This window comes from Halichoerus grypus, chromosome 6 (genome assembly GCF_964656455.1).
Source record: "Halichoerus grypus chromosome 6, mHalGry1.hap1.1, whole genome shotgun sequence".
In the NCBI taxonomy this organism is placed as follows: Eukaryota; Metazoa; Chordata; class Mammalia; order Carnivora; family Phocidae; genus Halichoerus; species Halichoerus grypus.
Window position 1 is genome coordinate 38252506 of NC_135717.1, and position 132587 is coordinate 38385092.

Here is a 132587-nt window from a genome sequence, read left to right on the forward strand (position 1 = left end):
GTAAGATTTCCCAAACTGCCCTTTGGCTTTGCAGCAGATTATATGGGGTTCCCATGCAAAAGGGCATCCCTTAACCACAGCCTTTACCATGACCTGAGAAACAAGCATATTCAGAGGGTGAATGTCCATCATGAAACTTACATACAGCTTACATACATGGCTTACATACAGAGCACATATGCTGCTTCATCTGGGGTGATCCACTTGGCATTTATAAGGGGGAAACAGACGGCCCACCTTCTTGGGGGAAATGGTCCTTACAGTGGCTTTTATCCCATCTGCCAGGCTGGCTGTTCCCTCCCGTGTGTCTGGATCATGTGCAGCCATCTGTGATAGTTTAATAGGGAGCCGTGGGTCCTGACTCACCCAAACATGTTCTTCCACTCTGCAGCATTCACAACCAAAGACAGGCCCCACGTGAGTCACTCTCACAATCCTGTCAGTAAGGGCTCCTCAGGAAGCTGATGATAGCAATCTACGAAATGAAACAACTCCTTCACCCTGGCCCCTGGTTTCAGTGGCTTCTTAGTTTTGCCCTTCCCCTACATTGACTACCTCCTTGGTGAGCAGAGGTCTTAGAGGTACTTTTTGTTGTCACTGGATAACTTTTCCCTTGGGGAGTGGCTTTTAGGCAAGTGGCTGAAGCTTAGATGCACCCAAACCGAGCTTGGTCCAGCAACAAGGTCAGACCCAGCATTCTCTTTTAATTGCATTTTAACTATTACAGATAACCAAGGGATTGAATATTTTGCCTTTTCCTTACTAGTTTGCATTTCCGTATGCCTCCAGTGAACCAGCTCTCAGGGAGTTGGTAACTCTTACCTGGAGTGACTGAGTGCAGGACAGGTGCTGCTCCCTACCATGGGTGTAGGAATCAGAGGCTCCTTGCTTGTCACCCACCTTTTTGCCTTTCTTTTCCCAAACCATGTTTCTGTGAGTCAGGGCCATTCTAGCAAATCCCAGTTCCCCGACACCAACTGTAATGAAAACCTTGTGTCCCTGGCACCCTGATTTATAAGGGTTTTAGGAACTTTGTGCCAGCAACTGGCGGCATATATAGATATATAGATATACAGATATAGACACACATTTTTTTCCCTATTATTTCACACCATGTTTACCATCAGATTGGCAGAAATCTGAAAGTCTGATGATGCCAAGTTGTATCCAGGTGTGAGCCAGGTGAAACTCATGTGCTGTTGTCAGGAGTGTATTTTGTGGTTGCCCCACTATGGGATCAAATCTTCACACAAAATTTGGTTCAAATGTGAAGACTGATGAGGCCACTCACACCAAGAGACTATGACAAGATTGATTACTGAGATAATGAGGCTTTCTATGGGGAGCATGGCCAGCCCCCAAGCAGATCTGAAATGGCTTGAGAGAGCAAGGAGGTGCTCTCATTATGGCTGGGGGGGGGGCCTGGGCTGAGGGCCCCTCCACACTGGCCAGGGGTTCCCTGATTTAAATTTCCAATCCAGTGCCAGAGAGAGAGCACCAGGGCCTTCTTATTGGCTTGCCCAGATGTGGAGCACAAGGGGAAGAGGGAAGCATGTGGCTTTAAGGCTGTCAACTATCAAACATCAAAAATGGAGTCAGACTCTTTATTACAGAGTGTAAATTAATACCTACACTTTGCAAACCAGTTTGGCCATATTTAATAAAGCTAAAGAGCATAATCTCCGTGGTGGATAAAAGATGGCTGCAAATTCTTTGTTACTCCTCCCATTGAAAGGTGGAATCAAATCCTCTCCCCTGGAGCCTGGGCTGGCCCCAGTGGCTTGATCAGTAGAATGCCATAGAAGTGATGGTCCTCGGGGTTGAGGTTCTCAACCTCCAAGGCTGAGTCTTGAGAAGCCTTGCAGCTTCTATCCAGGCCCCTTGAACCCTTGTGCTGGGGCAAGCAGCTGCCATGTCTGGGATAGCCATACCATGAGGACATCCACGCAGGCCACAGGCAAGGGCCATGTGGGGAGGGAAATGCCGACTGGCCCCAGTTGATCCAGTGACCCAGCCATCCAGCCTGGGCCTCAGATGTGGGAACCAAGAAGACTTTTGATGACCCCAGCCCCAGCCACTATTTACGTGCAATTGCACGAGAGCCCAGCAGCAAGAATCTGCAGCAGAACCCAGCTCACCCTCAAAACTGTGAAATAGAAAACCAAATTGCTTGAAGCCTTCTAAGTTGTGGAATGGTCATTATGCAGCAGCAGGAGAACAACGGAACACCTCCCCCCACTGATTCACTCTTCTAGATGGATAACAGCATTAGGCTCCCACCCACGTGTCCATGGAGGTCTGTGTACAACGATGTGCATTAGAATGTTGTTTATAACACTGAAAAAGTGCCAAAAGACGAAGTCCTTCACTGATAGAAGAGTTGAGAAATAAATCGGGGCATAAACATTGGATGAAAAACCATACAGCTATTAACAAACTACATCCAAATGCATTTTTAGGGATAAATCTCAGAAACATTCTGGAAAACAGCTGCCTGGAGTCCTTTTTTTAAAAGATGTTTTCATTTTTAAGTAATCTCTATATTCAACATGGGGCTCAAACTCACAACCCCAAGATCAAGAGTCATACGCTCCACTGACTGAGCCAGCTAGGCGCCCCACAGAGTCCTTAAAAAAGAAAAACCAATGTCCTGAAAGACACATAAAAAGACAAGCAGACTATTTTTACTATTTTTTGTAAGTAGGCTCTACACCCAACATAGGCTTGAACCCATGACTATAAGATCAAGAGTTGCATACTCTATAAACTGAGTTAGCCAGGTGCCCCAACAAGCGGACTATCTTATTTTATTTTTTAAAAGGTTTATTTATTTATTTAAGAGAGAGAGCAAGAACGCGAGCAGGGGAAGGGGCAGAGGGAGAGGGAGAGAAGCAGACTCCCCCTGAGTGCAGAGCCCACAACGGGGGGGGGGGGGGGGCTCTATCTCATGATCCTGAGCTCGCGACCTGAGCCAAAATCAAGAGTCGGGTGCTTAACCAACTGAGCCACCCAGGAGCCCCAATGGACTATTTTAGATTAAAGGAGACTTGAGAGAAATGACAGCTAAATGTGGTCCTTGATTTCATCCTGGATCAAAGAAAACATCATCTAAAAAGGGCATTACCGGGAACATTAGAACATGGGCTGTATACTAGGTAAGGTTATTGTATCTTTTTTATCACTGTTCAGTTTGTCACATGTGATAATGGTACATGATTACATAGAATATCTGTGCCCTCAGGAGATGCCAGCTGAGGTAGTCAATGGTTTAGCAAAATGTGTGCGGATATGTGCTGTGTAAGAGAGAGATAAAGCATATGTGGCAAAATGTTCACAATTGTGAGCCTACATGGAGGGTATTCATTATATTATTCCTGCAACTTTTCTTGAGGTTTGAAATTTTTCAAAATGATTGATTCCACTGATACATACAACATGGATGGATCTCAGAAGCATTATGCTAAGTCAAAGAAGCCAGGTGCAAAAGACCATATACCATACATTATTCCATTTAGAGAGCATTCTGGAAAAGACTAAATGACAGTGACAGAAAGCGGATCAGTGGTCGCTGGGGACGAGGTACGGGAGAGAGCCTGAGAGAGCAAAGGGGCTTGGGGCACTCTGGGGATGAAGAAAGTGCTCTCTACCATGATTGTGGGAGGAGTTACACCACCACATATATTTGTTAAAAACTCATCAAATGAAACACTAAACTTGGTGAGTTTTATTATATAAAAATTATTCCTGGGGCACCTGGGTGGCTCAGTTGAGTGTCCCACTCTTCTTTTTTTTTTTTTTAAGATTTTATTTATTTATTTGTCAGAGACAGAGATAGCGAAAACAGGAACACAAGCAGGGGGAGTGGGAGAGGGAGAGGCAGGCTTCCCGCCGAGCAGGGAGACCGATGTGGGACTCAATCCCAGGACCCTGGGATCATGACCTGAGCTGAAGGCAGATGCTTAACAACTAAGCCACCCAGGCGCCCGAGTGTCCCACTCTTGATTTCGGCCCAGGTCATGATCTCAGGATCGTGAGACTGAGCCCGGTGTCGGGCTCCGTGCTCAGTGCTCAGGGGGGAATCTGCTTGGGATTCTCTCTCTCCTTATCCTGCTGCCCCTCCCTCCCCTGCTCGCACGCTCTCTCTCTCCCCCCAAAATATATAAATAAATAATTATTCCTTGTAGTGGGTTGAATTGTGACTCCAAAAAACAGATGTCCGAGTCCCAATTTCCAGTCCCTGAGAATGTGCTGTTATTTGGAAATAGAATTTTTGCAGTTGTAAGTTAAAGATCTCACAATGAGACCATCCTGGACTTAGGATGGGCTCTACATCAATGAATAGTGTCCTTATAAGAGAAAGTAGAGAGAGATCTGAGACCCAGGGTCACAGAGAAGGCCCAGAGGGGGAGGCCATGTGAAGAGGCAGGCAGAGGTTGGAGAGGTACTCTTCCTAGCCAAGGAACATCCAGGGTCTCTGGCAGCCACCGGATGCTAGGAGAGAGGCACGGAATAGAATTCATCCTCGGAGCCTCTAAAAGGAACCAACCCTGCCCCCACTTTGATTTTGGACTTTTGGCCTCTGGAACTATGAGACAATAAATCGTTGTTGCTTAAACCACCCAGTTTGTAGTAATTGATTACAGCAGACTTAAGAAACAAATACCTACTTCCATAAAGCTGAGTTTTTTACTTTGTGTGGGTTTTTTTAGATGGGAAGAAACTTGGAAACATCAGGTTAAAAGGAAAAAGCGAGCTGCAGAACAACGCATTCAGTGTGAACTATTTTATATAGAGGTTTAAAGCACTCCCAACAATACTACTTATTGTTCATAGACTTTGTCTATGTCGTAAAAGCCTGCAGGCCCCTTGGTCTGGACCTGCGCCATTCCCACGGGGTTGCCTCTATGGCAGGGGGCATCTGCTGGCCTCTGGACGCCAGCATCGACTGCCCACGGCTCTGTGAGGTCTGTGGAGTCTTCCCCAGGGAGCAGACCTTGGAGCCAAGACTTGGCATAGCAGGGGCCCAACAGGCTTTGGGGAAGGTGGGGGAGAGCGTTCTAGGGTGAGCATGTGCCTGGAGGCTCCAGACAGCGGGCTTGTCGGAGGGCTGGCTGGAGAACCTGTAAGGGCTGGCTGATCTTCCCCTCCCTTCGCTGGCTATGTCCCAGCCTCCCTGGGGCCTCCCTGGGGCCACTCTGCCCCTCTGATCCATTTTCCTCCTGGAATCAGTGAGGAGGCTGGGGGAGGGGAGCCGAGGGGCAGGGAAGGGGCTGGGCAGCTGGAGGCCAGAATTCCTGGGTCCAGATGAGGCAGGGCGCTGATTCAAACATCCAAAGAGTGACTGGGGCTGGGTGCCAGGCAAACTGGGCTGAGGGGCCTCCCATTGCAGGCACAGGCGGATCACTGGGCGTCCCTGAGCTGGTTTCGGGTCCGAGAATGGCATGACCTCACAGGGTGGCGGTGAGGAGGAGATACACTGGAACGTGGGTGGTGAGTCACCTCTGCGGCCTTGCTATGGCCCTGCTGAGGGCCACCAGCAGGACTTGACCCTTCCTTAAGCCCCACAACCCTCTAAGCTAGCAACTGACAGGGAAAGTGAGGGTTGCAGAGGTTAATCAGCTAAATGACCCAGGCGCGCCCAGCTAACGTATGGCCAAACTGGGATTTGGCCTGAAGCCATTGATGCCAGTGTCCATGAGCCAAGCTCCTGTGCTGTATTGCTTTATGGGTTCGTTTCTGGTTTGTAGGTCTATGCCCCCTCCCAGCTGCTGGGTGGAGCTTCGAACGTCCTGGGAGGAAGGCCTTGACCACTTCATCCCCAGGTGAGTCCAGCCCCCTGCCTGGCAGAAGGGGGGCTCAGGGAATGTGTGCTAAGTATGGGTGTGGGTGGGGCTCAGGGTGACCCTGGCATTTGGAGGGGTCAGGTGGTGGCACCAAGGGGAGACTGAGGCATCTCCAAAGTCCACCAGGCTGTCGTCACAGTGCTGTGGCAAAACAATGGTGGCCTCACTAGGCCTCACATGCAGCCCTCAGACCTGTTTGCAAAGGAATTGGGCACCCCTCCTTTGCGTTGGCAGGAAACCTTCTCCCAGCCCTCCTGGGACCCAGCAGTCCCAGCCCCTAAACCACCCCTCCAACGAGTCCTTGCACCCGTTTTCCCACAAGTCAGGAGGTCCAGCTCCCATCTTCCTTATTTCTCTAGAACCCAGGCAGCTAGGCCCCAGTCCCCCAAGACTCAGGAGTCCCGACAGCCAGCCAGAGGCCTGGGAGCCAGGTGCCCCCAGCTGACAAAAGCCAATAGCGCACATCTCTGCCCAACTTCACATTCAGTAATGTCCTCGGTAGCTTGAAATCAGCCGGGCAGGGAGCACAGTACCTCAGAAACTGCCAAGTCAACAAACTGGGGCTTTCTTTTTCCCCAGAAAGCCTGTTGTGGAAGAGCTACCAGCACACCAAGTGTTCCAGCTCTCCCTTTGTCCCTGCCCCCCAGGCCAGGAGGCCCCGGACCGCGGGCCAGGGAGCCCTGGGAGTCTGGAGGGACTCATCCCCCGCATGCCCAGGCTGCCTTGGGCTGGACCCGGCCCTGAATCCTCCTGGTCTCCACACCGAGTCCTCTGTCCTCGGACTGGAGCATGGGGTCCAGCCTCGTGCCACCTCGAAACTGAGAGCCCCGAGTTCAGAGGCACACACGCTGAGGTCTCAGCACGGGAATTAGCACACACCCTCAAGTCACACTTCTGAGGTTCACATTCAAGTTCTGTCGGTGTAGCCCCAGCAAGTTAGGGGTCCCCCCTCAGCCTCAGCTTCCTCATCTGTAAAATAGGATGATAGCAGTTCCTGCTTCCTTAGGATGTCATAAAAGTAAACTAGTTGTGCCCATAAAAGAACTTACTTAGCAGAGTGCTTAATATGTTATATTTGTCCTTGTTGTCATTCTCAGTAATGTCCTATCCCACAGGGCAGTTGTGAGGGGAAAGGAGCTGACGTCTGTGCTCAGCGTCACCTGCACCCCACAGGTGCTCAATTAATGGGGCCCATGGTTTCTGACGGCAGCAAGATGGGTCGGTGCCGCAGAGCTGGGTGGACGCGACTTTTCTTCAGCCCCGCCGGGCCATTCCGGCCGCCAGGGGGCGCCCCAGTCCCGCCCGCGGCACCGCCCCCTCACCTGCGCCGGCCGGGCACCTGGCGCCGCCTCCGGAAGAGGGGATCGGGGACCGCGGGGACCTTGGAGGGAGCCCGGCCGGCGTCGGTGGGTGAGAACCTGGGGGGCGCCCGAGGACAGGGGCCGTTGGAACTTCGGGCAGGACAGAGTCGGGGCGAGCGGGCGCCGGGGGTAGTGTGGTCGGGCCTGACTCCTGGGGCCGGCAAGCGGGGGGCACGGGCAGGAAAGTAGGTGGTCGGTGAGCTTCGGACGCCTGGGGCCGGGGGGTCGAGGGGCTGGGGACCCAGACGCCTGGGTCGAGGTCCTAAACAGCAGCTCGGTGCGAGGAGGTGCGAGGAAGCGGGAGGAGGAGGAGGAGGGGCGCCCCCGGGTCTCCAGAGCGGGGTCGCGCCCACAGGGGCCACCTCAGGAAGACTCTGGGTCCCCGCTGTGCTGGGACAACCGCGACAACTGGGTCCTGCGGCTAGGGCTGGGCTTGGACACCTCGGGAGGAAGGGACAGGTGTGTGTGTGCATGTGTGTGTAAGGGGTGGGGGGACCTCCAGAGCGCTGGAGGTGGGGAGGGTGCCAGCGAAGTCTGGTGTGTCTCCTCCTTCTGAGCCCCTGAATGGCTGGGTCCTAAGCAGCCCTAGGAGAGCGCCACCGGGCTCCCGTCCCCAGGGGCGAGCAGGGAAGTAAACAGAAACCTGGAGTGGTGGGGCGCAGTCTGCTGGCACAACCTGTTACCTGGCCCTGCCCTGGGCCTGACCTGGGGCCCCTGGGAAAGTGGGGCCAACACTCCAGAATGGGAGGACTGGATCTGGGCACCTGAGTTCCAAGGGGACCAAAACACTTGGATCTTGAGAAAAGAGGAAAACGGACCAGGATACCTGGGAGGGCAGGGGGCCAGGGACCTGGACTTCTCAAAGAGGAGGGGTCCGCACACCTAAATTCCCAAGGCCTGTATTCTTGGGAGGGGAAGGGACTGAGCTCATCTTGAGTCCTGAGTCTCTTAGAACTTGTGTTCTAGGAAGAGTTTCCCAGCTGGTGAGGGACTGGGAGCCAGAACAGCTAAGGTGTGGGCCGTGGGGGGCACTGTCAGTAGTGGGGGGCACCTGCGGTCCTGGGGCACTGGGGCAACGGCAGCTCATTTCCTTGTGCTCCCTGCCTCAGTTTACCCTGGGGACATTAACGGAGCTGGGTGGCCAAGACACAGATCATTAACCCTGCATGGCCCAGGGAGGCTTTGGCTGCAGGACTGAGAGGGCCAGATGTTGCCCAGCAGGGGGCAAGTCCCAATGGGCTGCAGAACAGAGTGTGCGGCAGCTGCCTCTCCCCACTGACGCACCTGTGCCCACAGATGCTGCAGGCGCCATGAGCTCCCCACAAGGACCAAGCTTCCTGTCGGGGCTGCTCTCTGGAGGTGCGTCCCCCAGTGGCAATGAGGGCTTCTTCCCCTTTGTGCTGGAAAGGCGGGACTCATTCCTGGGAGGGGGCCCAGGGCCCGAGGAGCCCGAGGACCTGGCCCTACAGCTGCAGCAGAAGGAGAAGGACCTGCTGTTGGCCGCAGAGCTTGGCAAGATGCTTCTGGAGCGCAATGAGGAGCTACAGCGGCAGCTGGAGACACTGAGCGCCCAGCACTCTGAGCGTGAGGAAGTGAGCTGGTGGCACAGGGCAGGGGTGGGACAGGGGACAGGGTGAGCAGACAGAGGACAGGTAGGAGGGTCCAGGTGGGCGGGCAGGTGGGAGGCAGGTGGGCAGGGGGAGGAAAGCCAGGCAGGGGGATGGCCCAGTCTTGCTGGCAGTTAAGAACACGGGCTCTGTGGACAAGTCGAGATCTGGCTTTAGACCTCTGCCTGGCTGTGTGACCCTGGGCCAGCCACTGGCCTTCTCTGAATCTTGGGTCTGGCTCCTCTGCAGGATAGCGCAAGCCCAGCCAGGAGTTATCGGGTTTCTCCTCCCTGCCTTGCTCTGGGCTCAGCCCTTTCCGTGCATTATCTCCGTCAATTCTCGCCTAATCCTGGGAGGTAGAAGAATTCCTCCCTCTGCCCAGGCTGTCCTCAGCCACACAGTCATTCCAAGGGTCACATCTGGCCCCCTAGACACCCTGGACACCACTGACTCCAGCATCCGTATAGCCCCAACCACTGCCCCCGAGATGGGGAGTTTATGCCCCTCACTTCCTCCCCAGGCCACCTAATGGGCATCTCAACATAAGTGGCGCTCTTGACTCTGACCCCATCACTGGTGGTCCTCATCCCGGCTTCCCATCTTCTCAGGACCAGAGCCCGAGCATCTCATGACCTCTCTTCTCCCACGTATGCAAGCCCTGTGGATTTCACCTCTAAACTAGATCTCGAATCCACCCACTTCCCGTGGTCTCTGCAGCCTCCCAGCTGGCCGCAGCCAACAGCACCTCTGCCCCAGCCCCACAGCCGCCTCCTCACTCATCTGCAGCTTCCACTCCCGCCCCCGGCAGCCCATTCTCCATGCTCCATTCTAGGGCAGCCAGAGGGATCTTCAAGAATTGCAAATCGGATCATTTCAGTCCTTGCCTAAAATCCCCCAACGGCTCACCATCACACTTAAAATGACACTGAGACTCTTCACCAGGGCCCGAAAGTCCCCGCGCGAGGGCCTCGGCCGGCCACACAGCCATCCTCCCCTAGGACCTCTTTTCAGTTCCTTGAGTAACCCACATGTGTTCCCTTAGGACCTTTGCACCTGCAGATCCTTGGTGTAGCCCTCTTCCTTCCTCCGCTTTAGGTGTGAATTCAAACATCACTTTCTCTTTAAAGGACCCCCCAACGTACCCCACTCTTCTTCATCAGAGTTTCTTTACAGCCCTAACATTCCCTCTGAAATGACCAAGTTCGAGCATGTGTCCGTTTGCCTGTGACTCTCTGGAGTTTAAGCTGCTGGAGGCTGGGAACTTGGTGGTCTCGCGTACTGCACATAGCCAGACCCCACAACGGGAGGAGCTCAGAAAGTACTGGACGGATGGCTAGGTGGCTGGAACCCAGAGGTATTAAGGGACTTGTTCAATCACAAAGCAGCAGCAGAGCAGGGCGCCAGCCAGGACAATTGGACCCTGAACCTGGGGATTTAATCCGAGAGTTGTGTTGCCCCCACAATATTTGGTTAAGAGTTTGGCCACCTGGGTTGGAATCCCTGCCTCACTGATTTACTGTGTGTCCTTGGGCCAGGCATTTAACTTCTCTGAGCCCCAGATTACTCATATATAAAATAAGTACATTAACAATTCTAACTGTGGTTGATTAAATGAAATGGTACCAGGAAAGCGCTAGCACAGGGCCCGGCAGAAGTACCTGCTGGTATTTGGAGCAGCATACGGTTAGCGCCGCCTTCCTGCTTTGAGAGTTTATAGAGAGTGGGGGCGAGAAGCTGGCCCCCCGACTTGCCTGCCTCCCCAAGCTGGGCACCTGGGTGTGCCAAGAGCGTCCCCCTGCTGGTTGGACAGGTTTTGGGGAGGGCACGCAGAGGCGCGGGGCCCAGGCGGGGCTGGCCAGGGTTAATTAGAGGGAGCTGGCCGAGAGGAGCTGGGGGAGAGGGGCTGAGCGGAGGCTGAACCTCCAGAGCCCCTGGAACATCGGTTGGTGAGGCCATGGGCCGGGGCTTAAATTCTGCCAGACTCAGGCGCCAAAAACGGCGCCTGCGACTTCGGGTCCAGAAGCCCAGGCAGCACACAGAGGTGAGTGGCCATCAGGGAGCCCCACTCTCCTCCGGTCCCAGGTCAGCTCCTCCCGCCTGACCTGGAAACCTCTCCACTCCCCCTCGCCTCCAAGGCTCTGGTTTTCACTCTCTGCCTGCTTCTCCCTCTTGCTTCCACGCCTGTCTCAGACCCGCCCAGACCCCTTTTGCATCTGTTCACTCCAGCCTCACCCCCTCTGTCCTGGCCCCCACAGCGGCTGCAGCAGGAGAACCATGAGCTCCGCCGGGGCCTGGCAGCGCGGGGCGCAGAATGGGAGGCCAGAGCTGTGGAGCTGGAGGGGGACGTGGAGGCCCTGCGGGCCCAGCTGGGAGAGCAGCGCGCCGAGCAGCAGGGCAGTGGGCGTGAGCGGGCGCGGGCCCTCAGTGAGCTCAGCGAGCAGAACCTCCGGCTCAGCCAGCAGCTGGCCCAGGTGGGAGAACCGACCCTGTGTCCCCGGCAGAATGAGGGCAGATGCCTGGGTCCCAGTGTGGGGGTTGGTGCACTGGGCTTGGGGTCAAGGCTTAGGGCCAGCTGAGGACTCCACTGTCTTCCCCCCCCCCCCCAGGCCTCGCAGACCGAGCAGGAGCTTCAGAGAGAACTGGATGGCCTCCGGGGGCAGTGCCAGGCTCAGGTCCTGGCAGGAGCAGAGCTGAGGACGCGGCTGGAGAGTCTGCAGGGGGAGGTGAGAGCCAGCTGGGGCTGGGGGTGATCCAGGGCTGGCCCAGCACCTCCCCTCCAGCTCTGAGGTCTCTCCCCAGAACCAGATGCTGCAGAGCCGCCGGCAGGACCTGGAGGCCCAGATACGAGGCCTGCGTGAGGAGGTGGAGAAGGGCCAGGGCAGGCTACAGGCCACCCATGAGGAGCTGCTGCTACTGAGGCGGGAGAAGCGGGAGCATAGCCTGGAGGTGACCGGTGGGGTGAGGGCAGGGGGGTGCATCTGGCCAGGGCATGGGCCACTGTCTCGGGGCTTCCTGGGAAATGAGGCCAGAGAGGGATCCCAGGGAGCCCCAGAAGCTGGGCCAAGAGAGCACGGGCATTAGCCCAAGGGCAAGTGGGAGCCTAGGAAGGTGACTGAGCAGCGGTGGTCTGCCTTTAGAGTCTGGCAGTTAGGAGGCCAGGGGGTAGGCTGAAGCCAGAGATGACGGGGGCTTGGACCAGTCTGGGGCAGTGGAGATGGACAAAAGGAAATGACAAGAGGCAGCACGGCCTGATGTTTGAGATCTCAGAATCTTGCACTTTGTGGTGAAATAACGTGGGCCCTTATCCCAACACCCCTTCCTACTATTGTGGGACGCCCAGCCTCAATTTCCTTGTCTGTGAGAGGGGATCGGAATGGTAGAGAGCCGCAGTGAGGGTGAGGCACTCAGCACAGCGCGGGCTTAGAAGGAAGGATCAATAAACGCTGGATGACGGCATTAACGAGTAGCAGGCCGACCGGTCGGGGAAGGGGGCGGTGCTCCGCCAGGTGACCTGATGGGGTGGGGCTGGAGGGAGGGTGATGGGAAACTTTAAAGCCAGGGCACCTGTCTGCGCCCTGCTTTATAGACGAGGAAGTTGGTATCTGCCGAGGGGAACTGCGCGGCCCAAGGCCGCCCAGCGATCTGGGAGTGGGAGCAGGATCCCTGGGGTGCTCCGACAAGCAGGACTGCCTGGCTCTGGGTGGCGCGCCGGCGCCCCCTGTAGGCCGGCGGCGGGATGAAGGCGCCCGGCGCACTGGCTGACTGCCCACGCTTCTGTCCTTCTGTCTGTCCCTCCTGTCCCTCCGCAGCTGGAACGCGCGCGCTCCGAGTCCGGGGAGGCATTGAGCGCGCTGCGGAGGCTGCAGAGGCGCGTCTCGGAGCTGGAGGAGGAGTCGCGCCTTCAGGACGCCGACGTGTCGGTAGCCTCACTGCAGTCAGAGCTTGCTCATAGCTTCGACGGCGACCAGGACCAGAAAGTGGACGGACGCAGGGACGCCCCGGTGAGCTCGCGGCCCACTAGCCCCCACGTGCCATGCAGACTCCGCCCCTCTTCCTTTTCCCAGGAGGTCCGACACCTCACTGACTGATTCCTTTGGCGAACAGAACACTCGGTCCCCTGAGCTCCAAGAGGCGTTCAGCCACCAGCCTTCACCCCAAGAGGAGAGCCTGGAGCCTCCCAAGAAGCGAGCATCTCTAAGGCCAGGGGAGATACTAGAGGAGAAGGAGGCCGAAGTGGCCCGGCTGCAGGATGAGGTGTGGCAGTGGGAGCATAGCGCTGGATGTAGACCCCCTCCCAAGGCCAGTTTCTCTTGCCCATCTACACCTCTTGAGATTTTGCGCACTAATTCCCCCTCTACCTGGATCTATCTTCATCCCAACAAACTTGTAGTCATGCTTCAGAAACCAGCCTATACGCCACCTCTTCCAGGAAGTGGGCCGCATTCCCCCCCCTTTGTCCCACCTCCTAATGCTTCTCCCAGCATCCTTTCTGCAGGCTTATACCACCCATCCGGCCCTGCCCCCACCCCATCCTGCACCAGCCTGGGGGCTCAGAAGATTCATCTCCAGCACAGGCCGCGGCTGCCCCGAGTGTTTGTGGAGCAGGCAGGGGAGGGCCTAGAGACCCGAAGCCCTGGCTGCTGGGAGATCTAGAGGCCTACCTGCCTCTCTTCACCTTCCCCTGCCCACAGATCACGCTGCAGCGGGCAGAGTTACAGTCCCTGCGGGAGGAGCTGCAGAGGCAGAAGGAGCTGCGGACACAGGAGGACCCCGAGGAGGCCCTTAGCGGCGCCCTCTCGGATCGGGATGAAGCTGTGAACAAGTGAGCTTCTCCCACCATCCACCATAGCCCCAGTGGGACTACAGGGCACCCTAGGCCTTCGATTCCCCCACACGTGATATAATTATCCCCACCCACCAGGAGCCCTCCAACCTTGCTTCTGGTGTTAGCGGCACTACTCCCGTCCGGGTCCCCGCAGCGTCCGGCCACCCCCGCTCGCTGAGGCCCGAGCGCCCTAGGACCCACTCTCTGCCCCTCTTGCCTGCAGGGCGCTGGAACTGTCCCTGGAGCTCAGCCGCGTCTCTCTGGAGCGGGACTCGCTCTCCCGGGAGCTGCTTCGCACTATCCGCCAGAAGGTGGCGCTGACGCAAGAGCTGGAGGCCTGGCAGGTGAGGGGCGGGGGCCTGAGGCGGCGGGAGCCGGAAGGGGCGGGGCCAGTGCGCTGACCCCCCCGCCCCCCTCCCGCCGGCTGCTGGGCCCGCAGGACGACATGCAGGTGGTGATCGGCAAGCAGCTGCGCTCGCAGCGCCAGAAGGAGCTGAGTGCGGCCGGATCTGCCTCTCGTCGCGCCGCACCGCGCTTCTCGCTGCGCCTGGGCCCTGGGTCCGCCGGCGGCTTCCTGAGCAATCTCTTCCGAAGGACCTGAAGGCTGGGCGAAGGGGGCCGCCCATGCCCTCTGGTTCACTTTCCTCTTCTGGCCAGTGTAGCACCAGAGCCCTGATTGTCTTCCAGAGGGGGCTGGTGCCCTCCCCGCCCCGGGAAGCCGGGCAAAGGCTCAATGGGAGCAGGGGCCAGCTTTGGGGGCCAAGGGCCCCAGGTGGGTGGCGGGGCAGGTGAGGCAGAGCTGAGTTTTCAATCTATATAGACCTATATTTTCTAAGCACCCTGGGTCTGCCATGCTCCAGGGCAGAGATGGGGGTGGGTATTTATGTATCAAGATCAAACAGTAATATATAAAAATCATTACACCGACTTGGCCTCCATTCTTGGGAAGAACATGAATGGGAAAATAACCTGAAAATTTATTTATTAAAAAAAAGAAAGAAAAAAGCACTCCAAATCCCTGGGATGGAAGAGGTGTTGCCAGAGGTCAGAAGGACAAGGAGAAGGCGCGGTAGCCCAGATTGGTGAAGACATCCACCCGGCAGCTGTTACCTGCAGCTGTCAGGACCTGGAGGCAAGAGGGGGGTGACTGGCCTGTCCACATATGTGGCCCCCCGGACCCCCACAGCCCCTTGCAGAACCCACCTTGCACTCGGGTGCTGCTGGCTGCTGGTTGAGACTGAGGCTAAGCAGCCCTGGGGAGGAGCCAGGCACCTGGGCCTTGAGCTCCCCACTCAGCTGCCACTGGTTGACACAGCGGCCCTGGCCGGCAGACAGAATCTGTGGAGGGCAGGGAGGGGGGTCGGGGGTCAGGACTGGAGAGGGGAACTGGGCAAAGGTGGCAGAAGCAAGACAGAGGGCCTCACCAGGTCCTGGTAGAAGGTGACGTGTTTCTGTGGCGCCCGCATGGGGAAAATGGTGGTGGGTGTGGAGGATCGGAGGTGCCAGAGGGTAAGTGCTGGGCCGCCTCCACAGACCTGGGCAGAAAGGTGGGGATCCCCAGCCACTGTAAGCTCAGGCCCTCAGCTGGCAGGGCCCGGAGCGGTCACCCCATTCTACACCTCGCCCTGCTCACCATCCAGTCTGAGTCAGTTGCCAAACATCCGATCCAACGCCCATTGTGGGGTCTTGAGCACTCCTAGGGGGAAGGACGGGAAGAGAGAAGGAGATGAAGATACAGGGGATGCCTAGGAAGGTAGAAGGGAGGACAGGGCATGGGGTGTGCCCTCACCTCATGCTTATACACCTCGATGGTCTGGACTTCCTTGGCTGTGCGGAGGTCTGTGGGGAAAGAACCATGAGAAGAGCCCGGCTGGCCCCAATCTCCCTCGCCGCCATCTCATCTTTCCCTCCAACCGGACACTAACTTACCCCAAAGTCTCACGGCTCCATCCTCGCCACCCGACAGCACTTCAGGGCTCCGCTCCCGCAGTGCCAGGCAGTGGATATAGTCCGTGTGGCCCCGGAGGGCCCGCTGCAGGAGGAGGGCCGCTGTCAGGAGGAGATCCAGGAAGAATGCCCCTACTCCCATCCAGCCCTGACCACCCCAGCTCCATGGCTTGCTCACTGTGAAGGCCCCAGTCTCGAGGTCCATCGTATGCAACTGACAGTCTCCCCCTGCCAGGATGAGAGAATTCTCCTACAGAAGAAGGCAAGGTGGAATCACAAGTCAATGTCGAATCAGGACAGGAAGAGGGGAAAGGCTTTTAAGTTTGGACCAAGAACAGGGCAGAGTAGAGCCCCAGTCACAAAGGGATCAGACCTTGGGGACGAGAAGCAAAGCATTGATCTCAGGCACTTCTAGGCTGGTCCTGGGAGAGAGAAAGCGAGGTCAGCTCCGATGAGGCGCTACCTTCACCCCCAAGTACCTTCTGCCCACATGGCCCTAGCTCACCTGTATGGGGGCTGACGCCGCCACAGCTCCTTACAGCCCTTCATGGAGGAAAACACTGGATCATGTCAGAGGCTCGCTGGGACCAGGAACCCCAGCCGTCCCCCAGTTCCACACTCCTTACCTTCTTGAGGATCTCTGCCCAAAGCCAGGCCTTCACCTCCCCATCCCCAGCACTGAGCAGATGTCGATCAGTGGAGACCATGCTGTAGACTGGCCCATCATGGGCTAGATGGAAATGCAGGACCTGAGTGACCCTGTCCTGTTCCCCTCCCCTACCCGGGGGTTCTCTAAGCCAGACTCAATGGCTGCACCCACCTTGGAATGTGACCACAGGCTTCTTACTTTCTTCTTTGGCCTCAGAGCTCAAAGCAGCAGACAAGCTGAAGGGAGAGGGGAGGGCAGCCTGAGAGTCAGAAGCAGGGGGCATCAGTCCCAGGGGGTACAAGTGGTAGAGCTACCGGGTGGTGGGAGCAGGGCTGAGGGTACCTGAAGATGGCTATCTGCCCATAATTGTTGCCAGCTGCCAGGAACTTCCCGCAGGGTGAGACACTCTGGGAGAAAATGGTCATGTGGAGCCGCTGCAGGGCCTGAAACACTTCCATCTGTGGGGAGAGGCTGCATGGAGGCTACCTGGGACATCTAGGACCTGCGAGTCAGACTCCTTCCTGCTTCCCCTGCCGCCTGTCCGGCCTCTCACTGCCCAGATCGCTCAGCCATCCTTTGAGGCGGACCACCAAGTGGGTGCCTGCCCATTGAGTCCCAGGGCTTGCTCCAAGAACAGGGTGAGGAAGCGGGCACCTGAGGCATGACGTCTACCGGGACCTTGAGCAAGCACCCAGCCTGGCCTCCAAGGTTCCTCAAGTGTCAAATGGAGCTCACGGGAGACTGTCACAGGTGTCTGAGCTCCTGTATCGAGCTTCGCATACAGCTGCCTCATAATAAGCGCTTAAAAAGTGGCTCCATTACTCCAGTACAGAAAAACATACTGACTTCTAATCCCTACTCTCCTACTTTCACGTTAGGCCCCTAAGGTCTTGCTGCGTTACCCTCCCGTTCCCGGGTCACAGTCCGAGTCCCACGCAAAACAGAGCTCAGGGCACGACTCCTTGCCGCCCCTTCCGAACGGGTCATGGACTACAAACCCCAGAATGCACCGCGCACCACGCCCTCCTCACCTGACCCAGAGGTACAGCGTATGGCACAGCTCGCTCCATATGGAGAACTACAAATCCCAGAGTGCTCAGCGCGACGCAGCTTCACGCGTCTGGCCGTGCCCGCGAGCGGTTCCCCTTTGGGGCACCGCACAGCCCCAACACCGCCGGCCGTCCCGGCGCGAAGGCGGCCGCCGAGTATTACCCAGAGCCTCAGGATCCCAGGTGACCGCCGTGAAGATCGCCAACAAGAAGTAGCTCCCACCGCAGCCCCGCTACTCCAGATCCCCTCCCCCACCTCGCCGAGCCCACCGGCCTTCTAGCCCCGCGTCGCTCGCCTTCCGCGCCTGCGCAGAACCTCGCCGCCGCGCGCGCCTAAAACCACGCCCCTCGCGCTGGACCACGCCCTCTGAGGCTCCGCCCTGTCGGCCGGATCCCACCCTCTGCCTGCAGGACCCCGAACCCAAATGATCCTGCAGCAGCCCCTGGAACGAGGCCCCCCAGGTCGGGCCCAGCGGGACCCACGGGCCGCGTCGGGGACGCCCCGAGCCCAGGACGTGAGGTGTGTGTAAGGGCACTGGGTGGGCCTGGCCCAGGGGCCCAGGAGCTTTGGCTGTGGGCTCAGGGCTGGTCTGCAAGATGACACGCGGTGGGGCGAGTCGGCAGGGCTTGGGCATAAGCTGAGACTGGGCTGAGAGTTCTGAGGCAGGCTGCTGGCTAGGCTGGGAGATGGGGTGACTTAGGTGTCAGCTGAGACGGGTGGTCTGGGGACTTCCTGGCTTACACTGCAGGCACTGGAGAGCAGATCCTGGGGATGGGGCCAAGAGGGTGGGGTGCACCTGGCTTTCTTTTCTTCCCAGCTCCCCTCTCCGAGGAGCTGTGCCCATGAGCACCAAGCGGCGCCTGGAGGAGGAGCAGTGAGTTTGGGGGCAGGGAGGGACTCCCAAGACCTCTGTCACATTAGGTCCCCATCAGACTGCCACCAATGTGAATGTCCCAGCCTGCCTTTCTTCTGTCTCTCCCCAGGGAGCCCTTGCGAAAACAGTTCCTTTCTGAAGAGAACATGGCCACCCACTTCTCTCGACTCAGCCTGCACAATGACCACCCTTACTGCAGCCCCCCCATGGCTTTCCCCCCATCTCTGCCCCCACTCAGGTAGGCACCATCCACCATCCACCGTCTGGGCCTTCTGGAGGATCACATCCCATCTTGGAGCCAGTCTCTAGGCCCTGCCTCATCCTGCTATTTTTAGCTTCTAGCCAACCTCTGTTGTTTCCCATCTTGGCTCCTTGGAAGGTGCTGGCAGCCCAAGAGCTCTTGGTGACCTGGACCTGGTGGGAGGTGGCTCTTCCAGGCCAGCCTCAGCCCCATGCTGTTATTTCCTTTTCCAGGAGCCCTTGCTCTGAGCTGCTTCTCTGGCGCTACCCTGGGAACCTGATCCCTGAGGCCCTCCGGCTGCTGAGGCTAGGGGACACCCCCACCCCCCACTACCCTGCCACCCAAGCTGGAGAGATAATGGAGCTCTGAGTGCTGGTGGGCAGTATTTCTGCCCACCTTCCTTCTTCCCCACAACAGAGAAGACCAGCATCCCTACTGAGGGACCAGCTGTCCTAAATATTCTCCAGACTAGGCCTCTGGGCCCCAGGACCTACCCTCTACAGAGGACACTGAATCCCACAGAGCCCTGGGGAGGGAGGGGCAGGAGGGACAGGAGCATGGGAAGGGAGGCATTCCCCCCAGAACTGAATAAAGATTGCTGAGCAAATGAAGGCTTCAGTCTGGAACCCTGGGGCCTTTGGGAAGGAAGGTGGGAAGGCTGGGGCGCTGGATGCTTGGGGTTTCTCAGAATCTTCCCTGGAAAAAACGGTCAGGGGCCCGGCCAGGTCCTGGCAGGCTGGGCTCAGGCATTGAGAATGTGTGAGTCAGAGCCTCACCCCCACCCCCGCGGCTGACTCACTCCTCCCTCCAGCTCTGGGAAGTTGGGCTGGGGATCATGCCACTCTCCGAACCATTTAAAGTTAAAGATTCTTTTATTAATAAATTCTCCCGCCCTTCCAAACTCTCTCCCCAAAATAAATATTTCCCCCCCTTTGGGGGTTGGGGGGGACAGTGTTTTAGGGCCAGCCCCCCTAGAGGGCCAGCCCCCTAGTGTTAGCAACAGGTCCCTAACCCCCCAGACAGAGACCCCATGGTGGAATTTCAGTACATCTGAGTGGGTGGGGCCTGGTGTTGTCTGGCCCTCAGGTCAGCCTGGCCCTCAGGCCATGGGGGTGGAGGGAGGGACGCCTTGTGCAAATGCTGCGGTTCCTTAGTGTCAGCTGTCTGGTGTGAGCCCGCGTGGGTCTCCTTTCCTGTCCTGGAGCCAGAGACAGGGCAGTCAGACACCTTGGAAGGCTCCTCTGAAGCCTGGGCCCAGGCCTCGGAGAGCTGATTCACCAGTCCCCCATCCCTCCACACCCCTGTGGTTGGAAGAGTCTGGCTCTGGCTGTCTCGGGTGAGGGAGCGGGCTCCAGAATGAATGAATGAATGAATGAATGGTGAGTGGGTGGGGCCTCCTGCTGGCAAGGGCTCTCACTGTCACTGGATCAGTGCCACACCAGGACAGCCCTCCCCGCCGGTCTCCTCGATGGGGGCTGCAAAATAAGAAGAGGCGTGGTCAAGAGCAGGGGAGATGTTGAGGAATGATTGGGGGGAGGGCGGGCCTGGCTCACTTACTAGTAAACTTCTCTCTCCTGCGGCACCGTCTCCAGACCAAGAAGCCAGAAAGCAGTCCCAGCACGAGAGCTAGGCTCAGAGCACCCCCCAAGATGGGCCACAGCAGTGGGAAGGAGGCTGGAGGGGCCGCAGCGCCTGGGGGCAGGACTCCAAGTTAGACCTCGCCCCTTTCGGTACTAGCCCCGCCCCCTAGATCTGAGCCCCAAGCCTTTCCCCCACCTTGGCCCCTGCCCTGATCCGATCCCTTCCCCACCCCAACTCCCACCTCCCTTCCTGATTAATTCCCCAGATCTGAAGCCCACTGCTCCCCTCTCCACCCCCGCAAACTCTCTCCGACTCTGGGGTCCGCTCGCCCCCGGTCCCTCTCCCCCCCCCCCCGCTCCACTCACAGCCCAGGCAGAAGTCGCTGTGCGGTCGCGCCGGGCACGACGCGCAGTCCATGCACTTGTCGAGGTCCGCGCTCCAGGAGCTGCCGCGAGAGCAGGGGGTGGTGCCTGGGGAGGGGGCCGCGGGTCAGAGGCTGGGGCGGGGCACGGCTATTCTGGGGGCTGAGGTCAGGGTCGGCCGGCTCGAATAACGTGAGTCACCGGCGCCCTCCCCCCGCATTCCTCACAGGTGACCGCACGGCCCGACCGGGACTCAGCAGCGTGGGGGAAAGGGGGGCCTAGCGCGGGACGCTGTGGGGGGGGGTATCAGGTCCCCACACCACCACCCCCCGCAGCCGGCGGGTGACTCACTCCTGGGCACCGGGCCCGACCCCAGTCCCTCCCCCCGCATAGCTGGGCACTGAAGTCACCGGATGGAAGGGGGCACCCCACATGGCATAGAGGGTACAGACCCCCGTGCCCTCGATACCACCCCCCCCCCCGAGACTCTTCGGTCACTGGGGCCAGACAGACCAGGTACTGAACAGGATGGGGGCGTGCCTTCTCACCGAAGGAGACATCCCGCCCTCAAACTTTCTCCCTCTACTTCCGAGTCTGGACTTACTAGGACAGAAGCCACCCCTCCATTTGAACAGGGGGGAAACTGAGGCTGGGACTGCGGATGAAGTTCGGAGCGAGATGAACCTCTCCTGGCCAGGGAGGGCGGTGTCTGGAAACCACCTAACCCAGAATCCCCGTGTCCGCCTAGTTCCCCCCAGTTCGGCCCCGTTCTCTGGGTCCCCAATGCCGACTCCCCGATCCCCGGTGAGAGGCTCCCCGGGCCCCCGCGGCCTCCCGCCCAGCCCGGGCCCCGCCCCCGGCGTACCTGGCACTCGCTCCCCGACCGCCGCGCCCAGCAGCGCCAGCCCGAGCCCCAGCACGAGGAGCCGCGGCAGCGGACGCAACGGACCGGGAACCATTGTGCGCGTCCGGCGGCCGTGGCCGTCTGAGCCTGCCGCGCGCGGGCCGGGGCGGACAGCGGCGACCCCGCCTCCGCCCCCGCCTTCCGGGGCGGCTCCCTCGGCTCGGCCCGCCCCGCCACCGGCTCTTGGACGCCCCGCCCCGCCTGGCCCGCTAAGTTCAGTCATTCGCTCCACAAGCACCAACTCGGTGCGCCAGCGGCTGGGACCCCGCAGGGACGCAGACCTGGCCCTGTCCTGTGGATGCTGAAGTCCGGGAAGTTGGGGGTGGGAATCAGACACGAACAACCCATTTCAAAGATAACTGCAGCTTTCGGAAGGGAAAAAGAAGGGGGGGAAATCGGAGGGAGAGACGAACCATGAGAGACTATGGACTCTGAGAAACAAACTGAGGGTTCTAGAGGGGAGGGGGGTGGGGGGATGGGTTAGCCCGGTGATGGGTATTAAGGAGGGCACGTACTGCATGGAGCACTGGGTGTTATACGAAAACAACGAATCGTGGATCACTACATCAAAAAAACGAACGATGTATGGTGACCAACATAATAAAATAAAATGTAAAAAAAAAAATAACTGCAGCTTTCTTAAGGGCCCCGGGATATAATGATAACGACATAACAAATAATAATAATAAGTCTTTAATTTCTACCTTAGGACATAGCTACACAGTAAAATGTGGGCTTGTTGTCTCCGATTTTTCCGAGTATGAAACTGAAGCTTGGGAAGGTTAGGTGAGTTCCCAGGGTCACAGCACTAGTAAGTAGCGGAGTCAGGAGCCAAGCTCTGGCCCCATGCCCTGTGCCCTGACCCACTGCGGGCCGGCGTTAGCCAGCTGAGGTCCCAGCGCCCGGGCCACATGCGGGCGCAGCGGCCCCAGGCTCGAGCGACCCCAGCTGACGAGGTTGAGATTCGCGCGCCCGCGATCTGGAATGGGGTCTCTGCCCCTCCCCGGGGCGGTGGTCCAGTGACGTCACTGCCTCTTTAAGACCCCCCGCCTCCGCCCCCCGTCCGCACACTCTGCGGTTCCTACGAATCCCTGTAGACTTCTTCGCAGGTGAGCCGGGGGAAATGCCAGTGTTGGAGGGGAAGAGGCGGACTCCTCGAGGAGTGGGGTGCAGGGGGCGTGGCGGCGTGGGTGGGGGTGCATGTAGAGAACTTGGACTTACCTGGGTGGGGGGGCCACCGGGGCACAGCCCCTGGGCGGGGGTCTGCACCGAAGCCGCGGAGAGCTGATCAGGTCCTTCTGCAGCCACGGAAGGGTTAAACGCCCCTCCCCCTCCCCGGGACAAAGGCACCGAAACCCGGGCGCCCCTCCCCCACCTGCGCTGCTCTCTGGGGCGGGGCTCCCCTCCCCCTCACCTACCGGAGCGGACCCTGCTGATAACCGCCGCCATTAAGCCCTTCCCGCAGCGCGGCTCACAGGCCGGGGGTCTGCGGACCCTTCTTCGGACCGGACTCAGAAGGGAAATAGGGATCGAAAGCAGGAGGGGGCGCCCTCGGACCAAGGTGGCCCCGTAGTGTGCGGAAAGAGAAGTGGTCGAGGGCAGGGGTAGGGTCTTGGAGGGGAGAGGTGCCGGGTGCATAGGCCGGCGCTAACACCGCCAGAGGCGTGGAGGGCCGACACCCGGGTTGGGATGAGCGCGGTCTGGGCCGCCCCGTCCGATCTCCCCCGAGGTCTTTAGCCCCGCCAGGTATGGGCGGGATGCAAATGAGGAGTGCACGGTCTGTCCTCTGGCCACACTGCTGGGGCCGGTGCTAAATTCAGGTCCAGATCGTGTGCGGGAACTTTGGGTAATGGAGAGCCCCAACAGGACCCCGAACAGAACTGACCCCCGAATTGAGCCACAACACTAAGTGAGATGTGAAGGGAGACAAGTGAGGGGCCGGAGCTGCTGCCCAGGGGCCGGTTCACTGGACACACTCCAAGGGTTTAGGTCCTTTTAGGGGAATTGAGTCCTGAGAGGTTGGCGTTTTGAGCAAGAAGGCACAAGAAAATGTCCCCAACCTTGGAGGTATGTTCAGGTGACCCTAAGGGAGGGCAGAAGAGCAGGACCCAGTGGGGCAGCAGGTAGCCATGAGGAAGAAGTGCTTTTGGGTGAGAGGGTGGTATTTTTTTTTTCTTCTTCTTCTTAATTTCTCCTGCCCCTCTGGAGTTTGCTGCTGGGCTGGGCCAAGTAGGGCCAGGCAAGGCCAGAGATGAAGGATCACCTGAGACACAAATGTCATTACCCTCCTGGGGGTATGGAACCAGGTTGGGGTGAGGGGTTTGGACACAGCTATTGGGTGGTGGGAGGAAGCTGGGATCTCTAATCTTGATTTTGAAACTGACAGGTTTTGAGCTTGAAACTCATGGCTAGAGCCAACCCACCATCTGTGTGCCCCAAGGAGGCCATCTGGAAATTGCCCTCTCTTTTGTTTTGTTTTGTTTTGTTTTTGCTACTTTGCTGTCTGATAGAATATATGCAAAGTGGCTGGGGCGGTAGACTAGCATCAGTATAGGCTTCATGTCTCATTTGCACTCAAAGCAGCCAGGACTGGGTCACTTACTTACTTGCTCTTGTTAGTCAAGACAATCACATAACCAAGGAAAAAATTACATGCTCAAACATCAAGTGTTCGTTTTGCCCATGAGAAAATGAGGCTTGGGAAGAGTGCCCTGCCCATGGTGTACTGACTTCCTGGGTTCATACTCTCGCTGCCCTGTGTGGTGGCCACAGCTCATTGGGAACAAAGGGTCTGGACCAGCCTGTCTTCACGTTAGTCTGCTTCTGTCCCCCAGTGCAGCTCCTCTCAACCTCAACTTTGCCATGGCTTCCGCTGGTCTGCAAATCCTGGGGATCATCCTGACACTGCTTGGCTGGGTGAATGCTCTGGTGTCCTGTGCCCTGCCCCTGTGGAAGGTGACCGCCTTCATCGGCAACAGCATCGTGGTGGCCCAGGTGGTGTGGGAGGGGCTGTGGATGTCCTGCGTGGTGCAGAGCACAGGCCAGATGCAGTGCAAGGTGTACGACTCCCTGCTGGCACTGCCCCAGGACCTGCAGGCCGCCCGCGCCCTCTGCGTCGTCGCCCTCCTCTTGGCCCTGCTCGGGCTGCTGGTCTACCTCGCGGGAGCCAAGTGCACCACCTGCGTGGAGGACAAGGACTCCAAAGCCCGTCTGGTGCTAGTCTCTGGGATCATCTTTGTCATCTCTGGGGTCCTGATCCTCATCCCCGTCTGCTGGACGGCTCACGCCATCATCCGGGACTTCTACAACCCCCTGGTGTCGGACGCCCAAAAGCGGGAGCTGGGGGCCTCCCTCTACTTGGGCTGGGCGGCCTCTGGTCTTTTGTTGCTGGGGGGGGGGCTGCTGTGCTGTACCTGCCCCTCTGGGGGGTCCCGGGGCTCGAACCATTATATGGCCCGATACTCGGCATCAGCCGCACATGCCACCTCTCAGGGGGTCCCTGAGTACCCCACTAAGAATTATGTCTAAATCTGGTAGGGGAGTGGAGACTCCATCGACAGTGGAGCCTAACCCCCTGAGCTGGAGACATGGAGATGGTAATCCAGACAGCTTGGGGCTGTTTTTATCTTTTTCGCTTTTTGGGGGAGGGGAATTTTTAAAGTTCATTTGAAAACCTAACCAAGGAACCCAAGTCTCTCCTGGGCTCTGCTGTTGGTATTTCTCACCTCTGGATGATGGAGCCAAGGAGGTGATGCTTCACAGATTCTAGATCTTTCTCCACCCTGGACATCCCCATCTTGGAGGCCAACCTGGAGCTGTGGGCCAACATAAGGCTGCCTGCTGTTGAGGTGCTTTCAGCCTGTCCCCGAGTCCCTCCTTACTGGTCAGGCCTCTGGAACCGCTGGGGGCTCTTGAGCCTCACGGATAATAAATCACCAAAGAACTGCCCGCCTCCAAGTCTTCTGACCTCTGGCTCCTCTATCTTGAGTCCCGAGTCCTGTCCTGGATGTGCTGTAGACCCCCCTCCCCCACCCCGATCCTCTCACCTTCAACCCCTGCACACTTCTGCCACGCCTCCCCCCATACACACTCACCAGTTTTTGCTAAATAAAGCATGTCTTATGAAGAGCCAAGGTACAAATTCTCTGTTTATTCCCAACTAGTAGGTGGGCATAGAAGGTTGGGTGATAGACTGGGCCTCCTGGCCTGGACCTCTAGATGCAGGTGGTGGCCAGACTGGAGAGGACCCACCGCAGGCAGGCGTCCCCTCCTTATTTTGGAGCCAAGGACCTGCTGCCCTTTGGGTGAAGCCCCAGGCTCCTGGGACAGGGGTGGTCCCAGAGGAAGAGGACGGACAGCCTAAGTTGTGGACCACAGAAGGAAGCAGTTTGTCCGGGGGAGGTAGGGGCAGACCAGCACACCCATCAGCTCTGGCTCTGCCTGGGTGGAGGTAGGGGAAGGGCTCGTGGGGACCCCACTGAAGAGGTTCTGGACTCAGCTGGGGCAGCTGATACTAGGTCTAGCCAGGCCCGATTGGAGCGTCTGGAAAATGGGTTTTGCCCTGGGGGACGGGTTAGCAGTCGGGGGCAAGGGTCAGAGCAGGGCATCCTGCACAAGGTCAAGGCTCTGAGCCGCAGGCTTCCAGGGACACTTTCCACCTCATACGTAGTCCCTCTTGTCCAGCCCAGATGCACCTGAGCGGGAGGGGATGGAGTAACCCAGCCTCGGTCCTCGGGGCCGGTCGATCTGGGGTGGAGGGCACGTGCAGCAGAGGAGGCCCCCCCCCAGCATGAGCAGGGCAGCAGCGGCCCAGCCCAGGTAGAGGGAGGCCCCCAGCTCCCGCTTGAGGGCCTCGGCCACCAGGGGGTTGTAGAAGTCCTGGATGATCGCGTGCGCAGTCCAGCAGACGGGGATGAGCACCAGGATCCCCGAGAGGAGGAGGAGGACCCCCGCGGTGAGCATGATGCGGGCCTTGGCACCTTCGTCCTCCACGCAGGTGGTGCACTGGGCCCCAGTGATGGCCATCAGCAGCCCGAGCAGGGCCAAGAGGAGGGCGACGACGCAGAGGGCGCGGGCGGCCTGCAGGTCCTGGGGCAGCGCCAGCAGGGAGTCGTACACCTTGCACTGCATCTGGCCTGTGCTCTGCACCACGCAGGACATCCACAGCCCCTCCCACACCACCTGGGCCACCACGATGCTGTTGCCGATGAAGGCGGTCACCTTCCACAGGGGCAGGGCACAGGACACCAGGGTGCCCAGCCAGCCCAGCACAGCCAGGGTCATGCCCAGGAGTTCAAGGGCAGTTGAAGCCATCTGTCCCCTCAGGTCTTCTTAACCCTAGACGGCCTGGTTGACTCACAGGGGTGGGTCCGATGCTGCTGGGTGGGGGTCTCGGTGCCCAGCACGAGGGAAACACTGTGTCCTCGGCCAGGACTGTCCTCACATCTGTGGGCCTCTTGCAAAGCACCTCTCTTTGAGCCCCTCAAAGGCCTACCTCTGACCCCGACACGCACCAATCAATCTCACAGTCCTGCTCAGCGGAGTCGCGGTGTCCTCTCGAGGGCCCCGTTGGCTACCAGATGCCCAGTGGCTACCTCTCCTGCCACCCTGCAGTCACGTCCCGGCCGCCGCTCCTCCTGACCCACCTTGAGCTGAGAAGAGCCTTGTGCCGCCGGGGGCCCAGGCTCACACGGAGCAGCGCAGCCTCTGTGGGTGTCACCCGGGGACTCGGCCGGCTCCCAGATGCAGGCGGGGTTTTGAGGTGGAGGCAGGGGAGGGGCAGCAAAGCCAACTGGGAAAGCCGGAGCTACAGGGAGAAGGCGGGGCTAGGGGTGGGATGGGGAGCCTGGGAGGGGGTACCGTGACCGGATCGGGGAAGGAAAGAACCTCCGTGCCTGTGGGAATGCAGGGACAAAGGAAAGGGGAGACTGAGGACCAGCTGGGGAGCGGGGAATGGGGGCGTGATGGAGCTCTGGTAGGCTCAGCAAAGAGAAGCGGAGGTTAAGCTGCCTCCCTGAGCCGCCGCCTCCTCCCCCAGCAACTCCTCCCTGTAAGCTTTTCCTTTCCTGTTGCAAACACACCCAGATCCCCCAGTATCGCACACCCCAACCCCGCTCATGTCCCCCTGCCTGCCCCAGGAACCCGATCTGTCTCCAGTCTCAGCCCAGTGGCCCTGGCTGCTCTCAAGGGAGGGGCCCCGCCTGTACCGTTCCCCAGGCGACAGGTGCCTGGCGCCCAGCTCAGGTGGCATCACCCAGGCAACGGCCTAAAAAGTTCCCTCCACACACACTTCTTCCTCGGCTCAGGTGTGCCCTTCCCAGGCCCGATACTGAAACTGAGGGCCGAGCTGAGCTGCCGCAGGTCTCTAGGGCCCAAGGGGTAAAGAGTCTGTTGTGGAAGTAGGGGAGGGCACACAGGGGTCTGTGGGCGAAGGGGGAAGAGTAGCAGAGACAGAAGCCCTGGATGGGGGTGAAGCCTCAGGACCCAAGTCTTTTCCATGAGGAGTAAGTGATCACTCTGGAGGGGACCCCATGGAGGAGGGCAAGAGGATGAAGCCCAGGTGAACCCTTCCTCACAGTCCTCAGGAAAGACCCTCCCGCTCCTGAAGACCCCCTCGGAGCCTGTGATTCCCCTTGTGGGGGACAACCTGGGACTCACAGACTATAACCAAATCCTGCCATCAACTAGGGACAGATCATGGGAGGTCAAGGTCCTTAACCTCCTTAGGTCAAAGACCCCTGTGAGAAACCTTATGGGACCCACAAACATGGGCCCCTCATCTTGGGGGTCACGTACTCCCTCAAGCCCCTTCCTGGGTGCTAGGAACTGAGGGAAAAGGAACGGGGGTGGGGGACGCTGATGAAAATTCCTTCCTTTCATACACTTTCCTGGGTGGCTGGCAGACCCTCTAAGGCAGAGCTGGGCCCCCATCTGGAAGAGCCTCTCACTTCCACACCTCCTGAGGATGGCCCACGGCCTGTCTGCCCTATGAGGAGGCACCCCTTGATGGCCTGGGAGCTAACAGGGCCACTGGGGGCAGGCCTCGGAGCTGCCACCCCCCCACCCCCGCACACATGGTCACTCACTGCACCTCTCTAGGGCCCTGGGAGTGGTGTGCACTGGGCGCCTCTTCGCCCATTCAGTGGGGCTTACTCTATAAAGGATTTTAACTTCAGGTGGGTGCACTGCTTCTGGGAATGGGTTTTAGCACTTTGGGGAAGAGAGGTTTATATTTTCATCAAATTTGCAAAAGGGTCAGTGACCAAAAGAAGCTTGAGAGAACTGCTAAAATGGAGACTGAGGCCAGCACCCATGAGTGGGGCTGTAGGGTAGAGTGCCGTGGCCCGGTGGACATGGCAGGGAGTGGGAAGGGGCCAGAGCCGGCCGCGGCTGGGCCAGCTGGCTGTGATGGGCCTGGTGAATCTCCGGGAAGTTTGTCCAGCTCATCCAGCCCCTGGGGCCTTAGATTTCATGGTCGGGAGGGGCGGCTGAGGAGAAGGACAAATAGAGGCAAGCCTCGGGGCCTGGAGGAATCCGGACACACAGGTTGAAGCAGTTGTCAGGAGGCAGCAGGGAGCCCGGGTCTGGGGCTCTGCGAGGGGCCCAGCAACCCTCCCACGGGGCCTCCCATCCTGGGCAGCCCAGCGCAGGGTCTTTTCTCTCTCTAGGCTCAGAGAAAGCCCTGGGCTTAATGAGACCAACTCATCCTGATTTGCCCAGAGAGCTGGTCAGCCTGCAGTTGGGCCTGGCACCAAGGACCCCTCAGTTCCACAGATAGGTCCAAACCCCCAGCGTTGTGACAGGACCAGTGGGGTGCCGCGGAGGACCCTCACTGTTTTAGATCCCAGTCCCTCTTGGGCTCAACATGTCAACACTCAAGCAGAGAAGACCTGCACACTGCCAGGGGTTGGCTGGCCACGTGGGAGGTGGTGCTCAGAGGCTGAAGACACCGCCCTTTCACCCCCAGACCAATCTGTACCAGAACTGTCTTGGCGGGGGGCAGCTTCGGCTTCCTCCCACCTGTCTACTCTTTTCCCTCTTTATAAGACAAGGCACCCCCCACCCAAGGCCTTCAGGGAGGGTGAAAGTGGGGCAGGCTGTGCGAGAACAAGGGGAGGTCGAGAGGTCACCAGGGCTGGTCAGACAAACCGCCAGTAGGAGGGGTAAGCAGCGAGGGTGGATTCCCGGGGCACCCAGGCAGGACAGCCTTCCCACCCTCAGCCCTCCTTAGGCCCTCTCTTGGGTCCCCTGGTCCACCTGGACTCAGTGGGATCTGGGAACCAAAGGGTTAAAGTTGGGGCCCAGCGGGGACTGTAAATGGGGCTGGAATGCCATTGATATGGAGAGGTGGGGACTCCCTCGGGGTGGTTACCACCTCAATGGCACTTTAACACGTCCGCTGGAATCCCCACCCCCGCCACCTCCGCCCAGGAAAGAGGTGGGGGAGGGAAACCTGCCCCAAGACACTACTGTGGAGGGAAACTGAGGCACGGGGGAAGGGAGGGCAGCCTCGCCCCGCTCGCTGCTTCAGGGGGTGGCAGAACTGGACCTGAACTTTGTTCTCTGGGAGGGCAGTGGGGTGGGGCCACTCCGCCGGGACTGGGCTTAGATGGGGGAAGGGCAGAAGAGGGTTAACTCCAATCCCAACATCTACCACACTTTTCGAGAAAAGTGTGGCCCAAAGACAAAGGAGGGGAACTGAAGGTCCGAGAGCCACCATGGTGCCAAGAAGAGTATGGGGTGGGCTTGGGGACGGCACAACCCCAAGGGAGCATCAGCCTCTGCTTTGGGGAGGTGCCCAAGGCCCCAGACTTTATGGGTAGAAAAGCCAGATCCTCTGGCCCCTGAAACAAAAGGTGCAGATGAAACCCTGGGGTCCCATGACAGCTGTCTACCCCCATTTTACAGACAAGGAAACAAGCTCCGAGAGCAATGGGAACTTGGCCACGGGTCCTTGGGAGAAACAGGATAAGCCTGAAGGAGCCCCAGACCCTGACTTCAAGGCCCAGCACCCAGAGCCCAGTGCTGGAGGGTGAACTGGGGCTCCTGGTGCCTCTTTCCCCAAAGGCAGCCCGGGAGCCCCCCACAGGCCACCCCACCCACATCTTGCCCCATTCCTCCCCCACCCCCGCCTGCATTCCCTCCTTCCCCTGACTCTTCCAGGCACCCTGCACCCTGTGCTGGGAAGCCTCTGCAGGGAACTGCATCTGGACCTGATTACACCAGGAGCTAGCCCACCTCTGCTGCACCTTCCCTGTGTCTGTGTCCACCTGCTGTGGGCAGCCTAAGGGACGCTGGGGCAGACCTCTCCGGGCAAGTCACAAGCGCAGTAACCTCAGCTGCCTCCTGGCTGTAAGAGGGAGGGAGAAGTCTGCCTTGTTTACCCCCAGGGTCACTACAAGAATTTGCCCAGGTGGGGAGCACCCCATGCACCTTGGGGATCACCCTAGGCACTGACGTGACACGAGAGTATCTTGTTAACGGCACCATGGCCGTTTCACTCGCAAACCTAGTCAGACTCCGTGGATCTGAGAGCAATTAACCTTATTATCTGTCGGAACTGTCAGCTTTCACCCGGCCGCAGTTATTCATCTGGGGTTCAGAGGGCGGGGTCGCCCCTCACCTCACTGCTGTGATCTTTAAGAGCATGCGTTCAGTCTTGTCCTTCCTGTCTGACTCTTAGCCGAGGAGCGAGGAGAGGAGAGCTGCAGAATGCAGAGGGGTGCAGGAAGCACGCCGGCAGGAATGGGAACTCAGCCAGAATTCAAGAAAGGGGACAGGGAGTCATTAAGGTACTTGTGCCTTTGGCTCCTGCTAAAGGATGCAAGGGCACCCAAGGCTCCAGGTCAGTAAGAGGGAGGGTGTCAAACACAGTGGTCAGGGAAGCTGGGAAGACAGCTCTGGAGGTGGGCCAGCCCCTCTGCGGGGAGGACACTACCTGTAATGATTGCATGGTGGCCCCCAACACTGGCCAGGTCTTAAGTCCTGGAACCTGTGAGTGTGGCCTTATTTGAAACCAGGGTCTTTGGAGCTGTAATTAAATTAAAAACCTCAAGATGAGATCATTCTGGATTCAGGGTGGGCCCTACACCCAATGACAGGTGTCAAAAGAGAAAAACAGAAAGATTTGAGACACACAGGGTAAGGTTGTGTGAAGACGGAGGTGAGGCTGGAGGGACAAGGCTACAAGCCAAGGAACGCCTGGGGCCACCAGGAGCTCCAAGAGGCTGAGGAGGATCATCCCCGAGAGCCTTGGGAGGAGCACAGCCCTGAATGCCTTGATTTTGGACTTCTGGTCTCCAGAACCTTGAGAGAATAAATTCCTTTTATTTTAAACTACCCAGTTTGTCGTGATTTGCTACAGTAGTCACAGGAAATTCGTATGCTGCCTTTCTTGCTAGTGGGTCCCAGGCTCTCAGAGGTTGCCCAAGGTCAAGTTGGCTTCCTGATACCACTCTTGAGCTGTAGAAGAGCCCATTGAGATAGGACATCTGCCTGGTTACCTGAGCCCAAGCCACCTGAGTAACAAAGGGAACGTTTATTCTGGGTTGCACATGCTGGGGAGAGCCTGGCATGGTGGGGGTGGAGGCGAGGGCAAGCAAAGGTGAGGAGAGAATAGGGGCTTCCTTTCATGACTCACCTTGGGAGCTTTCCTGTCCTGGTGGGGACGACCTAGCCCTTGCATGTGATGCTGCGGCTCTAGGGCCCAGTATCGGCCATCCGTCAGCACCCCTGTTCTTCCGAGGCACCCATGCCTGCAGAACCCTTGGATCTATTTCAGTTCAAAGTCTGACTCAAGACTTGGAAGGCCGCATGTGGGTTTCCCAGAAGCCATACACACATAGTGGGGAAGGGCCTTGTGATGGCACCCAAACCCTTCGTTTTATAGGGGAAAATGAGACATTTTTCAGATCCAGTCAGAGCATTTCAAATCTTGTTTTCATTTCCTCAAGCCAAGTGCAGTGGGCGCCCCCCACCCCCGCCCCTGTCCCCACGGTTCTGATAAGCAGCCCACTTATCAGCACAGGGGATGAGTTACGTTCTCAAATAACCAGGCAAGAGGCTTGCTGTAGGGCGGTAGGGGAAAATGGAATAAAGACCCTATTCTTCAAACGAATTTATTTTTAGACTTGCTGCTTCCACCCCAAAGCTGGGCCGCTCCCCTGACACTCCCTCCCTCTTGCCCAGTCTGGGCTCTGACCCACGCTTTCTGAATCGCCAGTGGGGAAGGCGGTGAGGGCGCCCAGCCCGGGTGTCCCAGGCGGGGCTGCCTACTCACCCGCCCCGCAGCCCCTCGGGGGCGACGGTCTCGGAAGGGCCGGGCCGTCAGCAGGGAGGCGACAGGAAGAGGTGCGGCGGCGGCGGCGGCGGCGGGGGGAAGGCGGGCAGCAACCAGGGGGCGCGGGGCGCGGGCGGCGCCAGCAGGCTGGAGGGCGAGGGCCGCGCGGGCAGCGGCGGCAGCGGCTGGGGGGGCGGCTCGGCGACGAGCGGCGGGCGGCCGCGGGCGCCCACGGGCCCCGGCGTGGCGGCGACCGCGGCCTCGGGCAGCGGCGGCAGCGGCAGGTGCGCGGGGGGCGGCGCGGGCGCGGGCAGGCGCGGCAGGTCCTGCAGCGCGAGCGCGGCGGCAGGCGGCGCCGGCACGCAGGCCTCGGGCGGCAGCTCGGGCAGCGCCAGGTGCACGCCGAGGCCCCAGGGCGCCAGGGGCTCGGGCCGCAGCGGAAGCGCGGGCAGCGGCGGCAGCTCCGCCAGGGCGAGCGCCGAGGGCGGCGGCGGCGGCGGCGCGGGGCTTAGGCCGGGCGGCAGGCCGGGCAGCGGCGGGTGCGGCAGGGACGGCGCGGGCGGCGGGGTCAGCGACAGCGACGCGCGGGCCCGGCCCAGCCGCGAGTGGGCGCGGGCGCGGGCGAGCCGCGGGGTCGAGCGGGAACGGGGGAGCCGCGAAGCCAGCTTGGCCGCCGCTGCCGCGCCGGGGCCCGGCGCCCGCCTGCCGCCGCGACCCGGTCCTTCCCACGGGTGGCCACGCGCCGCGCAGTGACCGGCCCAGCCAATCACGGGCCAGCGCGCTGGCCGCCTTCGCGTGGGTCCCCCCAGCTGGCACGAGCTACTCCTGGCGGCCAATCAGAGGCGGCAGCGCTCTCTGTCAGGGTCTTCGTCCTGCCCTACCGCGGTCCCAACCAATCACGGCGTCCCGCGGTATCACAGGCCCCACCCTCACCAGCCCCGCGAGCAGGCGCTGCACACGCGCAGTTGGCGCCCCCACCTGGCCTTCAGGTCCGTTGAGCTGGTGCAGCCCCGCGGCGACCAAGGAGGTTTGCTTTTGGTTGACTCTGGAATGAGACGCCTGGGCGTGGGTCAAGACCTATGCAGATTCCCATTCAATTATCTTAAAGAAAAGATAATTCAAAACCAGAATTTGATGACATGGAGCATTTACGTTATTGTTAACACAGATATAAATGACAGATGGGTGACAATCAGAAGAAAAGGAGAGAATGGTCAATCTCTTTAAAATCAGAATATAGAGTAATATTAGAACATTTCTAGGTGGGTTAGGAAGGCTATCACCCATTGCCCTCACTGAGACAGTCCGCTGTTCTAATCCTGTTCTCCAGTGTTAACAAAAATTCAACTGAGTAAATTTGCAGATTTAATTGGCTTTAAGCGATTCGAGCAGCATCTGACCCACCAAGTAGAAGGGAGGTGCCAGGAGTTGTGCAGCACGGAAGGTTTTTATAGGAAGGAGGGGGAGGGGGCAAGGGAGTTATTAGCAAAAGAAAAGATTGTTCCTTCCAGGCAAGGTCACCTTCTCTTAGGAGGTGGGGGGGTGGGGAGGAGTCTTAGGTGGATTACCTCATCTTCCTTTGGGGGGCGGATAGTGAGGGCCCATGGGACATTAACTCATTGGTGCTGACCAGAGAATCCCTGACTGACCGGTTGAGACTTTCTGGGGGAGGTGGGAACTGCAATTAAGTTAGGTGGTAAGCCCCCCATTTGGGGACTTGGCCTAAGTCGCTCCATTTTTGGCTTGTGGTTTTCTTTCTAACACCAGTAAAAAGATGTGCTTTATTCTACCTTTATTCACCTTGGGGCAGAGAAAGATGAGACTATTTGGATATATTTCTTAAAGATTTTATTTATTTGAGAGAGAGAGAGAGAGCTCACACGCATGGAGGGGAAGGGGCAGGGAGAGAGTGAGAAGCAGACTCCCAGAGCAGAGACTTCATCCCAGGACCTTGAGAGCATGACCTGAGCCAAAGGCCGACGTTTAACTGACTGAGCCATCCAGGCAACCCTGACTACTTGGTTATTTTATTTATTTATTTTTTAAAGATTTTATTTATTTATTTGAGAGAGCACAGGCAGAGGGAGCAGCAGACTCCCTGCTGAGCAAGGAGCCAGATGGGGGGCTCCATCCCAGGACCCCAGGATCATGACCTGAGCCGAAGGCAGGCACTTAACCGACCCAGCCACCTAGGCGTCCCTGCTTGGATATTTTTAAAGAATTAGTAGTTCTTTTTTTTTTAAAGATTTTATTTATTTCTTTGACAGAGAGAGACACAGCGAGAGAGGGAACACAAGCAGGGGGAGTGGGAGAGGGAGAAGCAGGTTTCCCGCCGAGCAGGAAGCCCGATGTGGGGCTCGATCCCAGGACCCTGGGATCATGACCTGAGCCGAAGGCAGACGCTTAACGACTGAGCCACCCAGGCGCCCAAAGAATTAGTAGTTCTGTGAAAAAGGAAGAGTCCAGGGGGTGCCTGGGTGGTTCAGTCGGTTGAGTGGTTGAGTGGGACTAGCCTGTCTCTGAGTAAAAGTTCAGAATAGCAGGTCAATCCCCAACTGTGCAACCTCCGTTCTGGGCCCAGGTAAAAACAGTACTTTGCTTCCGCATTTCTGGGCAAGCAAATTTGTAATCATGGGATAAGAAAAAGCAGCAATACAGTAGCACTAATATGGATACTGGATTAGTAACTGGCTTTTTAAGACGTTTGAAAGCGTTCAGTAATCTGAGATACTAATTTATTCATTTCCAAGGGTCCCTTAAGTGCTTAGGAAGAAGTTACTGGTTGGATTTGTAGATCAAGGAGACTCTGTGTGTAATTGAAGTGTAGAAGGGAATTGAGTTAATCAGGTTTGTAAGGCATGCTAAATATTCAGGGGGAAGTCAGATCTGTCAAACTCATAATCTAACAGCATTATTCAGAGAATGTGAAAGTGAGTTTTACATCCAAATTATAAAATTAATCAGTACAATAACATTGGGAAGCAAGTGGAAGGCTTAAGAGAAAAAGATTTTTTCTTTAATAACTAATAAGTTGATTATAAATGTAGACATAAATAATGCACAAGTCCCCTCCCTAACTTGGATGTGACTCCCCCACTAAACTGACGAAGTGCTGTCCCGTTTATGGAATGGATGAATGAGGGGGTGGCCCAGGCTGCCCCCACCCCAGCCAGCAATCCCCCCAGCACAGCACACAGAGGCAAACAGGGAAGCATGTCGCCTTTATTAATACTTTCAGCCCGCAGGAGACCCCAGGCCAGAAGCCAAGCTTCAGAGTCTGGCTGTCCTCGCCCAACACACCAGGCTGTGGTACAGAGGCTCTCAGGATGGGCAGTGGAAGAGCCTCGGTGCTCAGCATTTCCCGAGAGGGCAGGGGCCTGGGAAAAGGCAGGGCCCTGATGAGGTCTGGAACCCTCCTCACCTCCTAGGGGACCTGAGCCCTCTCCCGCCTCTGGTCTCTAAGATCAGTCACTCAGCAGATGACAGCCTGCTGTCCCTAGAGCCTGCTGTCCCTCCCAAGGGCTGAGACAGCCCCAGTGCAGCCTGGAGGGGCAATGATGGTGACATAGGGCGAGTAGGGGACAGGGCCACCGTGACCCCTCTCACCTCCATAGCCATTTCCCAGTGGGCCACTGCTGCCTCTCTTCACCTCAGGGTTGCCTAAGGCACAGATAAGCCAGGGCACCGGGTCACAAGGGCTTCAGAGTCCTGCCCTCCCCAGCTTCACCCCGAGCCCTGGGAGATTGCCACTCACCGAAGGGTCCAGGGCCCAGCTCTGGCCTCAGCTGTCCATAGGTCGCTGGGGGGAGGGACAAAAGGTGGGAGCACGGAGTCCCCAGTGGCCCTCACGTGGGGTCTGTGACTTCCCCATCTTGGTCTCGTGTCCAGGCTCATGCTCAGGGTCCCCTGCTCCACCTGTCTCTCCTCAAACCCCATCCATTCCTGCCTAAGCCCTCCTGTCCCTGTCCTACCCCTTCTCTACAGGCCCAGGACCCTGCTCCCTCCAGCCCCACCTGACAACCACACGATGCTCTTCCACACACCCCCTTACCTGGCTGCCTCCTGACCCCTGGATATTCGCCTCCAGTCCCAGATCCAGGCTTCAAGGCAAGCCCCAGGGCTGCACGGAGGGCCAAGAAGAGCCCCTTAGGGCCCCGGCCCGACTTGTAGAAGGAGAGCTACTGTGGGCACCCCTGCCCACCAGTATGGGACATCCAGGATGCCACAAGCCTCCTAGGCCCTCAGAGGTCCTTGCCGACTTGGCTTGGTCCCCATGTTCTTTGCCAGGGTTCACCCCCTAAACACTCATTTCCTTCCATTTGCTTCAAGGCCTGGAACTGCTGCTTTGGGGTACACTGGTGCTTCATCCCCATACCCTGTAAGAGATCCAAGTGATTCCTGCCCAGCCCCCGGATGTCCCTCCCCCTGAGCCCCTGCACTCTGTCCTCTGTCCCTGACTCACCATTCCTAAAGCTATTGGCCCCGGGGAACTCTGGAGGAGGGAGGAGAAGGTCAGAGACAGGAGTAGCCCCTGAGCCCAGGGCCCCCCACCCCAGCCCAGCACTCCCAGGCACCTGGCTGCGAGTGGGCCTCAGGGAAGATCCCAGCTCCCAGACCATTCCCGTAAGCAAAACCTGCAAGACAACAGTGGGAGAAAGGCTGGGTGAGTGTGGGGGAAGGTGGAGGGGCTCAGGGTGACCAGCTCATGAAGAGACAGGAGACGGCAGACAGACAGACAGACTGACACTGAGGCAACTGACATTCTCCCCACACCCAGCCAGCTAACCCTGTGCAACCTCTGGTGTCCCACCTTCTGGAAGCCTGTCCTGGCCTCCCTCTGGCAGCTTCCCTTTCCACCCCAGGACTGTACCTCAGTGTGCCACCCGACCCTCACCGGACACACGGTGGCACCTGTCTCTGGCCATCATTATGGCCTACTGCAAGTGAATGCATGCTGGTTCAATAAGGAAAGAGCCAGCCATGGCAAGAGACATGGACAAGCAGGGCTTGCCATAGGGAAGATAGCAGCTTGCACCCAAGGGGCCCAGGGGGCTCACCGACTTTCTGAGGCTTGAGGGCACCACCAAAGCCTGAGAGAGAGGAAATGGGAGGCAGAGATGGAGGAGTCAGAGAGCCGAAGTCTCTGACTCCCCTCTTCCTGAGCTAGGGGACAGGAGAGGAGGGGAGGGCAGGGGCCTCCTCACCCAGTGCTGTTCCTGGTCCATAGCCATTCAGGGGCTGGTATCCTGTGAAGATAATGGAGATCAGCGGAGAGCACCCAGACTTTCCCTAACTCCTTGGGGGCCAAGTATGGACATTAGGAGCTCTGAGGAGGAAGAAGGGATACTCCCTATCGACAGGAAATAGAACCGGGAGAAATGGGCTTAGAAAGCACCAAGAGAGACTGCGGGTAGACTCGGGAAGGGGCTTCCTGGACTTAAGGAGCCTGAACAGCTGAGGCAGACCGGGGCTCAAGGATGATGGAGGAGTGACCCTGATCTGGTCTGGGGACAGGGGGCAGACGGAGTCACACCTGCTTTCTGAGGTTTCAGCCCCCACTGGATGGCCGGAGTCAGTGCTAGGAAGAAAGCCATGGGATAGGAGTGAGCTTACGGCAGGGAGGGTTGGGAATGCTGCAGCCTGCCCTGGGGGCGGGGCTGGGGGGAGCTGCCCTAATGGGGTCCTGCGGGGTCTAAGGGCCAGAGTTTAGGCTTTCCCTCAGCTGGCTCTCGGTGACAAGCCTCAGTCTCAGTTAGAGAATGGCCCTGGGGGCTTCTAAGCAGCCCAGCTAGACCCAGCCCTTCCTGAGACCAGGGATCCCCTGGTGCCCCCCAGGGCCCCCCACTCCACACTGACCTGGGAACTTGCCATTCTGCCCTGGGGGAGAGGGCTGAGATTTGGGGCCCCAGCCGCCCCCTTTATCAGAAGGGACCCCCGAAGTGGGAGGCCTGGGGAGCAGTGGAGGGACCCTCCCATCGCAGGGACCTAGATGGAGGAGGAAGGGGGAGGGCAGTGAACCCAGGCTAGCATCTGCCCCAGGCCGCTCTCCCAGCTTCAGCCTGGCCAAGCCACCAGCCTGTAGTGACTTCCAGGGCAGACACAGCTTCCAAGGGGGGCCACTGGCCAGGCTAGAGAAAGCCCCACTCCCGTGGCGCTTGGGGGACAAGGTGACCCAGCCACCTAACATGGCTCCTGCTGCTGGCCCACTTAGACCTTCTGCCTTCCAGCAATATCCCTCCTGCCTCTCTCCTGGGGCGCCTCCCTTCACACCCAGCCCTGCCCAGAAGCCTCACCTGGCTGGGCCCCCACCCCATTTCCGTTGCCATATCCTGGAGAGAAAAAGCAGGAATATGAGGGGTAGTAATTTGGCTGGGAGGGTTCTGGAAGGAGGCAGGAGGAGGTGCAGGATAGAGATGGGGGGGGTCTCTCACTTGCCTGGCTTTTGAGGCTTCACACCCCTTCCCAGAGCTGCAGGAGAGACAGGCCCCCTCAGACTTCAGACCTCAAGCTCCTAAGAAAGAGCCCTGTCTCCCCTCCTGAAGCCCCTCGGCACTCACCTGCTGGGAGCTGCAGCCCCAGCCCTGGCGTGTATCCTGGGGAGAAAAGCAGGCATGAGGGCTGGGGCTGGGGTGGTGGCAACTTCAGGGCAAGGCAGGAGAGGGGCAAGGACGGGCTCACCTAGCTTTGGAGGGCTCATGCCCCTTCCCAGGGCTGGGGAGAGACAGAAACAGGCTGAGTGACAGCGGACCCCACCCTGCCCCTTCTCTTCCCGAGGACCCAACTCTTTGCCCCATGGGGCCCTGCACCCCCTCCTCCCCTGCCCCTGCCTCCCTCACCTGGCTGGGCCCCCTGGCCTGGGAAGGCTCCAGCTCCCAGCCCATTCCTGTAAACTGGGAGACAGGGTGTGGGTTGTGAAGGGGAAAGCAGTGAGGGGAGTAGACAGTTTCTGGGGGAAGAGAGCAGTAGGGACCCGATTCTAACACTGATCCCAATTCTGGATTTTTCCCACAGCACCAAGCAATTCTCCCAACACCAGCTGCGTGTCTGACAACATAACTCAATTCTGACACCAGCCACCTGCAGACAGCCTCAGGCCCACAGGTTAAGGGCTCAGTCTCCGCGCCCCCATTTCAGGCACCACCCCCAGCCCGGGTGGCCACCTGTACATCTGACCCACTAGCTATAAACCCAACTCCTTGGGTGTGACTGATTTGCTAGGGCAGCTCACAGAACTCAGGAAAACCATTTCCTTCCTAGAATCCAGGCTTATTATAAAGGCTAGAACTCAGGACCAGCGGACAGAAGAGATGCAGAGGCCAGGCGTGTGGGAAGGCCTGAGGGGCCTCTGCCCTCCCCACACCTCCACGGGGTCACCCACCCAGAAGCTCTCCCGACCTGGCCCTTTCGGGTTTTTAGGGAGGCTTTGTTACACTAGCCCGGCTTGTGACCCTTTCCATCTCCAGCCGGCCCCCTCCCCAGAGGTCAAAGGGTGGGACTGAAAGTTCCAACCCTCTAATCACAAGGTGGGTTCCCCTGGCAACCAGCCCCCAACCTTAGGTGACTCAGGGGCTCTCCAAAAGTCACCTCATTAACATAATAAAAGACACCTCTACAGCTCTCCTCACTTAGGAAATTCCAAGGCTTTGAGGGGCTCTGTGCCCGGGCCTGCAGATCGGTTATTTCTTCTTAGAAGTCACAGTATCACGGGGAGGGAGGAAGGCTTTACCTGGCTTCTGCGGCTTCCCGCCCTCACCAATGCCTGAAGAAGAGATGGGAGCAGGTGAGCGACCTACTCCCCATCTCTGGGCCTCTCCAGAACCCTGGCAACTGGCCCCAGCGCCCGCTTCCCTACCTGGTCCATAGCCCACGGGAACCGCAGGGCCTGTGGGGATGGAGAGGCTCAGGTACGGAGGGCCAGAAACCCAGGGCCTCCTGGGCCTCCTGCCGCCTGCATTCAATCGCCAGCCCCGCCCTCTCCTAGTCTGGCAGGACCCCCGGAACAGGGCCTGGGTGAGGACAAGCGCTCCCCGCCAGGCCCTCCACTCCTCTCCCATCAGTACCTGCTCTGTAGCCTTTGTGAGCTGGAGGACCTGTGCTGGGAGGTGGATGAGCAGGGGGTTGGGGCTGGCTAAGGTAGGGGAACCACCTGTGGTCCCCCTTCAGAGCCCAGCCAGAACCAGGGGTCCTGGAGGCCCCACCAACTGCTCTTAAGCATTTGCTAGCCCTGCTCCTGCAAGGCCTGGAGGGAGGCAGGACAGGACGCCAGACTTGTACCCCCCACCCCAGTCTCACCTGGCTGGGCTCCCAGCCCGTTGCCATTCCCGAATCCTGGGGCGGGGGGGGGGCGGGGAACAGATAGACAGGGGGTGTGAATGGAGAGAGATAGGCAGGGGTGAGGCTCACCTGGCTTCTGGGTTTTACCGCCCCCCACCTAGGCTCGGGGAGGTGGAGGCTGATGTCAACCCCGCCAGACCTCTCCTCAGGGTCTCCTGTGCCCCCAGTTCCTGCTTTTCTCCCAACCCCTCGGGACCCAGACCTGGCTGCCCTCACATAGCTAGGCTCCTGGTCCATTTTCGTTACCATATCGGGGGAGGAGAAACAGGGGTGGACGTGAGGGGCAGTGTTTGCAGGGGTTCAGGAGGAGGCAGGACAGAGCCGGCAGTGTCAGGAAGACATGGGTGCCAGGTCGCCTCCTCCCTCCCCGGGCCTACTGGGCCACACGCTAAGCTCTCCATCTCCCCACCACGTGGAAGCCAGCCCTCTCCTGTCCTCGCCCGGGCCCCAGCCCCTGGGAAGGCCATGCCTCCCAGCGGTTCCCCGATCCTAGAGAGTGATAGGGAGGCCGAGGAGCGGGTGCTCTGGCTTCAGGGGGTTCACGGATACAGACAAGACTGGGGCAGGACTCACCTGGCTTCTGGCACTTCATGCCCCCACCAAAGCCTGGAGGAGATACAGGAGCAGGTCAGGGGCCCAGGAGACCCATCTCAGGGCCTCCCCAGGGTCCTCCCACTCTGCTCCTACCTGCTCCATATCCCTTCTGGGTCACTAGGACTGTGGGACGAGGAAGGGTGAGTTGGGGGACTTGGGGTCCAGCTGAGGTAGAGGTGAAGGTGCCCCCTTCAGAGCAAAGCCTGAAAGCTGGAATCCTGGAGGCTTCCTCCAGTGCTCCCTCAATTATTTACCGACCCTGCCCCCACACGGCCTGGAGGGGGGTGGAAGAGGGTGCCCAGATGCAGACCCCCAGCCCCCCCAGTCTCACCCGGCTGGGCTCCCAACCTGTTGCCGTTCCTGAATCCTGGGGGACAGATGGGGGCTGTGTGAATGGGGGAGGGGAGTTTACGGTTTGGGGGTGGAGATAGACAGGGGTGAGGCTCACCTGGCTTCTGAGGCTTCATACCCCCTCCAAAGCCTGGTGAAGACAGGGAGCAGATAAGGGCCCAGTCCGCATCTGTGGGTGTCCCCAGAGCCCTAGAAGGTGCCTACCTGGTCTGTAGCCATTTTGAGTTACAGGACCTGATGGAAGGCAAGAGGGGCTCTGGGTGGGGCCAGTTGCTCTCTGAGGCTCCCCATGGAATCTGGAATCTACTGCCACCCCCACCCAGTTGAGCCCCTGACCTCCCCCTGGGGCCTGACTCCCTGGGGAGCCTGAATGTTGCCTGGGTTCCCTCTGGTCGGGCGTCATGCCACCACGTGCATCAGCCAGCCATGGAGGCCGACTCTGTGACATGGCTTCGCCCCACCAAGCACAGGGTCCATACTAGCCCCTACCACTTCAGCCTCTGAGCTGTTTCCGGAGGCTGTACCCCCTCTGCAGCTCTCGCGGAGGCCCCAGCTCAAGCACCCACAGATTTTTCAGTGGGCCCCAGTGGTCCTCCCCCTGGCCTCTGCCTCCTCTTCCCCAAATGCTCCTGGCTCCTCACCAGTGCACCCCCTGGCCACTTGTACTCACGCTCCTTTCCTGTCCACCCACCCCAGCGCACCCCAGGCTCAGGAGGGGCCTGTCTCCCACCTGGCCAGCCCCTGGTGGTCTGTTGAACTAATGTTGCTCACACCAGGTGGGAGAGGTGGCTGTGGCAAGCGGGTCTCATGTGGTTTCTGTGGCTTCAGTCCTCCCAGGCATAGGGAAGACCAGGAGGCTGACTGTGTGTCGTCCCCGCCCCACCCCCACCCCCCCGCCATCGGAACTAGGCCTGGGCTGCGCTCCTAGAGCTCCAGAGCCTCACCTGGCTGGGCTCCTACTCCCGGGAAGGCACTACCTCCCAGCCCATTCCCATTCCTGAATCCCGGGGAGACAGAGCAAGAGGGAATAAGGGGGATCTGGGGCTTGGAAGCATAGACAAAGAGATAGCTGGCAGGGAGACAAAGAGTGGGGCTCACCTGGCTTCTGTGGTTTTCCACCCCCTCCAAAGCCTGGGGGAGAGACTAGCAGATGAGGGAGCCAGAAGCCCAGCCCTGGCTCCCAGCTTCAACCCCATCCCCTTGCTACCCCTGGTCCAAAGCTATTCTGAGCTGCGAGATCTATTGGGGGGGTGGGGGGGTGACATGGAAAAGCGGGGTGGTGCTGAAATAGGCCCCCAGACTCCCCCGTCCCTGCTGCCTGGACCCCTCCCCTCCCCTCACACATCCCTCCTTTCAGCCTGGCTACCAGAGTGGGGGAGGGGGCCATGGGGCCTGTGACAGGAGAGGGGCTGGGGAGGCAGGCAGCAAGGGACCCAGCCCCCAGACCGCTCCCCACAGCTGCCCTCCGTCCCTCTGGCCCACGTTTAAGCCCCATGCTTCCTGCCACCAGCCGCCTCAAGTCCTTCCACCTAGCCCTGGAGCCCGGGGTGGTTCCCTCTGGCTTAAAACCCCAAGGGTATGTGCCATTGCAAGCTTAAAGCCCCTCAGGACTGGGCATGCTAGCTGGCCCAGGACAGGCACCTGAACGCTGGTGGAATTAAGGAGCTCCTAAGAGCCCCTCTGCTAGGAATCAAGGCCTGGGCCGAGACCCTGACCTCTCCAGTCATGTGCCCCCGCCCCAGCTGCCCCAGCACGGCTGGGCCCCCAGCTATCACCAGTGCTTCGGCCTAGAGAGGAAAAGCAGTGTGAGGCGTGGGCTTGGGGAGGAGAGTCAGGGGCTGGGGGACTGAAGGCAGGGCCTGGGGAAACACCCAGAGCCACGGAGCTACATGTGGACATCATCCCATCCTATTCTCCCCTCAGAAATCAGTTTTCTGCCCTCCAGTCCCTGACCTCCCTAGCTCCTCCCCAGAACCCCAGCTTGGCCCAGGTGCCCTCACCTGGCTGGGCTCTGACTCCCATCCCATTCCCATTGCCAAATCCTGGGAAGACAGCAAGAGGGAGTCAGGGGAGGCCGGAAGACCAGGTAGAAGAAGACAGAGACATAGGGACAGCGTGCAGCTCACCTGGCTTTTGAGGTTTCACGCCCTCTCCAACTCCTGAGAAAGGGTCGGGGACCAGGTGAGGGAGCCTGGAGCTCCCCCACACCCATGCCTATGCCCCCCAGTCCCCACCCCGTACCCGGTCCCTGGCCACCATCCTGAGCCACAGGACCTGTGGAGAGAGGGAGGGCGGGGCTGGAGCTGGGCCAGTGTGGCTTCTCTGGGGGGGGCTCCCCCCTCCTGTGCTGACCTCACTCAGGACCTCTGTGTCCCTCAACTGTTCTTTGCAGGAAGCATGCCCTGAGAAGGGCTTGGAAGTTGGGAAGACCCTCCCCAAGACCACAGCTCAGGCCGTAGGAACGACAGCAGCAGCCCAATGAAGGGAGCAGTCCCTCAGCGGGGTGACACATGCCCAAGGTGGGGACATGGAGAGAGGGCCGCTCTCCCCTCACCTGGCTTCTGAGGATTCATTCTCCCTCCCAAGCCTGGGTTGAGACCGAGAGGCTCCCCCCACCCCCAACTTTCTCTCCTACTTGTTACCTGTTCCAACTCTACCCCTCTTCCCCCTTTTCCCTCCCCGGGCTCAGGCTCCAGGTGTCCTCACCTGGCTGGGCTCCCAGCCCTGGGAAGGCACCAGCTCCCAGTCCGTTTCCATATACTGGGGAGACAGAGCCAGAAGAATAAGAAAGAGGGGGCTGGGCTTCAAAGGGAGCCAGACAGAATGCAAGGTGGATAGAGGAGTGGGCATGGAGGGGGCATCTCACCTGGCTTCTGGGGTTTCACACCACCTCTAAAACCTGGGGAGAGAGATATGGTAGATGAGGGGATCCCAGGGACCCAGCCTCTTCCTGGGGCTCCATAGCCATGCTGAGCTGAGAGGTGAGGCAAAAGGCTTTTGGGGTCCCAGCTGAGATGGGGGTGAAACAGGGGTGCCCTTCTCCCCCCCCCCCAAACTTTTATGGTCCTTCTCTTCCACCTCCAATGATTCACCAGTTCTGCCCTGGGGGAGCCTGGAAGAAGACCCTCCCAATGCTGACCCAGCCTTATCAGCCCCATGCTCTTCTCCCACCTTACCTGGCTGGGCGACAGCACCTGGGAAGGCCCCTACTGCCAGCCCATTTCCGTTTCTAAACCCTGGGGAATGGGGCAGGAGGGGCTCAGGGAGGGAATAAAGGAAATAATGGGGAGGGGGGAGGTAAGGCAGAGATGGAGAGAGACAGGGTGGGAGGCTCACCTGGCTTCTGGGGTTTCACACCCCCTCCAATGCCTGAGAGGGAGATGGGGATCAAGTGAGGGTCTCAGATCCCATTTCAGGAATACCTAGAATCCTGACCCCAGCTCCCAATCACCCTGGGCCCACCTCTACCTGTTCTGTAGCCATTCTGAGCTGGAGGACCCATAGGGAGAGGGAGGGATGAACAGGGGAGGTTTGGAGTCCTAGCTGGGGTGGGGGTACAGGACCCTTAGACCCCACCAGAAACAGCAAACTGGAAGGCTCCCTCTCTGCCCCCTCAATCATTAAAAAATCCTGATCCTCCCTTCTAAGGCCTGGGAGGGAGACAGACAGAACCAACCCCCAGCGCCCACCAATCTCACCTGGCTGGGCTCCCAGCCCATTCCCGTTCCCAAATCCTGGGGGGACAGATGGAGATAAGGGGTATGAGAGAAAGGTGGGGAGACAGAGCTGGGTCTGGGCAGTGCCCACCTGGCTTCCGAGGTTTAACAGTCCCTCTGAAGCCAGGGGAGATCCAGGGAATTGGTGAGGGTCCCAGGAGCCTCCCCCACCCCCTTGGCCAACAGCCATTCTGAGCAGCAGGCCTATGGGAATTCAGCTCTGGTAGGCCCATCCCAAAGAGGGTGGAGAGCCGAGCTGGTGAACGGGAAGGGGGCCTTGGAGCCCACTCCCAGCAGGCCCAGAGGATATGCAGCGAGCCAGACCTGCCCTGCCTGCATGGAGCTCAGTGGGGGCGGCACAGAGAACAAGCAGGGACAGGAAAGAGTTGGGGGTGCCCAGAGCGGGGCACATGGGTGAGATGACATCAGAACAGTCTTGATGGATTCCTAGGTGAGAGGGGAGTGTGTGCAGGAGGAAAAGGAGGCCAGCCGGAAGGGGTCACAGTTCACTTCTCTGGGGGGTGGGGGTGGGGTCAGCACTGCTTCTCCTAACCCCCAAATCCCATTTGCCCATCTCTCGCCTTCTCCCAGGCCACTGGGGGAGCTGTAGCCTGGCGGGGCTGGGGGGGAGGGGGAGACAAGAAGTTGAGCCTGAAGGGCCAGGAGGGGCCAAGAGCTGGGGTGCCTCACGCTTGTTCAGAGGACACGGCTGCTCCCACCCTGCCCACCCTCTCAGCCAGCTGTACCTGACCTGTAGCCACTGGGGCTCCCTAAGCCTGTGGGTGGCGGAGAAGGGGGTTAACTTAGGAGGGGGCAAAGGGCCCAACCTGAATGCTACCCCTCCCGCTCTGCAAGCATGAGTGCAACCCCCTCTCTGGGCCTCAGTTTCCCCTCTGGTCACAGGAGGGGAGAGGATAGCGCCAGGTGAGCAGCCTGGAGGCAGGGGCATGGAGGGAGGTGTTTGGGCCGTATCCCTGGGGGCAGATTGCTCTGCACCTTCCTCGGGCACACGAACACCTCTCCCCTCCATTCTTACTTTGGAGAGTCAATGGGCCCCTCCCTTCCTGGAAATTTCATCCTCCTGGTGCCCCACCCCCTAACCCTAATTTTTCTCTCCTGCAGCTTAGGGGCATCAGGTCTCAGGAGGGAGCCCCTTCTCCCACCCTGAGGACCCCCCAGATCCCTGGAGTGAAGACCCTTCTGTGACACTGCCCCCACCTGCCCCAGCCCCTGGGCCCCTTGCCTTGTCTTCTCCCCTCCTGCCCTACGTCCTTCTGGGCCTTCGCCCCTTCTCACTGCCAGGATGTCCTTACCCTTCCCTGTCACAGCTTGACCCCCTTGAAGACCCAGTTCCAAGGCCCTCCTCTGGGATGGTCTCATGCCTGGAGTTGATGTTCTGCCCTAACTCACCCTGGTTCCAAAGCTGTGGGGTGTCTTTGTTCCCCACACTTGAGCTATGGACAAGACTGTCTGCCATGAAGACAGTGAGGGACCCGTACTCTCCTGCGCCCCACATCTGGATCCCAGAACTAGTTAGGGAACATCTGGGGCTCTGCCCCAGAGATCTCCCAGACCCCTAGGGGAGAGACCAGGCCCTCTTCCTTGACCCCAGTGCCAGCAGGGACCACTTACCTTTCCCTAGGCCCGGAGACAATGGAGGTAGCCCTGGGGAGCAAGGAGGTGCGGACTCAGGGTGGGGACCCCAGAGATGGAGAGGGAGAAGGACCCAGGCATCTATCCCTGAACCCCCCAAAACCCTGCCCAGGCCAGACCTCACACACCCGGAGCCCCAGCATTGGTCCAGTGCTGTACCTAGACCTCCCAGCCCCAACCTCAGCTGCCCGCCTCCTGCCCTCACCACCTTGCAGGCTTTCAGAAGTCAAGCAGAGCAGGAAAAGGGCTGTGGGGAAGGCCCAGGTGCCCATGATGCCGAGTGGAGTGGGAGGGCACACACTCTCTGCGCTTTAAGCACCCCTGCTGGGTGGGGGCTCTCACCCAGGCCCCCCAGCTATGAGTGGCAGAGGTGCTGTTGGCAGACCCCAGGGGGCCAGCCCCCCACCTCCCTCTGTGGCCGGACTCCAAAGCCTGGCCTTCTACCCGCCCCACCCCTCATCCATCATGAGTGCTGACAGGCCCCCACCTGGCCCCCGAGGCTCCTCCACCCCTGTCAGGATTGGGGCCCTGGCGCCAGGCTTCGGGGGCTGAGATTCCCTCCCAGCAGCTGGCAAGGGGCAGGCAGGCACTCCAGGCCCAGCCCAAACACAGCTGGAGAGAGGAGGGAAAGCCAGGCCCAGCAATGGGGGGGAGGGTGGCTGGCAGGGGAGACTCAGAAGGAGTTACTGTGTTACACAGAGAGCTGGGGGCAGAGACCACAGTGATCCAGGCAGCAGTGCAGGAGACTGGGTCTGACAACTAGGCTGTCCAGCAAGAGCCAGCCTATTAGCTTATCTACTCCGCAGACTCCGGGACCGCACCAGGAGGTGGCCCTTGGGCTCCAGCTGAGGCCGCGTGTCCAAGAGCGGGCCCACAGCGTTGCTTCTCTAAGAGGTGGTGACACACAGGGAGCCTGTCCAGGGGCCATCGCCGTTGCCTGAAGGCTTGGTGGGGGTCCACCTGCTGCAGGAGGTTCTCTCAGTGCCACGTCTATCTCCTACTCAGCCCCAGCAGCAGGGACTCTAAGGCTGGGGGAGACTGGAGGGAGGGGGCACTGCCTAAGTGCCACAGGGACAGTAAGCACTCTGTTTCTGGGGATGCCCGATGAGCCTGGAGCCCAGGCCAGGCAGGGGGACCTGGTGGGGAGCCAAGTATGGGAAGACAGAAGAGGCAGGCCTGGAAGTGCCAGGAGTGAACTCCCCCAAGCTGGCTGGGGACAGCAGTGACTCAGGCCCCCCAGACCCTCGTCCAGAAGGCTCCACACCCTGTCTGTCTGAGGGTCTGGCCCCTGCCCCCTCAGCCCCTCCTGGCACCTCTGGCTAAGGAGGGCAGCCTGCCAGGTCAGGCTGCCTGACAGGGTGGGGGCCTAGAGAGGGGCTACAGCAGGGAGTCGGCCTGCTGCAAGGCTCCCGAGACCACAGCGCGTGCAGCCACAACGGACGGCAGGGCTTTGAGCAGGTGTCCCCCAGCACAGAGATGTGCCTGTTCCTCCCCTCCCTCTTCACCTCCTCCCCCACCCACATCCTGGGCTGCACCCCAGCACCACACTCCCATGGCCAGGCCCGTGGTGCCCACCCTCCCCGCCACACACATAAGGCCCCTCTGTTCCCACTGGGTCCACTCAGCCCGGGGCCCCGGTGCGGCACCCCCACATGCCCACCGTTTCCCCTGCCTGGCATAGAGCCGTGACCCCGAGTCCTGAGGGCTGGACCTTTTACTGGCTGCTGGGAGGGGCTCCAGCGTGGCCCCTGGCCCCAACCATCCCACAAGAGCCCAAAATAGCTGGGATGATCTCTGCAGACTCCCCGGGGAGGGCTGCCTGCCGGGCCACCTCCTCCCCCTCCTAACAGCAAGCGCAGGCTCCTGGTCTCATCCAGGGCGTCTGAGTGGTCTTGTGGTTACCAGGCCAGCCACTGGATTCAGATAATGATTGGGTTCAAACACCCGTTCTATCTGGCCAGGACGCTGGAGCAGGAATCCAGCCTCCCTGAGCCTGTTCTCTTTCCTCTAAAATGATGACGCTAACAGTTCTAGCATGTCAGGGCTATTGCGGGGGGAGCCGCTTCTTACTCCGTTTTAGAGATGGGGCAACAAGCAGAGAAGGGACTGGGCTCAGACTGTACAACTCCCAAGCGGGGGGCCTGGGATTCGAAGACAGGCAGTCTGCAGGCCCAGTTACCCCAGACACTGCATTGCTCTCTGCCTGCCCTAGATCAGTCTGGGCCCGAGATGTCTGCTTCAGACTCAGTATAGCTAACGGCCCCCTCTACAGACCCAGACACAAGGCTTCTCCCTGGGGCGCCAGGGAAGCTTGGCCCTCGAGGAGGTGGGCACAGACCAGGAGGGGCCATGCAGGAGGCACAGGCTGAGCGCCTGCCAGGCTGCCTGGGTGCTGGCATGGCCCATGGAAAATGCCAGCCAGCCTGGGGACTTGGGCCAGCTTGATGCTGCTCAGGGCCAAGCCCAGTGGGGCACCCCTGGCCCATGCAACGGCGCCACCCCCACCCCAGCACGTCCAGTCCCTTCAGGTCATCCCCAGCCCTGCCCAGGTCAGCCTGGCCTAAGGGCACGTGGACCACGCGGGGGCCAGGAGAGCCCCTGATGGAGTCCCGGCCTGGGGTACCCTTCTCTCCGAGGCGTGAGGGGACATGGTGGCCCAGCTTCCAAGGAGAGGAGCAATTTTGAGGGGACAGAGCTAAGAGCCCAGGGCAAGGCGACAGCTGGGTGTTGGAAGTGCAAGGCAGAGGCCCAGGACGTGTGTCGCCTAAAATGGCAGAGCCTGTCAGTAGACTCCCAGCCAGCTACTCAGAGCAGCACCTGCCAGGGTGGGAATCTGGGGAGGACAGCTGGAGGGGAGGCAGGCGCCTTGTGAACTGCAACTGTGCTGAATCCCCTCGGGTCACCCTCTTGGCCCTCTCTCCGGCAGCTCTTTAGCCCAGACCCCTGCATTGGCTGCCTCTGGGACACCTTTGCCGGCCCCTCCCGGCACCCCCACGATGCAACGCTGGCCTCTGTAAATTCCCTCTCACCACCCACCTGCCGGTTTATTAGAACCCATGCCACCGTGAAATAAGGCAGACACACAGAAGGGTGCATAAGACAAGCGCACACTCCAACAGACACCCGTAGAACACCTACGGCAGCTGACAGCAACATCAGCTCCCCAGACGCACCCATCGCAATCTCCTCTTCCGTTACGGTTGCCATGTCTGCACTCGGGGACGTCATTTCCCTGCTTTTCTTAAGTCACGTTAGTCCTGTTTCGTGGCCCCATCCCTCAGCGGCTTCCCAGGTGAGCGGTGACCAACTTCCCTGGGAGAGTCTGGGTGTGGTCACGGTGCTGTTGCGGCGATAGGACACACGGGGGCGCGCGCGGCTCGAGCCGGCTCTCACCTGAGTACCGGCGGGATGCCGGGAATCCAGCGCCTGGGCCGGGGGTCGGGGGGCTTCCTCGCGGACGGAGCCCCAGCCAAGTTCTTTGGTCTCGCAACTTGCGGGCCCGTGCCTCTGCCCTTGTGGTCCCGGGGCCGGTGTCGGGGTCCTGGTTCCTCTCCTCCAGGAACTTCCTTTTGGCCCAGGCAGCTGCTTTGAAAACTGCAAAACACTACACAAATGACAGAATGTTACTGTTATTATTAAACAGTAAGCTCCTACTGTGTGCTTGCTCAGCCTTGAGCTATTCATTTTCTTTCGCATTCATTTTCTTATTTAGTCCTCCTACCCTACAAGGAGGTAGGAACTATCATCTCTATTTTACAAACATACAAACAGGTCCAGAAACATAAAGCAACTTGCTCAGGACAGCTCATGTGTGTGGCAAAGCAGGGTAGAGCCCTAATTTTCCTTATTCCACGGTCCATGCTCTCACCTACTATCTGTACTTAACTTCATTATTACAGTCCTTCCACAGAGTGAAATATCCATTGGAAGTACGTTTCTGAATTTAAAAAAATATATTTATTTTAGATTATTGCAAATTAGGCTTTCAAGACTGGGCAGCTGGAAGAAGCCCCAGGTCCCAGACTCCTGGAGATGGGGCTGGCAGAGGGGATGGCAGCTGGAGAGGGGCCCACCTGCTTCCCCAGGCCTCCTAGGGACAAGCTTGGGGTCTTTCACAAGGATCCAGCCTGAGTCACAGGGGCTGTGGCTGCCAGAGATGGAAATGCAAAGGAAGGGTGCACCGAGGCAGGGTGGGATGCAGCCCCCAGAGAAGCTCTAGCTCTATGGGCCTAACCTGGTATGCCAGGCGCTCCCGTGCGGGTCCATGCACTGGAATGTTCGCCCAAGGCGCAGGCACCACAACGGGCTGGGAACCCTAACCTGTCAGAAACTTAGGGGGATGGGGTTCAACAAGCCAGTAAATAGAGGACAGAATTTCAGATAGAGATAAGTGTAATACGAAAATAAGGTGGGAAACGAGATGCGATAAGATGGGGAGTGTTCTAGAGAGGGTGGCCTGGAAGCACCCTGTTAAACGGATATAAAGTTCCCTAGGTGAAGGAAGGGGCAACCCCCAACCGCGCTATTGTTAGGAACCGGCGCTTGCTCAGCCCCGGCTCCCCGCTAAGGACTTTAAGGGGATCATCCAATTTGAACCTCTAGCTGCGTGGGGGAAGCTGCATCAGTTCAGTTTTTGCAGGAGAAGAGACTAATCCGAAGCTCAGAGAGGCCCGGTGCGTTCCCAAGGTCGTTCAGCCAGGAAGGGGCTGAGGCAGGGTTGAGTTGAGCTCAAATCTCAAATCCAGAGTGGTTGTTTAGGGCTGCCTCAGAGGTGGCTGCGGCCAGCCTGAAGGGCTTCCCGGGGGGTGGGGAGAAGGTCTGGCATCCCGGTGCGGTGCACGGCAGGCAGGAGGGAGCCAGCGAGCCCAGGGCGCCCCACCCCGCTGGGACCCGGAGGCCGCAGGGACTTCCCGTCCGGTCCCGAGGGACCGCCTCCTGGGGCACCTCTGGGGCAAACCGCCCCTTTTATAGTCTCGAAAACTAAGCCAGCGAGGCGAGGACGGTGGGTGCCGGACTGGGGTCTGGAGGTCTGCCCGCATCCCGGGAACCGAGTGGGAGAGGGCCACCGGCCAGCTCTGACTCGGCACCACCCCTCAGCCGGGACACTTCACCGCGTACCAGCCTCCGCCCTGGCTGGCGCGGAGGAGACGTCGCGCCTGCGCAATGAGAGGACACGGCCTGAGGAGCCGGCGGAGCAGGCACGGTGACGCGCACGCAGGGACGTGAGGGGCGGAGCCCCAGCGGCCTGGGCGCCTCTGATGGGCTGCATCGGAGAGGGGGCGGAGTAAGAGGCGTTCCTGGGCGGGGCCTCGAGGCCGGTTTGGAATTTTTGGCGCGAGCCGGCTCTGCGCGCGTTCACGGGCCGTTCCCCCTCCGAGAGTCCTCCGGTAGAGAGCCGTCGACCGCAGACCCCGGCCCGCCTGACCGCCCCGGGGGCTTCCGCGGCCTCTGCCGACCCGGAATCTGGGACCTTGCTGAGCTGCGCCCCGCCCATCCGTCCAGGTGAGCCCAGGCCGGGTCCTGAGGGTGCTGGGCGGGGACTTCCCTCCCGGCAGCCTTCTGCCCCCTGACAGCCCCTCCCGGGGTCAGCCTCAACCCCTCCCGGCCCCGCGGGGTCGCGCCCTGCCCGCGGCGGCCCCGCCCTCTGCCCCTGCCGCTGCTCCCGGGGCGGGCCCCGGCCCTCCTGGCCTTCCCCGGCCTCCCAGTCCCCTTTCTGGGAGCACCTTTCTCCAGCGACTGCCCCCCCTTTACCGGCCCCTCCCCAGGAAAAGCCCCTCCCCCGTGACAGCTGGTCTCTTCGAATGTTCGCCAGGGTTTCCCCACGTCCACGGAGGTGAACCAGCTGTGGCCCTGCCCGGGAGGAGCTCACAGTCTAGCGCGGTAGACCGTGGTCAGCAATGTGTCCGGCCCAGTGAGAGGGTGAGGCCCCTGAAAGCTCCAGAGGTCACGCAGGCCTGGCCTTCTCCGGGCCACCCTGGATTCACCGGGAGCCCCTGTTCCTTCTCCCTCCCCATCCCCTCCCCAAAGCTGTTTGGCCAGGCCAGTGGTGCTAGAATGCAAGGGATAATTGGGGTGGTCTGAGAACTGGTTTAAGTTGCAGGTGCCTAGTGTCCCAAATATGCTAGGACTGGGCCTCTAACCAGCGCTGGAAGGGGTTCTGAAACCCTGGTTCTGCGCTTTAAGAAACTCTGAGATGGGAATCCTGAGGTGAATACCGGCAGAGGAAGCGTCCCCACAGGATGTAGGGTGACTTTCAGGCAGGCCCCCATGGGGGTGCCTCCCCGGTCCCCTCACTGTCCCAAGCGACTGGAGGGCACACTTCAGACGACTGCTCACTCATCATTCTGTTACCGATTCACTCCCTGTTGGGTATGACATCTTTTGATACACTGTGGCTTCCTCTCAGAATTGGACTCCTCCTCTTTTGTTTTCTTGTTTTTGTTTCTATTATAACATTATAGCAACATAACAGCCCTTTCTCTCCCAACACACTGTTGGGACCTCTGCACTTTGTGTGTTCTTTCAATTACTTCTCAGAACACTATTATATATTACTTGTTATGTAACAGCTTTTATTGGGGGATTTGTATGCCAGATACTGGGTTGAGCCTTCCCTAAGGTCAGTATTACCGATCCACAAGCCCTCCCGCCCCCCCCCACCCCCGTGGTTAGGTGTGTTTCTGAATTCAACGCGTCTCTGATTTTAGAAAGCTTAATAGGGCACACATATCATTTATATGTAACACCACCTGTCGGCCTAGGACATCATCCCATAATCAAACACATTAATATTTCTGTCAAGAAATACATGAATATTCACACTTAGAGGGAAAAATAAGTTAAGTCAGAGTTTTCTGCTCACTGATTTTTGCAGGTAGAAATCCAGTTGTTCAGCACCATTTATAGAAAAGACTTCTTTCCCACTGAATTGTTTTGGCAACCTTGTCAAAATCAATTGACTATGAATGTGAGGGTTTATTTCTAAACCATCAGTTGCATTCCATTGATCTATATGTCTGTCCTTCTATGAATACCACTGTTCTGATTCCTGTAGCTTTGAAATCGGGAAGTGCAAGACTTCCAACTTTGTTTTGACTATTCTGGGTCCTGTGAAATTCCATATGAATTTTAGGATCAGTTTCTCAATTTCTGCAAAGAAGCCAGCTGGGATTCTGATTCTGATTTTACTGAAACTGTAGATCAATTTGGAGAGTATTGCCATTTGATCTATATTGTCTTTGGATGTCTTTCCATTTATTTAAGTCCTCTTTAATTTCTTTGAGAAGCTGACGGAAGAATGGAAAGCAAGTATATATGTATAATATTGACCTTCTTATTTATCACTTCTGACTCTCTTCATTTGTTCCTGTGGATTCAAGTTTCCATCTGGTGTCATCTTCGAGTCCAGTATAGTTCTGTTCCCACCCACCTCTTTTGGACTAACAGTATGTATGTTACATTTCTATATGTTATATGCCCAACATACAATTACATACATACTGTTTTGTACAATTGCTTTTTAAATCAGCTAAGAGAAGAAATACACACTTACATTGTCTTTTGTGGGGTTTTTTGTTTTGTTTTAAGATTTTATTTATTCATTTGAGAGAGAGACAGAGCACAAGCAGGGGCAGAGGGAGAGGGAGAAGCAGACTCCCCGATGAGCTGGGAGCCCGACATGGGGTTCAATCCCAGGACCTGGAGATCATGACCTGAGCCAAAGGCAGATGCTTAACCATCTGAGCCACCCAGGTGCCCCTACATTGTCTTTTGCATCACGTAATTACTCTTACCAGTAATTCTTCATGTGCTTTTACCCTGGAGAACTACCTTTACTTTTTCTTATAAAGCAGGTCTGTTAGCAGTGAATTCTTTGTTTTTATCCAGGAATGTCTCTATTTTGCCTTTATTTTATTTTACTTTTAAATTAACCCTCGGGTGCCTGGGTGGCTCAGTTGGTTAAGTGACTGCCTTCGGCTCAGGTCATGATCCCGGAGTCCTGGGATCGAGTCCCACATCGGGCTCCTGGCTCAGCGGGGAGCCTGCTTCTCCCTCTGACCCTCTCCCCTCTCGCTGTTTCTCTCTTGCTCGCTCTCCAATAAATAAATAAATAAATAAATAAATAAATAAATAAATAAAATCTTTAACCCCCCCCCTCTCTTTTCTTTTTTTTTTTTATTTGTTTATTTATTTGTCAGAGAGAGAGCATAAGCAGGGGGAGCAGCAGGCAGAGGAAGAAGTAGACTCCCTGCTGAGCAAGGAGCCTGATGTGGGACTCGATCCCAGGATCCTGGGATCATGACCTGAGCTGAAGGCAGACGCTTAACTGACTACGCCACGCAGGCATCCCTATTTTGCCTTTATTTTTGAAAGAGAGTTTTGTTGGATATAGAATTCTTGGTTGACAAATTGCCCCCCCCACACACACACTTTGCATATGCAACCCCACTGCTTTCTGCCCTTTGCTGTTTCTGGTGAGAAGTCAGCAGTTAATCTCCTGTGGAGGGGTTGTAAGTGGTGAGTCCTTTTCTCTCTTGCCACTCTCAAGATTGTGTCCTTGTTTTTGGTTTTCAGCATTTTTAATATGATGTTTCTGTGTGTGGATCTCTTCACTTACCGTACCTGAAGTTCATTGAGCTCATTGCCTAGGGTTAATGCGGTTTTCTTGCGGTGGGGAGGTTTTTCTGGGAATCACATTTAGGAAGTTTTCCTCTATTATTTCTTAGTGTATTTTCCCTTCTGCTTCTCTTCTTTCCTTCCCATGTGCCATTCTGCATAGGCCGGTGTACTGAGTGCTGTCCTCCATTTCTCCGAGGCTCTGTTCCTGCTTCTTCGTTATTTGTTCCTTCTGTTCTTCAGACTGCATAATCTGTCCATCTGTCCTCAAGTTTGCTCATCATCCTGCCAGTTCACATCTACTGTTGAACCCCTCCAGTGAAGATTTTCATTTCAGTATTACATCTTTCATTTCCATAATTTCCACTTGGTTCTTTTTATAATTTTTATCTCATTATCAGTATTCTTTATTTGGTGAAATGTTGTCATCATAGTTCTTTTCTTTAAGCATGGTTCCCTTTAGTTCCTTGAACATATGTATAGTGGCTACTTTGACATCTTTATCTGTGAAATCTGACATCTGGTCCCTCTTACCAGTAGTTTCTGTCGTCTGCTTTGTTCCTGTGTATGGGTCACACTTTCCTATGTCTTTGCACATCTTGTAATTTTTAAATATATATATATATTTTAAAGATTTTATTTATTTATTTGAGACAGAATGAGAGAGAGAGAGCACATGAGAGGGGGGAGGGTCAGAGGGAGAAGCAGGCTCCCTGCCGAGCAGGGAGCCCGATGCGGGACTCGATCCAGGGACTCCAGGATCATGACCTGAGCCGAAGGCAGTTGCTTAACCAACTGAGCCACCCAGGCACCCCAGCACATCTTGTAATTTTTTGTTGTTGTGGAAAACTGGACATTTTAGACAGTGCTATAGCAACTGTGGATACTGGTTTCTCACCCCCCCTCTGGGGATTGTGACTGTTGTTTGCTTCTTTATTTGCTTAGTGACTGGCTGGGCCATTGTAGTGATGTCTCTTTCCCCTGCAGTGTGAAGCCTCTGGTGCTCCTTCTCAGAGGGCCCAGCCTCGGGCATGTGCGGGTCACCTTAGAATACCAGTGGTTTCACAGGGGCTCTCTCTGTCCTTCCCCATACTTAGCTGTTACCCCACCAATTGTGGGTTGATTGTTCTATTGTTTTTGACAATGCCTAGGGCATCCATTGCTCCATAGACTGATCTAATTAATTTGGGACTCCTTTAACAAGGTAGCTTTTGAATTTAGTGTCTGGGGTTTGTTCTGACCCCAGCCAGGCTCTTGTTAGCTCTCTCCTTCCCCAGTTCTCTGTGGTAAACTAGCTGGCCCGACGGGTACTTGGTTGCACTAACGGAGGTACCAGCTTCCTCCTAGTTGCTTACCACCAAAGCCTCCACTGACTCTGAGAGCGCCTTTGAGCTTGAACTTCCCACACATTGTTTCAAATAAAGTCACTATTTTTTTGCAGGGAGAGCTTCAGAACTTCCTGTTTCATTGCCTGCTTCTCCGTAGGCAGAATCCCTGGGCCGCAGCTCTGGAGCTGAGGGCAGGGACAGTGGTGCCCGTCTCACTGGGTGACAGTGCCTCCTTAGGGTGGGGACAGTAGCCTCTGGCCTTCTCTGCTCGCCTTTCCCATGGGGGAGCCTCCTTCCTGCAAAGGAGCTTGGCTTGAGCTACCAGGGCTCCGTGTTGCCAGCCCTCTGGACTCTGAGGTCGAGCTTTTGCTCCGTGAGCAGAGGCTGATGGAAGAGGGAGCCCCGGGCTTCTCTGCTGCGCCTGCCTGGAACTTGGTCTCTGCAACACGGAGCTAGAAGTGCAGTCCCACGAAATGAGTTTCAGCCCCGTGGCTAGGAGAAAGAAGTCAGGAAAGAAACTTGACTTCAGACCTTTGTTTTTACTTTTGAATTGGAGATAAGAGATGGTAGGCCTGTGTTAATATTTCCACCTTACATTTTTGGAAGAAGGTGTATATTTTAAGGCCAAACAGCTGGTCGTGATGTGCCAGGGATATACATGCAGGCGGTCCGGCTCCAGAACCCGCCTCAGCTTAACCTCTGCTGGACTGTGGGAGTCTGGAGGACATGGCCTTGGGGTTTTCACTTTATGCTTCTATGACCTCCAAGGTACAGATGACTGTGTGCAGGCGTATATGTATTTGTCCTCTGCCTTCTCCCAGCAGGTGCTCGGTGTCCCTGTGGTCTCCATGTTTAAAGCAGAACGTGTGTGCGGAGTGGACGTGGTTCTCTTCCGAAGCCTCTTTGGGGCCACAGGACCAGGCACTGTTTGAGTGGACATACTACTCTGTACTGTGCACCCCAGGGCCTCCTGTGCTGGCCATGCCCGTGCCCACGGAGGGCACCCCTCCACCCCTCAGTGGTACCCCTGTCCCAGTCCCAGCCTACTTCCGCCATGCAGAACCTGGCTTCTCCCTCAAGAGGCCTGGGGGGCTCAGTCGCAGCCTCCCACCCCGGCCCCCTGCCAAGGGCAGCATCCCCATCAGCCGCCTCTTCCCTCCTCGGACCCCGGGCTGGCACCAGCCCCAGCCCCGGAGGGTGTCATTCCGAGGCAGAGCCTCTGAGACCCTGCAGAGCCCCTCATATGACCCCAGCCGGCCAGAGTCCTTTTTCCAACAGAGTTTCCAGAGGCTTGGCCGCCTGGGCCACGGCTCTTATGGAGAGGTATTCAAGGTGAGTGGGGTGACAACTCCCTGGCCCTGCTGGGGGATCTCCCCAATCCCGCCTCCCTCCCGTGCCTGGATGGGACAGTGTCCTGGGCAGCCTGCTTCCACTGGCTTGACAGGCTCCCTTCCTCAGTGCCTGATTTGACTGCTTTCTCTCCTTCCCCCCACTCAGGCCCCTCAACACACACGTTCCCCTTGTCCAGAGCCTGGCACGCTTTACAGTGGCTCCTGGCTGCCTTTCCTCCTGCCCTGGAGCCAGCCCCCTCCCCCATCACCTCAGGCCAGCCGGCATTCAGGCTACACCCTCCATGCCACTTTTTTTTTCTTAAAATATATTTCCAATCACTTATATGTCCTTTAAAATGGTAATTCTCCTTACACAAGTACTACATGGAGACAATTTTGTTCTTAAAAAGTACAAACAACACCGGCCCCTAGACCAGTTCTTCCCAGAGGAATCTACTCTGCTTCTCAGGTGGGTGTCCTTCCTTCCAGACCTTTCTCTATACATCTCCAAAGTTGACCATATAGAGACAAACTCGCTGTCTATTCTACACAGCGGGTCATTCTGTCCACATGGTTCTGTACCCAGCTTTCTGCATAGAACAACGTGCCATGGAGACCCTTCTGGGTCAAGACTTAGAGCTCGAGTGGCTTACCCAGTTTTGCTATTGCACGTGTGTGGGTCTCTCTAAGGTAGACGCCATGCTACAAGTCCCACACATGTCCAGTTGTAGTGGAATCTGCCGGATGGCCCTCCTGAGTGGTTGTGCCGCCTCCCTTCCAGGTACGCTCTAAGGAAGATGGCCGGCTCTATGCAATAAAGCGTTCTATGTCACCGTTCCGGGGCCCCAAGGACCGGGCCCACAAGCTGGCCGAGGTGGGCGGCCACGAGAAGGTGGGGCAGCACCCGTGCTGCGTGCGGCTGGAGCAAGCCTGGGAGGAGGGCGGCCTCCTGTACCTGCAGACGGAGCTGTGTGGGCCCAGCCTGCAGCAGCACTGTGAGGCCTGGGGCGCCGGCCTGCCCGAGGCCCAGGTCTGGGGCTACCTGCGGGATACCCTGCTTGCCCTGGCTCACCTCCACGGCCAAGGCCTGGTCCACCTTGACGTCAAGCCTGCCAACATCTTCCTGGGGCCCCGGGGCCGATGCAAGCTGGGTGACTTTGGGCTGCTGGTGGAGCTGGGTACGTCTGGAGCTGGTGAGGCCCAGGAGGGAGACCCCCGGTACATGGCTCCTGAGCTGTTGCAGGGCTCCTATGGGACAGCAGCGGACGTGTTCAGGTGAGGGCTGGGATGGGGGAGGCTCTTCGGTGGCGCAGGGCGGGGTGCAGTTAGCAGAGGGAGGGAAACGCCACCCTAGCCCAAAGTCAGGAAGACTTGGCCTTGGGCCGGACATGCTGCTCCAAAGGGGGAGGCCTGCCCTGTAGTTGAGGGGGTTCTGCAGAGTCAGGCTGTCTAAGCAGTGAACCCTTTGGAGCCACTTTACGTGCATCCACCCATGTCCTCACCACACCCCCACAGGGGGGACGATGACTCCATTTACAGGCAGCGGACACAGTGGGGTTGAAGGTCTTGCCCGAAGTCCAGTTAGCAAGTGGTGAGGCTGGGACCGGACCAGGCACTGGGTTCCACCGTCCGTGCTAGTAACCCCTGTTCGGCCTCGAACAGCCATATCCAGCCTTGGCAATAGAACGACGGTAGTGACATTAGTGACCATAGTGCCTGTCCGGTGAGGGGTGCCAGGAGGACTCACCAGGTGCTACATGCTGATGACACGGTCCCATCACTGGCCCTGTTGGGGCCCCCATCCCTGGCTCATGGCAGAAGACCACAGCCCTTTCTCACCCTCTTCTTGGGCAGCCTGGAGCTCTAGGGTCTGTGTCCCAAGGCCAACCTTGCCCCTCTTCTGTCACTGCCCCTGTCCTTCCCAGTCTGGGTCTCACCATCCTGGAAGTGGCGTGCAACATGGAGCTACCCCATGGTGGGGAGGGCTGGCAGCAGCTTCGCCAAGGCTATCTGCCCCCTGAATTCACGGCTGGTAAGTGGAGGGCAAGGATGGAGAGGACCATGCTGCCCCAGGGAGGGCAGGCTCGTGTGGGAGGAAATGGCTGGTGGTGGGGGACAACTGGGCTCACAGCCCAGTCACCCCTGACATGGCCCTGCCCTGTGGACAGGCCTGTCTTCTGAGCTGCGTTCTGTCCTCACCATGATGCTAGAACCTGATCCCAAGCTGCGGGCCACAGCCTCGGCCCTGCTGGCCCTGCCCATGCTCAGGCAGCCTCGGCCCTGGAGCGTTCTGTGGTATATGGCTGCTGACGCCCTCAGTCGAGGGTGGGCCCTGTGGCAGGTAAGTCGGGCGATGGTGGCAGGACGTCCCGCCCTGCTCCCCAGCCCCAGGGTCTGACCTGCCTCCCTCATCCGTGTCCCCACAGGCCCTGCTTTCCTTGCTGTGCTGGCTCTGGCATGGGCTGGCTCACCCTGCCAGCTGGCTGCAGCCCCCAAGCCCACCAGCCACCCCGCCTGGCTCCCCGCCCTGCAGCTTCCTCCTGGACAGCAGCCTCTCCAGCAGCTGGGATGACGACAGCATAGGGTGGGTGAGAGCTGAGGGTGCTGGGGGCGGGAGAAAGGGGCGGTCAGCACGGCCAGGCCCCAGACCCAAGGGGATCAGCGGTGAGCAGGACCCCTCCCACAAACCTGCCCCCCATAATGCCCTGGTACGGGAACCAGGGCCAGTGGGGGTGCAGCCTGGCCTGCTTTGAATGCAGCTGTCTCTTCCAAGCTCGGTGCAGGCAATGGGCAGAGCAGAGCAGAACTGGCAACTTCAGGCTTCGGGCACTGCCACCTGAGGGAGCAGTGAGGGCCACAGCACCCCCCCCCCAACAGCAGGGGCTGCCAGTGCCCACAGATGAGGCACTGGGGAGCTGGGCCCTGGGAAACTCCTGGTGGTCAGGTGAGGGGCTGTAATTAAGAAACTGCTGCAAAAAAAATCATATGCTTGGGACACAGGCCTCAGGAGGAATCACACCATTAACCCCTTCCTTACGGAAATGTCACCCCCTTGCCACGGGGACACGTCCTATCGACAGGAAGTACCAGAAAAGCTTCATTTTCACAAGTTCACTACAAAGCCAGCTCTCCTAACCCATGTGTTCTGAGACAGAACAGAGATAGCCTTTGAGTGTGGTCAGGTGGCCTTTCAAAGCTGTGAAAGTGCTTCTCTCAAAGGGCACCGCATTTCTGCTAGTCCCCATTGTGCCCTCCCCCTGCCCATGCCAGGCTGGAGCCTGGCACCTGCACAGGGACAGGGTTGATCTTGCTGCCCCCACCCAGCTGTGGCCTCCTCCCAGTGCACTCCCCACCCCTCGACACCTTACTTGTCTGGCCCACCCTGTGCAGGCTCTCACTCTCTCCGGAGGCCGTCCTGGCCAGGGCTGTCGGGAATACCTCCACCCCCCGCAATGGCTCCCCTGCCCCCCGGAACAGGTACTCACTGAGGTGAGCAGGCCCAGAGTCCAGGGGGGTGGGAGGTAGTGGCTTTCAGATCCTAAGTGTCATTTGTCTCTCTTCCCCCCCACCCCAGGGATGCCCTGGACCTAAGTGACATTGACTCTGAGCCCCCTCGGGGTTCCTTCCCCTCCTTTGAACCTCGGAACCTCCTCAGCCTGTTTGAGGACTCACTGGGCCCAACCTGAATCTACAGGCCAGCCTTGGTGCTTTTAACCTTTTAGCCACCCCCCAATCCTCCTGGAAGCTGGGGTCCCTCTGGGAACTCCAGAGATGCCTCCTGCCTACCCATGTCTAATAAAAGGTATTTGAATCTTGGGAGCACCCAAGCTTGCTTGTGTGGCAACACAGCGCTTCCTGCCCCTTTTATTGATGTTGCCCCAGGTCTGAGGCCCCAGGGTGGGCGGAGGCTGAGCCCTGATGCAGGGCCCCAGGCCAGCTGACTGGAGGTAGGAGCCATGCGCCATGTGGAGCAGAGATTTCCTGAGCAGGCGCGTCCCCACTGTGTAGGTCGAGCCATCAGAGCATGGCACTCAAAGCAGGGAGGGGCCCTCAGCCCAGTGGGGCCCTGAGTCCAGGGCCACTCGGCTCTTTATGTCTCTGTGCTAGCTGCCTGGAGAAAGTACCTGCAGCCACCCTCCTACCCCGTGGTCCTGGGATAAGAGACTAGTCCTGTTGCCCCAACCCCTCACTCCACAGTCTCCGGACAGAAGGGAGAAGGGGTGGGTGAGCCTCAGGCTGCAGGGAGGGCTGGTATGCAGAGCAGAAAGACAGAGGTCAGGAATATGGGCTGGAGGCTGGGCAAGGCCCCCATGAGGTACCTTATGTGTTGGGCAGGGTGGGCTCATGGCTCTGGGCTGGTAGGATTCCAACTGTCAGAGCCAGACATGACCCCGGAGTTGCTCTGGCCATACCCTCATAGGTCACAGAGGATCAACTGAGGCCTAGGAAGGAAAAGTTTCCTTCTAGCCTACACGGACAGTACCCTGAAAGAAGGTGGCAGGGAGGGGAAGCCAGAGCTCCGAGGTGTGAGTAGAAGAGATGAGTCCACAGGGACGAATGGACGAACAGATGAGGTCTCCTAGCTGGGGAGTCCTGTTTGCTGGAAGCATCCAGGCATTCGGCCCCTCGAAGACCAGCAGGAGGAGTGAAGCACGGTATTGTTGGTCCTAGAAGACTGTCGAGAGGCCGGCATGGCGGGCAGGAGGTGGCTCAGTCTGGGGGGCAGGCGTGGTGGGCGGCCCAGAGCAGGTCTGGCACGACACCGGCGTGCAGCTGGAGGATGGAGCCCACGCTGAGCAGGTGCATGATCTGGTGGGAGTTGCCCCAGTAGTCGAAGCGGCCAGGTCCCCAGCGCTCCGGCAGGCGGGCCACGTTCACCAGTCCCCCAAGCAGTGCCAGCGCATCCATGCGCAGGTAGCAGGGCAGGGAGCCTGGAGCCCCGGAGCCCAGCCCCACTCCCCGGGCCCCAAACACCAGGAGGCGGGCGGCAGCCTGCCAACCGAAGGCACGGAGCCGGGCACTGGTGGAGGGAGCTGTGAGGGCCCGCCAGCCAGCCACACCTGACAGCACGGTGTAGCCCACCAGGGCAGCCGGACGCAGCCAGGGCCTACAGGCCAGGGTGCAGTGGATGATGGGCAGGGCCCCTACACAGAGGAGAGAGGCAGGAAAAGGCACATCAGTCTGGGGAACTGCCTGCCCTTTATATCCGGGGCTCACGTGAGTGACTCCTGCCGCCTCCTTCCTGGTTGCCCCCTCCCAGCTCCCATCCTTCAAACCCACCCACCCCATCCCTTGGCTCACCGAGGGTGTTGACAAGGCAGACCCCACACATATCCAGGGCAAGGAGTCGGGTATACACAGCGCTGCCCCCTTGGTGGCACATGAAGAGGTGATAGAGCACAGAGCCTGCGGGGGGCGCCAGGCAGGCCACACAGTGCGTACCCCCCAGCCAGCCATCCTTGCCCAGCTGACCCCACGGCATGGTCATCGGCAGCAGCACCAGGAAGCCTAGCAAGGCTAGCCCTGGGGGAGGAGATAATTACCCATCACAGGGCTTGAGCACAGAGGACAAGTCATTTCCTCAGGGAGTCCACAGTCTAGAGATAATACAAGGGGCATGAGGCAAGACAGGTCTTGACAATGCTGTGAGCACACTAGCGACCGGGCTGACAGAGGCAGGCCCTGTGCCTTCAGTAACTTCTGGGACAGCAGAGCTCACAAAAGAGTTTCTGGAAGTAGAGACCGTCATCCACACTTTCAGTTGAAGAAACCGAGTGAGTGGCCCAGGTGACCCCAGCAGGTAAGCCATGGAAGCAGTCTTAACTCCCACGCTGCTCTCATCCCTGCAGCCACATTACCTCCCCAGAAAGCAGGGGGCCCCAGTCCCCCAAACTTGGTGTGTCAGCAGAAGCCAGAAGGAGGCATGACCTCATGCTGAATTCTGAATAGGATATGTGGGCGACGATACCAGATCCCCTGGTCACTTAGCTCACTTCTCTCAACCCCTGTGTCCTCTTTAGGTGACCAGACACAAGGAGCTTTGGGTCTTTTTGTCTTCCAGAAAGGGGCCAAGTCAGGCAGGGGAGAGGGGCTGAAGGAGCCTGTTCCATCACCCCAGCAGCTTTTCCTGTGCTCCATTCCTGTCGGCCCCAACCAGGGCGACTCCTACCCCTTCCCCAGGGCACGCTGGCATTGCCCTCACAGGGGTCAAAGGCGGGCACAGCAGACTGAGGCTGCTGGCTGCAAACTGGGCAAGGGGTGGCTAGGCCATAGTCCCCCAGTGAGGCAGGTACCAAGGTTGGGCCCTGCCTGCCCAGTCCCCTCTCCTGGCCCCGGGCAGCCCAAGGACGGGCAGGGCTGTGTCAGCAGAGCAGGGCCGCGGAGGAGGGGCCGGGCGCCTGCGGGGGTGGGGGGGGGGAGGAAGGAGTCGCCACCAGGCAGAGCCTCGCGGCCGGGCTGCTCCGGACCGGGGTGGCAGGGCAGCCGCACTGGGAGGGGCTGGGGCCTGGCTTCTTTTCCGGGGCCCCTCCTAGCCAAAGTCAACACCCATCTATTATTGGACGAGTGCTGGCGGGGGAGGGTGCCCCAGACACAGGGATTATGAAGGGGGGCGGACACCAGACTCCTCCCCGGGGCTCAGAGGGATTAAGCGGACTTGGTCCCCTACTCTGCTTCCCTCGCCTGCCCCGGGGGCCCCGCCCGGGGAGCGGAAGGACAGTTCCGTCCGGGACAATGGCAGCTTTGTCACCACGGCTCCTGGCCGTGCCAGGGCCCAGGCAGCCGAGGACCTGAGCACTGGGGCGCTCGCCGGCCTTCCGGCCCCCGACTAGGCTCGGGCAGAGCTGCCGCGGGTGTGGGATGCGGGGCGCGGCTCACCGTGCGTGTAGATGTTGCCCAGCTCGTTGTGCAGGTAGAAGAGACTGCGCAGACAGCCCGAGCCGCTGCTGGCCGGCCGGTAGCCCGTCAGCACGAACTTGTTGAACTGCAGGTGCGGTGGCGAGCTGGCCCAGTCCAGCAGACGCGGCCCGGCCAGGAACGCCATGGCCCGGCCCGGCGCGGGCGGTCCGCGCTTCCTTCGGCCCGCGGCCGCCTCCTCAATGCTGCCACAGCGCGCGGAGACTCATCCCGGTGCCCACCCACCGCCCAGTGCCCCGTCCGCGCACGCGCCGGCCGGGGGTCCCGGCCCGCGCCCCCTCCCGCGCTGCGCACGCGCGGGCCCGGCGCCCCCAACGCCGGGGCGGAGGCTGGCGACGCGCGGAGCGCCCGAGCGCAGTGCGACCGGGCCTGCCGGGGCAGGCGCGCCGCAGGGACAGCTCGTGGCGGCGGCGCCGGCGGCGGCCGGTCGTCTCTTCTCAGCCGGTAGGACGGGTGCGGCCGGACGCTGGTGGGGACGCCAGACTCCGCCCCAGCTGCTCGCCCCCGCCATCCCGCCAGCGTTTCGCGCGCGGTGCTCGTGACGTCAGCCCTGCGAGGGCCAATGGGCGCGGCTGGCTGGGGAGGCCCCGCCCACGCCCGCCCAGACTGTCGCTTAATTAGCATAATGTATGCGGTCCAGCCTTATTTGCATGGGGTAGCTGTGGACGAGGGATCCAACGTTCTGGGTCCCGGTGGCTCTGCTGGAGAGGCCCCGGCGCCTTGAGTCTGCCGTGCGCGCCCGGGCTTTCCGCGCGACCCCCCAGGTCGAGGCACCCTTGGGTACTCACCCTCCCCGCCACGCAGCCCCACCCCTCACTCGGGCTCTGTCCAAGGTGCTGCCGGCCCCGGACCTTCCGACCAGTAAAGTCTAGACCCGGCGCGTCCCCACTCCAGGGGTGATCTCTCCACCCTCCCGACTCAGCCGGAGCGCAGCAAGCCACGCTGAGATGCCCAGGCCTCTACAGGTGTGTCTGACGCGCCCAGCACCCTCGGGCCATGCCCTGCCCTTCAGGCCAGGCTCCTTATAACCTGGGCTCGGTCAAACTCGCTCCCTGTTATCGCCCACTGGGGGTGAACAGGAAAATTACCCAGAGCAGGCCCAGGCCAGCAGGCCCTAGAGGATGGAAATTTGCTAGCTCAGGTGGTAGAGCAAGAGATAACCAGAAGTCCCGCTGGGAGCAAGAGATAACCAGCCGTTTCTGCTTCTGAACAGGCTTCCCGCCACAAGCTCCCTAACCGCTGTTCCTGCCTAAAGCAGGCCCCCCCGCTCCCCCAGTTTAAACCCATATACCGGCAGCCAGCATAGCCCTTGGAATCTGACCCGCTGCACCCCCCTATAAAAACCCTGTAACCCCGCTGCCCGGGGCCCAGAATTTCGAGTGCGAGCTCGTCTGGGTCCGCTGGCGTAAAAAAACCCGAGTTCTCCTACTTCTTCGAGTGTCACTTGGTTTCTCGAGGGTCTGATTATTTTCCACAACAAGGGCACCTTCAGTTCCACCCAGAAAAGACAGGAAACAGAGGGGAAGAGAGAAGGTAGGAGGCCAAGGGAGAAACGTCGGTCCCTTCCCGGGTTCATCCTAAACCGGGTCCAGGAATGCGTGCCTTCTCCGGCTTAACCCCGCCCACAACCGGCTTCCTCCTCCTCCCCTTCTCCAGGACCCCGCCCACCCATCCTTTCGCCTCCTCAGTTCCTCAATCTTCAGCATTCCAGGCGGCTCCAAATCACCCCTTGTGGGGACCGACCTTAATTTGCATGGATACACCCAACCTTGGCTCCGATACCCTCATTAACATAATCCCTCTCATCACGCAGCAACTTGCAGAGCCCTGTACCAAAATAGGTCCTTTATTCAAAGTCTACCGTTGGTCTTTTGACTACTTTTCTCGACCTCTCACATTTCCCTTAGGGCCAGCAGTCCAGGACCACCCCAAGAGGCTCTCAAAGCAACCTGAAATCAGAGACCCCCGTTTCAAGGTTCATGAGGAAGGGAAGCTGGGATTCCTCTTGCCCTTTGGTCTCAACCATCTGGACCCCGAGGGTCAGACCAAGTTCTCAATAACAGCATCAGATGCTTCCTGTCCAATGCCTGGCCTCCACGGATGACCAGGGACAGAGATGCCCTTACAGGGGCGGAAGGTCAACGCAGAGTGCGGCATGAAGTCTCAGGTGTCCATTACGCTGGGGAGGGTCCAGTGGACCCTGGGGGTCCCGAGTCAGAGAGCAGATATGAGCGAGCGCAGGGAACTCTGGCTGGAGGCGCTCAGGGGCCGGTAACTCGCGGCTAGACCCTCAGCCTGAGGGTCCCCGGGAGGGCAGGGCAGGGCCACCCCTCGAGGCCGGCGGTACCACACAGCCCAGCTTCTCCCAGGGCCCCGGGAAGGCCCCAACGCCGGGGGGCCTTTCCCCGGAGCCAGCAGACAGCTCCTAGAGAGGGAGCAGACGTCAGCCGAAGCCCCAACCAACTTACCTCCAGCATCTTGCTTCGCCTGCGATTCCACGCGCGAATCCCTGTGTGGACGCAAGGCCTCGGCCCTCAAGAACCCAGGATTTCCTCCCAGCCCCGGTCCCCTTGGAGGCCCCAGCTTCCCAGCGGGGTCCCTCCCCCCGGGGCACCGAGGCGTCCGCCCTCAGGCCCCGCCCCAGGGGGCGCACCGTCGGCGCAGCAGACGCAGCAGCGACAGCAGCAGCAGCAGCAGCACCGAGATGGCCGTCACCGTCGAGAAGACCCGGGCTGCGGGCGCACGGTGCTGTGAGGCCGGGGTCTGGAAGGCGCGGCTCCCCAAACGCCCTCCCGCCTCGCACGCCCCGCCTCACCCCCCATCGCGGCCTCCGGAGCCCCAGGCCGGGGGCTGCAGCTCACGTTGGCCCAGTCGGGGGGCGCTGCGGGGGTCTGGGCCGAGCCCTTGGGCGCCGGGTCGTCAGCGGCGTCCTGCAGCCCTGCGGAGAGAAGTGTGAGGCGGGGCGGCGGGGCGGCGGGCAGCGGGCGGCGGGCGACCAGGCGGGCTCTCACCGCGGTAGGTGAGCGCGAAGCCCTGCGCGTGGCCGCGCGCGTCGCTGCGGAAGGTGAGCAACAGCGCGGCGGCGCGCAAGCGCAGCGGCCCGGGCGGCGGCGGGCGGGCGCCGTCGAAGGCGCGGAGCAGGCTGCCCGAGGCGGCGTCGCGCAGCTCCAGCCGGTCGCGCGGGTCGGCCAGCTCGAAGAGGCGGAAGGTGAGCTCCAGCGCGGCGCCCGGCGGGCTCAGCGCCCAGCTGCAGTTCCGGTCCGGCCCGTACTCGTCCGGGAAGTCCGGGGAGTAGACGACGCCCTGAGGAGCGGTCCAGTTGCCCTGGCAGGAGCCCACGGACACTGTGGGCGGAGCCGGCCGTCAGAACCGCGGGGCCAGGCCCCTCTCCCTCCCCCGGGGGGGGGGCGACCCCAGACCTGCCTCCCTGCCGCCTGAGCCGGGTCCCACTCCTTCCGAGGACTGTGACTCCTCTCAAGCCCCGCCCTCAACCCCAGGCCGCGCCCCTGACCCCCGAGATCGGCCCGGTCGCCTCTTCTGCGCATCCCAGATCCCGCCCCCCTATGAGGGCATCGCGCTCCCGGGTCTCACCCAGACTCCGCCGCTCCCCCAGGCCCCTCTTCCCCGCTCACTCCTCACCTTCGTAGATGCCCAGACGGCCGTCGCCGCCGCACAGCTGGCCCGGGTGGCCGAAGCAAATCTGGTCACAATCGGTAGCTGGGGCCGGGCGTCCCCGGTCCAGGTCGCTTTCAGAGCCACAGAAGCAGGCGTAGCCAGCCTCCACGCCCGCCAGCTGGGAGCACAGACTGGGTGACCCCAGAGGCAGTGGTTGGGGCAGGGGCGGGGTAGTGGGAGCCTAGGGTCTGGGTCGCAAGTGGGAATCGGGCTGGAGGTTCCAAAATCAGCGTCAGGTTTGACGTCAGAGTTGGGAGTTGATCTGGGTCCTGAGGTCAAGTTGAGGGGTCACCGTTCTGGGCCGGAGGTGGGGGGCAGTACCTGGTAGCCCTTCATGCGGCAGAAGCGAAGGCACACCTGGACCGTGAGCTTCGTTGAGGTGCCACTGGGGCCGCTGAGGGCGGGGGGTGCCCCGGAATCCACGAAGCAGCCCAGGTATCCAGGCACTGAGGGGGCAGCAGAGTCAGGCTCTGTCAGTGCCCCCAAAAGAGAACTCCAGCCAGGCAGCCCAGCGTTCCCAGCCCTGTCCAGCCGGGCCCACTCACTGTGGCACGTGGGGATGTCGCAGTAGCGCCAGTAGATGCCCTCCTCCGTCTCGGCTACGTAGCACCACGGCTGCACGTCGCCATCGGGGTTCCTGCCGGTGGGGGACAAGTGGTCCGGATCCCGCCACCCCAAAGGCTGCAAATCCCAGGCCCCACCCCACAGCCTATTCGCAAAATGGCCACCGTGTGTGTTAGAACTTTGTGTGTTCCTCTCCATTGTGGCACAAATTCTCGTTTGTCCCACGTGCTTCTTTCTGGATGTCGACTTCAGAGGGGTTGGTGGGAAGTCCTTAAAGGGGCCCTGCGGGCGTATTTTGGGCTTCAGCTGTTGCTAGGACGTGCCCTTATACGTGAGGACTTTGAGGCCACCAGTAGTGTTGTCCCCAACCCTGCCTTGGGCCTCAGCCACTTCCCTTGGGCTGGGACCCCGCTTTAGAGCAAAAGTGGTGAGCCCTGAGCTTGGTGGTGTTCTCCAGCTCAGCTCCAGACAGCAGTTGTGGCTCTGAACCCCCAATCCCTCCATAACGAGTTGGGGCTCTCAAGTCAGTTGTATGGCAAGGGCCCGGCCCCTCACTCCAGGGCTCGCCCCACGACTGGGTCCCGCCCGCGCGGGCTCCTTGAATGCCCAGGCCTGACCCGAGACTGCAGACTCTGGGCACCTAAGGCGGATCCCACGCGCGACAATGTTCCGAGAATCCAGCCCCGCCCCCAGGACGGGCTAGGCCTCGTCCCTCGCCGAGGCTCCGCTCCCAGACCCTCCGGGTGGACTTTGTATCCGCCCAGCCAAGACCTCCCTTGCACCCACAGCGAGGCCCTGCCCCAGGACCGCACAGACCCCGCGGCGCCCAGCCCCGCCCCCAGCGCAGGCCCCGCCCCTCACCGGCAGAAGTTGTGCGGGCCCAGCCCCCAGCGGCCCTGGGGGTCGCTGGCGCTGCTGTAGCTGTGCTGCTGCGTCTGGTCCCAGAACAGGCACGGGCGGCCGGCCTCGCGCGGCCCCGTGCGGTTCTGGTGGCCGCGGTAGTCGGCGCCATTCACCTGGAAGCACTCGGACAGGCCTGCACGACGACCGCGGGGACTGGGGAGGTCCGCACCTTCCCCCGCATCTTCAGCCCCCCCCCCAACTGCCACCCGGCTCCCCAGTCAGCGCCCCCGACGCCTACGGGGCCCTGAGGCTGCTCAGCTGCTCCCGCCACCTGCTCTGCCCCCTCCTCAGCCTCGGGACCCGGTTCTAGGCGCGGAGGCAGAGGAGAGAGTGGTGACCACGGCTCAGTCGTCGGGCCAAGACTCACCTGGGCTGTGCAGGCTCCCGGCGGAGGCGCCGCGTGGCGGCAGCAGCGGGAGGAAGAGGAAGAGAAGGAGGAGGCCCCGCGGCGCCCGTGTCTCCATCGCCCCCAACCAAAGAGGGGTTGCCCTGGCCCACGCACGCTCCATGCCGCCCCCGGGGTCGCTCCCGGGTCTTCCAGGCGACCTGGGGGGCGTTGTCCTCTGACCGTCTGTTCTCGTCCCACTCTGGGCGGCGCTCTCCGTCTGGGGCGGTGTATATGCCTCCCAGGGTTTCCGCCCCTGAAGGCGTCTCTTTGCCCCTGTGTCCCCACTGGGGGTATCCCCGGGGTTCTCTGGCCAGGGGCGTTCTCCGTCACTGCCCCTCAGCGCTCGGGTCTTGCCTCGGCTTCCACGCCCGCCCCCTCCCGCTGCGCCTTGCTCTCTGTGTCTCCCTCGCTCAGGTCTCTAACGCACTGGCTCCTGCCCCCCTCGCGTCCCTCTGTGGGTCCCTCCCCCTTGAGTCCCTCCCTCCCCACCCCATCCCCCGAGGCCGGGAAGCCCCGCCCGAGACTGGAGCGGAGGCAGCAGGTCCAGACGCCTCCCACGCCAACCCCCCCCCCCAACACACACACACTGCCCCGGGACCCTCGGTGTCCCGGCACGCTTCTCCCCTCCCCTTCCCCTCTCAAGGTCCGTGCAGGTTCTAGCGGTGTGTGGAGGAGAACAGGCCAGGCTGGTGGACAGACGGACCCCAATGGGAGTGATACACGACCCTCTCCCGAGGCCACACGCCCCTGGACACCCTCCCTTGAATCAAGTGCACGCACGCACTCCCAGTCTGTCACCCATTCATTGTCGGAAGCTCAAACGCACACCCTCTTTCACATCCTCAGGCCCCTCTCCCCAAGTACCGAATGCCTCTGGTTTGACGGAGGAAGACAGGCGGGAATGGTGGACGTTCAATCCCGGACAGGCAGGGGCAGCTGGTGTCTGGGGAGGAAGGCAGCTGCGCCCCTGTTCCCAGCCTGTCCCCTCCTCTCTTCCCCCTTCTTTCCGTAGGACCCCCAGCCCAGGCTCGCTGGAGCCCTCGCAGCGCAGTGGAATTCCCCCAGCGGAGCCCCCCCACACCCAACCTGGCGGGGGAGGGGGAGGGGAGCAGGCCCAGGCAGGCGTGGGGGGAAATTCCCCGCCCCCTCCCCCGGGCCCAACTCCTCCGAATCCTCTGATCTCCCAGCGCCGCCCGCCGGCTGCCCCCAGGGCTTGGGGGGAGGCCAGCGCAGGTGCGTGGGAGGGCGGGGGCGGGCGCCGGGGAGGAGATGGGTGGTAGCCCGGGCCCCGGAGCGGCCCCGCCCCGCCCAGATCCGTTGCCCCTCAATCCAGTCTCCCCACCTCTCCGCAGGCCTTCACCAAGCTGTCCAGCCCTGACGGACTGTGCCCGCCCATCAGCTAGGGGCGTGCAGGAAGGATTCTAGAAAGGCCAAGATGTGGGTAGCAACGTTGGGACCGGAGACCTAGCAATTAGTGCCTCTCATGATGAGGCTCCTGGATCCTAGGGGCGGGCAGCCCAGGGGGTGAACATTCAAAGGAGGTGGGCTTGCTGAAACTCGAATTGGACACCGGGGTCGCCTCCTGGGGAAGCCCTGTCAGCTGCCAGGCTGGCCAGGACTTGCCTCCCAATTTCCTGGCCCTGCTGAGCACTGGACTGGGAGTCTCACATGCGCATGCTAGCCCAGCAGACAACCTGTGTCTAAGGCCCCCCTAACCAGGGAATGACCGGGGGCCACCCTTTGACCTGGCCCCCTTCTCCCATGAAGGGGGGTATGGAGAGAGGCAGTTGCTGCTGGGGCTTGTAGGTGTCCTCCCAAGTCTCTGGCCCACAGGCAGCATCTGGGGACCGCAGGCCTGGGCCATGGCCTCTGTGATGGAGGTGCGTGGGGAGCGTCACCTCCAGGGTCACAGATTGCCCAGGAAAGGGCTAGGTGGGGGACAGGGACAGGGGTCAGTAGGGAGAGCAGAGTAGGCAGAGGCACCTGTCCTGGCAGGGATGGACCAAGCTGTCCATCCCGTCTACTGTACTTCAGCCTCCCGTTCCCCAAGGGCTCAGTCTCCTGCAGAGGAGCTATTGGATGACAGGGACGGGGTGCTCAGTTCTAGGACTGGGGCACTGAGATGAGGGCCAGGGTCTCATTGCAAGCTCCAGTCCCAGATGGCTCACAGAGCCTCAAACTAAAGAAGACCTTGGCTCTCACCCTGTCACTTACAGAGAGTTCAGGAAGGCTGAAGGGCCCCACAGTCTCAGTGAGTACTTCCCCTTGGTCCCTGCAGAACAACGGGACTGCCGTGGTGGGAGGGCTAGGACCCTCCTACCTGCTCCCGCCCTCTACCTGTGTTTACTGATCCTGGTTCCTCCAGCTCCGCAAAAACAGCTGAACTTCATTTCCCTGCCTCCCTTGCATTGGACTATGGGAATGAGTTCAGGCCAATGGGGCGTGGGCAGGAGTGATGCCTCTCCGTACTCAAAGTGGGGGCCCAGACCAGCAGCATCAGCATCACTGAGGAGCTTGTTAGAAATGCAGATTCTCAGCCTCCACCCTAGACCTCCTTCATCCGAACCTGTATTTAACACGATCTCCAGGTTTGCAGCACGCACACGTAGGTCTCTGCCAGGGCTCTCTCTCCTCCCTTCACCAACTAGATGTGGGAGATGCCCAGGGCCTGGGGAGGGTGGAAGGAGCTGGATTCCTGAGTGACCTGGTGGAAGGTGCCCACCAACCCGAAGTGTGGGGATGCATGAGAAATAAACATGTGTTGCGTAACTGCTGAGATTGGAGGTTTGCTTGTTACACCAACCAGCACAACTTAGCTTCACCGGCACACCTCCTGCTCCATCTAGTTGTTGTCTTCCCTTTGCTTTCCTAGCAGAGTCCCACAGACTGGGGCCTGGAATTCCAAGACCAAGCCGTCAGCAGGGAGGGGTCCTTCTGAGAGCTCTCAGCATGGATTTGTTCGATGCCTCTCCACTAGCTTCTAGAGGTTGGTCATCACGGGTGTTCCTTGGCTTGTAGAAGCATCACCTCTATGTCTGGCTCCATCTTCACATGGTGTTCACCCTGTGTGCATCGGTCTGTGTCCAAATTTCCCTTTTTTATAAGGACACCAATCATATTGGCGTCCACCTAGGCGTCCACCCTAGGTCAGTATGACCTCATCTTAACTAATTGCATCTGCAATGACTCATTTCCAAATAGGATCACACTCTGGTACTGGGGGGTAGGACTCCCACACATGAACAGGGAGTGCACAAGTCAACTCATGACATCTCATCTCTTGTCCCTTTTCCATCCTTGCTGCCACCTCCCTAGTCTGGGCCACTACCATCTCTTCCTTGGGCAAATCACACTCCAAACTGAGGTCCAGCTCCCCACTCTCACCCTCTACAACCTCTCTGGCAGCCAGAGTCTTTGGAGGGGAAGGCATTTATTACAAACACCTTCTGGCTCTTGGCATCCGCTCATTTTTCTTTTTTCAGTGGTAAACAACACCTAACATTAAGTTTATCATCTTAGCCATTTTTAAGTGAACATTTCATTAGTGTCAAGTATTTTCACGTCATTGTGCAATGCTGAAGATAGAGCCCATCAAACACGAATTCCCCTCCCCTTTCCCAGCCCCCCAGAACCACCTTTCTACTTCCCCTGTGATTTTTTTTTTTTTACTACTTTAGGTATTTCATGTAAGTAGAATCACACAATATTTGTCCTTTTGTGACTGACTTGTTTCACTTCACATAATGTCCCCTGGGGTCATCCATGTCACGGCATATGACAGATTTCCCTCTTTTTAAAGGCTGCGTGATAGTCCATGGTATGGCTAGCCCACATTTTCTTCATCCATTCATCGGTCGATGGACATTTGGGTCACTTCCACCATCAAGAGTCCAACAGATGTGGGACAGGGGCCTGAGCAGCACCCTGACTGGGCCCCCACCCGTCCCCTCTTCACTTAATGACATCTTTAACAAATATTTTTGAGTACTTGCTAGGTGCTAGGCAAATGCTCCTCCTTTCTCTCAAGCATTGGGGGTGAGAGGCCAGAGCCCAAGGCCTCATTTGCCTCATTTCCAAAGCTCAGGGGCCCTTCTAGTGCCCTCCGAGCCCTTGGGGGGACAGTGGGGTGGGCAGCCAAAAGGGTCTGGGCTCTGTAGGGCTGTGGTGTGGATACGGCCCAAGGCCAGGGGCTGCCCTGTCCTTGGCTGGTCTCCAGAGGATGCCCCGCCCCAGTACCTCTGGCTTTCGGTCCTTGAACCAGGCAGTCGTACTTGATGTGGAAACCAGAGAGAGAACACCTGGGCCAGGTGTTGCATGATGGGACTGTGCTGTAGAAAAGCCCCTGGCTTTGTGGCTATCATAGGGATGGATTGCAGAAAGGGGACACCAGAGGCTGCTGTGGTCATGTAGGCAAGTGGCTGGGGCTCGGGATGGGGATGTTTATTAATGTAAGGACCAACTAAAGTGTTCTCTTTACTATAGGAGTGCCTTAGCGGGCGCTGTGGAGTGAATGTTTGTGTCCCTCCGAAATTCGTATGCTGAAACCCTAATCAACTGTGATGATCTTAGGAAGTGGAGCTTTTGGGAAGTGTTTAGGTCAGAGTGGAGCTTCATGATGGATTAGTGCCCTTAGGAGCAGAGGTCAGGGAGTTACCTAGTCAGCCCCCTGCCCCATAAGAGGACCCAGCAAGAAGGCAGCCGTTATACCTCAGGAAGGAGGCCCTCGTCAGAACTCACTCGTGCCTGCACTCTGATCTCAGGCTTCCAGCCTCCAGGACTCTGAGGAAACAAGTGGGTTGTTTAATTGCGCCCCACCCCCCATCTATGGTATTTGTTATGACAGCCTAAGTGGACTAAGACCCCTGAATTCCCCAAAACCTCCCAGCGCCAGAGAAAGGAACCGCAGAGCGAGTGAGGCTAATGGGTCTGGGGTTTCCTTTCGGGGTGATGAATATTCTGGAATTAGATGGCGGGGATGGACGCACCACTCGTGAATATACTAAGTGCCACTGAGTCACACTTTGAATGGGTGAACCGTATGGCGTGTGGGTGACAGGCAGGGTGGCGCCGGTGGGCAGTCACAGTTAACGGGGACAGGCAGGACAGCGTCAAGCACAGCTCTGGGTTTCTCCTTGTGTGGCGGAACCGTCGCGAGGCGGACAACAGGTAGATGCCCCCTGTTGCTGCCTGTGCCCCATGCCCACAGGTTAGTCAGGGCCAAGGCCATGAGGCTCATGCTGCAGACTGACAAACCAGGAACCCTCCAAGCAGCCGGGCGGAGAGGGGCTGAGGTCCAGTCCCCACAACACCAACCATGCAGCTTCTAGGCTGGGTGGGGGCAGAGAAGCCCTCCAGGGAGGCCGAGGACTGAGAGGAGCCGTCCTTGGGAGGGGTCGGCAGGGGGTGGTCAGAGCCTGAGCGCGAGCGAGCTCTGAGAAGCCTCTGCTGACTTCAGGCCCGAGGAGGTCCTTGGTGCCACCTTCCTGCAGGAAGGATGTGGGGACCTGAGGCCGGGCGGGGACCAAGGGGGAGCGGAGCCATGAGGAGCATTTTGATGATGCTCACCTTACCACCCTGGGGACAGGGACTGGGGGCCAGGGCTCCCATAGCTGGCCACTGCTCCCCATTTTTAAAAATTGAGCTCCTTGTTGATACTTTTGTTATCCCTAGTGAATTTTTTTAAGAATTTCATAATTGAAACATAATTTCATAATTGTCGCTCACTGTCACTAACTACCTGCTCCGTGTGGTGCAGACATCATAAAATTGGGTTTATTGGGGGACACTAGCAGCAGAGCGGGAGCAGGGAAGGAGGAGGGCACTGCCTTGCTGATCCATCTCCAGCCACGGAGGGGCCAGCTTCCGAGGACCTGCCCCCGTGCACTTCGCTCTGTGACAGGACAGGGCAGGGGACGTCTCTGTGGCTAGGCAACGGTGGAGGAAGTGGACGTATGGGAGGAAGCTTCTGGAGCCGGAGCAGCCAGGGGGCCACCCAAGGTGACGGTGGTGTCAAAATTCCTGTCACATGAGCATCCTCGGTCCAAGCAACGCGGGCCGTCCATCTGTCCTCTGAAGTCAAAGCAGGAGCAGAGAAGAGGAAGAGCATGCAGGCCGTCGTCAGCAGGAACGTCCAGGATGAGGAGAAGCCTGCGTCCCAGTGATCCTCCTTGTGCTACATCCTGGAGCCCGGCCAAGCTGAGGGGCACGGGACGTGGGATGGAGGAAGTCACTGACCCCGCACAGAGCCGGCTGGGGAGGCTGCAGAGCCAGCAGATCCCGCACGCCGTGCAGGGGTAACAGCTGTCGGGACTCAGCGCTTCTCGCTGGAGCACCTCAGGCCGTGTGGGGCGCCCCTTCCACAGTGGGGCCCGCTGGTGTCTGCCCCGGCTTCCCGTGGGCATCCGGGCTGGCTCCCGCTACTCAGCGGCTAGAGGCACGGACCTTCCTCCAGGTGTGGCCACCTCTCTGGGCATGCGTATTTGAGACACGAAGATGGGCCCGGGATTGGGGTGTCCTATCTGTTCCCACAGGGCTGTGTCTCTGGCCTTGGCCGTGGGCAGCTCACGGTCTCAGGGCGGCAGGCTTCATGGCCATGAGCACTGCTCAAAACCTAGCCCCTGCGTACAGCGTCCACGCTGAGGGCCGTCAGCACAGGGGTCCTCCGGCAGACAGCTGCCTCCCACCTGGGAGGTGGGCTGCCGGTCCGCGGCCCGTCTTCTTGACTGCCGGCCGGGCTGCTAGGCTAGGGCCCCGCGGAGCCGGTAACCGGGTCAGCGGATGGGCCACGCACTCGCCTGGGAAGGAAGCCAGGGTCTGAATTGGGGGTCGAGGTTGCCCTGTCCTTGGGGGTGCCACTTCCAATTTAAGCTCGCCCCAGTTCATGAGAAAGACGGGGCTCAGGATGAGGGGCCGCCGCGGAGAACCAAGGCCTCTCTTTCGGGGCAATGAGGGAAATGGCCAGCAGGAGCCGCAGCGCCCCCTGCAGGCCGGGGGCAGAGCTCTCAGCAGCCACTCCAGAGGACGCCCCCTGCTCTTGGTCCAGCCGGCATCTGGGCAGGTGAGCTGCCTGCTGCGTCCGGGTCTCTTCTGGGGGTGCCCTGCCAAACTCCATCACTCCTGACCTCGTGGCACGGAGACACGGTGTGTGTGGCTCCGTGGTGGCCGACTGCTGTTGCACAAGGGACGTGGGCACACATACCAGTTCTACACGGTGAGATATAAAACGGGGTTTATTGGCGGGAAATCTATAAGCAGAGGGACAGTGGGGTCCTAAGCTATCGCTGTCCCACAGCCGGACAGCAGGCTCCGCGGCCAGCTTGGCAGGAGAGGGGGCCGGTCACAGGTCACAGCGCGCACGCAAGGAAGCTGGCCACGAGGCGTGGCCCCCGTAGCGCCCCGGTAGCAAGCAGCTGCCTCGGGAGCTCCGGACCCACGTCAGCCTGCTTCTCCGCCGGCCTGCTAGGCCAGCCCGCTGCCCGCTCCCAGCCGGGAGAACGGGGTGGGCCTCCGCCGCCACCGGGCCTGCCTCTCCTCCTGCCTCAGCCAGACACGGCGGCCCGCTGGTGTCTGCCCCAGCTTCCCGTGGGCATCCGGGCTGGCTCCCGCTGCCAGGAACGACACCTGCCGTGCGGACCGCCGCCCTGGTTTGTCGGAAGCCTGCAAAGGGGAGAGACTCCGACCGAGGGTGTAAATGGGACCTCTGCTCTGGCTTGCTCTGCCGCCACGAGGGACGGCTGCAGCCCAGCAGCAGGTGGCCCAGGAGCGCGAAGGTCCACTTGGCCCCGGTCTGGAAAACCCGTGGGGGGCGGCGCTCCGCGGGGCAGCTCAGCTGGAAGCAGCGGCACCTTCTCCGAGTGCGCCCACACCACACTGGACCGTCCTTGGCAAAGTCACGCGCTCTGAAAATGGATGGGTGCTCGCGGCTCAGAGCAGCAGCACAGGGAAGAGGCCTTTTTGTGGAAAGACGCTTCTTCAGCTCTTTCGTGGGCCGGACCTTTTGCCCCAGGTCGCACACACCTGCGAGCCACCAGCTCCTGGCACTCTTGTTTGCCCGCTCGGAGACACCATCAAAGTAGGGCTCCTGGGAGACCCTCGAGGAAACGTGAAGGCCACCCGCGCTGCGGAAGGGTGGAAGAGAGTTTGCGTGAAGCCAGGTCTAACCGGGTGGGAAAGGCCGGGGGCCCGGGCGCACTCGGCACGCGCTTGATGCTGGGAACACACGAGCTCCGTCTGCTCCATCGGGAGGAGACTGGCCTCACGGGGACTCGCTGTCCCGCTTGGTACCTTCCACCTTCCTGATGACAAAGAAACAGATATTCATTAGACAAATCCAAACACGGCGGAAGTAGACAACATAGAGGGTTTCCTTTTCCCTAGAGATAACGGTCAGCTAGGTCGTTTTTATACACGTTCGCATACGCACATTGCACCATTTCCTTTAAAAGGGGAAGTTGCCCCATAACACGCACTCTGGGGGTGCCTGGCTTTCTACACCAGCGTGTCCTGGGAGGAGACCCACACTCCTGAGAGGTCCCGCCTCCCGCTCCGGAAGATTCTTTGTCAAGAAATGAAAAGTTCTCTTGGATTACTGTGATGGGTTTGGGAAATGTCCACAATTCTTTGCTCTCCCACAGGGGATGGGGACGGGACGGAGGGAAGGAGCCAGATTCCCCTCCCCTTGCGTGGGGGCTGCGTGTGCTAACAGGCTTCCAAGGAACAGAGCAAAGCAGGAGTGGCAGGCTGAGAGACTGTTCAGAGAGTCACTGTCGCTTCCTTCCTGGTTTTTTTAGACAGCTTTACTGAGCTGTCCTTCCCACGCCACCCGGCTCGCCACATCAGGGTGGGACTCCACGGGGTCGGTGTATCCATAGCCAGGCGCCCATCCCCACAACCACTTGGAGGATGTTTCCACTCTCCCCGAAAGTCCTCTCCCTCCTTTTCTACTTTGGGGGAGAGATTGTGAAGGGCTGGTGCTAATTCTTGGCTGAGTGTCTGGTAGAGGGCACCAGGGACGCCATCCAGGCCCCGGGGGCCCTTCTTGGTGGGAAGTTTTAAAATGACTAATTCAGTCTCTGTACCTGTTACAGGTCCATTCAGATTTTATTTCTTCTTGATTCGGCCTTGGTAGCTCGCCTTTCTAGGAACGTTTTCACTTCATCTTGGGCACCCGGTTTCCTGGCACGCTGCGGCTCATAACATCCCTTAAGACCCTTCTGTGCGTGTGTGGTTTTTCCTGTGGGGTAGGCAGTAATGCCCCATTTTTCATTCTTGATTTTAATAATTTGAGTCTTCCCTCTCTTTATTTTATTTAAAGATTTTATTTGGGGGGGGAGCGCCTGGGTGGCTCAGTCGGTTAAGCATCTGCCTTCGGCTCAGGTCATGATCCAGGGTCTTGGGATTGAGCCCCACATCTTTTTTAAAGATTTTATTTATTTATTTGACAGAAAGAGACTGAGAGAGAGAGAGCACAAGCAGGGGGAGCAGCAGAGGGAGAGGGAGAAGCAGGCTCCCCGCTGAGCAGGGAGCCTGATGCAGGGCGAGCCCAGGACCCTGGGTCATGACCTGAGCTGAAGGCAGATGCTTAACTGACTGAGCCACCCAGGCACCCCTAAATAAATAAAATCTTTAAAAAAATAAATAACGATATTTTTTTTAAGTAATCTCCACACCCAACGTGGGGCTCAAACTCACGACCCGAGATCAAGAGTCGCACGCTCCTCTGACTGAGCCAGCCAGGCGCCCCTGAGTCTTCCCTATCTTTACCAACCAATTTTGAAAAAAATAAATTAATTTAATAAACAAATAAAAACCAATTTTGGGGGCGATGTAGTTAAAGGTTTGTCAATTTTGTTGATTCTTTCAAAGAACCAACTTTTGGTCTCGTTCATTTTCTCTTCTCTATTTCATTCATTTCTGTCCTTTCTCATCCTCCTCCTGCTTTAGGATTGCTCCATTTTTCTTTTCCTAGTGTCCTAACATGGAAGTGTAAGTTGCTGATCTGAGATCTTTCTTCTTCCTTAATGTAAGTCTTTCCAGCTACAAGTTTCCCTTCAAGCACTGCTCTACCACCGCCCGCGTGTCTTCGTGTGCCGTGTCTCCATTTCGCTCACTTCAGACCATTTTCCACTTGCCTCGGGATATCTTCAAGTCACTCGGGAGTGTGTTGACTGTCAGATACTTAAAAGTTCCCCAACTTCCTTTGTGTTGCTGATTTCTGGCTTCATTCCGCCGTGAACAGATAACGTACTTTGTGTGATTTCAGTCCTTGTTTTGGACGAGTCTTGTCTCAGGGCCCACGTTCCGTCTATCCCGGCGAGCGCCCCACGTGCGCTTGGGGAGAATACCAACTGATCTTGCTGGCGGCCTCCCCCTCGCTCTGCCCTCCCCCTCGGGCCCCTCGTCTGGGGGGGCGAGAGCTGTCATGTTGGAGGAGCGGTCCACACAGCGAGGAGCTGAGGCCCGCAGCCCACGCAGGCCTTCAGGTGACCGCAGCCCCAGCCCCCGTCCTTCCTCCAACCTCAGGAGAGACCCTGCGCCAGAACCAGCAGCCCAGCCTCTCCCGACATCTTGCCCACAGACACCGTGACAGACAGTAAGTGTTTGCTGCCATAAGCCACTATGTGTTGGGGTGACGTGTGCGCGAGACAACTCACAATTCTCCACATATCTGCCGGCTTTCCGGAGAGCCAGGCTGGACGCACAGCTGCACTTCCGGCGGAAGTTTCATCTTCTCTGAGGAAAGAAAATTGAAAACATGGATTAATGATTCTTGTTTAAGATTCTCTTTTCTTTTCCTTTTTATTATTTTTTTAAGTAGGCTCCATGGAGCCCAACACGGGGCCTGAACTCACAACCCTGAGATCAAGACCTGAGCCGAGATCAAGAGTCAGACACTTAACCAAGACTGAGCCACTCAAGTGCCCCCCTTTCCTTTTTTAAGTAATCTCTACACCCAACGTGGGGCTCGAACTCACAACCCCGAGATCAAGAGTCACACGCTCTACTGACTGAGCTGGGGCGGGTGCCCCGTTAATTCTTGTTGAAGCTGCTAGAGCTAAAGGTACACACTTTGTAACGATGACCTTAAGGCCTTGAGGATAAAGAAAACCGGGTAGAATGACTCTGATTTGGGCAGTCATTGGGAATTCTGGTTTTCGAATGCCCCCAACTACCTGTGCCTGGTGAAAGAAGCTATTTGGGACCCCGAGAGTCAGTGTTCAACCCGTCATTCAGCAGAGCAGGACTGAATGAGACATCAAACCCAGGTGCCCTCAACGGTGCCACAGGCCTCCCACAACTCCTATTGCTTTTTTTTTTTTTTTTAAGATTATTTACTGGGGTGCCTGGGTGGCTCAGTCAGTTAAGCAGCTGCCTTCAGCTCAAGTCATGATCCTGGAGTTGGGGGGGATCAAGCCCCGTGTCAGGTTCCCTGCTCAGTGGGGGTCTGCTTCTCCCTCTGCGCACCCCCCCCCACCCCTTCTCTCTCTCTCAAATAAATAAATCTTTTAAAGATATTAAAAAATCTTTTTTAAAAAAGATTATTTATTTATTTGACAGAGAGAGAGAGCACGAGCCGGGGGAGCAGCAGAGGGAGAGGGAGAAGCAGGCTCCCCACTGAGCAGGGAGCCCGATGAGGAACTCGATCCCAGGACCCTGAGATCATGACCTGAGCTGAAGGCAGACGCTTCACCGACTGAGCCACCCAGGCGCCCCCCATGACTTCTATTTCTTATTGACGCCAAACAGTGGCTTTTTCCCAGAAACCTCCATTTTTTTCGAGCAGAAATCGTATTTCTTTCGGTTGTTTTACACAACTTGGATTCATTTGCATATTTTATAAGATATGACCCTTATTATTCACATGAATTAATATGAAACACAAAAATGCTTCCTAACAACTGGTTTTCTATTCTGTTTATGTGAAGGGAATCCATTTTCAGTTCAATAAAATTAATTCTTGGCAAAATCTTAAGAGTGTAAGGTGATGTGCCCGTGTGCATGTGTGTATGCATGTATGAGTGTGTGCATTGTGCACGTGTGTGCATGCTGGTGTGCACGCGCATGTAGGCATGAGCATGTGTGTGTGTGTGCTTGCCTTGTGCACGCGTGCGTGTGTGTGTGTACACACAAACATTAGCATGCTCTTCTGGAGCAGCCTGTTTTTTCACCTGATTTTCAAGAGACTGATCTGTAACCAGTTAAGACCTCTCAGGATAAGGGAAAGAAGAGGAAATGAACTAGAAGGGGAGTCATTTTGAGAATGGGATGGACCTAGGGGTGTTTTCAGGTTCCGGAGAAGGTGCCAGTGGACAGGATAGGTAGAAGACTCTGGAAAGGCCAGGGCACAAAGCTCCTCAGATGGTGCCTGTCCCCTGAGGTGTCTGAAACTTAGGCTGGGAGAGTCGAGAGGCCCACAGCTCTTCTGTACTCCCACCTCTGACCCCATCCCCATCTGCACCTGGGTCCTCCTGCTGGGCCACACTGGGGAGCCGCTCCCGCTGCCTCAGGGCCTCCAGGCCCCCCAGGTCGGGCGGGTGGCAGTGGCCACGCATCACTGTCACCAGCTGGCCCTGCGTGATGGCCCGGCTGCGGCAGCCCAGCCGGGCCTGGTCCCGGCACATCCAGTACACCTTCTCCCCGGCCGCCTTCTCCTTCCTGTAGAGGAAGGACTCGTACACCAGGAACCTGCCCCCGAGGGACGTCCTCAGGAACTCCAGCGGCCGGAGGGTTCCTGGAAGGAATGTGGCAGCGTGAATGGGGCAGCTCGGAAGCAGGGTGCAGAGCCTGGGCGCCAGGGACAGAGGCTGTTTCCTTTGTGCCACCAGCCTGCCCCAGGAAACCGCAATCCTCCCACAGAACCCACTCTGCTCTCTGCCTCCACGGCAGCCCGTGCTTGGGGCCCTGAGGACTGCAGCTCGGACTGCCACCCAGGGCCCACGGCCTGGCACTCTCGAGGACAGACTGGCTGTCTCCTTCTCAGGGCTCTGATGCTGCCCTGGAGGCTGGCCCTGCTTTCCTGCAGGCCTCCTCTGACCCGGCTTGGATTCCACACTTGCTGGCAAGCACCCCGGTGAAAGCCTGGGCTGGAACATTCAGCGGGGCCCACAGCTGGTTGGGGCCATGCACCAGGAGCCTCCTGGCTCGGTGTTCACCATCCCCTCGGCCAGCTGACAACCAATCAACGCTCTCTTGAGGCTTTTAAGACCCTGAATTGAAAGGTCATGTAATGTTGGGGTTCAGGTGGCTAGAGAGAACTGGGAGGAGGAGGGAGGAAAACAAACACGAGGACCTAGAGAGGGGAGACAGAGGGTCCCTGAGGTCCAGGCTCTTTGCCCCGTAAATGGGTGCTGAGCACTTCCTGTAGCGGATCATGCCACCCCATCCCCTTCCCTGCAGCTGTCTAAGTGGGTTTCTCTCTGCTGCCAGCCAATCCCAGACTAGCACTGGCCACGAGTGTGAAGCCCACATGCAGCCCTGCCTTTAGGGAGCTCACGCTGTGGGCACACAGCCTACCACACGTGGGTGGCTAGACCCCACCAGGCACGGGGCCTCGGACAGAAGGTCCCAGCAGGGAGACCAGGGCCAAGCACCTGCCCCGCTCCACACCCTCTCACCCGCACCTGAGCCTTCCCTCTGGGCCGGGCTGGGGAGCCGCTCCCGCTGCCTCAGGGCCTCCAGGCCCCCCAGGTCGGGCGGGTGGCAATGCTTACGCATCACCATCACCCGCTGGCCCTGCGTGATGGCCCGGCTGCGGCAGCCCATGCGGGCCTGGTCCCGGCACGTCCAGTACACCTTCTCCCCGGCCGCCTTCTCCCTCCTGTAGAGGAAGGACTCGTACACCAGGAAGCTGCCCCCCAGAGGGGTCCTCAGGAACTCAGGGCCTCCTGGGGAGAAAGGGAGAGGTGGGTGGGGGAGGGAGAGCTGGGAGCCAGGTCCTGGGGTTCAGCAGTGAGGTGATGGGGGCCCCTGTCCTCAAAGCAAGAACAGCATAGCTCCTGGAGGGAGCAGGCCCGGGAGGAGTCCCCCCCCCCCCGAGGGAGTAGGACTGAGGTGAGGAGGGGAGGGGAGAGCAACAGGAGAGGGCTGTAACCCCTCACAGAGTGTTCCCCTAAGGCTGCGAGGACGCTTGCTAGGGGCACAGGAGGTCAGAGGGAAAGGCTGGTCGTCTGGGTCTCCTGCCCGTCACCACGGCCCAGTGGCCACAGTCTGTCCTACCTGGGCTCCCCCGCTGAGCCGCACCCGGGCGTTTCTCCCGCTGCCTCAGGGCCTCCAGGCCCCCCAGGTCGGGCGGGTGGCAGTGGCCACGCATCACGGTCACCCGCTGGCCCTGCGTGATGGCCCGGCTGCGGCAGCCCATGCGGGCCTGGTCCCGGCACGTCCAGTACACCTTCTCCCCGGCCGCCTTCTCCCTCCTGTAGAGGAAGGACTCGTACACCAGGAAGCTGCCTCCCAGAGGGGTCCTCAGGAACTCAGGGCCTCCTGGGGAGAAAGGGAGAGGTGGGTGGGGGAGGGAATTGGGAATTCAGGGTCTTGGGGTCCCCTCCTACCTCCCTGGACCTGAGGAAGCAAGCCTTGAGGGGGCCCAGCTCTGGGTCAGCACTGTGAAGGACTCACCGGGGTCCTCGTCCTGGTCCTCAGTGCGGTATCCCTGCAGGGCCTGGGGCTGGGCCGGAAGGACTTTTGTGCGCTTCCTAGGCCAGGCTCTGGTGAGAGTCAGAGTCCCCGGCCCCCTGCGGTAGAGCAGGCCGTCCACGCCTTGGAGCAGCTTATCCACTTGGCCCCCAGGCCCACCAGGCCTGGCCTGCAGTGTTTCCATGGCTTTCTCTTGCTGCCGCCGGGCTTCCAGGCCCTCCACATCAGGCGGGTGGCAGTGGCCCCGCATCACGGTCACCCGCTGGCCCTGGGTGATGGCCCGGCTGCGGCAGCTGTGCAGTGCATGGTCCCGGCACGTCCAGTAGACCTTGTCCCCCACGGCCTTCTCCCGCTTGTAGAGGAAGGACTGGTGCACCAGGAAGCTGCCCCCATAGCACGTCCTCAGGAATTCCAGGGGCTGGGGTTCTCCTGGAGGAGGAACCCGGGGCAGTCATGGCAGGCTGAGGAGAGGAGGCTGGGGAGGCGTGGGGGGCCAAGGGCTTTTCCCCTTTATGTGGACACTGGCTGTGGCTTCCCCCGAGCTGGGCGTGTGTGGGCCCTGCATGCATTCCCACCGAGCCCCCACCCAGTGCACCAGGGAGAAGGTGCAGTTCCTCTCCTGGAGGTCAGTGGGGAGGCCACGGCTCACGGTGGTTACACGTCACATCCAAGGTCACACACCCGGGAAGGACAGAGCTGGCTTTGACATCCTAGCCTATGTGTTCAGTCACTCCTGGCCATACTCTTTTTAGGGTTTGTTTGAAACTTTTATTTAATTTTTGAATAGCACATGCACACACCATAAAATTCAAATGGTGGCAAAAGATGGAAAGTAAAAAACAAGTGTTCCCCCCACACACCTAGTACCCAGCACAGCAACTGCCCTAAATCCTTAAACCCTCGAATCTGGGTCAGAAGGGAGCCAACCCTTGGGACCAAGCCCACCTCCCACTTGCTGGTAATAAAAGCCACCAAGAAGACCCCAGCTACTGGGCACTCAGCGCCACCACACGTGGGACTGGTGCTGGGTGCTTCCCGCACATCGAGCATCTAATCTCCCTGGCACCTGAGCGATCACCCATCCCCGACAAAGTTCCCAAAACCCCAGAGTTTCAGCACCTGTACTGAAACCAGGTGGGGCTGTGATTTGAACCTGGTCCAAAGCTCTCCCCTAGGCCGACTTCCCCTAACCTCATGGGCTACCAGGCCCACCTGGCCCTGTTAAAACTCGGGTTTCTGGGCCTCACACCAGACCCTGCTGCATCAGAAAGTTCCAGAAGGACTTGAGCCCCCTGGTTCTAGAGCACTAGTTCTATCCCCCGGGCTTGATGATTTCTGGGACAGGTTTCTATCTTTTAGCCATGTTGACTTGGAGCGCATTACAAACCATATGGGACCCCATGTTTCCATCTGGGCACAGGTAAGGACCCATGGGTTCCCACTTGCCCCAGAGTGGAGCCCAGGTCCAGGGCACTCACCGATCCCCAGTGTCGGGCGTTTCTTGGGGGGCAAGCTCAGCAGTGACAGGGCTCGCAGCCCCTCATCCTCCTCTGCGGCCGGCTTGCTCAGCACCAACCCAGGGGTGGGCTCTGGCTCCTCAGGGCACAGCCATGGGCCCACCCCTTCCAGCGGCTCTTCCACTCGGCCCCGAGGGCCCTCCGGAACCCCGAAGCCTTCAGGCAGGGCTGGGCCGGGCAGCTTCTGTCTCCGGCGCCGCGCCTCCAGACCCTCCTCGTCGGGCGGGTGGCAGTGGCCCCGCATCACCGTGGCCCGTGGGCCTTGGGTGATGGCCCGGCCCCGGCAGCCCAGCTCACAGTGCTCACGGCACTTCCAGTAGACCTTGTCACCCACTGCCTTCTCCTGCTTGTACAGGAAGCACTCGAGCACCAGGAGGCGGCCCCCAAATGGGGTCCTCAGGAACTCCAGGGGCTTGGGGGCTGCTGAGGACAAGAGAGGGCTGGGTCAGCTGGAACAGAGCAAGGCTGGAGGCCAAGGGCGTGGATGAGAGCAATGGGGGACGCACAGGGATGACATCCTGAGATCATCACACCAGCCTGAGACAGAGTCCTGATTAGAGACAAGGATACTTAGCTCCGAGCAGAGATGGGACCCCAAGGCCACCCCCTAGAAAGGGGGTGCACAGGGCCTATGTCTGAGCATGCAGGGCCACAAAGGGGGCTGGGCCAGGAGCAGTAGGCCTGGAACTTACCTGTATCTGGCTTGCTGCATGTCTGCTCAGGGGCCTGGGGGGTTGGCTGGACTGCCCCCACTTGCTCCTCCACTGGCAGGATCTGGGGGGTCCTGGCCAGTGCGTCAGGACCAGACATCTCCAGGGACATGCCACAGTGCCCTCCTTTGGGCTGGGAGTCCACCCCATCCACGTTCTCCGTGGAGGCCGTCAGCAGGACCAGTTTGGAGAACTCTTTGGGCTTTGTGGGGACTGCAAGAATGACATCTGTGCCTGGCTCAGGGGACTCCGGGGATGGCTCCTGGCCAGCCTTCACACTCTCACCCTCCTGCTCGCTGGGCTCCGGCAGGGGCATTCTGGGACGATGGCCTGTCCCCCAGGCCACACTCAGGCCCCAGCAGATGGAGTTCTCTTCCTCCTCCTCCTCCCTGGTCGGGAACCTGGCAGTCCAGGGGCTCTGTCCTAAGGAAGGAGGCAAAACCCATCAGTGGAGGCCCCCTTGGACCTGGGGCTCAGAAAATGGATGTGGGGTGGAGGTGGAGGCAGAGGGGGCTGAAAGGCTGGGGAGGGTCCCGCACGGAGCTGGGGAACCCCGGGTCGGTGCTTCCATTCGGCTGCATCCTCTCAGGCAGCTGGGGTCTGTCACCTCCCCTCCCCAAATGCCACTTTCCTGTCTGTAAAATGTGCCACACGCAGGGCTCTCTGGGGGCTGTTGAGGTGCAGGCAGTGAGGCACTGAGAACTGTGAGCTTCTACAAAGAGAGGCCCGTAGGTGCTGAGCACAGTGGGATGTGTCTTCACGGGGTTTCCCATTTAACTTGGCCCCGTGTTATGAAAGTCGATCATTCTTATTGACCCAGTGTACAGATGAGGACACTGAGGCACGCCAGGATGGCCAACATGGCCATGAAGTGCAGAGCTGGGAGTCTGGTCGAGGGGGATCCAGAGCCCGCCCCACACAGTACCTGGTGTGCCTCATCCAGGATGACGGTAACTGGCCTTCCTGAGCACCAAGCCTCAGGGACCAGCACTTGGCACATGGGCTCATGTCACAGACCCTCCCAGAATGCCCGGTGGCCTTCCTCCTGACACTTTGTCACAGGGAGACCGAGCCGGGCACCGGCCGGCACTCTGCAGACCACAAAGGGGACACCTGGCTCTGGGAGGCAGGACTCTCTGGACTCACAACTAGATCCATCTCCCATCCCAAGCCGGAGGCTCTGGACCACGCAGCACTCAGGAAATGCTGGGGTCCCAGGAAGGCAGTGACCTTGTGCCTGAAGTGGGGCTGGCGCTGCCTCAGCCGGGAGGGGACGGGGCTGTAGAGGTGTCCGGAAAAGCCACAGTCACTTCGGGCTCCCTGGCTTCTGGCCTGGAGAAGCAGAAAGGATGTATTATGGGGGCAGAGCTAGCCTGGAGACAGGGCCCTGGGTATCAGTGTGGGGTAAACATTTTGCTTTCTTGAGGGACTGGGTGGTGGGTGAATAGGCTGGGTCTCCCCCACCTCTCCTTAAGAGCCCAGAAGCAAGACCACAGCCTCCCTGCACATTTCAGCTTCCCATTTGTGAGCTGTCACCCTCGTTTCCAAGTTCTGCCATTCCAATGCATTCCTGCTCTGAAGTTCCCTGGTTTGGGGCCCAGATTCAGCTCCCCAAAGCCTGGGCAGCCTAATGGCAGGGCCCCAGTGTCCCCACTAAGACAGAGCCAAGGCTGAAGACTCAGAGCGGCGCCTCATCCCCGCCCCACCCCGCAGTATACGCCTGCCCATCCCAGGGCAGCAGGGAAGCCATCGCGGGGGGGTTGGGATGGGGGGTGGTGGCGAGGAAATCTTCCAGGTAACGGGCCACCTGATTGAGAGTTCCGGCTGGCCTGCCCTCCCGCGTCATGCCCCTGGACGAGCCAACCCTCGCTCCTCCCATGCGGCCCTTCTCTGCCCTGCCCATCCCGCCCTACACCGCGACGTGGCGGGGCAGGGACACGCGTGCCCCTGGGGACCAGCCGCAGTGAGACCCAGTGCGTGCCTCGGGGAGGAGCTGTCTGGGCGGAAAAGGGAGCCGGTGGGAGGCCCCGCCCCTGGGCCACCCCGCCCCCCTCGCCGATTGGCTCCGGCGCCCATCCCTCAGCCGGCAGCCCGCCCCCGGTTGCAGCCCTCGGTCCCCGCGCTCCGGGTCCCCGCGCGGCTGGCGCGCTCCTGCCGTCCCATCGGCCTCCAGCCTGCGGGGCCAAGGGCGCTGGGGGGGCGGGGACGCCTCAGACAACTCGGGCCAGCCGAAGCGCTGCAGTCACTGTCCACACAGCACGCACACTCCTACAGGCCCGGGCCTGGGTCCTCGCCACGCGCGGGGCAAGAGGGGACTCTGTGGGGACCCCGACACGCCATCGGCCTTAGCCTGAAACCATCAGATGCCGAAGCCTGGCCTCCTCCGAACTAGAGGGCGTTGGCATGACTAAGAGCCCCCACATTCCACGGGAACTGGACCCGGAGTCATGGGTACCCCGAGTCAGGAGACGGTGCGGTCCCCTCAACTACAAGTTCTGCTTAAAAGGCTTCCAAGATGCACGCACCTCAATGGATACAGAAGTTCCAGCGCAACAAAAGGCGAACTATGGCCTAGCCACTCCCCCCCGCCCCCTCCCCCAGCCCCGTCTGCGGAAAAGCATGGGTCTGGCGATTACCTAGAATTTGGATTGGATTAACGGTTACCATTCTCAACCATTACGGGACCTTGTAATGTAGACTGTCTAATGACCACAAATCCTCCCATAAAGTATGCAGGCCCCCTTGCAATGTGGTCTTGAATCTGGACTGGCTCCAGCCCAGACGGGTGCCTTGCTGTGTGACTTGCTGAGTGTGGCAGCAGCATGCTGTGGGGGTTGGCAGTCCTCACCCTCAGGAGACACGGCCCTGGGCCTGCCAGGTTAGGAAGCTGTGTGGGAGGCCACATGTGGGCACGGAGGCACTGCCAGGCATGGAGGAAAACCATGCAGACCCCCCAGCTGCGTGTAGCCACATGAAGGGGCCACAGGACACCAAGCCAGCTGGTGCAATCCTGCATGGTGGCCACACGAACGGCCACCCACCTTATGGAACACCAATCAATAATAAACTGTTATTTTAAGCCAGTGAGATCAGGGTCTTTTCTTACTCAGCAGTAACTCATACTCTTTTTTTTTTTAAAGATTTTATTTATTTATATGAGAGAGAGAGAATGAGAGAGAGCACATGAGAGGGGTTAGGGTCAGAGGGAGAAGCAGACTCCCTGCCGAGCAGGGAGCCCGATGCAGGCCTCGATCCAGGGACTCCAGGATCATGACCTGAGCCGAAGGCAGTCGCTTAACCAACTGAGCCACCCAGGCGCCCAGTAACTCATACTCTTGGCAAGTGACTCAACCTGGTGGGTTTGGGCTTTTTTCTTTTTTCTTTTTTTTTTTAAGATTTTTATTTATTTATTTTACAGAGACACAGGAGAGCGGGAACAGAAGCAGGGGGAGTGGGAGAGGGAGAAGCAGGCTTCCTGCTGAGCAGGGAGCCAGATGAGGGGCTTGATCCCAGGACCCTGGGATCATGACCTGAGCTGAAGGCAGAAGCTTAATTACCTACTGAGCCACCCAGGCGCCCCAAGGGTTTTGGCTTTTTGATGGATGGAACAATAAAGGTTGTGAGATACACATCAAAGTGCATTTGAACTTCAGGTGCCATGCTACATAAATGTTAAATCCCTCAGTTGATCATGTTTAAAGGGCTGGTAATTCAGTGAGAAAAACAAAAATATTAAGTATAAAGGATAGCAATGAGAATTAAGTACTTAAAAAGTCCATAACGGGGGCTCCTGGGTGGCTCAGTTGGTTAAGTGTCTGGTCATGAGCCCGGAGTCCTGGGATGGAGTTCCATATTGGTCTCCCTGCTCAGCCAGGAGCCTGCTTCTCCCTCTACCTCTGCCGCTCCCCGTGCTTGTGCTCTCTCACGCACTCTCTCTCTCAAATAAATAAAATCTTAAAAAAGTAAAAAGTCCATAATGCAAAATAAACCAGTCACAAAAAAACTAATGCTGAACGATTCCACTTATGTGATGTCCCTACACTTGTCAAATTCATAGAGGCAGAGTCGGCGGCGTTGCGGGGCTGATGGGGGGTGTGTGTGAAATGGGGGACTGTTGTTTAGTAGGTGTGGTTTCAGTTTGGGATGACGATGATGTTCTGGCAGTGGATGGTGGCGATGGTGGCATGCCAGTGTGAGGGTCCTTAATGCCACCAAGCTGTGCACTTAGAATGATTCAAGTTGTAAATTTTTGTGATATATATTTTACCACACACACACAAATCTGTAACAACCTACATGTAGTAACGTTCTTTTTACCTAACATCATTGGTGAATGAAGTTCTTCAAAAAAGGCAGACTTCAGGGCGCCTGGGTGGCTCAGTTGGTTAAGCGACTGCCTTCGGCTCAGGTCATGATCCTGGAGTCCCTGGATCGAGTCCCGCATCGGGCTCCCTGCTCGGCAGGGAGTCTGCTTCTCCCTCTGACCCTCCCCCCTCTCATGTGCTTGCTCTCTCTCATTCTGTCTCTCTCAAATAAATAAATAAAAAATCTTAAAAAAAAAAAAAGGCAGACTTCAAACTAGCTAAAGTTATCTCTCCATGATGTGGACTTTTACCATTTTATGTTTCACAGTTTACCCCCTGAGGATGGATCTCTTCATAAGCTCTTCTCACTCTTCACTATCTGGATGTAGGGGGCATACATATTTTATCCTGATTTGGAAATAAACATGTCTCCACCCAGTTCCCTTGGTACAGCTCCCCTCCTCCCTTGGGGCCTTTTCACCACCCTTTGAGTCCTGCTCTCTCTGGTCACCAGAGCTCTCTGCCTCTGCAGTTCTTTGCACTGGGACCACCAAGGTTTTTCAGTCTCCTGTGTCCAAAAACAAGACCTAACAAAAGCCCCTCCTTCCCTCAACAGTTCAACTTTGCAAGAACAGCCCACACTCCTTCCTTCTCAGCCCAGCTGTCTGCAGGCTGCCCGCCAGCTCTGCGGACACCAACCACTCTCTCGTTTGGCCACCATGCAGGGTTGGCACCAGCTGGGTCCATCCATACACCGCGTTCTCCCTTGGAACCACCTGCACTGGCCTATGTGTGGTCCATCCATACAATGGAATACTATTTGGCCATAACCAGGAATCACATTCTGGCACGTGCTGGATGAGAACATCATGCTCAGTGAAAGAAGCCAGGCACAGGGGCCCCTGGGTGCCTCAGTTGGTTAAGCGTCTGCCTTCGGCTCAGGTGGTAATCTCCAGGTCCTGGGATCAAGCCGCACATCGGGCTCCTGGCTCAGTGGGGAGTGTGCTTCTCCCTCTCTCTCTCTTCCTCTCCACCCTTCTTGTGCTCTCTCTCTCGCAAATGAATAAATAAAATATTTAAAAAAAAAAAGAAGCCAGACACAAAAAATAGCACACTGTATGACTCCATTTATAAAACATGTTCAGAACGGGCAAATCCACTGACATGGAAAGCAGATGAGTGATTGTATAGGACTGGGGGAGAGGAAGGGGAAATTTGGAAGTGATGCTAAGGGGTGTGGGGTTTCTTTTTTGGGGGGTAATGAAAATGTAAAATTGACTGTGGAGATGGTTGTTCGACTCTGAATACACGGAAAACACTGAGTTATACACTTTTGATAGGGGAGTTGTGTGTATGTAAATCATATCTCAATAAAACTGTTTTTTAAAAAATCCTTATAGGGACTCAGGTCCCCAGGGTCACTTGGATGAAAACTGGTTTTCTTTTTCTTTTTTTTTTTTTAAGATTTTTTTATTTTTTTTAAGTCATCTCTACACCCAACGCGGGGCTTAAACTTACAACCCTGAGATCAAGAGTCGCACACTGCACTGACTGAGCCCACCAGGCGCCCCAAAAACCAGTTTTCTACACCAAAGCAGGCCTTTCACTACTGGACTTAGTTTCCTCATCGAAGAAGAGGGGTGGCATGGATTACATATTAAGATATTGTGTAAGTTGCTAATATTATATTGTAAAAACTATATAAAAATATGTTTAAACTGTTAAGAACCTAATTCCTAGTAAACGGCCCATAATCCTGCCACCCAGATGCACCGCTCTCTCCATTCTTGGATTAGAGCTCTTGACTGACACTTTGTTTCCTGTGGCACACATCGCATTCAACATGTTGTTTGCTATTTCAGCCCCCTTTACAGTGGGAGGCCCTCACCTGCAGACCAGATGGAGCCCTTGCAAAGGACCAAATCATTATGTAACGTAGACCCAGAACAGGCAGGAACGCATACCTAAATCCTTGGCAGCAATGCTCCCGAAGGCCACAAGATAGCGGTGTTGCTCCTTAGGATGAACGCACTGCATCCTTGGTAAAAAAATTAACTGCCTGACACAAACGTTTCCAAAACAAGAATGTGAGAGTTCTTCCATGTAGCAAAAATAACTGAAGACTTCCAAAAATGTTTGTATTTACAAAACCTAACAGCAGATGCAGTTAGCAAAGTCTGCAAATACTATCTTTTCTAAGCTAAGGTTTTCCCAAAAAAAACCCACCCAAATCCAAGTATGGCTCAGACCCGGCAGGGCCTCTGGCCCTCAGCTCACGCACCTCTCCAGCCTCGGGAGGGCTCTGCTCACAGTCGTCGGTTACGGACTGATTTTATTTTATGTATTCATGGCCTAAAAAAACCCCAAAAAACAAAAAAAAACAAAAACAAAAACGGGGCGCCTGGGTGGTTCAGTGGGTTAAGCATTGGCCTTCGGCTCAGGTCATGATCCCAGGGTCCCAGCATCGGGCCCCGGCATTGGGCCCCGTGTTGTGTCGGGCTCCTTGCTCAGCAGGGAGTCTGCTTCTCCCTCTCCTCCCACTTGTGCTCGCTCGCTCTCCCAAATAAATAAAAAAAAAACCTTAAATATCTAGGAAGAAATATCTCAAAATGTTAAAAGTAGTAAGAACAGTGATTTATCTTCTCCTTCCATTTCTTTTGTTTTCTTGAAATCGTGGACAATGTGCATAAACTCTCTGTACCATGGGGAAAGGGAGACGCTGTAAAGACAAGCTGCATCTCCTCGCTTGGTCATTTGTCCTTTAACTCCATAACTCTCCTTGACAAGTCACACGAGAAATTAAAGGGTAATATAAGCGACAGAACAGATAAATGAACAAAAATTGAGGCTATTAAAAATCCCAGTTGTGGGACCTGCATAGCCTCAGACATTCCCTCCAAGATATTTATTAACTACAAAAGGAAAGACAGTAACTTGGCGGTGGGGAAATCCCGCGGACACACCCCTACGTGATCGAGGTCAACTTCACCGGTCATAAGACACATCAACACCACGACGTCCTTGATGCGATGCACCAAGGACACCCCACCGTCTCTGTGACACTCCTGCCCCAGGTGCACACCCCCACTTTAATCAGACAAGACACATCGAAGGACAGTCCACGAAACAATGACCAGGAGACTTCAAAACTGCTGAGATCATCGAGGACAAGGGCAGGCTGAGGACCTGTCACAGACTGGGGGTGCTGAGGAGACACAACAACTAAATGCCACGTGGGATGGCGGGACGGAAAAAGGACACTGGGGACAAGCTGGGGAAACCAGAGTCAGGTCAACAGTGTAGGTGAAGAGAACTGTACCCACGGTGATCTCCTGGCTTTGATCTCCACGCAGCGTCTGGTAAGATGCTGACAATCGGGGAGACTGGGTGATGGGTATGTGGGAATTCTTCGTCCTATCTTTGCAATGTTTTTAAAGTCGAAAATTAACTCAAAATTAAAGGTTCTTGAAAACCCAAGTTTCAAACTTATAGACACAATGGGAGTTGACAGAGAAAATAAGTGATGGACACCTCCTGAGTATAGGGTGAAAGAGAGAGGGAGAGGGAGACACCCTCCTGTCCAGAGCCTCGTCATCCGTCCTGGGACCTGGAACCTGGGACCTGGGACCTGAGCCAGGAACAAAATTCCTCCGGCATCAGCCAACACCTCCAGTCCATTGACCCAGCAACCTCCTTGCCAAGCGTCACCATCATCCCCGCTCAACTTCTGGGGCCTTGAGTGGTCCAGGACCGCACGGCTAGTGAGAGCCAAGACTCCAACCCAGGCCCAGCTGGTGCGGAGCTAACGGGGTGCCTCCCTGTGCCCTGGGCAGCTGCAGGAAGAGGTAAGAAGCGCCAGGTGCGGAGGAAGCTGATGCTCAGGGCTGCAGTCAGGCCTTCAGAGTAAGTCTTCAGCTGCACTGATGTGTCCCTACAAACCAGCTATTTTATGGTTTACCAGGGTGACTTCTGGCTGATCTGGCCAATGGGAGGCCCAGTGGGACACTGGCGGGTGGAGCAAGGAGGGTGTTCCAGAAGCCACCTGCCTGGCGTGGGTTCACCAGGGCTGTCTGCTGCAGCTTTGCAGGACCCCTGCCTGCCGCCCTGGAGCTTGGCCTGGCTGTGCTGGCAGCATTGAGCCCCTGCCACTCTTGGGCTCTCTCACCATTTCCTGTTTGGCCTCTCAGCTCCTCCACCACCAGGGATCGCAAGGAAACTCCCAGTTCAAATCTTAAAGTAGTTTCTGTTTTCCTGGCTGGATTCTGACCGACACAACCCTCGAGAGTCTAGAGGACTGTGATCATAATATGTAATATTTACCAAATACAACGATGTGCCTGGCACTACCCCCCAAGGGCTCTGCACGTACTATTCCAGTTTATCTTCCAAATAACCCCGTCAGTTAGAGTCCACTGTTCTTTCATGTCATAGAGGAGGAACCAAGGCTGAATCTGTGACCAAGAGCAGGCCGATAAAGACAGAGTCCGCATTCAAGACACCTGTGTCTGCCTTCAGGGCCTCACCTCTTAAAATCAGTAAAAATGGTTCTTTACACATTGAGGATTCTGACCATAGGTATCAATGGAGTGGGTTAAGACTGGTGGTTGTCAGTCAAGGTGATTTGCTTCCCAGGCAACACCTGACAATGTCCAGAGACATTTTTGGTTGTCAGCACGGGGAGGCAGGGCATGCTGCTAGCATCCAGCGGGGAGGGCCCAGGGATGCCGCTCAGCATCCTACAGTGCCCAGGCTAGCTTCTCCAACACTCCCTAAAGAAGCATCTGGTCTAAAACGCCAACAGAGCCAAGGCTGAGAAACCCTACTTGAGATCAGTGTTTAAAAAAATGAAAAAGAATTTAAAAAATGAAATAGAATAGGAAGAGTGAATCCATATAATGCGGTTAAGTATATTTTTCATGCAAGTTTTATTATAATTAGTTGTTTGTGTCATTCTGGTCTTCATAAAAATTCCCCCAGGCCCTTGATAAAAATGCAAATGATTGGATTTCCATCTAAAATTCTGACAGAGGATCTGGAGAGGGATTCAAGAATCTGGATTTTTAGCAAGTACCCCACAAGGCTCTGGTGGACCATGGACTGTGCTTTGAGAAACACCTGAATAGATGCCCTTGAGGAATAGGTGGTCCGTCAGTAAGTGACGAGCCTAAGAAGGATTTGAAGGGGCTTTTTTTTGTGCCAGGCCCCACATTATTTTATATACATGATCTCATTTAATCTGTCACATTGTATGTGCTCCCTCATTAATGTGTTAAATAAAATCATTAGCATCTGTTTATTTTATGTCAGTAGGAGAGTCATGATTTCATCTTTTCTGAGATGATCCTGTAACAATTTATCGCATTTCACACACCTTGGCCTATTCAGGGGCCCTCAAGAATACAGACAGGAATTTGCTCAAACTCCTAAGTAGTATAAGTGAAATCTGGTGGAGAGAGCTTCTGGAGCATGGCTTCCATACCTTGGGATAGCAAATACCAGACTTCTAAAAATCCCACCAGATATTCCTTATGAAGGCTTCCAGCAAAGCAAACTCAAGAAGGCCTTTACGGTGAATTAACGTGCTCGTACCTATGCAAACAATCAGGCCAAATCTAATGAGACCAGCCTTATTTTGCGATCAGAAGTATCTTTCATTGAGGTTATGAGACTGTAAAGGACCTTTGCGCCTCAATGGAAACTATGCAGTGTCTAGAACACATCCTTCCAGGTTATGGGATTCTAGCCTTTGAGCCATTTTGACAACTCTGTGTAGTGTAGATAACTGAGAGCAATGCAAAATTATTCTAGGCTGTGGGCAATAAACTCTCTCTCCATGTAAATAAGTACATGGAGATAATTCTTCCCCCTGAATAAAAAGCCAGTTTTGCCTCCATGTGCACATTTCAGTATCTGTAGTCTTCTAGAATCTTCTTTGGATTCTCTTGCAAACTGGTTGTTAGATCTTTCTGGTTCCTTGGTTAATGAGTTAAGTAAAAGCTTCCATACATGTTCATTCGACATCTGTATGAAACAGCTTTATTTCCTTTGTTTTGGTCTAAGGTTCTGCTTTTCTAATTGCCTAGGTCATTGGTCCTATAATCTCTGGCTCCAGTCAGCAATTTTTAAAATTACATGTGAAACATCAATCGGCACTGCATGAAATAAAACTGGGTATTATTTTATGAAATTTCCACTTGTTATACATGTGTCTATTTATTGTAGGTGGACTTAAATGTATTTTTTTTTACTTTGGATTGCTTTGAGGTCAATACTTGGGTCCTTGTGTTTGTTTTGTAATACTCAATTTTTACTCACTAAAGATTTATTGAGTGACTGAAGTATTTTTAAATCGGGCAGATTTAAATGGAAAGTTCGAAAGCCTCACGGTTCATGCTTCGTTACTCTCTTATCCCCTCCGCTCCCCTCCCCCAGAACTGAGGCACAGAGCAATTTTGGGCACAATACTCAGCTGCCCACTCTGACATTGCTGTCATGCAGGTGGTCACAAAGGGCTCGGTGTCAGCCTAAGACCCAAGAGACACACAGTATTACAAACTGCCGGGTGCCTCTCAGGCAAGATCTAATCGGTAAGGTCCTCAAAGTCTGAGCCTCACTCAGCAGCTGATGGTGGGTCAACAGAATTACCTTCACGCACAGAGAGTGAGAACCGCCATCCCCATCCGCCAGTACCCGGGTCCTTACTGCCAGCTTGCTGGGTGCAACACTTGGGGCAAATTCCATCGATTCTCTAGACTGATTTTACCTGTGAAACAGGAAAAGTGGCAAGTGAGATACTGTATGTGAAATTCTTCTATAAACTGTAAATCATCACACAAGGACAAAGAGTTCTTTCTCGCGCCCAGGGGTCCTGATGTTTGAAAAAGCTCCTGGGTGAGCTGTCCCCCTCAATACATTTAAGTCCAATTGCTGTCCCCCTCCCACACATGCTAATGAGCTATGAGGGGTAGAGGTGTGCACTGACTGACTCGTGAACTCTCCTATGAAATACGCATGCTTTGTGTGCATACGGGTATCATTCCTGGGCGGTGTTGAGGGTGGCAGTGGACCCCCCCCCCCCAGTGATTAAGAATCACTGTTCTAAAGCAGGGCTTCTCAACCTCAGCACCATTGGTATTTTGGGGAAGGTGGGGCTGGATGTTCAACAGCATCCCTGGCCTCTGCCTGCTGGATGCAGCAGACCCCAGCCCAACGATCGATATTGCTGTATGTCCCCTGGGAACCCCTGCTCCTGAGCACCTGAGAGATGCACAGGGCACAGAGAGGAAGATTCTAGCTCCAGGTCCTCCCAGCCCCAAGTCCTTCAGTCACCAGATCAGAACCTGAGCTTTTTTTCTTTCCTTTTTTTTTTTTTTTTTTTAAGTAATCTCTATGCCCAACGTGGGGCTCAAACTCACAACCTGGAGATCAAGAGTGGCATGCTTTACCCACTGAGCCAGTCAGTGCCCCAGAATCTTAGCTTTTTTTTTTTTTTTTTTTTTTACTCCTTCCTTACCAGGCCTCATGTGTCCTCAAATCTCATTCTCTGTACACCTGGTCATACCACCTCCCATGGCCTTTCCACTGAATATCACTCCGGGGCTTTGATCCTCACCTACTCCTCAGCGGTCTTTCCATCCTGCATCCAGCCCGGCCAATTCTCCCTACGCAGTGCCAACCAGTTAATCTTCCTAAAGCTGAACTTTAATTATTTCTCTCTCTAGTAAAAATCGTCTCCCTCTCCGTTATAAACACTCCACACTCCAGCCCCAACCTCACACACTATCTCTTCTCCAAGTCTGACTAGGAGCTTTTGGAAGAGGAACAGGATAAACCTGATGGCATCAAACTAGAACATTCAAATCAAGTCCTCGAAGTGATTTTGGCCCTGAGAAGCAGAAATGTCAACATATTAAAAATATACCTTTTCTATGGAATTGAAGGTTACCCGTGATTATCTGATTATTGGAACTCAGCATCCCCCAAAGGCAAGACGTAAAGGTGGAGAAAGACGGATGTTTGTTAAAGCAAGGGTTTCAAACTGTGGTCAGAACCATTAGGTCCTGAAATCATTTCCATGGGTTAGCAACAGTCATTTGGAATGGAAAGAACAGAAGAGAACAGAATGGAATCAGAACAAAGGTAGAGTAGATCTGGCTGTTATCATGAGAGGTTAGGGTCATTTCTCCCTTTGAACTTCTCTTCCAGTAATCACATCTACCGGCACAAGTTATGCATGGAGAACGTATTTCTTGAGTCAAAAGTTTGAAAGTCACAACAGGCAATCTGCGTAATCAGAAGTGGAAGGAGGGATGTAATAGCAGCAAAAAGTGCAAGGTCACTGGGACCTACAGAGCCGCGCAGACGGGACGGGGTTGGGGTGGGTGCCAGCGCGGGTCAGCGCCGGTGCGGCGGACACGGGCGGGGGGTAGGAATGAACGGGGGGCTCCCTTGCTGGGGGTGTCAGGGCTCAGTCGGGGTCGGCTGTATTGGGGCGAAGGAGGAGCCAGGAGAAAGGAGACGAGTCTCGGGTGAAGGACAAGGAAAGGCCTGAGCGCCGGGACACGGAGCTGGGTGACACCACCCCCCCCTTCCAGCCTCAGCAGCCCTCGGGACCCTCGGGGAGGCCTGGCCGGGGGCGCGGCCACGCCGTGGGACCCGGGACCCTCCCCGGCCCGCTGGGGCCCGTGCTCACCGGGCACCGGCCGGGCGGCGGCGGCAGCGGAGCCCTCCCTCTCCGGAGACCGAGCCGCGGCGGGTCCTTTGGCCTCGGCCGCCGCAGCCACAGGCGTCGACCTCGCGGCCCAGGCGCCTCCGGCCACCACAACCCTAGCGCCCGCTCCCAGCCCCCACCTGCCCTCTCGGGAGCGAGCCCCGTGCCCGCGCGCCGCCCCACTAGCCGGGAGCGCGCGCCAACCCGCGGGGGAGTCGACCTCTTGGAACGCCCAAGCGGGCTCCCAGCGAGCATGCGCAGCAGGGCCGCGGGGCCCCATTCCTTAAGCAAACTCCGCTTCTCCGGCTCTTCTGTGAGCGGCGCCGAGCTGGCTGCCTGACCAATCGGCGCGGGGATATGGGGCAAGGGTTTGCGAAAGGGGCGGGGCAAGATCAGGATTGGGCGGGGGCGTCCGGGGGCGGGGCGTCGGCCGGACAGGCGGCAGGGACTGGGAATTCTGGGCGGGGGCTCTGAGACTAGGGAGTTGTACGGTTTAATTGACACCATCCCCGGGCTTCCCCCAGGATTTGACTCCGTGCTCGCTAAGCGGGAGCATTTGTTAAATATCGTATTAGACCTGTCACTTTCTTTAGCCAGCAGAAGGAAATTTCTTATACACCTTGTTAAAACCTTCAAATGACTCCACCCTAAAGCTGGGCCAATTTGAGATGCAAAACGCAGTGAAAAATGGTAATAACGGATAACTTTGAATAAAATAAGAACCCACGGGTTGATACTGATATAAATAAGTAGGGGCACCTGGGTGGCTCAGTTGGCTAAGCGCCTGACTCTTGGTTTTGGCTAGGGTCATGATCTCAGGGTCGTGAGATGCATCCCCTAATCCGGTGGGCTCTCTGCTGGGTGTGGAGTCAGCTTGAGATTCTCCCTCTCCCTCTCCCTATGTCCTTCCCCCCACCTCACCCCCTTACACCCCCCACCCCCAACCCCACTTGCTTGCTCTTTTTCTAAAAAAAAAAAAAGTAAATGGGGAGAAGGGAAAGCTCTTTCTTACAGTAGAAGGTCAACTAAGAAATGCAGAAAGGGTGATCACCATTTGTCAGCCATCCTAATTAATAGCTGATTTGGGCAAAAATCATCAATGGCCACTAAAGTTGGAGGGTGAAAGCCTAACAAGGAAATGGTATTTACATAATCCCAAAGATACTTATTAATTACAAAGGGGGAAATACGAATTTTACAGTAGAGGAATGGTTCTCAAAGTGTAGTGGGGGGGGGTTCCTAGAGGTCCCTGTGGAATACTGCAAAGGCGACATGACATGATGTTGTACCAGGTTGATTGCCAAAGCACATATGAGAACTCTAGTATTTCTTTAGGCCTACATTAAGGAGATTTGCAAAAATAAAAAAATAGTGTACAATTCAGTGTTTTTTAGTATATTCCTAAAGATGTGCAAACATCACCACAATCAGGTTTAGAACATTTTTTTTTTTAAGATTTTATTTATTTATTTGACAGAGAGAGACACAAGGGAACACAAGCAGGGGGAGTGGGAGAGGGAGAAGCAGGATTCCCACCGAGCAGGGAACCCGATGCGGGGCTCGATCCCAGGACCCTGGGATCATGACCTGAGCCGAAGGCAGACGCTTAACGACTGAGCCACTCAGGCGCCCCTAGAACATTTTCTTTACTCCAGAAAGAAACCTGTAGCCATCGTTGTGAAATCCCTCAGCCCCCAACCCTAGGCAACTATTCATCTTTCTGTCTGTATGGATGTGCCTATTTTGGACACTCATATAAATGGAATCATACAATATGTGGTGTTTTATGTCTGGCTTATTTCACTTAGCTTGGTGTTTTCTTTTTTTTAATTTCTTTTATTTTTTTAAGATTTTATTTATTTATTTGAGAGAGAGCGAGAGAGATCACAGAGGGAGTGGGAGAGGGAGAAGCAGACTTGCCGCTGAGCAGAGGGCCCCATGAGGGGCTCCATCCCAGGACCCTGAGGTCATGACCTCAGCTGAAAGCAGACGCTTAACCGACTGAGCCACCCAAGCGCCCCATGCCTGGAGTTTTCAAAGTTCATCCATGCTGCAGCCTGTGGAAGTATTTCGTTTTTGTAATGGCCAAATAATATTGCGTTGTATATATAGACTACGATTTGCATATCCGTTAATCTGTCGATAAGCATCTGGGTTGTTTCCAGGTTTTGGCTACTATGACTCATGCTGCTCTGAGCATTCATGTCCAGATTTCTGTGTGTACGTATGTTTTCAGTTCTTTGGGGTGTGCACCTAGGAGTGGAATTGCTCGGTCATATGGAAACCCTATGTTTAGCCATTTGAGGAACTGCTAAACTGTTCTCCACAGGGTCCTCACCATTTCACATTCCTATGAGCAGCTTATGAGGGTTTTGATTTCTCCACATCCTTGTCAACACTTGCTATTATCTGAGTATAGCCATGCTGGTAGATATGCAATGGTATCTCATTGTATTTTGGGTTTTTTAAAGATTTTATTTATTTATTTACTTGAGAGCGAGAACACAAGAAGGGGGAGGGGCAGAGGGAGAGGTAGACACTTAATTGACTGAGCCAACCAGGTGCCCCAAGCTTTTGCAATTTTTTTTTTAGCTTTTGCAATTTTTAAAAAAGATTTTATTTCATTTATTTGAGAGAGAGAGCACGAGCATGGAGAGGGGCAGAGGGAGAGAGAAAGAAGCAGGCTCCCTGCCAAGCAGGGAGCCCGATGCGGGGCTCAATCCCAGGACCCTGCAATCATAACCTGAGCCGAAGGCAGACCCTTAACGGACTGAGCCACTCAGGCGCCCAGCTTTTGCATATTTACTGTTAATTGCTTGTTTTACACTTTGCTCTTCTTATCGAAGTCTAGTTGACGAACAATGTTATATTAATGTCAGGTGTACAACATTGTGACTGGACAATTCTATAGACTAGGCGACAGCACACCACAATGAGCGTGGTCGGACCTGTCACTACACAAGGTTATTACAGTCTCACTGTATTCCCCAGGCTGCACTCTTCACCCCTGTGATTTCGCCAACACATTCTTTTTTTTTTTAAAGATTTCTATTTATTTATTGAGAGAGAATGATAGAGAGCATGAGAGGGAGGAGGGTCAGAGGGAGAAGCAGACTCCCTGCTGAGCAGGGAGCCCGATGTGGGACTCGATCCTGGGACTCCAGGATCATGACCTGAGCCGAAGGCCGTCGCTTAACCAACTGAGCCACCCAAGCGCCCATAGCCAACACATTCTCTTTTTTTTTTTTTTTTTTTTTTTTTTTTTTTTTTTTTTTTTTTTTTTTTTAAAGATTTTTATTTATTTGACAGAGAGAGACATAGCGAGAGAGGGAACACAAGCAGGGGGAGTGGGAGAGGGAGAAGCAGGCTTCCCACCGAGCAGGGAGCCCGACACGGGGCTCCACCCCAGGACCCTGGGATCATGACCTGAGCTGAAGGCAGATGCTTAACGACTGAGCCACCCAGGCGCCCCTAGCCAACACAATCTAAAAGCACTACATTTTTACTCCCCCAGCACCCAAACTGAACAGCAAAAACAATGGAACTTCATTTTTTGTTGTTGTTTCTTGTGTTTTTGGTGTCATATCTAAGAAATCACTGCCTAGGGTCACCTGGGTGGCTCAGTCAGTTGAGCATCTGCCTTTTGCTCAGGTCATGATCCCAGAGTCCTGGGATCGAGCCCCTTGTGGGGCTCCCTGCTCAGCGGGGAGCCTGCTTCTCCCTCTGCCTCTCCCCTCACTTGTGCTCTCTCTCTCTCTCTCAAATAAGTAAAATAAAATAATCACTGCCTAATCCAAGTTCACAAAGATTTACTCCGTATGTATTTTAAGAGTTTTATACTTTAACTCCTACATTTGAGTCTTAGATCCATTTTCAGTTATTTTTTGTATATGGGGTGAGGTAGGGCTCCAACTTCATTCTTTTGCACGTGGATATCTTTTCCACATAGTGGTCCCGCTACCATTTGTTGAGAATGAAACTATTATTCCCCCATTTAGTTGTTTTGGCTCCCTCGCTGAAAATCAGCTGGCCATAAATAAGAGGGTTTATTTCTGGACTCTCCATTTTATTTCATTGGTCTATGGCCCTTCTTATACCAGGACCACACTGTCTCGACTATTGCTCCTTTGTAGTAAGTTTTGAAATCAGAGAGTGTGAGTTCTCCAATCTTATTCTTTTTCAGGATGGTTTTGGCTGTTCTGGGTCCCTTCAGTTTCTAGGTGTCATCTTCTTTTCAGTCTTTTTTTTTTCTTTTAAGATTTTATTTATTCATTTAGAGAGAGAGTGAGAGCGGGAGGTGGGGCAGAGGGAGAGGGAGAGAATCTCATGCCGACTCTGCACTGAGTGAGGTGTAGGACATGGGCTTGATCTCACAACCCCCAAGATCACGACCTGAGTGGAAATCAAGAGGCTGGAGCTTAACAGACTGAGCCACCCAGGTGCCCCTCTTTTCAATCCTTTTGAGAACAAATCTCTATTTTAATTTTACATCATTGAGAAAACACTGCACAGCAATTATTTTTGTGGGTCTCTGGCTTTTCACTGAACTCTACATTATAAACATCCTGTATGTCATAGGCTTATTTTATATGATTAGCTACACAATTTAGTTCTTTTCTTGGTGGACACTGCAGTTCTAAATCCCGCTATTATAAATATTAACCCGTGGCTGGCTTCATTCCTAACATTTGGGAAATCTGGGTGAAGAGCATATAGGAATGCTTTTACACTTCTTGCAACTTTCCTACAGCTGTGAAACTATGCCAACATAAAACGGCAAAGAGGGGCGCCTGGGTAACTCAGTCGGTTAGGTGCTGACTCTTGATTTTGGCTCAGGTGGTGATCTCAGGATCCCATGAGACCTGGCACCTCCTCCCGCCCCCACGGTCCCTCCCTTGCCCTCCGGTCCAGCCCCACCCACAGCCCACAGCCGCTGGAAGCTTGTCCTTCTCCGACCACCTAGTGCGGTGGGGACCTGGACCACAGCGGGGAGCTGCGGGTCTCAGCTGCGGGCTTGGGCGCTGCTTTCCTGGACACTTGGCGGGCGGCGGCCTGAGCGGCCCCAGTATCAGCCCAACTGCCTTCCCAGGTGCGGGGACGCCCCCGCCTCCACTCCACACGGCGCCCCGGGCCCTCTGCTCACCGCGACCCTCCCCAGGCCCGCGAGGACCCTTGGATCCACCCGCTCCCCTTCGCCCGGCCGGAGCCCCCAGTGTTCTGGCTGCGCGTCCTCTGCGCCTTTGCAGAGTGAAGACGCTGCTCCTCTCCAGAAACCCCCACGCTGCCCTGACACCCCCGCCCCTGCGCCTCCCTCCTGTTGCCATAAAGCTGCTGCTGGAAGTGCCCCCCCTCCCGGGCAGGTGCAAGTGCAGGTCCCATGGGGCCAGCCGGTCCTCCGACTCCCACCACCCCTCGGCGCGCCCCCCTCCCTGTTCTCCATCAGCCCCAGATCCACAGGGACGTCTCAGGGACCCAAATCCACAAAGACCCCTGCTCCGGGGTGCTAGAGCTTCTGTCGGGGAGTCCCGGCGAGAAGCAGCGGCTACAAACAATGAGTTGCGTGGGCGGTTACAGGTGCTGCGTGCGACGGGGGTGGGGCGCTGCAGGTGGTTACGGAGGAACCCTGGCGGCCGGATCGCCTACGCCCACCTCTGAGGAAGGCGGGTGGGAGCCGCTGCGCGCTCCTTCTGCTGGGGAGGCTCCGGGACCGCGGCCGGCGAGCCGCGCGCGCCCCCTATCGGCCGCCGCCCGCCTCGGCCCCGGTGCGGGCGGTGGGAACCCCGGGAGCCAGCGCGGAGGCGGTGCTCACCAGAGAGGCGGAGCGTGCTGCTGCTGTCGCTATTATGATTACCATTCTCTCGGTGACAGCACCCGTGGGCAAGGACGCGTGGGGCCGCGGGGAGCATGGGAGTTGCTGGTCCTCCCCGTGAGCAGCGGTCTCCCTTGTAGAGCTTCGTCCCATGAAAACCCAGGGCTACTTAAAGGCTTGTAGAGCAGCTGGAGAGGACCGGGGTGCAGCCGGCGTCAGGACAGCCGGATGCATGGTCTCCCGTCCCCGTAGTGGCATGCTGCAGTCCGTAAAACCGCGTTGGAAAGTCATTCGTAATGGATTAGGAGAAAATGAGCTGTATCATCCCAATTTTCTGAATATGAAACATTTATAGACTTATCTCTAGATGATAGAATTACTGGAGATATTTGTAACACTTTTTCATAATCAGTACGTATTTATTTCAATGACCATGAATTATCTTTTTTTTTTAGCTTGAGGACCAATAAATTATGTTTTGAAGGAAGTGTATAGTCATCTTCTTTACTTTTTTTTTTTTTTAAGGGGCGGGAGGGGCAGAGGGAGAGAAAGAATCTTAGGCCGACTCCATGCCCAGCGCACAGACGGCTGGGACATGGGGCTCCATCTCAGGACCCTGAGATCATGACCTGAGCTGAGCCGACAGAGCTTCGCAGATACCCTGACTCTTGAGGCAGAGCCCCCTTCATTTTATAATGAAGCCCCCCAACCAAGCCTCTCACAGAGTGCAGAGACCCAGCGCTGGCATCAATCTGTGACCTCTGAGGATTTTCTGCTCTAACATTGAGGGAACCACTCTTCACAGGAACACTGCGATTCTCCTCCTGGTCGCTGGCACTGTCCCTCCCCGATGGGACAACCTGTCACTGAACCAGTGTCAGGTCTTGACAGCACCGCCCACCTCCCCTCGGTCTCCTGTCCCCCAAGGCCGTGGTGGCCTCCTTGCCAGCCTTTCAGAGCCCCCTTTGGACGTTTCCAGTTGGTTCCCCTCATGGAGCCCGTGGGCTTTGTACAACAACGCTGACCGTGTCCCTCGTCTGCCTAAATCCTTCCCTGGCCTCCCACTCCCCATCACGAGCCTGGAATCCTCCCTGTGGGCTCCAGGCCCCCAGACCCTGAGCCACTGCCCACCATGTCCTGCCAGGGGCCAGGTCTGCTGGGACAGCAGGCCGAGCTGCACCAAGTCGCCCCTTGCCGGCCCCCCTGTCCTCCTCAGGCCCCTTCTTCACTCTGCTTCCCAGGGGGAACCCCACCACCAACTCCTCAGGCGTTCCTGTCATCTGACCACACCAGCCCACCAAGGGGATGATGCAGAGCCACAGGAAAGGAGAAACACGGTGAAGAGCAGAATCTATTTAAATATCAAATTAGGACAAAGGAACATTTCAAATGATGGTTACAGAACATAAATGTTAACAACCACGCTGGAGGAGAAACAGAGCAAGATGGAACCGGGCCAGGAGGGGTGCTGAGGAACTCACTTTTCCTAAGAGGGGTCCATAATGCAAGCTAAATTTGGGAAAATAATGTTCAAAAACATAAGGCCTCTAGTCTCAACATTTTAGAAATAATCCATTTGTTTCCTTTGCCCAATGGCAGTTTCCACAAAACGAGGACCACGTGAGGTGAAGCAAACTGGAGGCCGAAGCCTTTCCTGTGGGGGGGCCTCCAGGGAACCCTGACTTCCGTTTGTAGGGGGGGTAACTGTGTTCTGTTCACTTCCTCCTCCAGCAGGGGTGGCACCCAAGGTGCCTGGGGAGGGGTCAAGTGCCCAGGAAGCTCAGCCCCCAAAACACCCAGAAGGAACATGATAGGGGCATCATACACTACGGTCGGGGCCCACCCCCTCCCCAGCAGAACTCTGGGCAACCATGAACACAGGCCCCCATGAGGGGTGGGGGGAAGCTGTCAGTTGGTGGGATGTCTAGAGGAGGCAAGCCTCCTGGGAACAGGCCCTGGATGGATGGTCAGGGAGGGGCTGGATAGGCTTCCCAGGGGCTCAGGCCTGGGGGTCCCACTGTACCCCTTTCAAGCCAGAAGCAGTAGGAAGGAGAAAGCTCAGAGAGCCCACCTAGTCTCCAGGCCAGTGGTGGCTCTCCAGGCTGAGGGGCCGGGGTCTGAGCCCTGGGACAGGGCCCGGGGAAGGCTGGTGGGGTTGCAGTGGGGTCTCAAAGGACCACGGAAGGTTATAAAACCTGTCCATAATGGGACCTCGCATACAGCTCCTTTTATTCTTTTTGAGGTTTTTTTTTTCTGTTTATAAAAGTAATTTATGCTTGATTTGGAAAAAATTACACAATGTTTGAGAATGAAAACCAGTCGCAACTGGGTCCCCAGCAGAAGTCACAGCCAAGGTCACTGATCCAGTAAGGGCATACCCGTGCTTGTCAGAGTTACAGGAGGGTGCTGGGCACGACGGCATCTGCGGTGGGCTCCTCCCCTATGACCTCAGTACTGGGGGCAGACTGCCCTGCCAACCTTCCATCTTCTTTTCCGGCTGGAAGAGAAGGGAGTGGGTCAGGCTGGTGTCACAAAGGAGAAGGGAGGGCGGGCAACCCAGGGCCTGAAGCTCTCAGCCCAGCCAGGGGATGCTCTGGGATGCTGTTGGCTGACTTGCAGAAATAACTGCTGATTTCAGAGACGTGCTCCCTAAGACCACCAGCCCAGGGACAAAGAGGCTGTTAAAGTCATTTCCAGGGAACTTTGGGCTAAATCTGGGCTAAGCACCAGGAAGCCACGGCTACCCCCACCACCTGGCCTGGGATGGGATAAGAGGTGGGAAAGTCTGGGGAGCAGGTATTGAGGTAAACACAGGTGGCAGGTTGAGGGGGTTGCTCCCTGCCCAAGAGCACCTGCCTAGGGGAACCTGTGGGGCTGAGATGTAGCCCTTGCTCTGCCCTCCAGCCCTCCATCTGAGGATGAGTGGCTTCGTTTTAATTCTCGCCAAGGGGCCACCTGCAGTGGGTGGGGCCCACATGGTGCCAGAGCCCAGGCAGATCCGAGAAGTGCGCAGAGGTCTCAGACGGGGTGGAAGGACCAGGAGACGGCCCATCCCACCCAGCTCCGTGGGAAGAACAGGCTCTGACCAGACGCTCCCTACTCCACCCTCTGCAGTGACCAGCTGGTGGCCTCAGAGTGGTGAGTTAGCTCCTTGAGCCCTGCCTCTTCACAGGTCATGGGGACCACACTCTCCACCCCTTGGATTGGTGGGAGGCAGCAGGTAGACATGAGGGCGCACTTGGGGCAGGACTGGCCAGTAGAAACACTCAAGGGTGAGCTGGACATGCCGCAGAGGGGCCTCCAAGCTCTGGGGGGATGGGGTCCCCCGAGTCCTTGAGTGCAGCCCTGTTCAGCAGTTGAGGGAAGCTGAGGGGTCCCTTGGGTCCCCTGAAACTCCAGGCCTGTGGCTGGGGACTCCCCCATCTCGGGTGCCATGGTGTCTCGGCTCCAGGGGAAGCAGTGGAGTTCCCTTCCCTTGGACCTCAGACCACTCACTCCTACACTTCCATCAGTGAGTGGGGTCCCCTACATTGCCCAGGCCAAGTGCCCTGGCTGGCTCCAAGGGGGCCACCTGTTCACAGGCAGCAAATGGGGGCCAAGTGTTGTGGCTTTTATTGTCCCCAAATTCTCAGGGTACAGCAGACCCCACTTCCACTTGGGAAGAAACCCAGCTCAGCTTTTCCCCAGCCACTGGGCATCCCTTCCCTCGAACGCCCCTCAGGAATCCACGCTCAGAGAATGCATCCATGTGCCAGTGTGGCCTGCAGCAAGCCGGGTGGGGGTGGGGGGCCCGCCCGGGGCCTCAGCAACATATACCCCTAGACCCCAAGACACATAAACACATAGACACGTAAGAACAGACAGGAACAGAAATAGGCCCAGGACTCACACAAATATATCTGGAGGGACACAAACACATTCACCCTCCCAGGCCAATCCCCACATAGACACGTGTGCGTGGAGGCCTACGGACATGCAGGCCCTACACCGAGGTATAACGTGGACAGCACGTGACTGTCCAGAGCCAGCCCGGCCCCCAGGCTCCCGGGTGTCAGGGGACTTGCAGCCCCAGGAAGGTCTTGACCACACTGTGCTCACTCCGACCGCCCGGGCCTCACCTGTGTCCAGCTTGCTGCGTTTCTGCTCAGGCTCCTGGGGGGGTGCCTCGATGGCCCTCTGAGCCTCAGGATGGATCTTGAGGAGGGCTTTAGCAAGGGTGGCGGGGCCGGGCACTCCCAGGGACATGATGCAGTGCACCCCTTTGCGCTTGGCCCCTGCCACCTTCGCACTGTCCTTAGACGCCGTCAGCAGGACCAGTTTGGAGAACTTCCTGGGCTTCCTGGGCGCTGCGGGGACAACATCTGTGCCTGGCTCAGGGGACTCCGGGGATGGCTCCTGGCCAGCCTTCACACTCTCACCCTCCTGCTCGCTGGGCTCCGGCAGGGGCATTCTGGGACGATGGCCTGTCCCCCAGGCCACACTCAGGCCCCAGCAGATGGAGTTCTCTTCCTCCTCCTCCTCCCTGGTCGGGAACCTGGCAGTCCAGGGGCTCTGTCCTAAGGAAGGAGGCAAAACCCATCAGTGGAGGCCCCCTTGGACCTGGGGCTCAGAAAATGGACGTGGGGTGGAGGTGGAGGCAGAGGGGGCTGAAAGGCTGGGGAGGGTCCCGCATGGAGCTGGGGAACCCCGGGTCGGTGCTTCCACTCGGCTGCATCCTCTCAGGCAGCTGGGGTCTGTCACCTCCCCTCCCCAAACGCCACTTTCCTGTCTGTAAAATGTGCCACACGCAGGGCTCTCTGGGGGTTGTTGGGGTGCAGGCAGTGAGGCACTGAGAACTGTGAGCTTCTACAAAGAGAGGCCCGTAGGTGCTGAGCACGGTGGGATGTGTCTTCACAGGGTTTCCCATTTAACTTGGCCCCGTGTTATGAAAGTCAGTCATTCTTGGGGTGCCTGGGTGGCTCAGTCGGTTGGGCGTCTGCCTTCGGCAATAGTCATGATCTCAGGGTCCTGGGATCGAGCCCCACATTGGGCGCCCTGCTCAGCTGGGAGGCCTGCTTCTCCCTCTCCCACTCCCCCTGCTTGTATTCCCTCTCTCGCTGTCTTTCTCTCTGTCAAATAAATAATAAAATCTTTAAAAATAGGGCGCCTGGGTGGCTCAGTTGGTTAAGCGACTGCCTTCAGCTCAGGTCATGATCCTGGAGTCCCTGGATCGAGTCCCGCATCGGGCTCCCTGCTCGGCAGGGAGTCTGCTTCTCCCTCTGACCCTCCCCCCTCTCATGTGCTCTCTCTCTCATTCTCTCTGTCAAATAAATAAATAAAATCTTTAATAAAAAAAAAAAAAAAATCTTTAAAAATAAATAAATAAATAAATAAAATGCTTTAAAAAAAAAAAAGAAAGTCAATCATTCTTATTGACCCAGTGTACAGATGAGGACACTGAGGCACGCCAGGATGGCCAACATGGCCATGAAGTGCAGAGCTGGGAGTCTGGTCGAGGGGGATCCAGAGCCCGCCCCACACAGTACCTGGTGTGCCTCATCCAGGATGACGGTAACTGGCCTTCCTGAGCACCAAGCCTCAGGGACCAGCACTTGGCACATGGGCTCATGTCACAGACCCTCCCAGAATGCCCGGTGGCCTTCCTCCTGACACTGTGTCACAGGGAGACCGAGCCGGGCACCGGCCGGCGCTCTGCAGACCACAAAGGGGACGCCTGGCTCTGGGAGGCAGGACTCTCTGGACTCACAACTAGATCCATCTCCCATCCCAAGCCGGAGGCCCTGGACCACGCAGCACTCAGGAAATGCTGGGGTCCCAGGAAGGCAGTGACCTTGTGCCCGAAGCGGGGCTGGCGCTGCCTCAGCCGGGAGGGGACCAGGCTGTAGAGGTGTCCGGAGAATCCACAGTCGCTCTGGGCTCCCTGGCTTCTGGCCTGGAGAAGCAGAAAGGACGTATGACAGGGGCCGACGGCAGGGCAATGTGGAGTAGCCTTTTTGTCTGTTGGGCGCGACTGAGTGCTGGGCAGTTGGCAGGGTCTTCGTCAGCGTACAGAAACAAGACCTCATCCTTAGCAGACAACTCCCCTGCTCATCTCAGGACCCAGGCAACGGCAAGGCTCACAGACATCTACCTGCCCCCTAACCCTGTTTATCTAACCCGGTTTGCAGTTCTCACTGTTTCCTGGGACCCCTCCCAATACATATGGCTTGAGGTGGCCATGCCCCGATTTCCAGTTTTCTAAGACCCCATCCATGAGAGAAGTCGGGGTGCAATGCCAAAGAGGGTTTGGGGTGCCTTGTCCCCTGCAAGCCCTCCTCCCCAGTCCCTTGGCCACTAGACATAAAAGCAGAGACCTCCTGGACTGCGACAGACATGGAGCCCCCACCTCCAGGGGGTGAGCCCTCAAGGAAATCTGCCTGGTAATGGGTCACCTGACCAAGGCACCCCTGGGTTCAGTGTCTCTATCCCTCCTGCCCCTGGCCCCCCAGTTCAGCCCTGGGACAAGCCAACCCCTGTTCCCACAGTGCAGTCCTTCCCTGCCCTGCCCATCCTGTCCCACAGGGTGACATAGCAGTCCTGGAGGAACATGGGGACCAGCTTCAGAAAGGACAACACCAAAGCCTCCCCTGGAAGAGCCATTCTGGGCAGAAAGAGGTTATGGCAGAAGCCCTAGCACAGGCCGTCCTGCCCAATCCACATTCAGATCAGCTTCAGTGCACATCTCCTGGAGCCAGCCCACCTTTCTGGCTTGCAGGCTCCCCCTAGTCTGGGGATGAAATCCTGCAGCGCTGGACCCCTTCCTCACACCATATACAAATACTAACTTTAAAATACTCTTTAGGGGCGCCTGGGTGGCTCAGTCGGTTGAGCGTCTGCCTTCTGCTCAGGTCATGATCCCAGGGTCCTGGGATTGAGGCCCACATCGGGCTCTCTGCTCAGCGAGGAGCCTGCTTCTCCCTCACACTCTCCCTCTGTGCTTTCTCTCTCTCTCTCTCAAATAAATAAATAAAATCTTAAAAAAAATACTCTTTAAAAAAAAAAAAGAGGGGCGCCTGGGTGGCTCAGTTGGTTAAGCGACTGCCTTCGGCTCAGGTCATGATCCTAGAGTCCTGGGATCGAGTCCCGCATCGGGCTCCCTGCTCAGCAGGGAGTCTGCTTCTCCCTCTGACCCTCCCCCTCTCATGTGCTCTCTCTCTCTCTCTCTCTCTCTCTCTCTCTCTCAAATAAATAAATAAAATCTTAAAAAATAAAAAAAAATAAAAATAAATAAAAAAAAAAAAGATAGGAGTAAAGCTTCATGACCTATAATCAGACAAAGCTTTCTTCAATATGACATGAAAAGTACAGGCGACCAAAGAAGAAAGAGATAAACTGGACTCCATCAAATTTTAAAACTTTTGTTAATCAGAGGACACCATCCAGAAAGTTAAAAGACAGCCCACAGAGTGGGAAAGAATTTTTGCAAATCATATCTCTGATGAGGGAATTATATCTGGAATTTATAAAGAACTTTTTACAACTCAGTAACAAAAAGACCAATAACCCAATTTAAAAATGGGCAAAGGCTCTGAACAAGCCTTTCTCCAAAGAAGATCTACAAATGGCCAGTGAGCATATGTGATGCTCAACAACATTAGTCATGAGAGAAACACAGAATAAAACCACCATGAGATACTACTTCACACCACCAGGATGCACATAGTAGAAGGAACACACACAAAAAACAGACAAAACAAGTGTTGGTTTGGATGAGGAGAAACTGGAAGCCTCTTACACTGCTGGTGGGCTTGTCAACAGCACAGCCATGTTGGCGGTCTGGCGGCTCATCAAAACGTTAAGCACAGAGTCACCATACCACCCAGCAATTCCACTCCAAGTACATGTGCAAGAACTGGAAACAAATGTCCACATAAACACTTTTAAGTGAGGGGCGCCTGGGTGGCACAGTCAGTTAAGCTCCCGATTCTTGATTTTGGTTGGGGTCATGATCTCAGGATCGTGAGATCAAGCCCCTCTTTGGGCTCTGTGCTCAGCGCAGAGTCTGCTTAGGATTCTCTCTCTCCCTCTCCTTCTGCACCACCCTCCCCCCAGCTCTCGCTCTCTCTCTGAAATAAATCTTAAAAAAAATTTGTATATGAATGTTCACAGCAGTATTATTCACTGTCACAAAAAGTGGAAACAATTCAAATACCCATTAACAGATGAATGGATAAAAGATGGCATATCCATACAATCGAATATTGTTTGGCAATTCAAAAAAATTATGCTACAACATGGATGAAACTTTAAAAGATTATGCTGAGGGGTGCGTGGCTGGCTCAGTCAGTAGAGCATGCGACTCTTGATCTTGGGGTCGTGAGTTCGAGCCCCATGTCAGAGGGTAAATTGTAATCTTAATTAAAAAAAAAAAACCTTAAAAATAAATAAATAAATAAAAGATTATGCTGAGTGAAAAAAGCCAGTCATAAAAGACCATGTATCATATGGTTCCATTTATATAAAATGACCCAGAGACCAATCTATAGAGTAGAAAAATCTATCCTTAAGAGACAGGAGATGCGTGGTAGGCTAGGGGTGGGGGGGGGCAGCGGGAGAATGAGGAGTGACTGCTAGTGGGGATGGCTTCTGCAGTGGGGAAGGCAATCTTCTGAAACTGGCCATGGAGATGGTTGTGCAACTTTATGAATACATCAAAAGCTGTTGAATTGTACCTTGTGAGAGAGTGAGCTGCACAGTATGTGAATTAGCTCCATAAAACTACTAGAATTAGGAAAAAGGGAAATGAAGTCTACAACCAGTGGTCCCCCAACTTCACCATACCTTAGAATCACTGGGGTTCTTGTGACAAATGCACAGTCCTGGATTACTCCACTACCCACCCCCACTCAAGGGGTCTGGAGAGGGGTTGGAGAATCTATATTTTTTACCAGTACCCCATCTGATTCTGATACTGTGAGAGCCACAGATGGCGCCGTGGGCCTTTCACTCGGGAAATCTGTAACTGCTAGTTGATGGGTTGAACTGCTTGTCAATCTCTCCATGAACAGGAGTGGGTACATCCTTCAGGCTGGATCAGCCTCTTTTCTGGAGTCATCCTTCTAGAAATTTTCTAGGTGTGGAGGGAAGACTTGACAGGCAGCTATTTTAAGTCTAATATATATTTTTTGAAAGTTAAATTTCACTCAATGAAAGTTCACTGAATGAACAGAATTTTTATTTTATTTTATTTTTTTTTTAATTTTATTTTTTAATAACAAAATAAAATAAAAATAAAACACAGGGCTCACGACCCTGAGATCAAGACCTGAACTAAGATCAAGAATCAGATGCTTAACCGACTGAGCCACCCAGGTGCCCCAAATGAACAGAATTTTTAAAAGCGAAGTAGAAATGAATTAAAAAGAGCAAAGGGCTTAATAGTTCACTTCCCTTACTTGACACACTTTCTCTAATTCTGAAATCCAGTGGTTTGAGATCACCATTGACCTCCAGTCACCCATTCATCCTAACCCGCTGTCATGACATGGGTCTGCACAAAGCCAACCCAGAAGTGTCAAGGTGGCTCAGTGTGAACCCTAAATCATACGACGTTAGGAACTGGCAGGAGCCCCTCAGACACTCTGGGAAGCAGAATCAGGGCCTAATGGCCATAACCCCTGGAATCTACAGGATGAAGTCTGCAGATGGGGTGAAAGTTACTAAAGTAGGAGAGCAGCTTGGATGACCCGGGTGGGTCCAATCACAAGGGTCCTAAAAAGTACAAAAGGGAGGCAGAAGAAAGAAGGAGAAAGCTGGATAGAAGCAGGGTCAGAGAGACCGGGATGGTGCTGGCTTTGAAGAAGGAGGGAGCAGCAGGGAGCCAGGCAATCTGGAGGCCTCCAGGAGCTAGAGAAGACAAAGAAACAGATAGTCTCTCCTGGAGCCTCCAGGAAGGAACACAGCTCTGCCTGCACCTGGTTTTAACCTCCTGAGACCCACGTTGAACTTCTGACCTCCAGAACTATAAGACTGTTAGGAAGCTGTGTCCTTTAAAACCACTACATTTGTGGTAATTTGTTACAGAGCAATAGGTAACTAATACAAGGTCCCATCCCTTGTTCCTGAGGCTCTGGAAGGCGTGAACCCTGCCCGGCCACTGACGAGGGCTCAAAAGAATGACCTCCACGCATATGGGAGAAAAATGCCACCAAAATCCACCGGCACCTGTGTCCTCAGCCACCAGGACAAATCCCTTACCCTCTCCCGGTTGGTTCCACCTGTATGATGGGAATGGTGGGGAATTTAGCAGAGGTTCTTAATAGCAGGTAGGCAAGGGTACGCTGTTTCCAAAAGTCCTGGGGGTACTGGCAGCTGTGCCCCAGATCATCACTGTCCCACAGGGCTCACGGAGGACTGTGATTGGGCTGCTGGTGGGATGATGGGCCCACTCAGGTGCGCAGGTACACATCCTCACAGGGGGAGTTTCAAGGCAGCAGGGATCCAAAAAAGGTCAAGGACTGCTACTCTGTAGTACGTAGGGGAGAGCCTGCCCACAGTGGGATTTTCAGGTAACGACACCTCCTTCCCCTCAGCGCCCTGGCTCTTAGGTACCTGTAGTCCTCCTCACACACTGTAATTTGTCATCAATCCTGTCTGTGCTGCACCCAAATGGCCCCTCCTCTCGGCTCCCCTCCCCTCCGGTTAGTACCACCACCTCGTCAGCAAGCCTCCGGGGTGTCCCACGCCCCTGCCCCAATATCTCACAACTCCAACTGCCAGAGTGGGACGAGGCTGAGGATGGCTGCAGGGAGGGAGGCAGTACTGGGTGTGGTCAAGGAAAGGCAGACCAATGTGGGGATCCTTGACTGGGGGTGTCGGGGCTCAGTCCGGAGCCGGGTGGGATGGGGGGGAAGGAGGAGCCAGGAGGAAGGAGGCGGCCTGAGCGCCGGGACGCAGAGCCGGGTGACCCCCCTCCCAGCATCAGCAGCCCCGGGGACCCCCGGGAGGGCCGGGCCACTCCGTGGGACCCGGGACCCTCCCCGGCCCGCTGGGGCCCGTGCTCACCGGGCACCGGCAGGGCGGCGGTGGCAGCGGAGCCCTCCCTCTCCGGCGACCGAGCCGCGGCAGGTCCTGCAGCCTCTTGCCTGGGGCCCCGCCTCGGTTCGGGCCGTCACCTCAGGCTGGGGTCACGGAGCGAGCATGCGCAGCAGGGCCGGGCGGGGGCATTCCTTGGGTGAATTTTGCTGCTCCGGGTCTTCGCCGCACGGAGCCGAACTGGTGGCCTGACCAATCCGCGCGCGGGGGCGGGGTCACGGCTCGCGAAGGGGGCGTGACCAGCCCGGGATTGGACAGCAGCGCCCGGGGGCGGAGCGCCAGCGATCTTACGGCCTGGAATCGAGCTCTGGGCGGGGCTCTCCCAGCTTCAGAGGGTGGGTTTAACTGAGACCCCGGGACTTCCCCCGGGGTTTGACGCCTGCTAGCGGCGAAGGAAACCGGAGCTTTCGTTTGAAGGCCTCGACATCTCCTGTCACTTGCCTGAGCGGGCGGAGGCTGTTATGCTCATTGAAACCGTTGGCTCCGCTCAACCCAACATCCTAGACGACGCAGCATCCTCGCCACCCGCCCCTCCCTCGCCCAGCCGTCCCCCCTCCCTCGCCCACCGGTCCCTCCCATGCCCACCAGCCCCTCCTCCCTCGCCCACCGGTCCCTCCCTTGACCTTCGGCCCAGCCCCACCCACAACCGATGGACGCTTGTTGTTCTCCGACCACCTAGTGCGGTGGGGACCCCGACCACAGCGGGGAGCTGCGGGTCTCGGAGCTGCGGGCTTGGACGCTGCTTTCCTGGACACTTGGCGGGTGGCGGACTGAGAGGCCCCAGCATCAGCCCAACTGCTGCCCGCTGGCCCCTCACTGGCCCCAGGTGCGGGGATGTTCCCGCCTCCACTCCGCACGGCGCCCCGGGCCCTCTGCTCACCGCGACCCTCCCCAGGCCCGCGAGGACCCTTGGATCCGCCCGCTCCCCTTCGCCGGGCCGGAGCCCCCAGTGTTCCGGCTGCGCGTCCTCTGCGCCTTTGCAGATTGAAGACGCTGCTCCTCTCCAGAAACCCCCACTCTGCCCTGACACCCCCGCCCCTGCGCCTCCCTCCTGTTGCCATAAAGCTGCTGCTGGAAGTGCCCCCCCTCCCGGGCAGGTGCAGGTGCAGGTCCCGTGGGGCCAGCCGGTCCTCCGACTCCCGCCCCGCCACCCCTCGGCGCGCCCCCCTCCCTGTTCTCCATCAGCCCCAGATCCACAGGGACCCCTGCTCCGGGGTGCTAGAGCTTCTGTCGGGGAGACCGGGCGAGAAGCAGTGGCTACAAACAATGAGTTGCGTGGGCGGTTACAGGTGCTGCGTGCGACGGGGGTGGGGCGCTGCAGGTGGTTACGGAGGAACCCTGGTGGCCGGATCGCCTACGCCCACCCCTGCGGAAGGCGGGTGGGAGCCGCTGCACGCTCCTTCTGCTGGGGAGGCTCCGGGACCGCGGCCGGCGAGCCGCGCGCGCCCCCTGCCGGCCGCCGGCCGCCTCGGACCGGGGTGTCAGGTCGCGTGCACAAGGGCGCGGGGCTGTTCGCACCCGGTTTCTGAAGAATTCGAAGACCTCCTTTTTTAGGCGACCGACTTCCTTTCATCGCAGTTTCGCTCTTTGGCCTACCCCGAAGTGACACGGATTTAGCCACAAGGTTTTTTTGAATTATTTATAACTAACAGGGAAACAAATATGAAGTGACTCAAGTGTTCATCAAGTGATGAATGGATAAACAGATGGCCGTGCTCACAATGCAGTGTCATTCAGCCAAAGGACAAATATTGCCTGATTCCACTGACATGAAATGTCCACAGCCAGCAAGTCCATCTAGACAGAAAGTATATTAGTGGTTGCCCGGGGCTGGGGGAGTTTTGAAGGGAACGGTGGACTATTGATGGGTGTGGACTTCCATTCTGGTGTGACGAAAATGTTCTGGAATTAAATAATGGTGACCTTGCACAGCCTTGAGGATACACTGAAAACCACTGAATTGGGGGCACCTGGCTGGCTAAGTGGAGGAATCTGCACCTGGATTTCAGGGTCCTGAGTTAGAGCTGCACGGTTGAGGGGAGAGAGTACGTAAATAAATAAATGAACTTAAAAAAACCAAAACCCTTGGGGCGCCTGGGTGGGTCAGTCGGTTAAGCGGCTGCCTTTGCCTCGGGTCATGATCCCAGGGTCCTGTGATTGAGTCCCGCATCGGCTCCGTGCTCACTGGGGAGCCTGCTTCTACCTCTGCCTGCCACTCCCCCTGCTTGTGCTCTCTCTCTTTCTCTCTCTGTCAAATAAATAAATCTTTAAAAGAAAAGAAACCCCACTGAATTGTACACTCTAAAATGGTGAATTTTATGGCATGTGATTTAAATTCAATTAACATATAGTAGATTATTAGTTTCAGAGGTAGAGTTTAGTAATTCATCAGTTGCCTATAATACCCAGAGCTCATTCCTTCACCCAGTTACCCCATCCCCCCACCCCACTCCCCTCCAGCAACCCTGTTTGTTTCCTAGACTTAAAGAGTCTTTCAGGGATGCCTGGGTGGCTCAGTCGGTTAAGTGGCTGCCTTCCGCCCTGGTCATGATTCCAGGGTCCTGACATCGAGCCCCACATTGGGCTCCTTGCTCAGCAGGGAGCCTGCTTCTCCCTCTCTCTCCCTCTGCTTGTGCTCTCTCTGTCAAATAAATACAATCTTAAAAAAAAAGAGTCTTTCAGTTTGTCTCCCTCTCTGATTTCGTTGTTTGATTTTTCCCTCCCTTCCCCTATAATCCTGTTTTGTTTCTTAAATTCCACATGAGTGAAATCATTGGTATTTGTTTTTCTGACTGACTTATTTCACTTAGCATTATACCCTCTGGATCCATCCACGTCATTGCAAATGGCAAGATTTTTCTTTTTTGATGGCCAAGTAATATTCCATTGTATATATGCACCACATCTTCTTTATCCATTCATCTGTTGATGGACATCTGGGCTCTTTCCATAGTTTTGCTATTGTGGACACTGCTGCTATAAACATTGGGGTGCGGGTACCCCTTTGAATCACTACATTTGTATCTTTGGGGTAAATACCTAATAGTGCAATTGCTTGGTCGTACGGTAGCTCTATTTTCAACTTTTTGGGGTTAAATCTCAATTTAAACAGAAGAAATGAACAAAGTGCAGCTTCATTAAAATTGCTCCCTCAAAAACGGTTTGTACTGGGGAGGTGGATGAGAGAATGGGTGAAAGAATGAAAGGAGATTCAGAGGTACAAACTTGTGGTTTTAAGTATTGAGGATGAGAAGTACAGCACAAGGAATATAGTCGATAATGTCATAAGAACATTGCTTGGTGACATTGAGCACAGGTATCGTGGTGAAGACTAATGGATGGAATTGTTGAACTAATATGGTGGACACCTAAAGTAATATAACATTGTGTGTTATATTTCAATTAAAAAAAAAAGAACACAGGAGGTAGGGTAAATAAGATGGACTTGGGATGTCAACCACAACACTTAGTTGTATGGCTTGGGCAAACAACTAATTTTTATGAGCCTTAATTTCTTTAAAAGAGATTGGAATTCTTTTTACTTTAGAGGGGATGTTGTGAGGATTCAATAAGATGCATAGAAATCATTTAGCACATGTCTGCCACAAAACAGTGCTCAGTGTTAACATTTAATATGCCTTATGTATATACATCTCTTTTTAATCCTGTGGTTATTCTATGAGGTTGTTATTATTAGCCCATTTTATGCGTGAGCAGATGGAGTCTAAGAGAATTTGAATGGTAAGAGAGCTAACGATAGGCAGAGTCAGGAAATAAACCTAGGGAAACAAACCTAGGTTTATCTAGCTAAAAAAAAAAAATGTTTTGCACATCCACAATTTCATTTATATATTATTTTTTTAAGATTTTTTTTTTTAAGATTTTATTTTTAAGTTATCTGTATACCCAACATGGGGCTCGAACTTACAACCCGGAGATCAAGGGCTGCATGCTCTACAGACTGAGCCACCCAGGCGCCCCTCAATTATTTTACACAATTACATTTTAAATACTAAACAGTGAAACTAACATATCTTTTGTTCCTTGATTTTAGACATGCATTTTCTGCATATTTTCATTATCCGTTTCACACTAAAATCACTAATTGTTTAAATACTTGCAAAGGTCACTGATTAATTTTGTATCGATCCTGACCTCATTGGGCTCAGGGGGTACCGGCTCCACTTTGTGTATAGTTTTCAATCAGATGTTACATGTGTTCAAAGAGTCATCCTCTTTACAAAGGCGAAGAAGGCACGTGTACTCCAGCCGGTGTGCTGACGGAATCAAATTACCAATGTGCCTTAAGCTCAGGCACACACGAGATGGTTCTCATTCCTAAAAGTATTCAGTGTCAATCTGGGGATAAATATAGCTTGAATCTTTGTTTTTTTTTTTTTTAATAGCTTGAAATTTAAGCCAAGCTATTGTTGTGCAAGCTAGCAGATGAGGCCACAAAAATCATTCAATTTCCTGGTTCATATTTTTCAAATAAAGTAGGACTGATGAAAATTTTGGGCCATGTGATTTAATACACATATGATTTAAATTACTAATGTTTGTATGGGCGCCTGGGTGGCTCAGTCAGTTAAGCGTCTGCCTTCGGCTCAGGTCATGATCCCAGGGTCCTGGGATCAAGCCCTGCATCAGGTTCCCTGCTCGGTGTGGAGCCTGCTTCTCCCTCTTCTCCCCACTTGTGCTCTCTCTCTCACTATCTCTGTCTCTCTCTCTCTCTCAAATAAATAAAATCTAAATAAATAAATAAATTACTAATGTTTGTAAACATATTCTAGTTGTTGTCATTGATTAGTGGAGGTTAAGGAGACGGGACAAATAAATGCCTTGTGAACACAGGTTAGATCCTGGACCAGAGAAGGACAGTATTGGAAAACCTGGCAAAATTTCAGTAAGTTTGAGAGTTTAGAAATTTAGTTAAAGGGTGGCTCAGTCGATTAAGTGTCTGACTTGGGCTTGGGCCATATCTTCAGGTCCTGGGATCAAGCCCTGTGTTGGGCTCCCCACTCAGCAGGGAGTCTGCTTCTCCCTCTCCCTCTGCCCCTTGCCCACTCACGTGCACACTCTTGCTCTCTCTCTCTCTCAAATAAATAAATAAAATCTTTAAAAAAAAAGTTTAGGGGGCACCTGGGCAGCTCAGTCAGTTAAACCTCTCCCTTTGGCTCGGGTCATGATCCCGGGGTTCTGGGATCGAGCCCTACAACGGGGTTCCCGCTCAGTGAGGAGCCTGCTTCTCCCTCTCCCACTCCCCCTACTTGTGTGCGCGCTCTCTCACTCTCAATTAAATAAATAAAATCTTTAAAAAATAAAATAAAATAATAAAAAATAAAAAAGTTTAAAGGGATTGTACCAATGTTCATTCCTACAGTTAATTATATTGGCTATGTTAGATTGTAATATTAGGAAAAACTGGGTGAAGGATATACGGGAAATCTTTTTTGCAACTTTTCTGTAAGTCTAAAATTATTTCAAAATAAAAAATTAAAAGGGGCACCTGGGTGGCTCAGCCGTTAAGCGTCTGCCTTCGGCTCAGGTCATGATCCCAGGGTCCTGGGATCGAGCCCCACATCGGGCTCCCTGCTCGGCGGGAAGCCTGCTTCTCCCTCTCCCACTCCCCCTGCTTGTGTTCCCTCTCTCACTGTCTCTCTCTCTGTGTCAAATAAATAAATAAAACCTTTAAAAAAAATAAATAAATAAAAATAAAAATTAAAAATTAAAAAAAATTCTACTTCATGGTTAGGAAGATATTTTCTATACTTTATCATAGAAATATATACATTTATACTATGGGGCGCCTGGGTGGCTCAAGTCGTTAAGCGTCTGCCTTCGGCTCAGGTCATGATCCTGGGGTCCTGGGATCGAGCCCCGCATCGGGCTCCCTGCTCCGCGGGAAGCCTGCTTCTCCCTCTCCCACTCCCGCTGCTTCTGTTCCCTCTCTCACTGTGTCTCTCTGTCAAATAAATAAATAAAATCTTTAAAAAAAAAAAAGAAATATATACATTTATACTTTGATCTCCCTTGTGTGTAAAAAAGTGTACAGGGTGCCTGGGTGGCTCAGTCATTAAGCGTCTGCCTTCAGCTCAGGTCATGATCCCAGGGTCCTGGGATCGAGTCCCACATCGGGCTCCCTGCTCAATGGGAAGCCTGCTTCTCCCTCTCCCACTCCCCCTGCTTGTGTTCCCTCTCTTGCTGTCTCTCTCTCTGTTGAAAAATAAATAAAATCTTTAAAAAAAAAAAGTGTACAATTATATCCCCCAAAAAGATACATTCAAGTCTCAGTCCTCCCCCCCCAGTAGCTGTGAACTTGACAGTATTTGGAAATAGAGTCATTACATATGTAAATAGTTAAGGACTTCAGGATGAAATCATCACAGATTTATGGCGGCCCTAAATCCAATGAATGATGTCTTGAGAGAGAAAAGAAAGGAAGATGGGGGCCGTGTGGCAATGCAGGCAGAGATGTGGGATGCACCCGCAAGCCAAGGATGCCGGGAGCCACCAGCATCCTGAAGAAGCCAGGAAGGAGCCTCCCCCTAGAGCCTTCAGAGGATGCCTTGATTTTGGACTTTGAACTCCAGAACTGAGAGAGAACAAAATGTTGTTTAAGCCACACAGTTTGTGGTAATTTGTGACAGCAGCCCCAGGGGACTAATACACCTATGGATTTGTCTGCACTGCGAACACTGGAAGAACAAGGTGCAATCCACCAGAAGTGAGGTCTATAATTGGGGACCATGAGACAGGAAAACGACTTAACAGTTTCCTTTGTAAATTTCTCTTCCATGTGAAATGTTTACTAGATGATGATTTCATCTGTTTGTTAAACTGCTAAGACCTACACACACAAAATAAAGTCCTTTTGCCATTGTAACCATATTTGAGTGTATGATTCAGTGGCACTAATTACGTTCACAATGTGGTTCAACCACCACCACGGTCTATTTTGCAAAGCGTTCCCACCCGAACAGAAAATCGTTCCCCATGCCCCCCAGCCCCCTAGCCATAGAACTGCAAGATAATAAATTGGTGTGCTGTGTTAAGCTGCTAATTTTTTTTTTTTAAGATTTTATTTATTTATTTTGACAGAGAGAGAGAGACACAGCGAGAGAGAGAACACAAGCAGGGGCAGTGGGAGAGGGAGAAGCAGGCTCTCCGCGGAGCAGGGAGCCTGATGCGGGGCTCAATCTCAGGACCCTGGGATCATGACCTGAGCCGAAGGCAGACGCTTAACAACTGAGCCACCCAGGCACCCCAAGCCACTAATTTTGTGGTAGTTTGTTAACGGCAGCAATAGGTAAATAATCTAACCTCATTCATTCATTCATTGTGTTCATGGAGCACCTGCGTTGGGCCAGGCACTGAGGAAAGGAAAGGGAAACAAACAGTAGCAAATCTCTGTCCTCCCGGAGCATAGGTTCTGGGATGGAAGGAGATGGTGCCACTCTGGCTCCATGATGAGGGGTTGGGGGGGGAATCAAGTCGTGAGGGGAGACAGGGAAGGCGCCAGTCACTGCTTGCTTTCTGCTGACTTCTTATTCCATGCTAAGGCAGAACTAGAAACCTCATTTCATCTCCCCGCCAGCCCTTCAGAGGGCTGTGCTGTGATTCCCATTGTACAGACGGGCCCAGAGAGGTTAAGGAACTCGCCCAAGGTCACAAAGTAAGGTGCAGAACTGGGATTTGAATGAGCGCTGTAATGCCTCCCTATGGCTGCCAGGAACCCGCCTGCTTGTTTCCACCTAGACTGGGCAGTGGACAGGCCGGTGCTGCCCCTGGGCTCCCATGGAGGCCTGAGCATGCCCTTTGGTCCCATGGCTGCTTGTGGCCCTTGGGGTGCCCGGCAGCCTCGGAGCTGCCATAGCTGAGCATTTAGTGTGGGTGCACCTCTGGGGAGTGCAGGGGGCCGCTGGGGAAGCTGGCAGGGCAGTGTCTATGAGGCAGTGCGGGGGGGGGGGGGGTGTGATGAGAGGTAGTGGACGTGGGCGGGCCAGAGGGATGTTACTCAGCCTCCTCAGGTCCCCAGAGGGATTCGGGCTGTGAAGTAGCATCTCCACAAAACAATCACGGAAAGACAAGTTCAAGGAGACCCACACCACAGAGGTAGCTGGATGCCCCACATCTGTCCCCTCAGGTCCCCCCAGCCTTGCCCTCTGTGGCCTGGGTCAGCCCAGCCTCTGCTTCCATCTCCTGTCCCACAGGGACCCGTGTCCACTTTAGGCTGCAGACACTCCACCTCAGAGCTCTTTCCTTGGCTGACCCTGGCCCGACCCGAGGCACTTTTTATATTTTTGCCTTGTACTTTGAGCGACTGCAATTCTTCTCTTCTTCCGACTTACAGAGTCAAGGGTTCTAGAAAACCATGCGGCCTGGCTGCAGGGTGACTGGAGTCACCTGGAGGTGACTTGGTAGCCCTCTGTCCAGCTCTTTGGGCCTCATGTAGCTCACCAGTCCTGTGAGCCCCCACTATGTGCACAGGCCCATCCTGGGCGCTGGGAGGGCGGCAGCAGGCCAGGCAAGTGTGGGCTGGTACGACTGGGTGGAAGCAGGGGACATCTCGCTTTGGAGGGGAGGACTGTCAGGAAGGAGAGTGCCAGGCCATACGACCAGCCTGGCCCACGGCCCCTGCAATGATTGCCTTTGGAAGCCGGAGCACCAGCTCTGCAGCCAGCTGCCCAGATGGTCAGGGCTCAGCCAGTGACCGAAGCGTCTCTATTCCACGCCCCCACGTCCAACTCAGGACCACAGAGAAATCCCGCTATGCTCCCCCAGCCAGGCACACAGGACATCCCCTTCTAGTCGGCTGCCCCCAGCTTCTCCAGGTCCCCCTCCCCCACCCCCCCAGTAGAGCTTTCCCACCTTCAAGTCTCTACCAGACACAAGTGACATGGCAGAGGCGACAGAACAGTGGAGAGCTCCACAGACCTACGGCCGGAGGTCACCCTGCCTGGCCAGTGCAGAGAGCTCAGCAAGAGACCCCCTGGATTAGCCACGTCCGCATCTGGAGGGGGTGGGCTTCATCCTGAAGCCAGTTGTGGGGGGCAGGGGTGCGGCGGGTCTTATAAACTGAAACTGATGGAGACAGTGAAGGCTGGAAAAGAGGTTACCAGGCCTGGTGCCGGGTCCATGCTGGGGGTCCCACTGCCCCCATTCGGGTCCAGGGCAGCTGGAAATGGAAACCCCAAGGACCCCACTTAGTGAACAGGCTGATTTTCCACGCTGAGCGGCTCCAGGGGTATGACACCCTGTGACATTACTTACTACTAAGAAATTGATATTCGGTCTCTGCCTGTGATTTCTGAAGCAGAGCTCCCCAAACCCCTGCAATTTCCTGAGTGATAGGGTTGCTAGGAGCATCTTTGGTTCCAATATTTGACCTTGGACCCTGAGGTAGGGCTCCTAAATCCCTTGGAATTTCCCAGGTGGCAGGAGCGTCTTTTGTTCTAACATGCGCGCTCTGGGTGGGCTCCTAGAGAGCTTCACGGAGGAGGGCCAGTCACCAGAAAGGCGAAGTCTCCATTAGAAACTGGGGACCCTTCTCTGGGCGGGGGGGCGGGGACTGAGATAATGGTGGATCATGCCCACGGGATGAATCTCTGTAAAAACCCCCGAACCACGGGATTTGGGTGGGTGAACACGCGGAGCTGCTGGGAGGGTGGCGCACCCAGAAGGGGCGAGCGCATTCTCCCTCCCTCCCCCACCTCTCCCCGGGTGCATCGCCCCCATCTGCTGTTCCCAAGTTACATCCAGTAAGTGAACTGTTTTCCTGGGTTCCGGGAGCCCTTCTAACAAATTAGTGAACCCAAGGAGGGGGTTCTGGGAACCTCTGATCTGCAGCCAAGTGGAACAGAAGTTTGTGGGTAACCTGGGGTCCCACTGTCTGAGATTGGCATCTGAAGCAGGGGGAGTCCGGTAGGACTGAGTCCTTACCCTGTGGGGTCTGGGAGAATGCCTGCTGGTGTCTGAATTGAGCTAAATTGGAGGAATCTGTCTTGCGTGCACAGCGAATTGGATGATTGCTCAGTGAGGAAGATCGCACACATCTGCTGTTGGAAGTGTTGGTGCGTGAAGAGAAACAGACTTCTTTTTCCTTTTTCAGGCCCTGTTTTGGTGGAGGCCACGGGAGGGCCCTGGGGGTCTGAGGCCCCAGGCCTCCCTGGTGGTTCAGGAGCTGGGTCTCTGGGGAGTGGGAGCCCAGCTCTGGAAAGGAGTTAGACACACAGGGAGCACCCAACAAATGTGTGCTCAGCAGATTTTGTTTTTGCCCCAAAGTTGACTTTGTTCATACCCGAAATGTCAAACACGCATAGCGTGCTGCCGCACAACATTACCATTCCTGAGGAAGGGGGCCCTCCCCTTCTGTGGGGGGCTGGGGGGGCTGGAGGGGGAGCTTAGAGAGGGTTCCTGTCAATACATTTCATGGTTCTTGTTCATTTCATCTGCAAGACAAGGCCGGCAGGCAGGGCCCAGACTCACTAGGGAGGAGGGTGGGGTAGCCAGTTGGGAGGGGCTGCTGGGCCTCAGGCCAATGGAGGGGTCCCCCATCTTCTCCTGACCCGACCTACACCTCTCCCAAGCCATCCCGTGTCCCCCCTGTAAGTCATGTGCACTCCACCCTACCCCAGCCAGCCTGGGGCAAGTGCTAATCCCAGGACTGCTCTGACCTACTCCATGGGCTGGCGGTCTCTGCAACAGTGGTCCCCGCGGCAGGAGACACACAGTGGGCCGCACTGCAGACCCTGTGGCGGGGGCACAGTGACCCCAGGCTGACCCCACAGGATGGAGACGGGGAGGGGACTGTGGGGCTCAGAGTCCTACGCTGACTGGGGCAGGAGCCAGAGAAAAGACAGGGGCCCCTGAGAGAGCCTGCCCCACCGAGCTCAGTGGGAAGAACGGGCTCCAAGGCAGATGCTGGCCCTGCTCCACCCTCTTCAGTGACCAGGTGGGGGCCCCGAGGTGGTGACTTGGCCACTTTGAACCCTACTTCCCGCAGGGTCCAGGGACCGCACCTCCACCCCAAGGCTGGGGGAAACCCTCACAGGGTGAGCTGGGCATGCGGCAGAGGCTCTGGTGACGTTGCCCTCGGACTCCCCCAGCACGGCTCTGGCCACGCCTGGGACCCCCAGCAGGGGTTGGAAGCCGAGGGGTCCCTTGGGTCACCTGAGAATGCCTGGCCTATCACTGTGAATGCCCCATCGCGGGGGTTGGGGGGGGTCTCAGCCCAGGGGGAAGTGGTGCCCCTCCCCACAGACCCCTGGGGCCTTTAGTCATCCTGGGGGCGCCTGGTCAACAGGGGGAAATGACAAGGGTCCTGGTTCCCGTCCCAGAGCTGGTGGCTGGGCGTGGCCAGGCCTGGCTGAGCGTGAGGGGAGCTCAGGTCTCAGCATGGTGACAGCCACCTTGGGCCCTCCTCCTGCTGCCATCACCCCAACGTGTCAGAGCTCAGCCCTGTAGGGAGGACACCCCACACTGTCTTCCTTCCTACATACTCCAAATCTCCCAGACCCCGGGATGGTCCCCAAAGGCCAAGGACAGGTGTCAGCCTTACAGCCTGAAGGGTTCACCTGTACAAGAGACGGGGGTGCTGAGGGTCCTGGAGCCTGTGCGGCTGCCTCAGGCCCATTCTCTGTGGGGGTCTGCGGAGGTCCCATGACCCGCCTGGCCTCTGGCTTAGGAGTCACCTCTGCAGGCCTGGGGGTGTTCACATCCCCCTCAGGACTCTTTGCTGGGGGACCAGGCATGGGGGGGGGCCCTCACTGCCCCCAGGCCCGAATACACCAGGAGCCACCATAGGCTGCTCTCTATCCACCCCACATCCTGTTCTCCTGGGGCCCCCCCCGGGAGGGGGGTGGGGAGGTGGCAGAGGGAAGAGGGAGGTCTGCCTGTCCTGCCTAGGGATGGTGACCGCTTCTCCAGAGGCCAGCTTCCTGTTCCCGGACATTCTGGGGAAACTGGCCTCTGAGAAACTCCAGTGGCTGCCAGCCTGTTCCCCTCCCTTCTGCCCCCTCCTCCCCCCCCCTCCCACTCCCCCCCCCTTGCAGCCCAAGGCTTGGCCCATGGGCCCCTCTCCTCTGCTCCCTGGGTCATCTGGGGACACCCACCAGTGGCCCCCTGCCCCCTCTCTTCCTGTTCCCTAGGCAGTTTCATCTAGATGCTCATAATCCTGACACCCCTCTCCCATTTTACCGCTCCCAGCAGGACTCGGGGGAGGCAGCCTTAAGTGGATGCTCTTGAGGACAAACCCCGCCCCCACTCCCAGGTGGGACACATGTGACATTCCTCAGGCACTCGGGGCTGCCCTAAAGCTAAGGGAAGGAAAAACCAATGGTTAACTTACAAAGATTACAGTTCAGCCAAGACAAGAGTCTCCCTCAGTTCACAAATGTCTCAGTGATTTACAAGAAAAAAGCATTCTTATCAGTAACCTGATTTACAGAAGGAAACTCTCAACTGTCTTGATGTTAATATGCCTTGCTAGAGGGAAAAACCACCTTAACTTGACAATGTCCAGGCCTCTAGTATCTTGTAGGTCCTCTTTAGCAGAGAAGTTCTTTTGAAAACCTCCCTTTTTCTTACATCCCCCAACTCCCAAGTATATGATCAGTCACCCCTCACAACCCCGGGGCAGCAGCTCTTTCTGCCCACAGGTCCTGTCCCTGTGCTTTAATAAAACACCGTTTTGCACCAAAGACATCTGAAGAATTCTTTCTTGGCTGTTGGCTCCGGGCCTCACCCCATCAACCTCACCTATATTCCAAAACTACATCAGTCTGCTAGCAGGTGACGGTGGGGCAGGGTGGGGTGGGGGGCTGGGTGCAGAAAGGAGCAGCTCAGGCCCTCAACCTGCTGACACTCCCTGCCCAACTTCCCCCCCACAACCAGCCAATTCCAAGGCCCACATTGCAAGGCCAGGATGTCCCAGCTGACCCCAGTCCTCACCCTTGTGTCCCCTCACCCCTTCCCTATTCAACCTAGGCCTCCCTTGGCTGAGCACCCCTCTCCAGACTCCACCTCCCTCCCTGCAGAGAGCCTGTTCATTCCCTGCGCAAAGCCGGCTGTCCCAACCTGACAACAGACCCCCTGTGGGACCCTGCATCTTGATGGAGCGGCTCTCCTGCCCTGGTCCTCTGCCAGGCCACCTACCCTCACCTTGAGAAGGGGGCCACGTTCTCTCCCCACAGGCTCCCTCAGACTCTGGCTGGGGCAGACCTGGAAATGGACTTGAGAGTGGCATTTCCTGGCCCCTCCCCCCACCCTGAACGCGGCCCGATCTCGTCTGACCTCCTGTAGCTTCTTAGAAAAGCAGGGGTTTTGCTGAACCCACGTGACTGTTTGAGGTCCAGACGGTCCTGATTTCATTTCATTTCATTTCATTTCTCTTTCACGTGCTCTGAAATAAAAGCAGTTGGAGGGGCTCCTGGGTGGCTCAGTCGTTAAGTGTCTGCCTTCGGCTCAGGTCATGATCCCAGGGTCCTAGGATCGAGCCCGCATCCAGCTCCCTGCTTGGCCAGGAGCCTGCTTCTCCCTCTCCCTGCTTGTGTTCCCTCTCTAGCTGTCTCTCTCTGTCAAATAAATAAATAAAATCTTTAAAAAATAATAAATAGGGGGGCGCCTGGGTGGCTGAGTTGTTAAGCGTCTGCCTTCGGCTCAGGTCATGATCCCAGGGTCTTGGGATCAAGCCCCACATCGGGCTCCCTGCTCCACGGGAGGCCTGCTTCTCCCTCTCCCACTCCCCCTGCTTGTGTTCCCTCTCTCGCTGTGTATCTCTGTCAAATAAATAAATAAAATCTTTAAAAAAATAATAATAATAAATAGGGGCGCCTGGGTGGCTCAGTCGTTAAGCGTCTGCCTTCGGCTCAGGTCATGATCCCAGGGTCCTGGGATCGAGTCCCACATCAGGCTCCCTGCTCTGCAGGAAGCCTGCTTCTCCCTCTCCCACTCCCCCTGCTTGTGTTCCCTCTCTCACTGTGTCTCTCTCTGTCAAATAAATAAAATCTTAAAAAATAATAATAATAAATAGCCTTAAGTATGAAAAAATTTTTTTAAAAAGGCAGCTGGAATGTTCCTAGTGTGTGAGACAACTAAGAACTCCATGTGCGAGTGAGGGAGAGAGCGAGAGAGCTACCTCCTGGGCGGGCTAACCAACATGGCTGCGAGAGAAGGAGCCCAGGTGAAGCCCCTGACAGCAGGGCTGGCTGGTGCTGGACATGGCCTTAATACTGGCCATTTGAAGAGTTCTCTGAGCTCGTTGTGTAAACCTGGCTTCAGGTCCGGCCCTCTGTCCAATCCCTGTCCCACAGTCTGCATCCCCTGCCCAGTACTCATTATAATCCCTGGAGCCAATGTTTTTAGCTAAAGACCCTTCCCCTGGGAGCTTGCAGCCTGGAGCCTTCAGTCCTGGGAGACTTCCTGGAGGAGGTAACTCTGGGCTTGGGAGGGCAGTGATCGACTTGCCCTTTAGCAATGACCATCAGGAAATTTTAAGGAAGAAAACGGTTTATTACTTACTAGACCTGGAGGTTCCACAGTGCACCTGGAGCCACACAGTCAGGTAGCTGGGAGAGGGAGGGACAGGGAGAGGGGGAGGGCCGGGCTGGGGGAGAGAGATAGAGAGAGAGAGGGCACTCATAGACAGGCCTGGGGTTCTGCTTTTATTGGGATCAGGAGTCCGAGGATTTTGCAGACTCACTCTATTGCTGAATTTAAAACATAAGAGCAGGAATTTAAAGCCGGGTGGGGGGTGGACAGGCAGCCCACATGGTCGGTTATTGAAGCCAAACTCTCTGAAACAGAAGCCCAAGTGTGGGGCCCGAACTGGCGTTTTCTAGCGTGGCCGGCAACACGTTTATTTGAGATGGCCTTTGAAGTCGGCGCCTCTTGGAAAGGGATGCCTCAGCAATCAAAGTTTAAGCTGGGCACTTGCATCACCAC

General features: G+C 56.8%; 12 protein-coding genes across 30 annotated transcripts; 4 read left to right on the forward strand and 8 right to left on the reverse strand.

Annotated features, from left to right (window-relative positions):
• Positions 1 to 7108: 7108 nt before the first annotated feature.
• Positions 7109 to 14563, forward strand: BICDL2 (BICD family like cargo adaptor 2). 4 transcript variants are annotated; one of them, XM_036089758.2, is made up of 10 exons: positions 7109 to 7253; positions 8501 to 8796; positions 11067 to 11282; positions 11418 to 11534; positions 11611 to 11757; positions 12621 to 12812; positions 12916 to 13065; positions 13503 to 13633; positions 13860 to 13980; positions 14076 to 14563. In XM_036089758.2, the coding sequence occupies exons 2-10, from the start codon at positions 8515 to 8517 to the stop codon at positions 14235 to 14237; spliced, it is 1518 nt and encodes a 505-aa protein (XP_035945651.2). In that variant the 5' UTR covers positions 7109 to 7253; positions 8501 to 8514; the 3' UTR covers positions 14238 to 14563. The 4 variants fall into 4 exon arrangements, with proteins under 4 accessions (XP_035945651.2, XP_035945644.2, XP_077931068.1 ...); XM_036089751.2 differs by having other exon boundaries at positions 7172 to 7249; XM_078074942.1 differs by lacking the exon at positions 7109 to 7253 and having other exon boundaries at positions 7716 to 8796.
• A 38-nt stretch (positions 14564 to 14601) lies between these two features.
• Positions 14602 to 17402, reverse strand: THOC6 (THO complex subunit 6). The gene is made up of 13 exons (XM_036089882.2): positions 17264 to 17402; positions 16575 to 16690; positions 16404 to 16468; positions 16210 to 16313; positions 16089 to 16126; positions 15957 to 16005; positions 15762 to 15833; positions 15566 to 15668; positions 15426 to 15475; positions 15270 to 15332; positions 15061 to 15171; positions 14840 to 14974; positions 14602 to 14762 (listed from the first exon to the last, which is right to left on the reverse strand). Exons 1-13 carry the CDS (start codon positions 17300 to 17302, stop codon positions 14682 to 14684), a joined length of 1026 nt encoding a protein of 341 aa, XP_035945775.1. The 5' UTR covers positions 17303 to 17402; the 3' UTR covers positions 14602 to 14681.
• A 265-nt stretch (positions 17403 to 17667) lies between these two features.
• On the forward strand, positions 17668 to 19008 carry HCFC1R1 (host cell factor C1 regulator 1). 2 transcript variants are annotated; one of them, XM_036089990.2, is made up of 4 exons: positions 17671 to 17801; positions 18100 to 18156; positions 18266 to 18394; positions 18631 to 19008. In XM_036089990.2, exons 1-4 carry the CDS (start codon positions 17707 to 17709, stop codon positions 18764 to 18766), a joined length of 417 nt encoding a protein of 138 aa, XP_035945883.2. In that variant the 5' UTR covers positions 17671 to 17706; the 3' UTR covers positions 18767 to 19008. The 2 variants fall into 2 exon arrangements, with proteins under 2 accessions (XP_035945888.2, XP_035945883.2); XM_036089995.2 differs by lacking the exon at positions 18100 to 18156 and having other exon boundaries at positions 17668 to 17801.
• A 242-nt stretch (positions 19009 to 19250) lies between these two features.
• Positions 19251 to 21367, reverse strand: TNFRSF12A (TNF receptor superfamily member 12A). Its single transcript, XM_036090011.2, has 4 exons — positions 21206 to 21367; positions 20344 to 20448; positions 19955 to 20089; positions 19251 to 19872 (listed from the first exon to the last, which is right to left on the reverse strand). Exons 1-4 carry the CDS (start codon positions 21297 to 21299, stop codon positions 19817 to 19819), a joined length of 390 nt encoding a protein of 129 aa, XP_035945904.1. The 5' UTR covers positions 21300 to 21367; the 3' UTR covers positions 19251 to 19816.
• A 2590-nt stretch (positions 21368 to 23957) lies between these two features.
• CLDN6 (claudin 6) lies at positions 23958 to 24940 on the forward strand. The gene has a single exon (XM_036089930.2). The coding sequence runs from the start codon at positions 24107 to 24109 to the stop codon at positions 24770 to 24772; it is 666 nt and encodes a 221-aa protein (XP_035945823.1). The 5' UTR covers positions 23958 to 24106; the 3' UTR covers positions 24773 to 24940.
• A 449-nt stretch (positions 24941 to 25389) lies between these two features.
• Positions 25390 to 27320, reverse strand: CLDN9 (claudin 9). The gene has a single exon (XM_078074943.1). It carries the CDS (start codon positions 26555 to 26557, stop codon positions 25904 to 25906), a length of 654 nt encoding a protein of 217 aa, XP_077931069.1. The 5' UTR covers positions 26558 to 27320; the 3' UTR covers positions 25390 to 25903.
• Positions 27321 to 35724: 8404 nt separating this feature from the next.
• GREP1 (glycine rich extracellular protein 1) lies at positions 35725 to 50506 on the reverse strand. Its single transcript, XM_078074944.1, has 17 exons — positions 50344 to 50506; positions 41430 to 41462; positions 40815 to 40850; positions 40375 to 40404; positions 40249 to 40281; positions 39359 to 39412; positions 39201 to 39233; positions 39080 to 39115; positions 38379 to 38507; positions 38056 to 38100; positions 37727 to 37768; positions 37580 to 37612; positions 37097 to 37156; positions 36574 to 36642; positions 36277 to 36321; positions 36129 to 36182; positions 35725 to 35899 (listed from the first exon to the last, which is right to left on the reverse strand). Exons 1-17 carry the CDS (start codon positions 50396 to 50398, stop codon positions 35874 to 35876), a joined length of 813 nt encoding a protein of 270 aa, XP_077931070.1. The 5' UTR covers positions 50399 to 50506; the 3' UTR covers positions 35725 to 35873.
• A 1990-nt stretch (positions 50507 to 52496) lies between these two features.
• Positions 52497 to 62259, forward strand: PKMYT1 (protein kinase, membrane associated tyrosine/threonine 1). 3 transcript variants are annotated; one of them, XM_036089719.2, is made up of 9 exons: positions 52497 to 52672; positions 52983 to 53089; positions 57936 to 58446; positions 59227 to 59720; positions 60371 to 60477; positions 60614 to 60786; positions 60872 to 61029; positions 61836 to 61934; positions 62020 to 62259. In XM_036089719.2, exons 3-9 carry the CDS (start codon positions 58096 to 58098, stop codon positions 62129 to 62131), a joined length of 1494 nt encoding a protein of 497 aa, XP_035945612.2. In that variant the 5' UTR covers positions 52497 to 52672; positions 52983 to 53089; positions 57936 to 58095; the 3' UTR covers positions 62132 to 62259. The 3 variants fall into 3 exon arrangements, with proteins under 3 accessions (XP_035945612.2, XP_077931071.1, XP_035945593.2); XM_078074945.1 differs by lacking the exons at positions 52497 to 52672; positions 52983 to 53089 and having other exon boundaries at positions 57808 to 58446; positions 61836 to 61922; XM_036089700.2 differs by lacking the exons at positions 52497 to 52672; positions 52983 to 53089 and having other exon boundaries at positions 57809 to 58446.
• A 19-nt stretch (positions 62260 to 62278) lies between these two features.
• On the reverse strand, positions 62279 to 65833 carry PAQR4 (progestin and adipoQ receptor family member 4). 3 transcript variants are annotated; one of them, XM_036089898.2, is made up of 3 exons: positions 65322 to 65827; positions 63747 to 63968; positions 62279 to 63589 (listed from the first exon to the last, which is right to left on the reverse strand). In XM_036089898.2, exons 1-3 carry the CDS (start codon positions 65485 to 65487, stop codon positions 63156 to 63158), a joined length of 822 nt encoding a protein of 273 aa, XP_035945791.1. In that variant the 5' UTR covers positions 65488 to 65827; the 3' UTR covers positions 62279 to 63155. The 3 variants fall into 3 exon arrangements, with proteins under 3 accessions (XP_035945791.1, XP_035945809.1, XP_035945819.1); XM_036089916.2 differs by having other exon boundaries at positions 63747 to 64042; positions 65322 to 65400; XM_036089926.2 differs by lacking the exon at positions 63747 to 63968 and having other exon boundaries at positions 65322 to 65833.
• Positions 65834 to 67203: 1370 nt separating this feature from the next.
• KREMEN2 (kringle containing transmembrane protein 2) lies at positions 67204 to 71299 on the reverse strand. Of its 2 annotated transcripts, none has more exons than XM_036089854.2 (9): positions 70870 to 71299; positions 70461 to 70635; positions 69581 to 69672; positions 69357 to 69481; positions 69000 to 69153; positions 68372 to 68704; positions 68176 to 68298; positions 68014 to 68092; positions 67204 to 67785 (listed from the first exon to the last, which is right to left on the reverse strand). In XM_036089854.2, exons 1-9 carry the CDS (start codon positions 71009 to 71011, stop codon positions 67575 to 67577), a joined length of 1434 nt encoding a protein of 477 aa, XP_035945747.2. In that variant the 5' UTR covers positions 71012 to 71299; the 3' UTR covers positions 67204 to 67574. The 2 variants fall into 2 exon arrangements, with proteins under 2 accessions (XP_035945747.2, XP_077930203.1); XM_078074077.1 differs by having other exon boundaries at positions 67204 to 67869.
• Positions 71300 to 76640: 5341 nt separating this feature from the next.
• FLYWCH1 (FLYWCH-type zinc finger 1) lies at positions 76641 to 101003 on the reverse strand. 8 transcript variants are annotated; one of them, XR_013448941.1, is made up of 12 exons: positions 100745 to 100955; positions 98698 to 98815; positions 88979 to 89080; positions 87731 to 88171; positions 87000 to 87461; positions 85504 to 85950; positions 85105 to 85368; positions 84510 to 84773; positions 83348 to 83620; positions 81543 to 81621; positions 79968 to 80122; positions 76641 to 79184 (listed from the first exon to the last, which is right to left on the reverse strand). XR_013448941.1 is itself a non-coding variant. In XM_036089633.2 (11 exons), the coding sequence occupies exons 4-11, from the start codon at positions 88062 to 88064 to the stop codon at positions 79145 to 79147; spliced, it is 2163 nt and encodes a 720-aa protein (XP_035945526.2). In that variant the 5' UTR covers positions 88065 to 88171; positions 88979 to 89080; positions 98698 to 98815; positions 100983 to 101003; the 3' UTR covers positions 76641 to 79144. The 8 variants fall into 8 exon arrangements, 7 of the variants coding, with proteins under 7 accessions (XP_035945526.2, XP_035945564.2, XP_035945536.2 ...); XM_036089633.2 differs by lacking the exons at positions 79968 to 80122; positions 100745 to 100955 and adding an exon at positions 100983 to 101003; XM_036089671.2 differs by lacking the exon at positions 79968 to 80122 and having other exon boundaries at positions 87000 to 87458.
• A 6901-nt stretch (positions 101004 to 107904) lies between these two features.
• Positions 107905 to 117789, reverse strand: FLYWCH2 (FLYWCH family member 2). Of its 3 annotated transcripts, XM_036089973.2 has the most exons (4): positions 117615 to 117789; positions 112402 to 112503; positions 110690 to 111127; positions 107905 to 109068 (listed from the first exon to the last, which is right to left on the reverse strand). In XM_036089973.2, exons 3-4 carry the CDS (start codon positions 111018 to 111020, stop codon positions 108965 to 108967), a joined length of 435 nt encoding a protein of 144 aa, XP_035945866.1. In that variant the 5' UTR covers positions 111021 to 111127; positions 112402 to 112503; positions 117615 to 117789; the 3' UTR covers positions 107905 to 108964. The 3 variants fall into 3 exon arrangements, with proteins under 3 accessions (XP_035945866.1, XP_035945874.1, XP_077931074.1); XM_036089981.2 differs by lacking the exon at positions 112402 to 112503; XM_078074948.1 differs by lacking the exons at positions 112402 to 112503; positions 117615 to 117789 and adding an exon at positions 112097 to 112306.
• Positions 117790 to 132587: the final 14798 nt, after the last annotated feature.

Excerpts from the sequence above, each read along its gene's own strand:
- FLYWCH2 (XM_036089981.2), bottom strand. The coding sequence starts at position 111,020 with ATGCCCCTGCCGGAGCCCAGCGAGCAGGAGGGTGAGAGTGTGAAGGCT. Across the intron at positions 109,069-110,689 it reads ACGCAGCAAGCTGGACACAG|CCGGAAAAGAAGATGGAAGG; the intron begins GTGAGGCCCGGG and ends CTTCTCTTCCAG.
- CLDN6 (XM_036089930.2), top strand. The coding sequence starts at position 24,107 with ATGGCTTCCGCTGGTCTGCAAATCCTGGGGATCATCCTGACACTGCTT.
- KREMEN2 (XM_078074077.1), bottom strand. The coding sequence starts at position 71,011 with ATGGAGCGTGCGTGGGCCAGGGCAACCCCTCTTTGGTTGGGGGCGATG. Across the intron at positions 69,482-69,580 it reads CGACATCCCCACGTGCCACA|TGCCTGGATACCTGGGCTGC; the intron begins GTGAGTGGGCCC and ends CTGCCCCCTCAG. Across the intron at positions 68,299-68,371 it reads CTTCGCGCTCACCTACCGCG|GGCTGCAGGACGCCGCTGAC; the intron begins GTGAGAGCCCGC and ends TTCTCTCCGCAG.
- PAQR4 (XM_036089898.2), bottom strand. The coding sequence starts at position 65,487 with ATGGCGTTCCTGGCCGGGCCGCGTCTGCTGGACTGGGCCAGCTCGCCA. Across the intron at positions 63,969-65,321 it reads GGGCAACATCTACACGCACG|GGCTAGCCTTGCTAGGCTTC; the intron begins GTGAGCCGCGCC and ends CTCCTCCCCCAG. Across the intron at positions 63,590-63,746 it reads CTGCCTTGTCAACACCCTCG|GGGCCCTGCCCATCATCCAC; the intron begins GTGAGCCAAGGG and ends TCCTCTGTGTAG.
- GREP1 (XM_078074944.1), bottom strand. The coding sequence starts at position 50,398 with ATGACGTCCCCGAGTGCAGACATGGCAACCGTAACGGAAGAGGAGATT. Across the intron at positions 40,851-41,429 it reads CATGAAGTGCCAGAAGCCAG|GATTCGGGAATGGCAACGGG; the intron begins GTGAGTCCTGCC and ends CCCCCGCCCCAG. Across the intron at positions 39,234-39,358 it reads AGGCCAGGGGGCCCAGCCAG|CCCTGGGAAGGGGCATGAGC; the intron begins GTGAGGGAGGCA and ends GTCTCTCCCCAG.
- PKMYT1 (XM_036089700.2), top strand. The coding sequence starts at position 57,841 with ATGGCCTTGGGGTTTTCACTTTATGCTTCTATGACCTCCAAGGTACAG. Across the intron at positions 59,721-60,370 it reads ACAGCAGCGGACGTGTTCAG|TCTGGGTCTCACCATCCTGG; the intron begins GTGAGGGCTGGG and ends TGTCCTTCCCAG. Across the intron at positions 60,787-60,871 it reads GAGGGTGGGCCCTGTGGCAG|GCCCTGCTTTCCTTGCTGTG; the intron begins GTAAGTCGGGCG and ends GTGTCCCCACAG.
- CLDN9 (XM_078074943.1), bottom strand. The coding sequence starts at position 26,557 with ATGGCTTCAACTGCCCTTGAACTCCTGGGCATGACCCTGGCTGTGCTG.
- HCFC1R1 (XM_036089990.2), top strand. The coding sequence starts at position 17,707 with ATGATCCTGCAGCAGCCCCTGGAACGAGGCCCCCCAGGTCGGGCCCAG. Across the intron at positions 17,802-18,099 it reads CCCCGAGCCCAGGACGTGAG|CTCCCCTCTCCGAGGAGCTG; the intron begins GTGTGTGTAAGG and ends TTTTCTTCCCAG. Across the intron at positions 18,395-18,630 it reads CCATCTCTGCCCCCACTCAG|GAGCCCTTGCTCTGAGCTGC; the intron begins GTAGGCACCATC and ends TTCCTTTTCCAG.
- FLYWCH1 (XM_036089633.2), bottom strand. The coding sequence starts at position 88,064 with ATGCCCCTGCCGGAGCCCAGCGAGCAGGAGGGTGAGAGTGTGAAGGCT. Across the intron at positions 87,462-87,730 it reads ATGCAGCAAGCCAGATACAG|CAGCCCCCAAGCCCCTGGAG; the intron begins GTAAGTTCCAGG and ends TCTTGTCCTCAG. Across the intron at positions 79,185-81,542 it reads CGGCAGATATGTGGAGAATT|GAAGGTGGAAGGTACCAAGC; the intron begins GTGAGTTGTCTC and ends CTTTGTCATCAG.
- BICDL2 (XM_078074942.1), top strand. The coding sequence starts at position 8,371 with ATGGCCCAGGGAGGCTTTGGCTGCAGGACTGAGAGGGCCAGATGTTGC. Across the intron at positions 11,758-12,620 it reads AGCGGGAGCATAGCCTGGAG|CTGGAACGCGCGCGCTCCGA; the intron begins GTGACCGGTGGG and ends GTCCCTCCGCAG. Across the intron at positions 13,634-13,859 it reads CGGGATGAAGCTGTGAACAA|GGCGCTGGAACTGTCCCTGG; the intron begins GTGAGCTTCTCC and ends TCTTGCCTGCAG.
- THOC6 (XM_036089882.2), bottom strand. The coding sequence starts at position 17,302 with ATGGAGCGAGCTGTGCCATACGCTGTACCTCTGGGTCAG. Across the intron at positions 15,669-15,761 it reads TCGAGACTGGGGCCTTCACA|CGGGCCCTCCGGGGCCACAC; the intron begins GTGAGCAAGCCA and ends CTCCTCCTGCAG. Across the intron at positions 15,172-15,269 it reads CAACTGACTCAGACTGGATG|GTCTGTGGAGGCGGCCCAGC; the intron begins GTGAGCAGGGCG and ends CTTTCTGCCCAG.
- TNFRSF12A (XM_036090011.2), bottom strand. The coding sequence starts at position 21,299 with ATGGTTCCCGGTCCGTTGCGTCCGCTGCCGCGGCTCCTCGTGCTGGGG. Across the intron at positions 20,449-21,205 it reads GGTCGGGGAGCGAGTGCCAG|GCACCACCCCCTGCTCTCGC; the intron begins GTACGCCGGGGG and ends CCCCCTCCCCAG. Across the intron at positions 19,873-19,954 it reads CAGGAGAGAGAAGTTTACTA|CCCCCATCGAGGAGACCGGC; the intron begins GTAAGTGAGCCA and ends CTTATTTTGCAG.